Source organism: Pituophis catenifer, unplaced genomic scaffold, assembly GCF_029215685.1.
Source record: "Pituophis catenifer annectens isolate HBS135680 unplaced genomic scaffold, rPitCat1.0.hap2 SCAF_2, whole genome shotgun sequence".
NCBI lineage: Eukaryota > Metazoa > Chordata > Lepidosauria > Squamata > Colubridae > Pituophis > Pituophis catenifer.
Genome location: NW_027256882.1, coordinates 3748847 through 3858740, shown reverse-complemented (window position 1 = coordinate 3858740; position 109894 = coordinate 3748847). Strand labels below are relative to the sequence as shown.

Below are 109894 nucleotides of genomic sequence, written 5' to 3'. Positions count from 1 at the left end.
GCCTTGAAGAATTTAAGGCAAGGATATATTATTAGACCATAAATGAAAAGAGAGAAAGAAAAGGAAAAAGGAAAAGCAAACCAAGAAAAGGTGAAGGCTCCATTTCTATGAAAACATTCAACCAGATTTGGAGTCAACAATGACATACAGAGGTTAGCTACAGTGAGCAAAACAAAATCTAAAAGTATGGAAAAGTGGTCAAAAATCCATTTCAAAAAATGGAAGTAACGTCTGATTTTCCTTTCTGTATCTATTTCTTTTTTTCTCCAGTTTGACATAAAATATTTAATAAGGATATTTGAAAAAACAGCTTCAACCAACCAGCAGCTGAAATATGCCCCCCCCCCAAGGTCATCCATACACTTTAGTGGATTAATAAGTTTTAATGCAACAAAGAAAATTTTATGCATGTTTAGCAAGTACTTAATTTAGTTACTTAATTTTAGGTTATCTTAACGTTATGACACACCATAGAAAGAGAAGAAGATGGTGCTAATACTTGAAAAATATTTTTCCCTATGCATTTGTTTCATCTTACAAGATGTTCACCCTGAAGCTATTCACACACACTCTACATTGACATCTGTCATTATTCCATCACATCATAAGAGGTCTTTGACTGAAAAAGGTTTCCCGCTTCTGCATTCATCCTGGTTGACTCAGATCTTATGCAAGGCACGAGCACTGCCTAGTGAGTGGGTGGGGTTCTTCTGGGCGGGGGGGACCTCATGCTGGGACTTTCAAGGGAGTCTTGCAAAGGCCTCATCCAGTCTTTGGAATCCTAGCAAGGGGCGGGGGAAGGCCGTGGCCCCATGTTCCCCTGCCGTCCCTTTGCATCCATCTACGGGGGGTGGGGGAGGGTATGACAAGAGTTTCAGACCATCCATGTTGCTTCCCCCTCCCTAGAAGAAACACAGCATCATCCCCAGGAAGGAGGAGATGTGGGGGAGCACTCCATCTCCCCCCCTCCTCATTGCCAGAATGGGAGGAGAGGGAAGGCTTGGATTACAAAAGGCAAGCAGGACTCCTCTCTGCCCCCAAAATGCGGGGTGGGGGAAGCTGCACAGGTATTTCTGCTATTTATGGTGGGTCAGAAAACCTCGGCTGCCTCTTTGCCAGAAGGGCTCAAAAGGCAGAAGCTTTTGGGAGGGGTGGGCACGACAGTGACTCCATGTGATTGGGGGAGTGACACTCCCACTCCAGGTAGGATCCGAAGGGGGCAAAAAGAAGTCCATACTCTCCTCCGGGGCAGCCATGACCCCCCCCTTTGATCTGCCCCCAAGACAGACAGACCAGAGAAAACTGCAGAAAAAACAATGGCTACCAATCTGCCTTTCATTGAGGACCTGTATACTGCACGAGTCAAAAGAGGGTTATTTAGACCCCTCACATCCTGGACAAAAACTTCAACTCTTACCCTCAAAACGACGCTATAGAGCACTGCACACCAGAACAACTAGATACAAGGACATTTTTTTCTGAACGCCATCACTATGCTAAACAAATAATTCCCTCAACACGGTCAAACTAGTTTCAGTTTGTCAAACAATGTCTAAATCTGCATCACAATCTTCTCATCGTTCCTATCACCCATCTCCTCCCACTTATGACTGTATGACACCAACCTTGTTGCTGGTATCCTTACGATTTATATTGACTGTTTCCCTATGACTATCATTAACTGTTGTACCTTATGATTCTTGACGAATGTATCTTTTCTTTTATGTACACTGACAGCGTATGCACCAAGACAAATTCCTTGTGTGTCCAATCACACTTGGCCAATAAAGAATGCTATTCTATTGTAAAAAAAAAAAAAAGACTGAAGGGACCCCTCCCATTTTCTCTTCTCTCTCCTCAGGTGGTTGAAGACAAGGGAGATTCTGCCCACAAACCGATGACGCGGCAGAAGGGAGAATTCTCATTGGTCCTTCCATTTTTCTGGGCCACTCCCAATCCCAAAGTTCTAAGAAAACTTCTCCCCCGCAATCCAGACCCACCGTTTCCTCCCCAGGGGCTGGAAGCACCTGCGTCTTTCTCCCTCTCTGTTTCGGGGCGCTTGTGGGGCAGAAGCTTCCACGTGCTCTGCTGGGCTCCCCCTGATACTGCTGGCCAGGGGGCTGGTCCAGATCTCTGGAAGCGAAGGAGATCCCCAATAAGGAGCGAGTTTGGGGGGGGCAGGAGAGGGGCTGGGAAGGGGCGTCAGCTCTCCTTGGGGAAGTGGGGGGGTGGGAGATGGGGAGAGGTGGGGCAGGGAGGAAGGTTATTCAGCCGGTTCCATCAAGTCCCGAAAAAGTTTAGTTACTGGTTCTCCCGAACCGGTTCGAACTGGCTGAATCCCACCACTGCTCCTCCTCCTCTCTCATCATCCTGAGCCCCACTTGCAAAAAAGTCCTCCTTCAGGGGCGGGGTCTGCAAAGAAAGAAAAAAAAACACCAAAGGTACCCTAAGAAGTTTCAGGAAGAAACCGAGCATGCGCAGGAATCTCTGACCAGTTTGGTGTGTGGGGTTTCAAACGCTGGACCTTGGGGTCCCAAGGGGTGGGGTGATGATGTCACTGAAAAGTTGGCCTCTCTAGGACTTTGTCCCTCCCTCCCCTCTTGGGCTCTTTTGCTGCAACGTGCAGGAAAGCCTTGCAGGTAATGGGCGCTGCCTAGTGAGGGGGGGGCTCTTTCGTGGGGGGGGAGAAGCTATGTGCTGGGACTTGCAAGGGGGTCTTGCAAAGTCCTCATACAGTCTTTTGAATCCTAGCAAGGGGGGGGGAAGGTCCGACCCCAAGTGTCCCTTTACCTGCATGTAGGGGGGAAGGAGAAATAGAGTTTCAGATCGGCTGTGTTGCTACACCCCTCCCTGGAAGAAACCCAGCATCCCCAGGAAGGAGGAGGGGTTCTGGCCTGGACTGGCTGTGCATCTGTTTAAATATTTTTGGGGAGGGCTTATTTTCAGGGAAACGGTAGAGGGGGCCGTTTGCCAAGCTTCCATTTTGTTAGTACAGCTGGGATTTTACACTAGTTTCCACCAGTGGTGGGATTCAAATAATTTAACCCTCTGCCCTAATGACCAGATGGCTAGGTGTGGCTCGGTGGTCATGTGACAATGTGGGTGTGGCCAACTCAACGTCACTCACGTCGATGGGCATTTCACCGTAGCTGTTACAATGTAATAACGGTAAACCAGAGAGGCAGTTTCTATAAGCAGGGCAATAAAGATTAGGCTAGAAACAACACCAGAATGTTTCCTTCCTGCCTTCCTTACAGGATTAGCCTTGTAAAGTGGGAAAAAACAAAATAAGATTTCTTCCAACAACCGGTTCTCCAAACTGCTTAGAAAGTTAACAACCGGTTCTCCCGAAAAGGTGCGAACTGGCTGAATCCTACCACTGGTTTCCACCAGCAACATGAAATAGAGAAATTGAGGTTGATGTGATTGACATGAGCTTAGCCTTCTTCTCAAAACTATTGAGGTGTGATGCCTAAAGTATTTACACTGAAAGATTCTTACTACCGGTAGGAAATCAACTTCATTCTTGCCCAGTTTTGAATCTGGCAAAGAAAGAGCCCCCTTTTTCACTTTGAACTTTTGGGATAGGTCAACCAAGGCAAAGAACATAGACATTTTTCCTAGGCTCATCTGTTACTACTGAAACTTGCTTATCTTCCTTTCTCAGGGTCTTGTCACCATTGAAGACGTCACTGTGTATTTCTCCGAGGAGGAATCGTCTCAACTGGATCCGGATCAAAAAGCCCTTCATAAAGAAGTCATGCTGGAGAACTCCAGAAATGTGGCTTCTCTGGGTAAATTTCCCTGTTATTAGTTGAAACCCCAAGAAGAGGGATTCTTCCAGGTTTATGGAAATAACCAGTTCTTGTGAACGTATCTCCAATCAAACGAGTAGGTAGCGATGGCGGCGGGCAGTTCGGAGAACCGGTAGCAAAAATCCCTGCCCCTGCCCCCCATGCCCAGCTGAGCTGCGCGATCATCAGAGGCTTTTTTCTCTTTTAAATGACTCTGACCAGCCAAGCTCTGACGATCCCAGCTCTGACGATCTGCTAATTAGCTCTGCTAATCAGGCAACTCAGCTTGGATTGTCAAACCCATTTAAAAGAAAAAAAAGTTTTTTTCTCCCCCCCCCCCCCCCAAGCTTGCTTACTTTAGCTGATCGCAACGCAATCCACTGCATCAGCAATCTCCCTGCCTGCAATCAAGCTCATCGGTGAGCAGCTCTATCTGCAACTTTAAGACTTATGGACTTCAACTCCCAGCAAAGCTGGCTGAGGAATTCTGGGAGTTGAAGTCCATAAGTCTTAAAGTTGCCAAGGTTGGAGACCCCTGTTCTATTGGGTAAGTTTTTTTCCCCTTTGGGAGCTTTAAAAAAATAGTTAATTGGGGTTTTTTTTAGTTGTTCTTTTTTTAGACCTAGCCATTTAAAGTTTAGGAAGTTTTAAATTTAACTGCTTTTATATAAAAATAAAAATAAAATTGTCACATGTAAATGCCTTATTCTCTAATATGTAAATAGTATATGAACGGGATATCAGGGGTTAATTTATTCTTCACTCCTTAATGTATTCATATTTCACCACTCCCATACCTAGCTCCACCCATTGTATATATAAGGAGCTGCACACACTCTCTTCTTTGCTTCTATCTGTGAATATTCAGTGAATATAGAATGCCTTATGTAAATAAAAGAAAATATATTTGAACTCTTAACTCTTATATAATTTATTGAGTCTGACCTGAAAATATCGCAACAAGCTGGTAGCAGAGGATGGTTGAATTGACTCAATAAAAACTTAAATATGTCTAAGAGAGATAGGCCCAACACCAGGGCATACAGCAAAGAAATGGAAACGGATCAAGAAATAATAGATGAGTCCACAAATGCAATTTCGAGAGAATCTGAAGAATACACAACTGAAGACGAAGAAATAATAGATGAAGATGATGACCGAGAGGAAATTAAAATAGAAAACAACGAACTCAGGTCAGAAATATTAAAACTGTTAAAGAGCCAGAAAAATGATGAAAGTCTCATCGCGAACCTCCAAGACATGTTGAAAAACAACGGAGCAGCGAGAGAGAAGCACATCGCTACCGAAAAGTCAAAAGACTCAAAAATAGTAAGTGATACGACTACAGAAAAGAATGCTATAAAGAAGAAAAACGGTGATCCCGCGCAAAATTTTGAATGGCAGCCATCTTGGTTTCAACAGACCTCCAGAGTGAGCGAGGCAGAGCCAATCAGAAAACTTGATTCAAAACTTCTGGCGCGAAAGGCACTACTAGATAATGAAAACGAAAAAGAAAAATCAAACACCTCAGAAGAATCAGAATCAGAAAGTGAAGGTGATTCAACAGATAATCAAATAAAGTCAGCAATGAAGATGCTTTTTGCTGCATTTGGACCAAAACTAAAAATTACCAAAAAGTCAACCAGAAAACAAACGAGCAAGCCAACGCCTCAAAATCTACCTGCTCCCATCCTGACGACGAGAGCACCGACGCCTGAACCAAGAGAGCCCTGCAAATACCGTCCCACACCGCAGACCGATGCAAGCACCAACGCTCTCAAGAGAAGAAAAAGAACAACCGCCATCGTCAGAACCCCTAAGATCGAGCCGGAGACCGATTCATCTGAGGAGGAGCTGAACGAGCGAGCAGCAACGACGAGAACCTCTCACGACGACTCCAGGAACGAAATGAGCAACGTGCATGCGCGAGACTACGCAGACGGCCCGGGAAGACATGAGTTGCTGAAAGGACCCTGCAGACTCGTCGCGAGCATTCCCACGCCGTTCTGTAATTTCCACCATTTACAAGACCACGGACTACCTCCGGTTGTAAGCAATGGACCTAATAATGTCGGAAACTTGCCCAGTGACTTCCCAAAGCTGAGAATAGATGGCATTAATTTACAAGAATGGTATCAGCAGCTCCAGGTTGTCTTTATGAAAGAAAACTTACTGTTTTTCATCACTAATCCCCCCAAAAGACCTTGGACTTTAAAGTTAGACTGCTTACACCATAGAGCATTTTTCTTATTAATTTCTAGTGTATCTCCTGCCATGTATCACAGCATTAAGCAAAATCTGACTGTCTCAGAAATTATTCAATGCATGTTCAATTTGTTTCACAGTGATAGTGTAGCTACCACCACAAGAATGTCTAAAGATTTCTTTTCTTCTAGGATAAGACCGGGGGTTTCCATGGGTGAACATTTGATATCTTTGAACAAAATAAGAGCTGAGCTGCATTTGAGGGGAGAGGTGATTTCGGACCAAACAATGAAAAGTGTTATCATCAACTCACTTGACCCATCATGGGACAATTATATGTCACATTTAGACACAATCAATCTAGGATACTTATCCATAGAAAGTCTATCCAATAAGTTAATAGCTGAAGACAATTCAAGGAAGAGTCGCCCTAACAATCACATAGAACACAAACCATATAGAAAAGTAGCTTTCCAAGAAAGATATAATGAAACATTCAGATGCCACAATTGTGGATCCAGGGAACACAATAGAAGGGATTGTCCCAAAATTCCAAAAGAAAGACATAGGTCAGAACACAGAAACAAATACACCTATAGACAGTCTTCCATTGATAGACATAGATATAGAAGCCCACCAAATTACAAAGAGTATAGAGGGGGCAGAGATAATTCAAAGGACAGAAAATCTGGTTCACTAAATGGACTAAACAAGCAAGACAACACTAACATACAGCAAACTGAGGATAATAATTGGCTTATTGATTCTGGAGCAACCAATCATACCACTAATAATAAAAATATATTATCTTCATTTATAGAAGATAAATTTGTAATAAAGGTAGCTAACCAAGAAAAGGTCAAAGTATTAGGTAGAGGGAATGTAACCTTACCTGGTCTAGGAAAAATAGAGGGGGTATTATTGATACCTGAGATACCTCATAACATACTAAGTGCCATAAAACTAAGCAGAGATTCTGATATTAATATTGTGTTTTCAAAAGGAAAAGCAACTTTGGAGAAAAATAAAACAGATATAGGTACAGTGATGATTAAAGGAGGCCTACCTTATTTAATAATTAAGGAGAAATGGTTACACAACATTGATTCAAATATGGAAGATTGTATTGAACCAGATAATGGAAACATTAGCAACAGTGACAATGATGAATGTAAAATAGCTCATGATAACAAGGATGCACATAATGAGAAAAAACCAAAAATAGGTAAGCCAATTCATGATGAGTGTGCTCATGTCTTACATAGGAAGTTAGGACATGCCAGTTTTCCTGTAGTACAGAAAATGACTGAACACGCAGAAGGTGTTAAAATAAAAAATTGTGAAAACTATTTGGAATGCTCAGTATGTAAATCTACAAAACTAAAAACTAGTCCCAGGCCTAGAAAATCAACAAGGTCAACTAACAAAATTTTTGATTTAGTACACATGGACCTGGTTGGTCCACTAACTCCATCAATCATTTATAAAAAACGTTACTTCTTGACTATTGTGGATGACTATAGTCGCTATGGATTTGTTTACACATTAAAACACAAAGATGAAACCTTTCAGAAATTTAAAGAGTTTTACAAACGCGTAGAAACACAACACAATATCAAAATAAAACAAATAATGACAGATAGGGGATGTGAATTCATGTCTAAGGAATTCTCCCAATGGCTGAAGGACAAAGGAATGTTATATTACACATCTAGCCCATTTTCCGCGTTCCAGAACGGAATTGCAGAGAGGAAGAACTCAACATTACAAACCATGATTAGATGCACATTGGAAGATGCTGGCTTAAGCAAACAATTCTGGTCAGAAGCCCTACAATATTCCAATTACACACAAAATAGAACTTGGTCCAGCATTGTAAACAAGACACCATATGAAGTGATGTATAATAGGAAACCAAAATTAGCACACATGCACATATTTGGAGTCACCGCAGACGTACACATACCTAAACAATTAAGAAGAAAGGGAGAAAATGTGTCTAGAAGACTTAGATTTATGGGATATGAGACAGGTACAAAAGGATACAGATTCATTGATAATAATAACAAATTTATAGTTTCCAGAACAGCTGTGTTTCATGAACAGGCCAACTGGTCTAAAATACATCTTAATGAAATATTCCCAAGCAACAACACAGATACAAAATCCCAAGAGAAAAGAACTGTAGAAAAACAAAATGACAACAAACATAGAAACAAAACTAAAACATGGACAAACAGTCAACACAAAATAAAGACAGATACATTAACAAAAAAGGAAGCAAGATACTTGCATGACAATAATAGTAAACCTGAGAAAACAATTAGAAACACTAGAAACCAAATGCCAAACAAATACAAAGATTATATAATGCATATGGATGGAGAATCAACGACACCTAACACATATGAGGAAGTGTTAAAACTTCCTCCTAAAGAAAAAGAAAAGTGGGAATTAGCAATGGCAAAAGAGATGGAAAGTTTACAAGGATTAAATGTATTTACACCTGCAATTGCACCAAAGGACAAAACAATTATTGGCACTAGGTGGATATATAAAATTAAAAATTTAGAGGGAGGCAATACTCTATACAAGGCTAGATTAGTTGCACAAGGTTATGCACAGAAATATCCAGAGGACTATACTGACACATACTCCCCCACAGTAAGAACTGAAAGTGTCAAAACGGCTCTAGTTGTAGCATCAGCACTCAATCTCGATGTATTCCAGTATGACATACAGACTGCGTATTTACACGCAAAATTAGATAAGGAAATATATGTAAGAGCACCTCACAGTCAATACACAAACAAGAATGAGATTTGGTTATTAAACAAAAGTTTATATGGGTTAAAACAATCTGGTAAACAATGGTATGATTGTTTAGTGAAAGTACTTAAAACTATGAAATTCAATGCTACTACTGCTGATAATTGTTTCTTTGTTAAAAAGGGTAATGATTACATAGAATTTGTATTGATCTATGTGGACGACATTTTATATATAGGTAAACATAAAGAAAGAAGAGAAACATTTGTAACAAAGTTAAATGAACATTTCTCATTGAAATCTTTAGGCAAAGTAAATAAGTATCTTGGTGTTCAAATTAGTAAAACTAGAAGGGGATTCAAGCTTTCTCAGAAAGATAAGATCATAGAACTCTTGAACAAATGTAATCTAAGTGATGCAAAACCCTGTGACACTCCAATGCAAACTAATTTCCTAAGAAATGCTGATGAATCATCCCCTGAATTCAAAGATAACACGTTCTATAGATCTATCATAGGTTCACTTCTTTACATTTCTAATTGGACAAGACCTGATATCGCTTTACCCCTCAATTTATTGTCCAGACATGTCAGCAAACCAACAATGTATCATTGGGAAGCTGTTAAAAGAATATTAAGATATTTAAAAAATACTTTAGATTTTTGCTTAATGTTAGAACCTAATAATGTCAAGGAACCGAAACTCACATGTTATGCAGATGCAGATTGGGCTGGAGACACTTCATGCAGAAAAAGTACATCTGGTTACTTATTTCTCCTAAACGGTTGTCCAGTTTACTGGTACACTGGCAAACAAGATTTAGTGGCCACTTCAACGACAGAAGCGGAATATGTTTGTTTATCTAAAGCAGCAAATAACCTTGTATAGTTTAATGATCTAATTTCTGACGTTTGGAAAAAACCTGCCCTACCTTTTGTCATGCATGAAGACAATAAAGCAGCCATTGAAATATCTAGATCTGACGCCATTGGACAGAGATCTAGACATATAGACATAAAATTTAAACATGTGAGACAATTATCTCAAGATGGATTTATTAAAGCAGTGCATTGTGAGACATCAGAACAACTAGCTGACATATTGACAAAGCCTTTGCCATCTAAACAACATAAATACTTGACTTCCAAGTTATATGTATTATATTGTTCTGAATCTGAATGTAATAGATGTAGCATATCGAATCGGCATTTAGAGGGGGATTTGTCACATGTAAATGCCTTATTCTCTAATATGTAAATAGTATATGAACGGGATATCAGGGGTTAATTTATTCTTCACTTCTTAATGTATTCATATTTCACCACTCCCATACCTAGCTCCACCCATTGTATATATAAGGAGCTGCACACACTCTCTTCTTTGCTTCTATCTGTGAATATTCAGTGAATATAGAATGCCTTATGTAAATAAAAGAAAATATATTTGAACTCTTAACTCTTATATAATTTATTGAGTCTGATCCTGAAAATATCGCAACAAAAATAATATTTGTGCAGCTTTCTGAGATTTAGTGTGTTTCTGTAGTGTTTCACTCTAACTACACAAACACATAAAATCTCACAAAGCTGTATGTGGAATTTTGTGTGTGTAAAATGTGAAAGTTGGTTTTTTGGGCTTTTAGTGGCTTTTGAGGTTCCTGTTTGTTGCGGGGCCATTTTGAGTCTAGCACAGCTGCTTTTACATTGTGGGTGAGCCAGTTGTGTTGTGTTGTGTTTTGTAGGTTAAAAAACGGCAAAGAAGTGACATTGACTCGGCCACGCCCACCCAGTCACCTTACCACCAAGCCCCACCCACTAATTAAGCCACGCCCACAGATTTCACCCCTGGAATACAGGTAACTTACAACCACAATCGAGTCCAAACTAAAACATTGTTAAATTTTTTTTGCAGTTGCCCTTAACAGGATGAAAAGGCAACAGAATTTTCCAGTAAGAATCAGTAAGAAACCAAGATTGGAATCCGTTGTATCAGAAATGGCCTTGGATGATATAAAGCAGTCACAACCACAACAAGCACAACCACTCCAACCACTCCAATTTGGAGAAAACAGCCTGTCAGTTATTGAAATAAATAACGATACCTCCAAAATTGAAAACAGTCTTCCTGAATGCTGGACAATGCAACAATATAACAATTTCAAAGAAAAATATGACGGTTTGGAAATTTCTAACAAAAAGTTAGGTTGCAAGCATTGTGCAAAACATGACTTCCTAAAAATGAAAAATATTCATGTGTCAAAAGAATGGAAACATTTTCAGATTGAGGCAGCAGGGAGAAATAGAGAGGTAAAACAAGCTTCTCTAAGGAAAAAAATGAAAGAACATTTTTCATCAAAAGCTCATAATATTTGTAAAGAGAACATAAAACAAGGCGAGGAGGCTTCAACAGCAAAATATAAGATGAATGAGAAATATATACAAATTATTTGTAGAGTATTTAATAGTTTACAGCCTGGCACAAAGATGTAAACCATTTTCAGACACAGAAGATGAGATAGAAATGCCAATTAAAAATGGATTAGATATGGGAATAGGATTACATTCACGTAAAACCGCAGTGAAAATAGTTGATTTCATTGCAAGAGAAATTAAAAAACAATTATTTACTAAAATTATTGAAAATAATCTGAAAATATGTTTGATTATTGACGAAGCCTCAACAGTATCTTGCAAACCAGTTGTGATACTTTTCTTAAAAGTTGAGGATTCAGATACATCACCAACGATTTTCCTTGAGCTAATTGAATTGGAAAAACAAGATGCAGAGACAATATATTCTTCAGTCATGCGAAGTTTAAATAATGTTGGGCTTACTAAGAACTATCTAAAAAAAAATTTAATAGGATTTTGCTCCGATGGCGCCAGCGTTATGCTTGGGAGAAAATCTGGAGTGAGCACTAGGATAGCAAAAGAGTTTCCAAACATAGTAATCTGGCACTGTTTAAACCATCGCCTCCAACTTGTTTTAGATAATTTGATAAAGGAAATAAAGCAAGTAAATCATTTTAAAATATTTATTGATAAGATATATACTATTTTTCATCAATCCAATAAGAACCAAATTGAACTTACCAAAATATCCGAACAACTTGGAATTGAAATTATAGAAATTGGTAGTATTTTGGGACCACGATGGGCTGCCTGTAGTTTAAGGTCAACCCTAGCTGTGTGGCACGCTTATCCAGCGCTACATCACTGTTTTCATTCAAATGAAAAATACTTAGGTATGGCTGCCCATCTTGAAAATATCTATTTTATAACTGATTTGGCATTGATGATTGATATTCTAAATGAAATTTCTCTTCTTTCAAATGCACTGCAAGCAAAACATATAGACATAATAAAGGCTGAAGAACTTGCGATAAGATCTATTAAAGCATTTCAAATGCTTCAAAAGGAAAAGGGTCCATACGAAAAAAAAGTTGATGGATTAATTACTTCAGAAACCTTCAAAAATATAAAATTTGTAAAAAATCATCGATTTGTTGGGCTTCCTCGGGAAAGACTTTTAGAAAACATTGTAACGAATTTGAAGAAAAGGCTAATGGATTGTGAACATTTAAAAACAGATTGTAGCCAATTTCAAGACAGGAATAAATTACAGTTTCTCAAATTTTTGGAACCAGATTACTGGAATATTGAAGAAGTAGTAGTTCCATGGAAAGCAGGTGAAGAACAATTGCTCGTATTTAATGTTTTCAATTACCAAATTGATATTAATGATTATCGAGATTTTGTGGGAAATGTGTTTAAAAATTCCCAGAACTATGCAATTCCTAAAAGTGTTCAAAGAGCTAAAAATATTGTCAGAACAATTGCTGTAAGTTCAGCAGAAGCGGAAATGGGTTTTTCAAACATGAACACAATATGTTCAGAGAAGAGAAGTCACCTAAGTGTTTCTAATATATCAAATATAATGACTATTAGTCTAATCGGCCTACCGCTAAAGGAATGGGATCCTACTCCTACAGTGGAAAAATGGTTAAGGATAAATCACACAGCCGATGTTGGCGTTAGTGTTTTTGGACACCCAAAAGGCATTCGATAACTTGAACTGGAAATTTATGGTCAACCAAATTGACTTAATGGGATTTGGAACAAATTTTAGAAAAATGATTGAAAATATTTACCATAAACAGAGGGTGAGTATTTTAATAAACGGGGACAAGACGCGGATATTTTGGATACAAAAGGGAGTTAGACAGGGATGCCCCTTGTCCCCTCTACTTTTTATAATGGCGCTGGAAATTCTACTTAGAAAGATCAGAGATAACAAAGAAATTAAAGGACTGCAAATTAAGAAAGAAATATTCAAAACACAAGCCTTTGCAAGATGACGTGGCCTTAATAACAGAAGATCCCTTGAAATCTGGCCCCAAATTACTCCAGGAAGTACAACAGTATGGAGAAGTCGCCGGCTTTAAACTTAATAAAACAAAAACTAAAATTTTAGCAAGAAACATGACAGAGGCAAATAAGAAAGAGCTAGAAAATTCCTTAGATCTTCAGATAGTGAAGAAAATAAAGTACTTGGGAATATGGATCACCTCAAGATATTCCTCTTTAAAGGAGGATAACTACATCCCATTATTACAAAAAATAAAGCAGGATATAGACAGATGGAAGAAGTTAAAATTATCTTTTACAGGTAAGATCTCAGCAATTAAGATGAACATTCTCCCCAAAATTATATTTTTATTCCAAACTATACCAGTGAATCTCGATAAAAAATATTTCCTGAATCTGAAAAAGAAGGTGCGAGAATTTTTATGGGAAGGGAAGAAGGCGAGGATTGCATACAAGACACTGCAAGGGAAAAGAAACATGGGTGGCTTTGGATTACCTGATTGGGAAGTATATCAGAAAGTGGCTAAACTAGTATGGATCATAGAATGGGTTACATTACAAAACAAGAGAATCTTGACGTTAGAAGGCCACGATCTACAGGCAGGCTGGCATGCCTATTTATGGGATTTAAAGAACAAAAAAAAAATATATATTTCCATAAACACAAATTAAGGGAGACCCTTATTCAAACATGGGAAGAAATTAGGCAACGATTTTATGTGAAAGTGCCAAATTGGCTTTCAATCATGGAGGCCCTGACGGCCTCAAATAAAAGATACTTTGAAATTCGGCACGTATAAAGACATATTAGATGATAATGGTATCTTTAAATCACGGGAAACATTAAGAAATCAAGGCTTCAATTTAGACTGGTGGAGCTATCTACAGATAAGCTCAAGATATCAAAAAGATAGGGATCTTTTTGAGGCGAAGCACAACAATTTGGACAAAATTATGTTGGGGATTGAAAAGAAAATGCTAGCGAAATTTTACAACTTTCTACTAGGCGGGGACAGGGCAGAAGAAATAGCTAGAAATCAATTAAATATTTGGGAAAAAAACATTGGTTATAGGTTAAATTTCAATGACTGGGAGGAGGCCTGGAACAGAAACTATAATCTGACTAAATCAGCAACTTATAGGGAGAACCATTACAAAATTTTCCATAGATGGTATCTAGCGCCAGCTAGATTAGCAAAAATATTTCCCAGTGCTTCAGCAATATGTTGGAAGTGTGGAAAGGAGGTTGGCACCTTCTTTCATATGTGGTGGTCCTGCCCCGAGACAAAAAAGTTTTGGACAAAAATACGAAACTGGTTACGGGAAATAGTGGAAGAAGACATAGAACTTTCCCCTGAAATCTTATTAGGAATGATCGGAGATGGACTTTCTAAAGATAAGATACATCTTATAATACATGTCATAACAGCGGCCAGGTTAATCTTTGCAAAATACTGGAAGGACAAACAAACCCCTCCAGAGGTGATAATAAACAAAATCCTAGAATGCGCAGAAATGGCAAAATTAACAAGTGTTCTTAACGATGATGTGAATTCAAAATTCAAGGCAGTATGGGAAAGGTGGTACAAATGGTGGAATAATAGAACGAGATTGTAAGGATATGTCTATTTTCAATAATGGTAGATTCGAATGTAATCGATAGGTATATAATGTATATAACGTAAATATGTAATTACACGACACCTCAGATGTTAACAGAGATTTGATGTTTTCTTTTTAAAAAATTTTTTAAAAATCAATAAAGTATATTAAAAAAAAAATCACATGGCCGATGATGCTCAATTGAAAATGAAGAAAATTGCAAGTGACGCCAATCGAAAAGCAATATGGAAATATCTTATGTAACAGTTCTATTAGTTTTTATCAGGTATTATGTAATAGTTTTTCATTAATATTTAAAAACTCTTATAACAAAATCTAGTTTTCTGTACTTCTTTTATTGTTCTCATTTAAGTGTCAACCCTGAAGTGAACATAGCTGAGGTCATTTTAGAGGCTTTAGGGCTGACACACAACAGAAGGAGTGGGGAAATAGTTAGATGGAGTTTTGTAACTAAAATAAAGCTTTCCTGTGGAACCCAAGGAATGCGCACAGGTGGCTGGTCAGGAGGAAGAAAGTAACCAAGCAACCAGCCATCTCTAACACCATACCATACACACACACCCCAAAAAAGTGAGTGGAAATCTCTGTGTGTCTTATAGATCGAATATTGCAGCGGGGGTGAGGGGAACATTGAGCAGCTGATTGGCAGTTGGATCAGCCTCCCAGAATGCTGCCAATCAGCTGTTCTAGGTGCCAAATGTTGGCAGAGGTGATCGGCGGCAGTGAACGGGCAATGGCGAACGGATGGCAGTGATCCCTGCCAACTAGAACATCTGATCAGCTGTATTCTTGGAGCCCAATCCAACCGCCAATCAGCTGCTGGCGAGCTATATACTGGAGCTGCAATAATGTGCTGAAGCTGACCAGGCTGTTTGCTTCTTGGTGCAAGGACGCTAGCCAGATGAATACGGATGGATGCTGGGAGGAAGAGGCAGATTTTTTTTTCTTGTTTTCCATCTCTAAAACTAATGTGCGTCTTATACACCGGAGCATCTTATAGTCCGAAATATACTTTATCCCAAAGTCAGATGTACACTAAATGTAGACTGACTTTTAGCTACACATCTTCCTAGCAAACAGCAAATTTTGAAGCTCCAGGTAAAGAGGATTCATTTTAGGATGAGTAACCAGAGATTGCATGTTGGAGGTTCCTAAAGGAATGCTGGGAAACTGTATTTTAAAGAACATTTGAGGGAGGGGTTCAGAATAGCTCTTCTCTGCCTGAAGCTGTAGAAACCTGGCACCAAACAAAACACTGTTTGTGTAGCAACTGATCAACACTGACAGGGTAAGCCACTAGCAGTGATGGCTAACCTTTTTGCCATCGCGTGCCAGGAAAGGGAGTGGGTGGGGGAGGTTTGCGCGTGCATGTGCCCACACCCATAATTCCATGGGCCCCCCCTGCGCATGCAACCCCCCTTCCCCTCGCTCCTGGCACGCGATGGCCTGATAGGCCTGTTTTTTTTCTTACCTGGCTCCAGATCCTCTCTATGCATCTGCAGAGGGCAAAAACAGCCTTTCCCACTCCCTCGGAGGCCTGAAAGTGCCCATTTCCCAACTCTTGGTGGAACAGGAAGTGACGTTTTTTGCTGTCCCCAGCCTCCAGAACCTCTCTAGGAGTCTCTGGAGGCTGGGGACAGCAAAAAACGTCACTTCCTGTCCCACCAGGAGTTGGGAAATGGGCCTGTTTAGGCCTCCGGAGGGTCTCCGAGGAAGTGGGAAAGGCTGTTTTCGCCCTCCGCAGATGCATAGAGAGGATCTGGAGCCAGGTAAGAAAGAAAAACGGGCCTTCCCCACCCACCCCCAGGCCCTCCAGAGGTAGGAAACAGGCCGTTTCCCTACTTCTGGTGGGCCCAGAAGGCCCAAAAATCAGCTGGCCGGCGCGCGCATGCACCCCAGAGCTGAGCTGGCATGTCCACTGATATGGCAAGGCATGTCACAGGTTTGCCATCACGGCACTAGTATATGAAAATAAGAGCAAACTCGGACTTCCGCTTGGCTCCGCAAGGTTTGAAGACGCTCTTTTACGAGCGCCCGATCCCTGGTTCCGTAAAAGCCCCAGAACAGCCGAAAAACTGCTGTCTGGAGGCTTGGAACCCTCTCCCCGGGCAAAGGGGAGAGAGAAGAGTCAACAGGCGGAGGTAGAGCCCCCCAAGTGCGTTAGGAGAAATCTTGGGGCGCAAAGTGTGTGGGCTCCCTATTGAAGCCTGTCAAGCAACTCCGGATCAGAGACGACTCCGCTAAAGCGGAGCTAGAAGCTGCGACCAAAATCTGCTGAAAATCAATGGGGGGACTTTTAACATCTTTACTTTGATAGCAGACAGAGCAAATCAGGAGAAAACAAAAGGAAACTTGCAAGTAACACTTTAATTCCGTTTTAAAATGCAGAAAATGGCACCTGAAAGCGGGAGGAGGAATTTACCAGGGAAAGTGCTCGTTAAGGCTTGTTAACGTTTGCAACAGTGATACAGTTACTGGATTACACCCTAAGAGAAAGTTTTAAAGTGGAAGCGGCCAGGAAAAGAATTTGGTATTGAGGAAAAGAATTTGGTACTGACTTTAACTAAAATCTGGTTTTTATACTGTGTGGAAAAGAGTTGAATTGTTGTCCTGATAGCTGTATAAATACAAAGTGGCTGAAATATGGCTGACAACAGGGCTGGTGAATCAGCAAGTTCCCAAGCCGTGACTGTCCAGGCTTTTCAAGAACTTCTAGACTTTTTTACTTCAGCCCTGTTGGATACAATCGAAAGGGCTTTTTCAAAAAACAGTTCGGGAAAATATAAGCAGTTGTTAAAGGGACAGCAGGAAATTATTCAGAGGAATTTGTTTATGGAAGATCAGGAGATGGACAGGATTAAGAGACTGGCTGGTACAGTTGAAACAAAGGTTTTGGTGGACGTTTCCATTCAAATGACAGAAAAGCAACAAATAGTTTCTTTATTCCAAGCTGACTATCTTTATGGCAACAAATTTTGGCTATATGGACAAAGAAATGGATTGAATGATTATACAAGCAAGAAGAGACGAAATGGGGATTTCAAGTTAGAAAAAGCGATCTCAAGAAGAGAACAAGTATTTCAGAAACATCAACCTCAAATCACCATTTTAAAAGTTTCAAAAATAAAACTGGGGGGACTGCGCTTAAGACGTTCCTTTTCCATCAAGCTGGCCTGACCTAAATTTTTCCTCTTTTTAAATGGAATTTTAAATTTGGTTTTAATTTATTGGGGTTTTAAAATGGTTCAGCCAAATTTATTTAATTAGTTTTATCTCTATTTTAAATTTTGTATCTATATGTTTTATTTTACGGCTGTTCACCGCCCTGAGTCCTTCGGGAGTAGGGCAGTATACAAATTTAATAAAATGAAATGAAAATGAAATGAAATGTTGAAAGAATTTATAAAAAAAAAGGATTGGAAAAAATATAGAAAGAAGAGAAGAATAGAAGATTAAGAAAGATATCTTCCTGTGGATTTTGAAATTGGCATCGGGCAAATATGTGTTTTAATGGTATTAAGAGATTTTTAAAATGTTTAACATAAGGTTATATTATTTTACAAGATATATGAGATAAATTGTATAAGCTTTTAAGATGTCTAACCCTTTGAAGCGAAGAGGATTAATGTTAAATTCAGAATTTTATTGCAAAATGATAATTAGTTCTGGATAGTTAAGGGCTGCTCTCTAAAAAATTAGAGGTATTAAGATGGTTAATTGAAAAATTGAAAGACACCCTCCTGTAGATTCTGAAATTTATATTTGGTAAATAAGTGTTTTAAAGGTATTAAGAGATTTTTAAAATGCTTAATATAAGACTATATTATTTTTGTAAGACTGCTAAAGTATCGGATTATACATCAAGAAAAAGTTTTTTTTTTTATAAGTAGGAAGAATGAATTTAATTTAATTGGTTTTGAGAATTTATAAAAGGGAGGTTGATGAATTGGAGCAAAGGGAGTTAAAGAACATGTGGGAGCTTTGAACTTTATAATTTGTTAGTTTATTTTAGCATATGTTTGTTAGATGCTATACCCTGTTTTTGCTCTGGGAAGTCAGGGTGGGGGTGGGGAGGGTGGGATAAGGGATGGGGGGGAAAGTGGTGAATAGAGAAATGTTTTAGCAGAAGAAAGTATATTCTATGAGTAGAATACAGGAGTTGCTCAGACACTAAAGGAGGAAAATATTTCACAGCAAAGAAGTTAGAAAGGAGAGAGGAGGAGGGGGTAGGAAGGGGAGAGGAAGGGTGAGGAATGGAAGAAAGGAGAGGAGGAAGGGAAGGGAAGGGGACACGAGTAGGAGTGAAGACGAGAAGGGGGAAAAGAAGAGAGAAGTGGGGGAAAGGGAAAGGAAGTAGGATGAGGTGGGAGAAGAGGTAGGAGAAAGTAGGAGAGAAGAGGAGGGAGGGAAAGGAAAGAAAGGAGGAGAAGAGGGTTTGTTGTGGAATGAGGGAAGAAAGAGAAGAGCAACTCCGAATGTAATTAAAATGTCTTATTTTAATGCTTTCTTTAAGGGAAACATGTATATGTAGGATTTCTTATGTATAAGAAAATGTACAATTTATGTGGGGAAGGGGAAAGGGGGGGAGAAAATTGTTTGTATTTCTTATAAAACTTTTCAATAAAAAAAAAAGAAAAGAAAAGAAGAGCAATCTCCACTCCCTTCTAGTACTGATGATGTTACCTAGTTTGGTAATGAAACATCTGCAAAAAAACCATCAAGCTCAGAGAGCACCAAGGACCTCACAGTTCAACCCTGAGCTACAAATATTATCTTCTCTCGATAAACACTTTTTGGTTAGAGGGCTCCCAGTGGATTTCATTCTAAATGTTGGTATTGTTTCTGTAAATAAGGAATTTAGAATTACAATGGCTGAGTATTTGATCCTTCATACATCCAAAAATACAAAGCTAGGGGATAAACAAATAAAGAACATTTGAAATAAAAAATGCTCAGGAAAGAAAGAGTGAAAGTGAAAGAAAGATAGAGGAAAAGAAGGAAAACTGAAAAAGAATGAATTCCAACTTTCTTTGGTACAGATATAAGTAAAAATATATCAAACTCTTACTCTAAGATTAACATTTGTCTACATTATTTCCATAATCCCATAGCTAATCATCAAAGCCCAGATCAGTGGTTCCCAAACCTTTTCAGCCCACCGCCCCCTTGGTACTACAAACTCCTCCTCAGTGCCCCCCACCCAGAGGTGGGTTCTACTTACCTTTACTACCGGTTTGCAGCGGGGCCGCTCGTGCATGCACGCGCTCTTCTGCACATACGCAGAAGCGTTTGGGTGATGTTGGGGTCGGTGGGCGGGGCCTCATGACGGTTTTACGACCGGTTCTATAGAACCGGTGAGAACCGGGCCAACCCACCACTGCCCCCACCCCCACCCCCTATAAATAACATTGTTCGGAATAGCGGTTTGCACGACCCACTAAGGAAGATAGTAACAGTAAAATACATGGAATACAGCCATTTTTGGCCTCCTGAAGCCTTGTTCCTCGTGTCCCGTTTTTTAAAAAACGGGCCCGTTTTTTGCAAAAACAGGGTGCACAGAGCCTTTGGGAGACCTGCAGGCTGCTCCAATACAAATTATCCCTGTAACAAAAATAGCTAACACTATTAGTTAACACTAAAGAAATCCCCTGAATCAACCAGTATTCCAGGTGTGGTCTTATTAAGGCTTTATACAGCGGTACTAATACTTCATGTGATTTTGATTCTATGCCTCTGTTTATACAACCAAGGATTTTATTCGTTTTTGGCTGCTGCTGCACACAGGTGATTCGTGGTTAATTGATCATCCATTCCGACTCCAAGGACCCTTCACAGTTACTATTTTCCAGCCAGGTTTCAGGTAATCTGTTTTTCCTGCCCAGCTGTAAAAGCTTACTTTTCTCCACATTAAATTTCATTTTCTTGGATTCTACCTTGTCTCGTTTGGATCCGAAAGGCACAATATGCATACAGATCAAAATCTATAGAGACGTGGAGGACTTCCTGTGGCCCCACGAATGCCGATGGACGCTCCTTCGAGAGCTCCAGCCCCGTGATTCTGTTAGCCGCTAGAACAGCGAAAATCTGCTGTCTAGCGGCTTAAAACTCTCCCCCCAATCCCCGAGCAGGGGAAGAAGGGGGAGAGAAGAGCAGAAGGGTCTGGGTATAGCTCCCCTAGACCCCCAGGTTTTTCTTTTTAAGCCTGGGGTGTGCAGGGTGAGAGCTCCCTGTAAACTCTTCAGTGCTCCAGATCCGGGACGAGTCTGCTTTATGCAGACCAAGGCGTTCATGACCACACCAGCTATGCAATTTTAAGGATTACAAAAATTTTGATTATGGATGCTGGCAGAGCAAATTCAGAAGAATAAAAAAATGCAAGTATTTTGAAACTTTGTTTAAAAGGAAAAGAAATGGCGCCTGAGGGCATGGAGACGGGGGGGGGCTGGAAGATTACTGCTGGATGAGTCAGCAAACTCACAAGTTGTGACTGTTAAGGCCTTTCAAGAACTTTTAAACTCTTTTATTTCTGCTCTTTTGGAGTCAATTGATGGAATCTTTCGAAAGTGTGATTTGCAGCACAATAGGGATCTGCTGGTCGTGGGGGAGGCAGAGATTTTCCAGCCCTGTGTGACTTTGGAAGACAAAGAAGTCGTCAGTGTCTACTCGATGCTGCGCTAGAAACGAACGGAAAGAAAACGCCCCAGACAGCGGTTGGTTGCTTCAGCCATTTAATCCATTCGTGTAGTTCGGAGAACAACAAGTGACACATAATGCGTTTAAGCACAAAGTCGGCGTTAGAGGCAATTGCCTCCTCACGCCTTTTAAACACTCGCGCCAGCTGATACAACGCCCTTCCGGGTATAACGTTAATGGCGCATGCGCGCAACGTCTTCTCAGCAATCCAGCGTCCGGAAGGTACCTGGAAAAGGGTCCACCCTATGCCGGCCACTGCGTGACCGACCGCCTAGAAAGAAAACACCCCCACCACCGAGGTGCGTGTGAGCCACCAACCAACCCCCCCATCCACCCCCCACAGGTCCTTTAGTAACGGTGGATGTCAGGCAGGTTTCATGTGTGCCGCTGCGGATCACAGTGTCGAGGGATCTCGACAGTCAGGTCTAAGATGGAGGTTGATATAGGCGAAACAAAGGACTTGGAAGAGGTTTCTACACAAATAATTGAAAAGCAATGAGTAGACTCTTTATTGCAAACTGATAAATCCTATCGTGACAATTTTTGGTTCTACAGACAAAGGAATGGATTGATCGACTATACAAGCAAGAAGAGTCGATATGGGGGTTTCAAACTAGAGGAAATAATTCTAAGAAGGGAACGAGTTTTAAAGATACATCAACCTCAAATTAAAATTCAAAAACTCTCTAAAATAAAAACAGTGGGAAAGAAGAAGAACTGGAAAAAATATAGAAAGAAAGGAATGAAGAATGTTTTACTGATGTATTAAGATTTTAAAATGTTTGAACCTTGAGAATAAAAGCAGAAGGAAGAAAGGAAGAAGAGTAAAATGGTTAATAAAAATTTAATGGATAGTTTCCTGAAGGTTGTGTATTTATATTCTGAGAAACGAAGTAAGAATATTTTATTGATGTAGTAAGAGATTTTTAGAACGTTTAATATGAGATTTTAGTATTTTACATGTTGAAAAAGAATGGTGTTTGGTTTGAATGAAATTTATTAGTGTTTGTTAATGTTTCTAAAACTCTAAAAGTTATTGGATTACATGCCAAGAAAAAGGCTTTTATACTTAGGAAGAATTTAATTTAATTGATTTTCAGAATTTATAAAAGGAAGGTTGATGAATAATTTGTAAAAAGGGAGTTAAAGTGTGCGAGGGAGTTTTGAATCTTGCAGTAAGTTAGAATATTTTAGCATATGTTTGTTAAATGTTATACCCTGTTTTTGCTCTGGGGGGGTGGGGAGGAGGGGTTGAAGGTTGGGTTAGGATACAGATAAATGTATTAACAGATAAGTAAATGTGGGGGAAATGTTACATTAAATGAAATGAAAAGATGTACTTAGATGATATAATGAATGATTGATTATATATTGTATATTTGTTTGTTCATAAAATAAAAAACTTTTTTATTAAAAAAAAAAGTAAAATAAAAAAAAAATCTATAGAGATGTGGTGGATCAGTGGTTAGAATGCAGTACTATAGGCTAATTGCCCACAGCCAGAAGTTTGATTCTGACAGGGTCATGGTTGATTCAGCTTTCATCCTTCTGAGGTGGGTAAAATGAGGACCCAGATTGCTGGACACCATATGCTGACTTTGTAAACTGCTCAAAGAGGTAAAGCATTGTGGAGTGGTATATAAGTCTAAGTGGAATTACTATTGCTATTCAGTTTCCCCTGAGCGTGGATCCTTTTATGAGAAGTAAGACTATCTTTCTGAGCAAAGGCCTTTCCACATTCCATTCATTTATATGGCTTCTCCCTTGTGTGGATTGTCTTATGGCGAATAACGTGACCTCTTCGAGCAAAGGCCTTTCCACATTCCATGCATTTAAATGGTTTCTCCCCTGTGTGGATTGTCTTATGACGAATAAGATGACCTCTTCGAGCAAAGGCCTTTCCACATTCCATGCATTTAAATGGCATTTCCCCTCTGTGGATCATTTTGTGGAGAGTAAGTCCATTTCTATGAGTAAAGGTCTTTCCACATTCCATGCATTTAAATGGCTTCTCCCCTGTGTGCTGCGTTTCGTGTGCTCGTTGGACACTGCTCTGAGCAAAGGTTTTTCCACACTCCATGCATTTAAATGGCTTTTCCCCTGTGTGGATCGTCTTATGGCGAATAAGATTACCTCTTAGAGCAAAGGTTTTTCCGCACTCCATGCATTTAAATGGCTTTTCCCCTGTGTGGATAGTCTCATGGGAAACAAGATGACCTCTTCGAGCAAAGCTCTTTCCACATTCCATGCATTTATATGGTTTCTCCCCTGTGTGGAGCCTTTCGTGTGCTCTTAGGACAGAGCTCTGAGCAAAGGTCTTTCCACACTCCATGCATTTAAATGGCTTTTCCCCTGTGTGGATCCTCTTATGGGAAACTAGATTACCTCTTCGAGCAAAGCTCTTTCCACATTCCATGCATTTATATGGTTTCTCCCCTGTGTGGAGCCTTTCGTGTGCTCGTTGGACACTGCTCTGAGCAAAGGTTTTTCCGCACTCCATGCATTTAAATGGCTTTTCCCCTGTATGGATCCTCTTATGGGAAACAAGATGACCTCTTTGAGCAAAGGCCTTTCCACATTCCATGCATTTATATGGTTTCTCCCCTGTGTGGAGCCTTTCATGTACTCTTAAGGCAGAGCTCTCAGCAAAGGTCTTTCCACACTCCATGCATTTAAATGGCTTTTCCCCTGTGTGGATCATCATATGGTGAATAAGATGAACTCTTTGAGCAAAGGTCTTTCCACATTCCATGCATTTATATGGTTTCTCCCCTGTGTGGAGCCTTTCATGTACTCTTAAGGCAGAGCTCTCAGCAAAGGTCTTTCCACACTCCATGCATTTAAATGGCTTTTCCCCTGTGTGAATCCTCTTATGGGAAATTAGATGACATCTTCGAGCAAAGGTCTTTCCACACTCCATGCATTTAAATGGCTTTTCCCCTGTGTGGATCCTCCTATGGTGAATAAGATGAACTCTTCGAGCAAAGGTCTTTCCACATTCCATGCATTTATACGGCTTCTCCCCTGTGTGGAGCCTTTCGTGTACTCTTAGGACACTGCTCTGAGCAAAGGTCTTTCCACACTCCATGCATTTATACGGTTTCTCTCCTGAGTGGATCCTTTTATGGGAAATAAGATTATTACGTCTTCTGAACCTGTTACCAGACTCTCTGCATTTGTGTACCTTCTCCCTAGTGTGAATCGCTTCATGGGAAGTAAGTTGCCTGCTTGTTCTAAAACATGTTCCACATTCCAAACATTTGTAAGGCTTCTCTTTTGTATCAATCACTTTTTGAGATGTAAGGAATTTATTTCCAAGAGAAGGAATGAATGTCCCATTGTAACTTTGTCCGTTGTGTCTTCTTATAGCATCTTCTCCTTTGTTTTGGCTTATATAGTGTTCTTTTACTTGTAATTTAGCTTTGATTGGCTTCACACTTTCCCCAATATATTTTTTCCTTATTTTCTCCTGTTGGGCAAGAAAGTCTTGCATCGGAGCCTCGGTGGAAGATGAGCTTTCCTGATTCCAATCATTTGACTCTTTTCTCTCATGGGTTTCTAATTCCATTCGAATTCCAAACTTCTCCATTCCATCTTTAGCATTGATCACTTGGAACAGTTCACAGGAATCTTGATTCTCCTGACCATTATTACCTTCAAAGCAAAAGAGAAATGAAAATGATAACAGGGTTAGAGAAAAAGATCAAACCGTACAAAGTCAAGTGAATTTCCTTCTGAATTTTTCCAGAATTCCTTTCAGTTTTATGTTTGCATGCTTACAGTGGTATGATATAGACAGGATGATTTCTATATTCATGAGTCCTGAAAGCTTTGAAAATATCTAGAAAACATCTCTTTCTTTACAATTATCTATATATGTGCAAATCTCAATCAAAGTCTGTTTTGAGTCATGGAATAATCAGGGGAAACATCCAAGGAGGAATAAGGAGAAAATTTAAGATTTATTGAGGTGGGTTAATTTCAGCAGAGACCTGTGAGAACTGAAACAATTTTGAAAAACCTCCTTCTTTCCCGGTGTACCTTGGAGCAGCTAGTACACGGCGTCTGTCTGGCAGGCAGGACTCCCGCTCGGCCCGTTCCTTGATCCCAGCGATGAGACTTTGGAGGGAAGTCCCTTGATTGAAGCCTCCCATTGGCTTGTAAATGCTCTTCACGCTGAGAGTGGAAAGGTTGGGAGGCTTCAAGAATGGCTATTTTGCTGCCCCAAAGTGTCATCGGCTGGCAAGGGTTTTTTGGCTGGATCTGGTACAGGCTTTAGTTCGCAGAGAACAGAGGCCTAAACTACTTTAGTGCGAGATCACACAAGACGAGAAGTGCAAGATCTCACACTAATAATCTTGCGGGATCTCACACTGCAGTACTTTAGGCCTGTGTTCCCTACAAACTAAGGAGTGCACGAGATCCAGGGCAAAAGTCTTTGAAAACAAAGAGGCCTCCCCTTTGTTTCCAAAGCATTTTGCCCTGGATGTCGTGCAGGCCTTGGTGAGCAGGGAACAGAGGCCTAAAGTACTGTAGTGTGAGATCATGTGAGATCAGTGCTGCCAGATTTCCCACTGTTGATCTTGTGTATCTCTCACTACTTTAGGCCTCTTTTTTCTGCAAATGCACCCAAGCAGGCAAAGGAACTGATGGCTCGCTACATCCTCGTAACGTAAATCCCAGCAGGGTGGGGTGGGGGTACAGGTAGGATGATTGTTGTTGCAACGCCTCTGCTGTCATTCGTAAGTGTGAATGACGGCCCTGGTGTTGCAACATTTGTAATTTCAGGACTGTGGATGGATGATGGAGGAATGGAGGACAGGCAGCAACGGCTGTAAGGAGCTCTTCCAAAAGTAAATTAGGTTTTTCTTTTTAAACGTACATATAAGTATTTTTATATTTTTAATTCATTTTTAATCTATTTTATTCTATACCGGACTTTATAAAAGCACATATAGTGTGGCTACCATTTGTTTTAGATACATTTTAACAATACTACAAGCCAGGGCTCCTGCATTCCTGGCTTAGACTATTCCTGTGACTTCTCCTTGCAAGGCCTGAAATTCGGATTACCGGACTTGTTGACAAACCTCAGTGGAGGCCCCTAACCTTGGAGGGGATTTAGAGCTGTTTGTTTTTGGAACCTATCCAGGAAAAAAAAAACCCTTTATTTTCGAGACTGTTTTGGTTTGGCTGTAAGTTTGGTTGGCTTATGGTTATCTATTAATTTAAAGTAAAATTAATTTACTTCTGCTGTCAGACGGACCTCGACCTCCCTGTTCGGAAACTTTAGCTCCCTTTTATCTGATTGCAGCTTATCGTCATTATTTTTATCTACCATTTTTATTACTCTATTTATTTTATCATTTTTACTTACTCCCTGCTCCCTGCTCTGCTGGGAGGGTAGGATTCTTGCCTTACTTGTGAGGAGTTCAGTTATTATTTGCATCAGGGTTTGTTTGTTTCCTCTCGACTCCACTCCCTCCGGACTCGCCTCAGAAACTAGACTTTTTGTTATATTATACAGCTCCCCCTCTGTTGCGTTATTTAACATAATGAAGTCAAGGAAAAGAACCAGATCCCTTACTGACCTGGCTCCCCAACCTTCCCTGAAGCAATCCAAGATTGAGGACCTTGCTTTAACTCGACCTTGACCTCCCTGTTTGGAAACTCTAGCTCCCTTTTATCAGACTGCTGCTGGTCGTCGTGATCCTCTGTTGGCTGAGGGTGTCGTCCCCCCGAATTGAGAACAAAGGTTCTCCAAAAACTACGGTCCCCCCTCAACCTTCAAATGAGCCTACCCTTATTGAACTTTTGGCCCAGCAATGTTTCTTGGTTGCAGAAACAACAGCGAGCATACAGTCACAGCTTGATAAAATAATAAGTACTTTAGACTGCTTAGTTTCCTGAGTTACCGGTGGTTGCCCTGGACTGACTGCTCGGCAACCTGATGCAGTGACACAGCTCTCCCTGTCGGCCCCCAGCGAGAGTACTGGTTGGTGTGGCCCTGCCAGTGGGTCCAATTCCACGCCTCTGGACGTGGGCAGCCACTTGGTTTTACAGCCAAAACAGGTGGCCCTTAATATTAATCCCATTAATGGCAATTTGCCTCAATGGGATTCAATACAGCTGGCAAGGGGCCATATACTAGTTATTGTGGTTGACTGCTGATGATTTGAAGGAGGTTGAACTTTTACCCTCCTCTGTATATTGTACCAGAGTGTTTCTCAATTTTGACAACCCCAACACCCCTAAACTATTCTTCAGGAGAAGATCTCTGCTAAGAGCTTTCGGCATCTTACCAAGTAGAGTCTTCAAAGATATGTCGATTAAGCCACTTTTAAGAAATCGACAACCTGTGAGCATCAGGAGATTTATAGCCCCCAAAAAGACCCTTAGCAGCACATATTAATGTGCCAATTTTGAATGCCATTCCCGATACTAGTCCATCTACTAAATACTCATCCATTCCTGTAAGACCTCCTGATGGCATCCTCTCAGATGGTACCCTGGCTGTTCCTCCTACAGACGGTAAAACCAACCCCCCTCAGCGAGGTACATCTCATCAGGAAGTTTGCCATGATTTGATCAGCTGAGAAGAGATGGCTCCAAAGGAAGCGACACCAGCCCAGGGCTTCCAAGGCTCCTTAATGAAAAAGCCTCAGGCCAGTGCCTCTGGGATTCCATCCATCCATGAAATCGATTCATTTCTAGACAATCTCTGGAATCTAGAGGAGATACAGCTTTTCGACTCCTTTCGTGCGCTCCCACAATCAGAAAGGGCCCAAATTATAAAGCGTCTGACTGCAGTTAAATCCAAGCTTTGGAGTCTTTCACTACCTGATAAGGATCCCCTTGGACTTCAGGGAGTCCACACCGATTTACCAGAGGCAGTTCCCTCGGCCCTTTCTCCAGAATGTCCAATTCGTAAATTTGAAGATCCAGGGCTACTTCAAACCCCGTCTGCTGATGTCACTGAATGCCTGCCAGCTAAGCAACCAACTAATGTTACAAGCACAAACTGGACTGTGTTCAGAGCCCTACAGCCTCATGAACAAGGCTCGCCTCCCTCCCCCTCTTCCTTGCCTTTGTCTCCCAAGAGGGTGACACTCCCATCTGATAACGGGTGTATCTTTTTGGATCTGAAGGGCTCTCTGGAAAAAATTAATTATACAGAATGACTAGCAAACCTGGCATTCCCCCCATGCACACTTAAATGCTTCTCGTGGAACATAGCAGGTTGGGGGAGAAGGTGCGGCACCACAGAATTTATCAACTATATTCAGTCATTCAATGTGGTCCTGCTTCAGGAGACCTGGGCATGTGATAAGATATCCCTTACAGGATTTACAGCCATTTCTTTGGCTGCTACCAAACAATCTACGACGGGAAAACCTAAGGGTGGCTTAGCTTGCTTAGTCTCTACCTCTTTAAAAGTGGAGACAGTGGAGCTGCCCCCCTGTGGCTCCTTAGCCATCGCGCTCCTAATTAAGAGAGGTCGCAGCAAAATGTTAGTGTTCAACGTCTACCTTCCCCCGACGGTGAGGCAAGTCAACACTAAGGCTCAATGGGGCGAGCTGGAGAGTTATATTACCTGTATTGAAACCAAATTTCCAGCGCTGCACATCTTTATAGGGGGCGACTTTAATGCCCGATTGGGAGGCTAAGTTGCCCCATTGATTGAGGCACTCTACTCCCAAGAAATCTGCCAGGCCATAGGACACCAGATTTCAGCCAGGCATTCTAAGGATGAATTAACAAATTTTGCCGGCGTTCAGCTAGCCCTTTTAGCATCCCAACATAATAAGATAATCCTTAAAGGGAGTACCCCAGGCGATCTAGCAGGTGAATTTACTTTCAGTTCCTCACGGGGGTGTAGTGTTATCGATTTTGTGCTGGTTTCCCAGCTACTAAGACAGGCAGTCCATGTCTTTTTTGTGGAATGCCCCACTACCCCCTGGTTACAATTATTGGGCTCTTTTCAAATATACATCTGCCTAGGGGCCCCCAAATATTGGATCCCTACGTGGCCTCGTATGCAAGGAGGATCAAATGGTCTTCCAAGACTGAAAGGAAGTTCCACTCTCTTTTATCATCTCCGGAGTGTCTTAGCCTATACAACCAGGCCCTAACATGCAGTGACACAGAGGCAATCTCGTCTTTCGAATCACTAATTAATAGTGTCCAAAGGGAGCTAGGAGCTGACCATAGGCCAAGTGGCCCATATTATCCAAGAAGCAATCCCTGGTTTGATGAAGAATGTCTGCTGCTTAGGAACAAGATTAGTCAGGTTTACCTGCTTTATCGTAATCGAGGGGATAAACGCCTACCTGAGGACTATTATCGCCTGAAGCGGGAGTATAAAGGATTAATTGTTAAGAAAAAGAGGGCTAAAGAAAATGAGAAGTGAGATTTACTTCTCCTCTCCATCCAGCAGAAGGACACTCGACTATTTTGGCAAATTGTTGCCAGTTCGTTGCCTGGTCATCAAGAATTCCCCCTCTGTTGTATCTCTAACAGAGATTGGGAAAACCATTTTGGGTCAATCTTCCAGGCTTCAAAAGTCACGACTGGACTTGGACCACAACTGTCCCCTGCAATTCCGGATTGGCATCCCGTGACTCACGCTGAGATTAGTGAGTTTATCTCTGAACTCAAGTCAGGCAAAGCTTCTGGCCCTGATGCTATACCTCCTGATTTGCTAAAATCTAATCCCGAGTGGTGGATTCCTCTTTTAGCAACACTCTTCACCCATATTAATACCTCTGGCAGGATCCCTATCTCCTGGAGTCTAGCAATCATTGTTCCTGTTTTTAAACAAGGAAATAGGAACAACCCAGCCGATTATCGTCCTATAAGTCTGCTCTCCACCATTGGAAAATTGTATGCTAAATATTTCCAACGCAGACTCCTCACCTGGGTCGAGGAATCCAACATTATTGGTGTTGAACAGATTGGGTTCAAAGCGGGCTGTGCCACATTGGACCACTGCTTTGTCCTAGCGCACCTGGTTGATAAATACACCACCATACCAGGTGGTAAACTTTTTACTGCTTTTATTGATCTAAAGGCAGCCTTTGATTCAATCCCAAGGGAATTGTTGTGGTCAAAATTGCTGAAAAGTTCCATTGATAGACGTCTTCTGTTCTTAATTAGATCCCTACATAATCAGACTTTTAGTCAGGTCAGGTGCTGTTTGCAAGGAAAACTCTCAAATCCTATCCCGATAGCAGGGCTGCGTCCTGGCTCCTCTTCTGTTTAACTTATTCTTATCTGACTTGGCTTCTTACATTGGACATATTGAGTCCCACGCCCCAAAGTTGTCAACTACGAAGATCCCGCTTCTCCTTTATGCTGACGATGTGGTCCTCCTATCACTGTCAAGGCTTGGTCTGAAAAGGCTACTTTCTGCATTTGGGTCCTACTCCGCTGAGAACCACTTGTCCATTAATTATGATAAATCAAAAGTATTGGTGTTCTCTAGAGCCCGGAAGCTATACAACTGGGCTATTAAGGGTAATGCTGTTAAGCAGGTTCTCCATTTTAAGTATTTATGTATCCATTTTCAGAACACCGGTGCTTGGACTAGACATCGAACTCAGGTGCTGAATTCGGCCTCCTGTAGCCATCAGCAGATTCTAAGATTTTTCTATACCCAAGGAGGCCAGCATATTCCTTCTGCTCTGCGTATTTACAAAGCCAAAACCCTGGCCCAAACTCTTTACGGAATTCCTATATGGATACGGGGCTTCAAGGAGTGTATTGAAAGATCTCAGGCTGTTTTTTTTAGGAAACTTTTGGGCCTCCCTCCCTGTGTTGGCTTTGCTTCGATGTACCTGGAATTGGGCATTCGATCAGTCGAATGCATGGCATGGATTAACACCTTTAAATGGTGGTTTCGGGCACTCTTTTTGGCAGCCCCTGGTAGCTACCTCTCCCTGGTGTTAGCTGACTCCTATACTTCTCGATGGGAGAGGGAGCTGAAGAAGAAACTCCACCTGCTAGGTTTTTCGGGAGATGCCTTGGGAGACTATGGCCTTAAGGACGTCCAATGTAGGGTAGTCCAACAGCTTGTGGACATAGACTTGCAATATCTAAGAGCTAGCGCTAATAAAACCTGCTCCCCTCTGATCTTCAGCCAATTTAACAATTGTGGACTGAGGATGGCCTCATATTTTTACACTTTAACCATCCCTAAATATAAAAGAGTCTTCTCCCTTGCTCATTTCAACGTCTTGCCCTCAGCATTGCTGGACGGACAATTTAAGAGGCTCCCAATAAGTGAGCGGTTATGCCCCTGTGATAGAGCTGAGGTTGAAACTGTGGAGCATGTTCTTTTATACTTATATACTTATATATGTATAACGCAGGCAGGACTAAATTACTGTCTCTCTTAGAAACAGATCTCTCTGGATCCAATGCTAGTAATTTGACTTTATATTGTTTAGGGGATGGCTCCTCACACATTACTTTTCAGGTTTCTAACTTTTTTTAAGAGCTGTAACTATTAGAGGAGAATGCCGTAATTCCTCTCAGCCAAGGCTTCTGGTAGCCAACTGTTTATAATGTTACTTTCCCCACGCTCTTTTGCAATTATATTTGTATTTTGGTCTGTGACCGAAAAAAAAAGTTATTAAGTGGTATTGAAATTTCAGGACTGAGTCTTAAGTACTTGGGAGATGGCTAGGTCGTAACTTGAAACAGTCACTTACTGAACTGTCATAACTCGGGGATCACCTGTATCCGAGGATGCTGAGTCACACTGCATGAGGCCTTTGTTCTTGAATTGGATTGGGAGAATGCTCTTCCATGGCCTGAGCGTGAAACTTCTGTTTTCACACAATTTGGGGAGGTTTCAGAGGACAAATGACAACACATTCTTGTCACATGATCTCCAGAGGACACATAAAAGCACACCTCATTCTTTTTAGCCTCCACAGATAAGTTCAAATAGAAATGGAAAAATACAGATAAGGAATGCCCCAAAAGCATCTCAGCAAAGAGACACTGACTCTCTCCTTCCTTGGGGTACTAGAAGGCCAGATACTTTCCTTTTCCCTCCCGGGAGACAATATCTGATTAGTGATTTTTTAATAAAAAACTAACTATCATCTGTCTTCTTGATTTCTCTGATTTGGGACAAGAGAACTCTTACCCAGAGAGACCACGTTCCTATAGTTTTCAAGCATGACTTCCGAATGCAGCGCTTTTTGGTCAGGATCCAGCTGAGACCATTCCTCCTCAGAGAAATACACAGCCACCTCCTCGAAGGACACAAGACTCTCCTGAACACGGAAAAAAGAACAGAACAGGAGGATTTGCAAGATCTGTTCATCATCATCAATGATTTAAACACGGGGATAGAAGGGGAACTCATCAAATTTGCAGACAAGACCAAATTGGCAAGAATACCAACACTGCACAAGATAGGCTCGAGATATAGAAGGATTGACAGATTGGCACCTTCTAACCAAATGAACTTCAATGGTGAGAAATGTAATGTGCTACATTTAGGAAAGAAAAACCAAATGCACTGCCATAGAATAGGTGATGCCTGGTTCTACAGTAGAAAGTGCAACAGGGATCTTGGAGTCCTAGTGGACAATCGCTTAAACGTGAGCCAGCAGTGTGCTACACTTGCCAAAAAACACCCAATGGAATCATAGGCTCCATTAAGAGAGGGATAGAATCAAGATCACATGAAGTATTAGTGCCACTTTAGAATGCCTTGGTAAGGCCACACTTAGGAACTTTGCATCCAGTATTGGTTGCTATGATGTAAAAAAGATCTTGAGACTCTAGAAAGAGTGCAAGGAAGACCAACTGAGACGATGAGGGGACTGGAGGCTAAAGCATACGATGAACGGGTGCAGGAACTGGGCATGGCTAGTCTAGTGAAGAGAAGGACCAGGAGAGACATGATAGCAGTGTTCCAATATTTGAGGGGCTGCCACAGAGAGGACAGGGGTCAAGCTATTTTCCAAAGCACCTGAAGGCCAGTCAAGGAATAATGGATGTAAACTCAACAAGGAGAAATTCAACCTAGAAATAAGGAGACATTTTCTGACAGTGAATAGAACCAACCAACCAATGGAACAGAAGTTTCCTTCAGAAGTGGGAGCTTCATCACTGGGAGCTTTCAAGAAGCGACTAGACTGCCAACTATCAGAAATGGTGTTAGGGGGTTGGACTAGATGACCTACAAGGTCCCTTCCAACTCTGTTAATCTGTACGCTCCATCGCTTAGTACCGGGTTATATACAAGACCGCCTTCTCCCAGCAACAGCCTCCCACCGGCCAATACGCTCCTACAGAGAGGGGCTCCTCAGGGTGCCGTCGGCCAAACAATGCCGACTGGCGACACCCAGGGGGAGAGCCTTCTCTGTGGGGGCACCAGCCCTCTGGAATGAGCTGCCCCTAGAGGTTCGTCTCATCCCTGACCTGCATACCTTTTGCCGCGCCCTGAAGATCTTTTTGTTCCAACAAGCCGGGCTGGCCTAATACGAATTTTATAATGGGTGTATGTTTGTTTTAATCTGTGGGCCAAATTTTTATATATTCAATTTTAAATTTCATAAATTTATATGTGTTTTAATATGGCTGTACACCGCCCTGAGTCCTCCGGGAGAAGGGTGGTATAAAAATCTAATAAACATAAACACCTTAGGAGGTTGATAAATTACAAAAAGAAAGGTGGTCCAGCAGTTCCTGCCACTGTGATACGTTTATTCCTAATTCTTGAAGGACTTTAAAAGAAGTGCTTCTTGTAAAGGCAAAGTTGGAGGAGCACCTAGCAGAACAAGACAACCAGAGGAAGCTATGCTGGCTGACAGCAACTTCAACCTGCTATTCTGCTCTCCATGTTGCGGAAGGACACAAAAATAACCCAGTCCAAACAAGGGAATAGAAGGAGAGAGAACTCTGCACACCCACTTCACTTCCTGAAGGCGAGAATACAAATCTAATAATTTTTCCTTTTCTTACTTGATTTAGAGGTTCAGCCTCTGTTTGATCACCGTCATAGAAACCAGAAAATTTCATTCTTTGTTTCTCTGTAAGGAATAAATAATTTCAAAATAAATGATTAACAAAATATTTATTTTATTGATTTATTTTAGACAATTTATATGCCGCCTATTCGCACATAACGACTCAAAGCGGTTTACAAAATATGAAACCCATATTAAAATAAGAAAACTAATAAAAGGAGAATTATATAATACATTAAAATAATAAAATCACCCACATCCGGCGAAAGCACCTGAGAGTCGTTTAATGGGCCCCATCCTGTTCTGGGTTCCCCAGGCCCCCTGGCAGGACCAGGTCTTCAATGCCTTCTGGAAGAGTGCTACTATGGGGGGCCATTCTAATCTCTGGGGGGGGATGATTGTCCAGAGAGAGGGAGCCACCACAGAGAAGGCCCTTCTTCTGGGTCTCACCAGGTGTGTCTTCCTAGGGGATGGCACCCGCAACATTCCCTGCCTCCGCACTCTGCTGGGTCGGGCAGATGTAACCAGTAAGAGATGGTCCCTCAGATAACCTGGTCCCAAGCCATGAAGGGCTTTATAGGTGACAACCAGCACCTTGAATTGCACCAGGAAGGAAATTGGCAGCCAATGCAGCTCCTGCAGGAGAAATGATACTTGTGCACACTGGGGTCCACAGAAAACCATGCGGGCTGCTGCGTTTTGCACCAACTGGAGCTTCCACATGCTCTTCAAGGACAGCCCCATGTAGAGCGCGTTGCAATAGTCAAGACGGGAAGTGATTAGGGCATGAGTGACTGTAAGTAGGGATTGTCAGTCCAGAAAAGGGTGTTTCTGGCGCACAACCCGTAGTTGTGCAAAGGCCCTCCTGCACACGACCGCCACCTGCTCTTTGAGCAGGAGTTGTGAGTTCAGGAGAACCCACAGATTACACACAGGGTGTGTTTGGGGTAGTGTCACCTCATCCAAGACCAGAAGTGGAAATTCTCCCTTGGCCAACGAACCCCAAACCCAGAGCCACTCTGTCTTGCCAGGCTTTAGTTTCAACCCATTGCTCCCCATCCAGCTCCTAACAGCCTCCTGGCACCGTGATAGGGAGGATACGGTGTTAGGATATGGTTTGAGCCTAACTATGTTGTACAGGCAATATAAGTGTACTGTTACTTTATCTGTATATGTATTATGTGGCTTTAATGCTGAGTCATGCTGTAATCACATAATTACTGGTTGTAAGAATATTTAAGCAAGGTACTGCAACGTATTCAGTTGCTGCTATGATATGCTGTTGAGAGGTTGCTGCTATGATGCTGCTGTTGATGATAAGCTATCATTGAGAGGAGGTGCTATCTGTAATTATCATTGGATGGATCTGCAACCATCGTGGTTTGTGAACCAGAGTGAGTTTATTATTCTAACCAACTACTGTTTGTTGGGTAAGAAGATTCTTTAACTACTGGACTGATTTACTGGCAAAGACTTGGAATTTGTTTAAGGACTATGAGACTGTTTTTCTACTATAAAGTAAGCTTTTGATAAACCAGTTTGCTTATCTCTTATTCATTGCTCTCAGCAACGTTTCTCTGTGCAATCTACTCTGCTGGTTGGTAACACAACAACAATAACCTTAACACACGGCATCGCTTAACCCACCACGGGCTGAGTCATACAGCTGAGTATCATCATCATATTGGTGATATCTCAGTCCATGCTAGCAGATGATCTCACAAAGCAGTTTCATATAAATGTTACAGGAGCGGATAGTACCGAGCCCTGCGGAACCCCACAAAGCAGTAGCGGAGGGCTAGATCTCTCCCCTCCTATCAACATTGACTGAGAACGGCTGCAGAGGAAGGAAGTGAGGCAGGATAGAACACGGCCGCCCACTCCCATCCTGCGAAGCCGCCCCAGGAGAATACCATGGTCGATGGTATCGAAAGCCACTAAGAGGTCAAGTAGAGCAAGGATGGATGCGCCACTCACATCCCGCTCTCGCCAGATACCATACAAAAGCGTGACCAATGACGATTCTGTCCCAAATGCAGGCCTGAATCTTGACTGGCAGGGGTCCTACCTGTCAATGACTCCTTCAGCTTCAACCACAACAATACACGAGCACACAATAGTCACCAAGATACGCTCAAACAACCTCTGGAGCTGCTGCACAACCACCTTCTCAACCACCTTCCCCAAAAAGGGAAGACGAGTCAGGTTGGAAATTATTCAACAGGGTGGAATCCAGGGATGGCTTCTTAAGAAGAGGGTGGACCACAGACTCCTTCAAATGCTGGGGCACTGCCCCCAACTGTAGGGAAGCATTAATGATCGCCAGCGTCCAACCACCTGTCATCTCCGAAGAAGCTTTCCCAAGGCAGGCGGGGCATGGGTCTAAAACACAGGTGCTTGCACCCACCCATACTCCCTAGGATCCTGTCCACTTCCTCAGGAGCAACAGGGTCAAACTGTTCCCAGATATCAGAGCAAGAACCTGTCTCAGAGGCTTCCACCGGACTAGCAACCATGCCGGCATCCAACTGGGAACAAAGTCGAGCGATTTTGTTTTCCAGAAAAACCGCAAATACCTCAGCATGCCCCTTCAGGTGGACCTCAGTCTCCTCCTTCCCCAGGAGAAGGAGGCTCACCTGAAGAGGGTCGCTGGGCAATTATCTGTAGATGCAATTAGTGTGGAGAAGTATAAATAGGAGGTGGTATTGTATAGAAAAGAAGAGAGAGCGAAGGTAAGACAGAAGGGTAATCGGAGGATCTTCAGTTACCTCCTAATGTGTCCTGACTTTGATCCTTCCAAAGAATCCTCCTGAAAAATAGCTCCTGGGGAGGATTTGATGGGTTCTTCTTTCCCTCAGGATCTCTGATCTCCACAGTGCAGCACTTCCAATAGGAGGAAGGAAGAAAAAGAATTAATGTACATCATACGATGACATAAAGTGGATTCCTATATTCGGAACACAACCTCAAAGCCCCCAATATCCATCAATGTGGTTATGTGAGAAATGTGAGAAAATAATGGAACAATGTCTTACTGGAATAGGTGGGACATTGCTACATCCCCGGCGGCCGCCTGGGATAGTGCGGCCGCCGGGGCTTTAGACCTCGTCGTGCCTTTGTGGCCTCTGACCCGGCACCGAATTCGCCTAGCTCCTTGGTTTTCCGAGGAGCTGAGGGAGATGAAGCGCCAGAAAAGACGCCTGGAGAGTAGTTGGAGGACCAGCCGCTCCGAATCCGACCGAACACTGGTGAGGTCTCATATTAAGACCTACCTAGTGGCGATAAAAGCGGCGAAATCTAGCTATTTTGCCGCTCTTATCGCGTCATCAGATAATCGCCCAGCCGCCCTGTTTAGGGTGACCCGCTCCCTCCTCCATCTGGAAGCGCGGGATGATCCCTTGCAGGGTCGAGCTGAGGATTTTGTGCAGTATCTGTATGACAAGATCACTCAGATTCGGGAAGGCCTGGCCTCTGACTGGGTAAGTCCAGACGGGATGACTGAGGCAGGTCTTGAGAGTATTATCTGGGAGGAGTTTGATCCTGTGGCTCCTGAGGATGTGGACAGGATCCTGGGACGGCTGAACGCGACCACATGTTTATTGGACCCGTGTCCCTCCTGGTTGGTACTGGCTTCCCGGGAGGTTACACGAGGCTGGCTCCAGAGGATTGTTAAGGCTTCTCTGAGTGAGGGTGTCCTGCCGGCCGCTTTGAAAGAAGCAGTGGTGAGGCCCCTCCTCAAGAAGCCCTCTCTGGATCCGGCTGTTTTGGCTAACTATCGTCCAGTCTCCAACCTTCGCTTTGTTGCGAAGGTTGCTGAGAGTGTGGTGGCGCGACAACTTCCCCAGTACCTGGATGAAGCTGTCTATCTGGACCCGCTCCAGTCCAGCGTCCGGCCTGGGCACAGCACGGAAACGACATTGGTCGCGTTGGTGGATGATCTCTGGAGGGCTCGGGATAGGGGTTGTTCCTCTATCCTGGTCCTGTTAGATCTCTCAGCGGCTTTTGATACCATTGACCATGGTATCATGTTACACCGGTGGAAGGGGCTGGGAGTGGGGGACACTGTTCTGCGGTGGTTCTCCTCCTACCTCTCTGACCGGTCGCAATCTGTGTTGACAGGGGGGCAGCGGTCGACCCCGAGGCGCCTTCCTTGTGGGGTGCCACAAGGATCGGTCCTCTCGCCCCTTCTGTTCAACATTTATGCAAAGACAGTGGGTAGATCATCCGTGGCTTTGGGGTGGAGCTCCATCAGTACGCTGATGACACTCAGCTGTACATCTCCACCCCAGGCCACCCCAACGATGCCCTTGAAGTGATGTCCCAGTGCCTGGAGGCCATGCAGGCCTGGATGGGGAGAAACAGGCTCCGACTCAACCCTTCCAAGACCGAGTGGCTGTGGCTTCCGGCGTCCCGATATAGCCAGCTGCTGCCATCGCTGGCTATTGGGGGCAAATCACTGGCCCCCACGGAGAGGGCTCGCAACTTAGGCGTCCTCCTGGATGCACGGCTGTCTTTAGAAGAGCACATGACGGCCGTGGCCAGGGGGGCTTTTTATTTGGTTCGCCTGATACGCCAGTTGTGCCCCTTTCTGGATCGGGACTCCCTACGCACGGTCACTCAAGCACTCGTCACTTCCCGCCTGGACTACTGCAATGCTCTCTATATGGGGCTCCCCTTGGGGTGCACCCGGAGGATGCAGTTAGTCCAGAATGCGGCCGCGCGGGGGATTATGGGAGCGACGGGGTGCTCCCATATGACACCTCTTCTGCGCGAGCTGCACTGGCTTCCTGTGGTCTTCCGGGTGCGCTTCAAGGTGTTGGTGACCACCTTTAAAGCGCTCCATGGCTTAGGGCCGGGGTATCTGCGAGACCGCCTTCTGCCGCCAATAGTCTCCCACCGGCCGGTTCGCTCGCACAGAGAGGGCCTCCTCAGGGTGCCGTTAGCCAGACAGTGCCGGCTGGTGACCTCCAAGGGGAGAGCCTTCTCTGTGGCAGCACCTGGCCTCTGGAATGACCTGCCCCCTGAGATACGTACGATATCAGACCTCCGGACTGTTCGTTGGGCCCTGAAAACACACTTATTCCATCTAGCCGGGCTGGCTTGATCCCATCCTCTCAGTTTCAATTGATGCAGTTTTACTTGGGTTATTTTAAATTATTTGGGCCGAAATTATTTTTTTTAATTGTTTTTTAAATTGTTTTTAAATTTTATATGCTATGTTTTATTTTGGCTGTGCACTGCCCTGAATCCCGCAGGAGAAGGGCGGTATAAAAATAAAATAAATAGAATAAATAAAATAAATATTATGAATGTCAGAGAGGCTTGAGAAGGAGGAGTGAAGTATTCAAACAGATTCTCTATTCTCTATTGAACTCTTACCTGTAATTCGACTTGCTCCTTCTGCTCCTCCACCTGGCTCAGGAGGAAGCCTTCCACCAGAGCCACCGCCTGGGAGCTGGTCTCTGCTCCATATTCCCGCACCCAACTCTTCATCGCTGGGGGCAGAAGAGCCAGGAACTGTTCTAGAACTACCAGGTCCAGCATCTGGGCTTTGGTGTGCTTTTCTGGTCTCAGCCATCGCCTGCAAAAGCCATGGAGGCGGCTGCAAAGTCTTCGGGGACCCTCAGCCTCCCGGTATTGGATGGAGGTCCAGGGATGAACTTCTGAAGGGAGGAGAGTTTCCTCCTCCAGGATCTTCTGCCCAGTTCTGGTCCAGAGCTTCCCCCCCTTCCCAGGCTGAGCAGCTGAAGGGCCTTTTCGGCTTCCCTCCTTTCCAAAAGGTTGTGTCTCCATCCTTTCTCTGTCCTGCAGAGCAACTGCAAAGGGCTCCAAAGACTCTGGTGGGTCTCCAGATGCCTTTTCCTTCACAGGACCATTTCTGGTGCTCCACAACTGATCCCTGCAAGGGATTCTGATTTTTTTATTTTCCCAAATATTCTGCTCTTTTTTTTCCCCCAAGAGAAAAGTTTGTCTTGCAAAGACCACAAATGGCTTCCAGTTTCTGTATCTGAGATGGGAAGAAAAAAACAAATATTAAGAATTAGAAAGTGGAATTCAGCCACTGAGCGACCTTCCCCCAACCTCCCCGGAGCCCCAAGAGGCTCATCCCAGCGCAGGACTGAGGTGCCCCCGAGCAGGGCCGGGAAGGAGGCAGCTGGAGAGGCCGCCCCGCTTCTCTCCCCCTCCGGAGACAGGGAGCCTGGTGCGAATCCTGCCTCCTCCTCGCCCGGCTTCTCTCCCCTCCTGCTGGGCCTCCTCAAGGCCGACCCTCCCCTCCCCCCACTCGGCTCTTCCTCAGACAGGGGGCGGGAAGGATCCCCCTGCATGGAGAGGGCGGCTGGGGAGCATGGGACCCGGGGTGGAAGCTGGAGGAAGGCTGGGCGTGGGTCTCTCCCTCCTCCGCCTCCCTTTGCCCGGGAAGAGCCCCCAACTCACCCGGGGAACGTCTGGATCTCCCCCCGCCAGACTCTCCCGCAGCATCTCCGCCTTCTGTGGAGCCCCGGGGGTTAAGGAGAGCGAGTGTGGAGTCCTAGAGCGGCAAGCGTTTGTGATGTCATTTCCTTCCCACCCTCCTATGGAAAGGCAGCTGTGGCGTTCGCCCTCCACTGGACCAATGGGGAAGCGCATGACGCTACCTTCTTTTAGCAGAGGGCTCCCCCTGGTGGATTAGGGGCGAAGTGCCAGGATTGTAGAAAGGGCGGGAAAGAGGAGCGCGTCTGAGGGGAAGGGAGAGGGCAGGGATGATGGGCTTCGGAGTTGGAGGAAACGGCCCTCTCAATTTCTTTCTTCATCTTCCTCTTTCCTGTCCAGGAATCATCTGTGGAGATGAAGAAAAATCTCTCTGGAGGATTTGAACTCGCTTCTCTCAAGGACAGCCGCCCTGAAGGCTTCGCAGACATTGTGGGAGGCCTCAAAGGGGACTAAATCCTGTCACAAACAGCCGGGCAGTCAGAAGAGGAGGACCAGGAATCTCTCTTGGAAAGACAGCTGGTGTCTTGCGGTTGCTGGGAACTTAGGCCTGAAGGGGAGGCAGATGGGACACAGGCAGGAAGGCCACAATCAGGAAAATGATTTTAATTTATTTATTTTTTATTTCTCTAATTCAATACATGCAGCTGCCCTTCCCAAACTATTTGCTCAGCCTCTCAGCAAAGCGGGGAGGAGAAAGGGCAGGGACCCCTCTGGTCTCTTTTGATGAAAGAAAAGGAAGATCCTGAAAAAGGAATAGAAAACTAAACTATGAGGAGGAAAAACCATTTTTACATAAGGATTGAGTAGGGAATTCACCTCAAGAAATGTGACTAGGAAGGTTAAGACCTTTGGAGAATTTTTTTTTTATTTTTTTTTTATTTTAAAAGAAAAACAAAACGTAAAACCATCATTCCAAATAATTACAGTGAGTCGAACGGTAAATATTCTCTTGTGCATAAGTCCATTTCTAAAATACCAATTTATAACAGAAATTTTTCTTTTATAGAAAAAACAAAGCTTCAGATATTTTGTCTTTACATCAGCCCCCTATTTCATACTTCAATTCCATGATTTATTATCTATCCATTGATAAAACAAATCCCTTATCAAATAATATCGTTTATCTTCCTGTTTTCTAATTTCAAATGTCAATTTACTCATTTCAGCACATTGCATAATTTTCTTAATAACCTCATCAGTAGGTAATTTCTCTCTTAATTTTTAGCAAATACAATTCTAGTCGTTGTTAAAACATTCACAATTAAATATTGCAATTCTCTGCTGTATGTTTCTGGTAAAATCCCCAATAAAAAATCTGTTTAAAGTCAATATGTTTCTTTGTCATTTTTTCCAACCATGTGTGTATCTTAGTCCAATATCTTTTAGCTTCTACACATATCCACCACATATGGTAATATGATCCTGGAGTCTGATGACACTTCCAACATTTCTCCGATTTATTCTTGAACATTCTGGCTATCCTCGTCGGGTAGGTGTCGCCTGTAAAACATCTTATACAAATTCTCCTTATAAGCTGTAGACATTGTCATTTTATAATTCTGAGACCACAATTTTTGCCATTTCTCTAAATCAATACCATGACCAAAATTTCCCCCCATGCTATCATTGACTCTTTAACTTGTTCTTCTTCCAATTTTACCTCTAACAAGTATCCATATATTTTTTTAATCACATAGTCATCAGAACCCATTAAAATCTTATCTAAATTAGTCATAAACCTTCTTGTTTAAGATCTTCATATCTAGAACGTATTTGCAAGTAAGAAAACCAATCCATTTTGAAACCTTGTTTTTCTAATTCTTGCCTCGGTTTAAGTTCACCCTTTTCATCCATTAATTCACTATATCTAACAATTTCTTCCCTTCTGAATACTACTGAATATGAAAATGTTTCAATTGTAGATACCCGGACTGGAATTTTCAGATAATGTTGTTTTTTAATCTTCTCCCAATTCAATAACAGAGCCTCACGTATGTGCTGTCTTCTAAAATACCCATGTATTTTTGTTCCTTTATACCATAAAAAAGCATGCCACCCCATCAACAAATCATGCCCTTCTAGATTCACTAATCCAATATTTCTTCAAGTTATCCATTCTTTAATCGACATCAGGCTTGCTGCTTGATAATAAAGTTCCCAATTAGGTAAACCAAAGCCTCCCCGTATTCTAGCATCTTGTAACAACTTCAATTTTATCCTCGCCTCCTTTCCCTGCCAAATATATTTTAACACCATTTTATTCAAATCTTTGAAAAAATCGTTCCCCAATCTAACTGGAATTGTCTGGAACAGATATAAAATTCTAGGCAAAATATTCATCTTAATAGTTGATATCCTATCAATCAAGGAAAGCTGCAAATTTCCCCCTTTCGGCAAGTCTGTCGCCATATGTTGCTTAAGTTTATTATAGTTACTCCAAGCCCCTTGGAGAATTGAATGCAGGGATATATCATTGGACCATAAATGAAAAGAGAAAAAGAAAAACAAATGCAAAACAAGAAAAGTTGAAGACTCCATTGAGAATTTGATGCATCTTTAGCAAGTAATTACATGACTAGTTACTTATTTTTAAGTTACTTAATGTTACGACATACCATAAAAAAACAAAAATATGGCCCTAATGCTTGAAAAATACCTTTTGCTCACGCATATTTCAGCTTCTCTTCATTCTGGCCTCTTGCTTGAAAGGCACATTGTTCACCCTAAAGCTTTCCGCATGCAGTCATTATTCCATCACATACTTAGAGATTTTGACCTAAAAGGGTTCCTTGCTTCTGCATTCATCCTGGTTGACACAGTGATTAATTTGACACAGTGGATGGAAGTTGGATTGAGGGGTCCTTGGTGCCCTCTGAGGTTGGTTGGTGCACTGAGGATCTTCCCTCGTTTGGCTAATGAAAGGTCTGCAACAACACAATCAAGCTCAGAGACCACCAAGGACCCCTCATTTCAATCGAGAGTGAAACATTTTCTCCTTTGATGGCAGGCTGGATTATTTTTGGTCATCCCAGAGAACGTTCCCATTCGCATTTCTGTGTGTTTCATCAGGAAGGACTGAAGTAATTTTTTTAAGTAGTTCTTAATTTCACCTTATTTTGGTCCCCATTGATTTCCAAAGATCTTCCTTCTTGATTGATCCTTTGCAATGTTAGCACACCAGAGTGGTTTTCATTCTCATATCCTGGAGTATGCCTAATTTGGGAGGGAGGGAGGGAGGGAAGGAGGAGGTCAGAGCCATCATTTATTAAATTATTGTGTATCAGGGACTGCCTGGGTTGGCCAGCAGGCTGCCTACCTATGGGAACTTAATATGCGTCCACATATCCCTACCACTGCTTTCTCTTCCCTTCTTTTACACAATTCTGTGAAAGTAGTTGCCATGGCACTGAAACAATGATAACTGCAACATAAGTAAGCAGTGTGGCCAGGCAGCTGGGAAGGCAACCAAAATTCTGAGATGCATCACCAGATGTATCACCCTCAGCAAAAAGGAGCTCCTATCCCTCTACATAGGGCTTTACTGAGACTCCATTTGGAATACTGTCTCCAGTTCTGGAGACTTCACTTTAAAAAAGGTATTGATAAGATTTTCTGAGTCCAGAGATGGGCAACATGAGGGAAGGCAAGGAAAGATCACCACAAAATTAGTACAAAGAGCCTATGAGTTGCATTTTCTAATTCAGCATCACTATAACCCCCTTTTCCTTATGGTTTTCTTTCTCTGTTATTACTTGCATAAAGTGAAACGGTGGAAAGGCACGACTGTGATAATAGTAAGCAAAGGAAGAAAAGCTGAAACAATAGTAAGGGATTCAGGACTAATTGCATTTCTGCCTGCAACTCTGCTCTAGTGGATATACTCCCACCGACCAGTACGCTCTCATAGAGAGGGGCTCCTCCGGGTGCCGTCGGCCAAACAATGTCGACTGTCAGACCCTAGCGGGAGAGCCTTCTCTGTGGGGGCACCTACGATCTAGAACAAGCTCCCCCCAGAGATACGGAGGATCCCAGATATGCGCACCGTCCGTCGCGTGCTCAAGACTTTCTTATTTCAGCAAACCAGCCTGGCCTAAATCTTCTCCCCTTTTTAAATGTAAATTTTAATTTGTTTTTAAAATATTGGGTATTTTAAATTTGTGTCAGCCAAATTATTTAATTCATTTTATTCTATTTTAAATTTTTGTACTTATGTGTTTTAGTTTGTGGCTGTTCACCGCCCTGAGTCCTTCGGGAGAAGGGCGGTATAGAAATTTAATAAAATAAAATAAAATACTCATCAGAGGGAGTTACTTGAAATGTACCACTTAAATATTGGCATCCACACATCACTTTGAGGGCAAACGATGAGTATCTCCATTGATACTCATCTTTCTTTTAAAACCTCCTACTTAGCAAAAAAGCTAAGTAGCTTTTGGATGGATTGAGGATTCAAAATCAAAATCAGAATAGAGCTGGAAGGGAACTTGGAGCTCTTCTAGTCCAACCTCCCGCCCAAGCAGGAGACTCTACACCATTTCTGACAAATGGCAGTCCAATCCCTTCTTCAAAGGCACCAGCCATGAAGCACCCACAACTTCCGAAGGCAAGCTCTTCCATTGGTTGATTGTTCTGTCAGAAAGTTTCTCCTTATTTCTAGATAGAAATCTTCCGGCCTTTAATCATCTTAGCTGCTCTTCTTTGCTCTTTTTCCAAAGTTTCAACATCTTTTTTGTAATGTGATGACCCAAAGGGGACGTGGTATTCCGGGTGTGGTCTTACTAAGGCATTATGAAGTGGTAGTAATACCTCATGTGATTTTGATTCTATGCCTCTGTTTATAAAACCAAGGATTGTATTTGCTTTTTTTGGCTGCTGCCGCACAGAGGCGATTCATGCTTAATTGATCATCCATTCCGACTCCAAGGACCCTTCACAGTTACTATTATCCAGCCAGGTTTCAGGTAATCTGTTTTTCTTGCCCAAGTGTAAAAGCTTACTTTTCTCCACATTAAATTTAATTTTGTTGGATTCCACCTTGTCTCCGTTGGATCAGAAAGGCACAATATGCATAAATATCAAAATCTACAGAGACGTGGTGGATTAGTGGTTAGAATGCAGTACTATAGGCTAATTGCCCCCAGCCAGAAGTTTGACTCTGACAGGGTCATGGATGATTCAGCTTTCATCCTTCTGAGGTGGGTAAAATGAGGACCCAGATTGCTGGAGACCATATGCTGACTTTGTAAACTGCTCAAAGAGTGCTGTAAAGCATTGTGGAGTGGTATATAAGTCTAAGTAGAATTACTATTGCTATACAGTTTCTTCTGAGCGTGGATCCTTTTATGAGAATTAAGACTACCTTTCCGAGCAAAGCCCTCTCCACATTCCATGCATTTATACGGCTTCTCCCGTGTGTGGATCCTCTTATGGCGAATAAGACTACCTCTTTGAGCAAAGGCCTTTCCACACTCCAAGCATTTATACGGCTTCTCCCCTGTGTGGATCCTTTTGTGTATTCTTAGATAACTGCACTGAGCAAAACTCTTTCCACACTCCATGCATTTATACGGCTTCTCCCCTGTGTGGATCCTCTCATGGGAAATAAGATGAGCTCTTTCAGAAAACATATTTCCACATTCCATGCATTTATACAGCTTCTCCCCTGTGTGGATCCTCTTATGGCGAATAAGACTACCACTTTGAGCAAACATTTTTCCACACTCCAAGCATTTATACGGCTTCTCCCCTGTGTGGATCATTTTGTGGATAGTAAGTGCATTTCTATAAGCAAAGGTCTTTCCACATTCCATGCATTTATTCGGCTTCTCCCCTGTGTGGACCCTCTTATGGGAAATAAGATGACTTCTTTGAGCAAAAGTATTTCCACATTCCATGCATTTATAGGGCTTCTCCCCTGTGTGAATCCTCTCATGGAGAATAAGACTACCTCTTTGAGCAAAGATTTTTCCACACTCCAAGCATTTATACGGCTTCTCCCCTATGTGGATCCTCTTATGGCGAATAAGATTACCTCTTCTAGCAAAGATTTTTCCACACTCCATGCATTTATATGGCTTCTCCCCTGTGTGGATCATCTTATGGCGAATAAGACGACCGCTTTGAGAAAACATCTTTCCACATTCCATGCATTTATGTGGCTTCTCCCCTGTGTGGATCCTCTTATGGGAATTAAGACAACCTCTTCGAACAAACGTCTTTCCACATTCCATGCATTTATACGGCTTCTCCCCTGTGTGGATCCTTTTGTGTATTCTTAGGTAACTGCACTGAGCAAAAGTCTTTCCACACTCCATGCATTTATACGGCTTCTCCCCTGTGTGGATCCTCTTATGGGAAATAAGATTACCTCTTTGAGAAAACATCTTTCCACATTCCATGCATTTATACGGCTTCTCCCCTGTATGCATCCTCTTATGGCGAATAAGATGACCTCTTTCAGAAAACATCTTTCCACATTCGATGCATTTATTCAGCTTCTCCCCTGTGTGGATCCTCTTATGGCGAATAAGATTACTTCTTCCAGCAAAGATTTTTCCACACTCTGTGCATTTATATGGCTTCTCCCCTGTGTGGATCCTCTTATGGGAAATAAGATGACTTCTTTCACCAAACGTCTTTCCACACTCCATGCATTTATACGGCTTCTCCCCTGTGTGGATCCTCTTATGGCGAATAAGATTACCTCTTTCAGCAAAGATTTTTCCACACTCCATGCATTTATACGGCTTCTCCCCTGTGTGGATCATCTTATGGCGAATAAGACTACCTCTTTGAGAAAACATCTTTCCACATTCCATGCATTTATGTGGCTTCTCCCCTGTGTGCATCCTCTTATGGGAAATAAGATGACCTCTTTGACCAAACGTCTTTCCACACTCCATGCATTTATATGGCTTCTCCCCTGTGTGGATCCTCTTATGGGAAATAAGACTACTTCTTTGAGCAAAGGTTTTTTTGCACTCCATGCATTTAAATGGCTTTTTCACTGCCTGGATCCTTTTTGGGGAAATAAGATTACTACATCTTCTGAACCTTTTAGCAGACTCTCTGCATTTGTATACCTTCTCCCCAGTATGAATACCTTCATGGGAAGTAAGTTGCCTGCTTGTTCTAAAACATATTCCACCTTCCAAACATTTGTAAGGCTTCTCTTTTGTGTCTATCACTTTTTGAGATGTAAGTAACTTATTTCCAAGAGGAGGAATGAATGTCCCATTGTAACTTTGTTCATTGTGTCTTCTTATAGAATCTTCTCCTTTCTTTTGGCTTGAATAGTGTTCATTTACTTGTAATTTAGCTTTGATTGGCTTCACACTTTCCCCAATATATTTTTTCCTTATTTTCTCCTGTTGGGCAAGAAAGTCTTGCATCGCAGCATCGGTGGAAGATGAGCTTTCCTGATTCCAATCATTTGACTGGTTTCTATCATGGGTTTCTAGTTCCATTCGAATTCCAAACTTCTCCGTTCCATCTTTAGCATTGATTACTTGGAACAGTTCACAGAAATGTTGATTCTCCTGTCCATTATTACCTTCAAAGCAAGAGAGAAATGAAAATAATAACAAGGTTAGAGAAAAAGATCAAACCGTACAAAGTCAAGTGAATTTCCTTCTGAATTTTTCCAAAATTCCTTTATGTTTTATGTTTGCATGCTTACAGTGGTGTGATATAGACAGTATTTCTATATTCATGAGTCCTGAAAGCTTTGAAAATTTCTAGAAAACATCTCTGTCTTTACAATTATCTATATATGTGCAAATGTCAATCAAAGTCTGTTTTGAATCATGGAATAATCAGGGGAAACACCTAAGGAGGAATAAGGAGAAAACTTAAGATTTATTGGGCTGGGTTAATTTCAGCAGACACCTGTGAGAACTGAAACCATCTTGAAAAAAGCTCCTTCTTCCCCGGTGTACGTTGAAGCAGCTACTGCACGGCGTCTGTCTGGCAGGCAGGACTCCTGCTCGGCCCATTCCTTGGTCCCACTGATGAGACTTTGGAGTGAAGTCCCTTCCCTGAAGCCTCCCATTGGCTTGTAAACGCTCTTTGCACTGAGATTGGAAATGTTGGGAGGCTTCAAGAATGGCTATTTTGCTGCCCCCAAGGTCTCGTCAGCTTGCAAGGGCTTTTTGGCCAGATCTGGTACAGGCTTCCGATTGCAGAGAACAGAGGCCTAAACAACTTTAGTGCGAGATCACACAAGACGAGAAGTGCAAGATCTCACACTAATGATCTTGCGGGATCTCACACTGCAGTACTTTGGTCCTGTGTTCCCTATAAACTGAGGACTGCACGAGATCCAGGGCAAAAGTCTTTGAAAACAAAGAGGCCTCCCCTTTGTTTCCAAAGCATTTTGCCCTGGATCTCATGCAGGCCTTGGTGGGCAGAGAACAGAGGCCTAAAGTACTCTAGTGCGAGATTCTGTGAGATCAGTAGTGCCAGATTTCCCACTATTGATCTTGTGTATCTCTCAGTACTTTAGGCCTCTTTTTTCTGCAAATGCACCCAAGCAGGCAAAGGCGATGGCTCGCTACGGCCTCGTAACTTAAGTCTGAACAGGGTGGGGTAGAGGAGCAGGTAGGATGATTGTTCTTGCAACGCCTCTGCTGCCATTTGTAAGTGTGAATGACGGCTGTGGTGCTGTAACATTTGTTATTTTAGGACTGGAAGAGGGCTAGATCGTAACTTGGTATGGTTGCTTAGTGAACTGTCATAACTTGGAGATCACCTGTATCCTAGGATGCTCTGAGTCACATTTCATGAGGCCTTTGACCTTGAATTGGATTGGGAGAATGCTCTTCCATGGCCCGAGCATGAAAGTTCTGTTCCCACACAATTTGGGGAGGTTTCAGAGAACAAATGACAACACATTCTTGTCACATGATCTCCAGAGGGCACATAAAAGCACACCCCATTCGTCTTATCTTCCACAGATAAGTTCCAATAGAAATGGAAAAATACAGATAAGGAATGCCCCAAAAGCATCTCAGCAAAGAGACACTGACTCTTTCCTTCCTTGGGGTACGAGAAGGCCAGATACTTCTCTTTTCCCTCCCAGGAGACGATATCTGATTAGTGATTTTTTAATAAAAACTATCATCTGTCTTCTTGAAATCTCCGATTTGGGACAAGAAAACTCTTACCGAGAGAGACCACGTTCCTATAGTTTTCAAGCATGACTTCCGAATGCAGGGCTTTCTGGTCAGGATCCAGCTGAGACCATTCCTCCTCAGAGAAATACACAGACACCTCCTCGAAGGACACAAGACTCTCCTGAACACGGAGAAAAGAACAGAACAGGTGGATTCGCAAGATCTGTTCCTCATCATCAATGATTTAGACAAGGGGATAGAAGGGGAACTCATCAAATTTGCAGACAAGACCAAATTGGCAAGAATACCAACACTGCACAAGATAGGCTCGAGATATAGAAGGATTGACAGATTGGCACTTCTAACAAAATCAAATTCAATGGTGAGAAATGTAATGTGCTACATTTAGGAAAGGAAAACCAAATACACTGCCATAGGATAGGTGATGCCTGGCTCTACAGTAGTAAGTGGAACAGGGATCTTGGAATCCTAGTGGACAATCACTTAAACGTGAGCCAGCAGTGTGCTACAGTTGCCAAAAAACACCCAATGGAATCATAGGTTAGATTAAGAGAGGATAGAATCAAGATCACATGAAGTGTTAGTTCCACTTTAGCATGCCTTGGTAAAACCACATTTAGGAACTTTGCATCCAGTATTAGTTGCCATGATGTAACAAAGATCTTGTGACTCTAAAAAGAGTGCAAGGAAGACCAACTGAGACGATGAGGGGACTGGAGGCTAAAACATACGATGAACGGGTGCAGGAACTGGGCATGGCTAGTCTAGTGAAGAGAAGGACCAGGGGAGACAGGGTAGCAGTGCTCCAATATTTGAGGGGCAGAGAGGAGGGGGTCAAGTTATTTTCCAAAGCACCTGAAGGTCAGACAAGGAATAATGGATGGAAACCGAACAAGGAGAAATTCAACCTGAAAATAAGGAGACGTTTTCTTACAGTGAAAGCAATGAACCAATGGAACAGAACATTTATGGGAGCTTCATCACTGGGAGTTTTTAAAGAGACTCGACTGCCAAAATGTCAGAAATGGTGTAGTGAAGTTGGACTAGATGACCTACAAGGTCCCTCCCAACTCTGTTAATCTGTATCTTAGGAGGTCGATAAATTACAAAAAGAAAGGTGGTCTAGCAATTCCTGCCACCGTGATACGTTTATTCCTAATTCTTGAAGGACTTTAAAAGAAGTGCTTCTTGTAAAGGCAAATTTGGAGGAGCACCTAGTAGAACAAAACAACCAGAGGAAGCTATGCTGGCTGACAGCAACTTCAACCTGCTATTCTGCTCTCCATGTTGCGGAAGGACACAAAAATAACCCAGTCCAAACAAAGGGGGGGGATAGTAGGAGAGAGAACTCTGTACACCCACTTCACTTCCTGAAGGGAGAATACAGATCTCATAATTTTTCCCTTTCTTACTTGATTTAGAGGTTCAGCCTCTGTTTGATCGCTGTCATAAAAACCAGAAAATTTCATTCTTTGTTTCTCTGTAAGGAATAAATAATTTCAAAATAAATAATCAACAAAATATTTATTTTATTGATTTTTTTAGACAATTTATATGCCGCCTATTCGCACATGACGACTCAAGGCAGCTTACAAAATATTAAACCCATATTAAAATAATAAACTAATAAAAGGAAAATTATATAATACATTAAAATAATAAAATCACTCCCACCCCCGGCAAAAGCACCTCACAGGAGCCGTTTAATGGGCTCCATCCCGCTCTAGGTTTCCCAGGCCCCCTGGCAGAATCAGGCCTTCAGCGCCTTCTGGAAGTGCTACTGTGGGGGACCATTCTAATCTCTTCTTCTAATTCTCATCTCTAGGGGGATGATGTTCTAGAGCAGTGGTTTTCAACCTGTGGGTCGCGACCCCTGTGGGGGTCGAACGATCCTTTCACAGGGGTCGCCTAAGACCATCGAAAACATATATTTTCAATGGTTTTAGGAATAATTTTATGGTTGGGGGTTACCACAACATGAGGAACTATATTAAAGGGTCGCGGCATTAGGAAGGTTGAGAACTACTATTCTAGAAAGAGGGAGCTGCCACGGAGAAGGCTCTTCTTCTGGGTCTCACCAGGGGTGTCTTCCTAGGGGATGGCACCCGCAACATTCCCTGCCTCCGCACTCTGGTGGGTCAGGTAGATGTAACCAGTAAGAGATGGTCCCTTAGATAACCTGGTCCCAAGCCATGAAGGGCCTTAAAGGTGACAACCAGCACCTTGAATTGCACCGGGAAGGAAATTAGCAGCCAATGCAGTTCCTGCAGGAGAGGTGATACTTGTGCACACCAGAGTCCGCAGAAAACCATGCAGGCTGCTGCATTTCGCACCAACTGGAGCTTCCACATGCTCGTCAAGGACAGCCCCATGTAGAGCGTGTTGCAATAGTCAAGATGGGAAGTGATTAGGGCATGAGTGCCTATGAGTAGGGATTGTCGGTCCAGGAAGGGCTGTGTCTGGCTCACAACCCATAGTTGCGCAAAGACCCTCCTGCACACGACCGCCACCTGTTTTTTGAACAGTGGTTGTAAGTGCAGGAGAACCCATATATTAGTCAAAGGGTCTGTTTGGGGGAGTGCCATCCCATCCAAGACCAGAAGTGGCAATTCTCCCCTGGCAAACGAATCCTAAACCCAGAGCCACTCCGTCTTGCCAGGCTTTAGTTTCAACCCATTGCTCCCCATCCAGCCCCTAACAGCCTCCAGGCACTGCGACAGAGAGGACACGGCATTGCTTAACCCACCACGGGCCAAGACATACAGCTCAGTATCATCATCATATTCGTGATATCTCAGTCCATGCAAACAGATGATCTCACAAAGAGGTTTCATATAAATGTTGAACAGGAGCGGAGAATATCGAGCCCTGCGGAACCCCGCAAAGCAGTGGACGAGGGCTGGATCTCTCCCCTCCTATCAACACTGAGAGTGGCTGCAGAGGAATGAAGTGAGCCAGAATAGCACAAGGCCTCCCACTCCCATCCCCCGAAGCCGCCGCAGAAGAATACCATGGTCAATGGTATCAAAAGCCACTGAGAGGTCAAGTAGAGCAAGGGTGGATGCGTCACTCACATCACGCTCTTGCCAGAGATCATACAAAAGTGCGACCAATGACGATTCTGTCCCAAATCCAGGCCTTCAACAGGGTGGAATCCAGGGATGGCTTCCTAAGAAGAGGGTGGACCACAGCCTCCTTCAAGTGCTGGGGTACTGCCCCCTGCTATAGGGAAGCATTAATGACCGCCAGCATCCACCCACCTGTCATCTCCCGGGAAGCTTTCCCAAGCCAGGCGGGGCATGGGTCTAAAACACAGGTGCTTGCACCCATACTTCCTAGGATCCTGTCCACTTCCTCAGGAGCAACGGGGTCAAACCGTTCCCAGATAAGATAGCAAGAAGCTTCCTTAAGAGCTTCTAGCAGACCTGCGAACACGCTGGCATCCAACTGGTAACCAAGTCAAGCAATTTTGTTTTCCAGAAAAACCAAAAATACCTCAGCACGCCCCTTCAGGTGGACCTCACTCTCCTCCTTCCCCAAGAGGAGGAGGCTCACCTAAAGAGAGTCACTGGGCAACTATCTGTAGATGCAATTCGTGTGCAGAAGTATAAATAGGAGGAGGTATTGTACAGAAAAGAAGAGAGAGAGAAGGTAAGATTGATGGGAAATCGGAAGATCTTCAGTTACCTCGTGAGGTGTCCTGACTTTGATCCTTCCAAGGGATCCTCCTGAAAAATAGCTCCTGAGGGGGATTCGATGGGTTCTTCTTTCCCTCAGGACCTCTGATCTCCACAGTGCAGCACTTCCAATAGGAGGAAGGAAGGAAGAAGCAGAATTAATGGACATCGCACGACATAAAGTGGAATCCTAAAGTGGAATCCTAAAGTGGAATCCTAAAGTGGATTCGGAACGCCACCTCAAAGCCCCCAATGTCCATCCATGTGGTTGAGTGAGAAAACAATGGAACAATGTCTTACTAGAATAGGTGGGACATCGCCACATACTATGAATGTAACAGAAGTTTGGGAAGGAGGGGTGAAGTATTCAAACAGATTCTCTATTCTCTTTTGAACTCTTACCTGCTCTTTCTGCTCCTCCACCTGGCTCAGGAGGAAGCCTTCTGCCAGGGCCACCGCCTGGGAGCTGGTCTCTGCTCCACACTCCCGCAACCAGCCCTTCATCTCTGGGGGCAGAAGGAAGAGGAGCTGCTCCAGAACCACCAGATCCAGCATCTGGGCTTTGGTGTACTTTTCTGGTCTCAGCCATCGCCTACAAAAACCATGGAGTCGGCTGCAAAGTCCTTGGGGACCCTCAGCCTCCAAGTATTGGATGGAGGTCCAGGGCTGAACTTCTGAAGGGAGGAGGGTTTTCTCCTCCAGGATTTTCTGCCCGGTCCTTGTCCAGAGCTTCCCCCACTTCCCAGGCTGAGCAGCTGAAGGGCCTTTTCCGCTTCCCTCCTTTCCAAAAGGTTGTGTCTCCATCCTTTCTCTGTCCTGCAGAGCAACTGCAAATGGCTCCAAGGACTCTGATGGGTCTCCAGATGCCTTTTCCTTCACGGGACCATTTCTGGTGCTGCAGGACTGAGCCCTCCAAGGGATTCCGCTCTTTTTCTTCTTCCCCCAAGAGAAAAGTTTGCCTTGCAAAGACCACAAATGGCTTCCAGTTTCTGTATCTGAGATGGGAAGAAAAAACAAATATTAAGAATTAGAAAGTGGAATTCAGCCGCTGAGCGACCTTCCCCCAACCTCCCCGGAGCCCCAAGAGGCTCATCCCAGCGCAGGACTGAGGTGCCCCCGAGCAGGGCCGGGAAGGAGGCAGCTGGAGAGGCCGCCCCGCTTCTCTCCCCTCCGGAGACAGGGAGCCTGGTGCGAATCCTGCCTCCTCCTCGCCCGGCTTCTCTCCGCTCCTGCTGGGCCTCCGCAAGGCCGACCCTCCCCTCCCCCCACTCGGCTCTTCCTCAGACAGGGGGCGGGAAGGGAGCCCCTGTTCCCCCTGCATGGAGAGGGCGGCTGGGGAGCATGGGACCCGGGGTGGAAGCTGGAGGAAGGCTGGGCGCGGGTCTCTCCCTCCTCCGCCTCCCTTTGCCCGGGAAGAGCCCCCAACTCACCCGGGGAATGTCTGGATCTCCCCCCGCCAGACTCTCCCGCAGCCTCTCCGCCTCCTGTGGAGCCCCAGGGGTTAAGGAGAGCGAGTGCGGCATCCTAGAGCGGCAAGCATTTGTGATGTCCTTTCCTTCCCAGCCTCCTATGGAAAGGCAGCTGTGACGTTCGCCCTCCACTGGACCAATGGGGAAGCGCATGACGCTACCTTCTCTTAACAGAGGGTTCCCCCTGGTGGATTAGGGGCAAAGTGCCAGGATTGTAGAAAGGGCGGGAAAGAGGAGCGCGTCTGAGGGGAAGGGAGAGGGCAGGGATGATGGGCTTCGGAGTAGGAGGAAACGGCCCTCTCAATTTCTTTCTTCATCTTCCTCTTTTCTGTCCACGAATCATCTGTGGAGATGAAGAAAAATCTCTCTGGAGGATTTGAACTCGCTTCTCTCAAGGACAGCCGCCCTGAAGGCTTCGCAGACATTGTGGGAGGCCTCAAAGGGGACTAAATCCTGTCACAAACAGCCGGGCAGTCAGAAGAGGAGGACCAGGAGCCTCTGTGGGAAAGACAGCTTGTGTCTTGCGGTTGTTGGAAACTCCCGCCTGAAGGGGAGGCAGATGGGACACAGGCAGGAAGGCCACAATCAGGAAAATGATTTTATTTCTTTTTTATTTCTCTAATTCAATACATGCAGCTGCCCTTCCCAAACTATTCGCTCAGCCTCTCAGCAAAGCGGGGAGGAGAAAGGGCAGGGACCCCTCTGGTCACTTCTAATGAAAGAAAAGGAAGATCCTGAAAAAGGAATAGAAAGCTAAACTATGATGAGGAAAAACCATTTTTACATAAGGATTGAGTAGGGAATTCAACTCAAGAAATGTGAAGGTGAGGTAAATAGCAAATAAAGAATAATGTAGATAAAAGAAATAATGTGAATAAAATAGGAATCATACAAAGTCAGATACATGAACGCTGAGAGACCCTCTCTATTCACATTATTATAAGAGAGGAAAGTGCTTGTTGGAAATTACATTAACAAACAGTTAAACCCCTTTAAGTGGTAATATATCTTCTGAGACCTAGATGTCACAGAAAGGACTGCCATATGGAAAAACATCTGAGTGACCTCACTGTGAATGACACCAAGACCTATATGTTACAAAGAGTTACTTAATCCAATAAATTTACCCAAGGACAGTAGTAACTCTCCCATTAGCAACTCCGAGCACTTAAGAAAAGTTGTGCGGCTAAGATAATTTTGTAAACTAAGATTAATGCTTTAAGTAATTAGATGAACTTATTATCCAGTATATGTAACCATAGAAGGAAAATTGGATGTATGATCTCATGATTAACCATATATGGAAAATGTATGATCTCACTGAATCCTTTGTCTTAGAAATGTATAAAAACCATTGTATCAGAGTTCTTTCTTTGTTCAAAGCTTCAGGTACAAATCTGGCTCTGAACCTTGCGCAATAAAGCTGTCTCTGACTGACCTGGGAATGTTTTTTAGTCCTTCCATTCCACAACAGAGGGAAGCGACTTTAAATCCTCCAGAGAGATTTTTCTCCATCTCCACAGATGATTCCTGGACAGGAAAGAGGAAGATGAAGAAAGAAATTGAGAGGGCCGTTTCCTCCTACACCGAAGCCCATCATCCCTGCCCTCTCCCTTCACCTCAGACGCGCTCCTCTTTCCCGCCCTTTCTACAATCCTGGCTCTTTGCCCCTAATCCACCAGGGGGAGCCCTCTGCTAAAAGAAGGTAACGTCATCCGCTTCCCCATTGGTCCACTGGAGGGCGAACGTCAGAGCTGCCTTTCCATAGGAGGCTGGGAAGGAAATGACATTTCCATAGGAGGCGGAGGAGGGAGAGACCCATGCCCAGCCTTCCTCCAGCTTCCACCCCGGGTCCCATGCTCCCCAGCCGCCCTCTCCATGCAGGGGGAACCGGGGCTCCCTTCCCGCCCCCTGTCTGAGGAAGAGCCGAGTGGGGGGAGGGGAGGGTCGGCCTTGCGGAGGCCCAGCAGGAGAGGAGAGAAGCCGGGCGAGGAGGAGGCAGGATTCGCACCAGGCTCCCTGTCTCCGGAGGGGGAGAGAAGCGGGGCGGCCTCTCCAGCTCCCTCCTTCCCGGCCCTGCTCGGGGGACCTTGGTCCTGCGCTGGGATAAGCCTCTTGGGGCTCCGGGGAGGTTGGGGGAAGGTCGCTCAGTGGCTGAATTCCACTTTCTAATTCTTAATATTTGTTTTTCTTCCCATCTCAGATACAGAAACTGGAAGCCATTTGTGGTCTTTGCAAGGCAAACTTTCCTCTTGGGGGAAAAAAAAGAGCCGAATATTTGGGAAAATAAAAAAATCAGAATCCCTTGCAGGGATCAGTTGTGGAGCACCAGAAATGGTCCTGTGAAGGAAAAGGCATCTGGAGACCCACCAGAGTCCTTGGAGCCATTTGCAGTTGCTCTGCAGGACAGAGAAAGGATGGAGACACAACCTTTTGGAAAGGAGGGAAGCGGAAAAGGCCCTTCAGCTGCTCAGCCTGGGAAGGGGGGGAAGCTCTGGACAAGAACTGGGCAGAAGATCCTGGAGGAGGAAACTCTCCTCCATTCAGAAGTTCAGCTCTGGACCTCCATCCAATACTTGGAGGCTGAGTGTCCCCGAGGACTTTGCAGCCGACTCCATGGCTTTTGCAGGCGATGGCTGAGACCAGAAAAGCACACCAAAGCCCAGATGCTGGACCTGGTAGTTCTGGAGCAGTTCCTGGCTCTTCTGCCCCCAGAGATGGAGAGTTGGGTGCGGGAATATGGAGCAGAGACCAGCTCCCAGGCGGTGGCTCTGGTGGAAGGCTTCCTCCTGAGCCAGGTGGAGGAGCAGAAGGAGCAAGTCGAGTTGCAGGTAAGAGTTCAATAGAGAATAGAGAATCTATTTGAATACTTCACTCCTTCTCAAACCTCTCTGACATTCATAATATTTATTTATTTTATTTATTTTATTTATTTTATTTATTTTATTTATTTTATTTATTTTATTTATTTTATTTATTTTATTTATTTTATTTATTTTATTTATTTTATTTTTATACCGCCCTTCTCCTGCGGGACTCAGGGTGGTGCACAGCCAAAATAAAACATAGCATATAAAATTTTAAAACAATTTAAAAAACAATTAAATAATTTCGGCCCAAATAATTTAAAACAACCCAATTAAAACCGAATCAATTAAAACTGAGAGGATGGGATCAAGCCAGCCCGGCTAGATGAAATAAGTGTGTTTTCAGGGCCCGATGAAAAGTCCGGAGGTCTGATATCGTGCATATCTCAGGGGGCAGGTGCTGCCACAGAGAAGGCTCTCCCCCTGCGGGTCGCCAGCCGGCACTGTCTGGCCAACGGCACCCTGAGGAGGCCCTCTCTGTGTGAGCGAACCGGCCGGTGGGAGGCTATTGGCGGCAGAAGGCGGTCTCGCAGATACCCCGGCCCTAAGCCATGGAGCGCTTTAAAGGTGGTCACCAACACCTTGAAGTGCGCCCGGAAGACCACAGGAAGCCAGTGCAGCTCGCGCAGAAGAGGTGTCATATGGGAGCACCCCGTCGCTCCCATAATCCCCCGCGCGGCTGCATTCTGGACTAACTGCAGCCTCCGGGTGCACCCCAAGGGGAGCTCCATGTAGAGAGCATTGCAGTAGTCCAGGCGGGAAGTGACGAGTGCTTGAGTGACCGTGCGTAGGGAGTCCCGATCCAGAAAGGGGCGCAACTGGCGTATCAGGCGAACCTGATAAAAAGCCCCCCTGGCCACAGCCGTCATGTGCTCTTCTAAAGACAGCCGTGCATCCAGGAGGACGCCTAAGTTGCGAGCCCTCTCCGTGGGGGCCAGTGATTTGCCCCCAATAGCCAGCGATGGCAGCAGCTGGCTATATCGGGACACCGGAAGCCACAGCCACTCAGTCTTGGAAGGGTTGAGTCGGAGCCTGTTTCTCCCCATCCAGGCCCGCACGACCTCCAGGCACTGGGACATCACTTCAAGGGCATCGCTGGGGTGGCCTGGGGTGGAGATGTACAGCTGAGTGTCATCAGCGTACTGATGGAACTCCACCCCAAAGCCACGGATGATCTCACCCAGTGGCTTTACATAAATGTTGAACAGAAGGGGCGAGAGGACCGATCCTTGTGGCACCCCACAAGGAAGGCGCCTCGGGGTTGACCGCTGCCCCCCTGTCAACACAGATTGCGACCGGTCAGAGAGGTAGGAGGAGAACCACCGCAGAACGGTGCCCCCCACTCCCAGCCCCTTCAACCGGTGCAACATGATACCATGGTCGATGGTATCAAAAGCCGCTGAGAGATCTAACAGGACCAGGATAGAGGAACAACCCCTATCCCGAACCCTCCAGAGATCATCCACCAACGCGACCAATGTCGTTTCCGTGCTGTGCCCAGGCCGGAAGCCGGACTGGAGCGGGTCCAGATACACAGCTTCATCCAGGTACTGGGGAAGCTGTCGCGCCACCACACTCTCAACAACCTTTGCAACAAAGTGAAGGTTGGAGACTGGACGATAGTTAGCCAAAACAGCTGGATCCAGAGAGGGCTTCTTGAGGAGGGGCCTCACCACTGCTTCTTTCAAAGCGGCCGGCAGGACACCCTCACTCAGAGAAGCGTTAACAATCCTCTGGAGCCAGCCTCGTGTAACCTCCCGGGAAGCCAGTACCAACCAGGAGGGACACGGGTCCAATAAACATGTGGTCACGTTCAGCCGTCCCAGGATCCTGTCCATGTCCTCGGGAGCCACAGGATCAAACTCCTCCCAGATAATACTCTCAAGACCTGCCTCAGTCATCCCGTCCAGACTTACCCAGTCAGAGGCCAGGCCTTTCCGAATCTGAACGATCTTGTCATACAGATACTGCACAAAATCCTCAGTTCGACCCTGCAAGGGATCATCCCGCGCTTCCAGATGGAAGAGGGAGCGGGTCACCCTAAACAGGGCGACTGGGCGATTATCTGATGACGTGATAAGAGCGGCAAAATAGCTAGATTTCGCCGCTTTTATCGCCACTAGGTAGGTCTTAATATGAGACCTCACCAGTGTTCGGTCGGATTCGGAGCGGCTGGTCCTCCAACTACTCTCCAGGCGTCTTTTCTGGCGCTTCATCTACCTCAGCTCCTCGGAAAACCAAGGAGCTAGGCGAATTCGGTGCCGGGTCAGAGGCCGCAAAGGCACGACGAGGTCCAAAGCCCCGGCAGCCGCACTATCCCAGGCGGCTGCCGGGGATGTGGCAATGTCCCACCTATTCCAGTAAGACATTGTTCCATTATTTTCTCATATTTCTGACATAACCACATTGATGGATATTGGGGGCTTTGAGGTTGTGTTCCGAATATAGGAATTCACTTTACGTCGTCGTATGATGTACATTAATTCTGTTTCTTCCTTCCTCCTATTGGAAGTGCTGCACTGTGGAGATCAGAGATCCTGAGGGAAAGAAGAACCCATCAAATCCTCCCCAGGAGCTATTTTTCAGGAGGATTTTTTGGAAGGATCAAAGTAAGGACACCTTAGGAGGTAACTGAAGATCCTCCGATTACCCCTCTGTCTTACCTTCGCTCTCTCTTCTTTTCTATACAATACCTCCTTCTATTTATACTTCTCCACACTAATTGCATCTATAGATAATTGCCCAGCGACCTTCTTCAGGTGAGCCTCCTTCCCCTGGGGAAGGAGGAGATTGAGGTCCACCTGAAGGGGCATGCTGAGGTATTTGTGGTTTTTCTGGAAGACAAAATCGCTCGACTTTGTTCCCAGTTGGATGCCGGCGTGGTTGCTAGTCCAGTGGAAGCCTCTGAGACAGGTTCTTGCTCTGATATCTGGGAACAGTTTGACCCTGTTACTCCTGAGGAAGTGGACAGGATCCTAGGGAGTATGGGTGGGTGCAAGCACCTGTGTTTTAGACCCATGCCCCGCCTGCCTTAGGAAAGCTTCTTGGGAGATGACAGGTGGTTGGACGTTGGCGATCATTAATGCTTCCCTACAGGAGGGGGCAGTGCCCCAGCTTTTGAAGGAGTCTGTGGTCCACCCTCTTCTTAAGCCATCCCTGGATTCCACCCTGTTGAATAATTTCCAACCTGACTCCAGTCTTCCATTTTTGGGGAAGGTGGTTGAGAAAGTGGTTGTGCAGCAGCTCCAGAGATTGTTTGAGCGTAACTTGGTGACGTTTCGACAAGGTCCCACTCGTCATTTCAGGCTGGTGCACCAAAGCTTGCATATATGTGTGTGTGAATATATATAATTTCCAACCTGTCTCCAATATTCCCATTTTGGGGAGCTGGTGCACTTATGCACTTGCCTTAGAGGCCTCTTAGGAATGGGGTGAGGTCGACAGTAGACGGTCTAAGGTTAAAGTTTGGGGGTTAGGGAAAGAAACCACAGAGTCCGGTAGTGCATTCCAGGCATTAGTGGCTCTGTTACTGAAGTCATATTTTCTGCAATCAAGTTTAGCGCAGTTTACCATAACTTTGTATCTATTGTATGCTTGTGTATTGTTGTGGTAGAAGCTGAAGGAGTCATTGACAGGTAGGACCCCTGCCAGTCAAGATTCAGGCCTGGATTTGGGACAGAATCGTCATTGGTCCCACTTTTGTATGGTATCTGGCGAGAGCGGGATGTGAGTGGCGCATCCATCCTTGCTCTACTTGACCTCTCGGTGGCTTTCGATACCATCGACCATGGTATTCTCCTGGGGCGGCTTCGCAGGATGGGAGTGGGCGGCCCTGTGCTATCCTGCCTCACTTCCTTCCTCTGCAGCCGTTCTCAGTCAATGTTGATAGGAGGGGAGAGATCTAGCCCTCTGCTACTGCTTTGTGGGGTTCCGCAGGGCTCGGTACTATCCGCTCCTGTAACATTTATATGAAACTGCTTTGTGAGATCATCTGCTAGCATGGACTGAGATATCACCAATATGATGATGATACTCAGCTGTATGACTCAGCCCGTGGTGGGTTAAGCGATGCCATGTCCTCCCTATCACGGTGCCAGGAGGCTGTTAGGAGCTGGATGGGGAGCAATGGGTTGAAACTAAAGCCTTGCAAGACAAAGTGGCTCTGGGTTTGGGGTTCGTTGGCCAAGGGAGAATTTCCACTTCTGGTCTTGGATGAGGTGACACTACCCCAAACACACTCTGTGTGTAATCTGTGGGTTCTCCTGAACTCACAACTCCTGCTCAAAGAGCAGGTGGCAGTCGTGTGCAGGACGGCCTTTGCGCAACTATGGGTTGTGCGCCAGAAACAGCCCTTCCTGGACCGACAATCCCTACTCACAGTCACTCATGCCCTAATCACTTCCCGTCTTGACTATTGCAACGTGCTCTACATGGAGCTGTCCTTGAAGAGCATGTGGAAGCTCCAGTTGGTGTAAAACGCAGCAGCCCCCATGGTTTTCTGCGGACCCTGGTGTGCACAAGTATCACCTCTCCTGCAGGATCTGCATTGGCTGCCAATTTCCTTCCTGGTGCAATTCAAGGTGCTGGTTGTCACCTTTAAGGCCCTTCATGGCTTGGGACCAGGTTATCTGAGGGATCGTCTCTTACCGGTTACATCTGCCCTACCCACCAGAGTGCGGAGGCAGGGAATGTTGCGGGTGCCATCCCCTAGAAAGACACACCTGGTGGGACCCAGAAGAAGGGCCTTCTCCATGGCAGCTCCCTCTCTCTAGATTAGAACATCATCCCCCTAGAGATGAGAATTAGAAGAAGAGATTAGAATGGCCCCCCACAGTAGCACTTCCAGAAGGCGCTGAAGGCCTGGTTCTGCCAGGCAGCCTGGGAAACCCAGAGTGGGATGGAGCCCATTAAACAGCTCCTGTGAGGTGCTTTCGCTGGGGCAAGGGGTGTGGGTGATTTTATTATTTTAATGTATTATATAATTCTTCTTTTATTAGTTTTATTATTTTAATATTGGTTGATTATTCTTTTTTGCCGCTTTGAGTCACCACGTGCGAATAGCCGGCATATAAATTGTCTAAAATAAACCAATAAAATAAATATTTTGTTAATTATTTATTTTGAAATTATTTATTCCTTACAGAGAAACAAAGAATGAAATTTTCTGGTTTCTATGACGGTGATCAAACAGCGGTTGAACCTCTAAATCAAGTAAGAAAGGGAAAAATTATTAGACTTGTATTCTCCCTTCAGGAAGTGAAGTGGGTGTGCAGAGTTCTCTCTCCTTCTATTCCCCCCCTTGTTTGGACTGGGTTATTTTTGTGTCCTTCCACAACATGGAGAGCAGAATAGCAGGTTGAAGTTGCTGTCAGCCAGTATAGCTTCTTCTGGTCCTCTTGTTCTGCTAGATACTCCTCCAAATTTGCCTTTACAAGAAGCACTTCTTTTAAAGTCCTTGAAAAATAAATGTATCACAGTGGCAGGAATTGCTAGACCACCTTTCTTTTTGTAATTTATCAGTCTCCTAAGGTACAGATTAACAGAGTTGGAAGGCACCTTGTAGGTCATCTACTCCAACGTCACTACACCATTTCTGACAAGTGGCAGTCTAGTCTAGTTTCCAGGTTGAATTTCTCCTTGTTGAATTTCCATCCATTACTCTTTGTCTGGCCTTCAGGGGCTTTGGAAAACAGCTTGACCCCACCCCCTCTCTGTGGCAGCCCCTCAAATATTGGAACACTGCTATCTTGTCTCCCCAGTCCTTCTCTTCACTAGACTAACCATGCCCAGTTCCTCAAGATCTCAAGATCTTTTTTACATCATGGCAACCAATACTGGATGCAAAGTTCCTAAGTGTGGTCTTACCAAGGCATTCTAAAGTGGAACTAACACTTCATGTGATCTTGATTCTATCCCTCTCTTAATGCAACCTATGATTCTGTTGGGTGTTTTTTGGCAACTGTAGCACACTGCTGGCTCATGTTTAAACGATTGTCCACTAGGACTCCAAGATCCCTGTTCCACTTACTACTTTTGAGCCAGGCATCACCTATTCTATGGCAGTGCATTTGGTTTTTCTTTCCTAAATGTAGCACATTACATTTCTCACTATTGAAGTTCATTTTGTTAGAAGGTCCCAATCTGTCAATCCTTCTATATCTCGAGCCTATCTTGTGCAGTGTTGATATTCCTGTCAATTTTGTCTTGTCTGCAAATTTGATGAGTTCCAATTCTATCCCCTTGTCTAAATCATTGATGATGATGAACAGATCTTATGAATCCACCTGTTCTGTTCTTTTTCCCGTGTTCAGGAGAGTCTTGTGTCCTTCGAGGAGGTGTCTGTGTATTTCTCTGAGGAGGAATGGTCTCAGCTGGATTCTGACCAAAAAGCGCTGCATTCGGAAGTCATGCTTGAAAACTATAGGAACGTGGTCTCTCTCGGTAAGAGTTTTCTTCTCCCAAATCAGAGAGATCAAGAAGACAGATTATAGTTAGTTTTTATTAAAAAATCACTAATCAGATATCATCTCCTGGGAGGGAGAAGGAAAGTATCTGGCCTTCTTGTACCCAAAGGAAGGAAATAGTCAGTGTCTCTTTGCTGAGATGCTTTTTTTAAAAAAAATTTTTTTTGATTTATATGCCGCCCTTCTACGGAGACTCAGGATGGCTGACAATGCGTTAAGCAATAGCCTTCATACTTTTGTATATTTATAGAAAGTCAGCTTATTGCCCGCACAAACTGGGTCCTCATTTAACCTACCTTAGAAAGGATGGAATGCTGAGTCAACCTTGAGCCTGGTAAGATTCAAACCTGCAGTAATTGCAGGCAGCTGTGTTAATAACAGGGTGCTTTAAACCACTGTACTACCAAGGCTCTTTTGGGGCATTCCTTATCTGTATTTTTCCATTTCTATTTGAACTTATCTGTGGAGGCTGAGAAGAATGGGGTGTGCTTTTATGTGTCCCCTGGAGTTCATGTGAGAAGAATGTGTTGTCATTTGTTCTCTGAAACCTCCCCAAATTGTGTGGGAACAGAACTTTCATGCTCGGGCCATGGAAGAGCATTCTCCCAATCCAATTCAAGGTCAAAGGCCTCATGAAATGTGACTCAGAGCATCCTAGGATACAGGTGATCTCCAAGTTATGACAGTTCACTAAGCAACCATACCAAGTTACGATCTAGCCCTCTTCCAGTCCTAAAATAACAAATGTTACAGCACCACAGCCGTCATTCACACTTACAAATGGCAGCAGAGGCGTTGCAAGAACAATCATCCTACCTGCTCCTCTACCCCACCCTGTTCAGACTTAAGTTACGAGGCCGTAGCGAGCCATCGCCTTTGCCTGCTTGGGTGCATTTGCAGAAAAAAGAGGCCTAAAGTACTGAGAGATACACAAGATCAATAGTGGGAAATCTGGCACTACTGATCTCACAGAATCTCGCACTAGAGTACTTTAGGCCTCTGTTCTCTGCCCACCAAGGCCTGCATGAGATCCAGGGCAAAATGCTTTGGAAACAAAGGGGAGGCCTCTTTGTTTTCAAAGACTTTTGCCCTGGATCTTGTGCAGTCCTCAGTTTATAGGGAACACAGGACCAAAGTACTGCAGTGTGAGATCCCGCAAGATCATTAGTGTGAGATCTTGTCCTTCTCATCTTGTGTGTTCTCACACTAAAGTTGTTTAGGCGTCTGTTTTCTGCAATCGAAAGTCTGTACTAGATCTGGCCAAAAAACCCTTGCAAGCTGATGAGACTTTGGGGCAGCAAAATAGCCATTGTTGAAGCCTCCAAACCTTTCCAATCTCAGTGCAAAGAGCGTTTACAAGCCAATGGGAGGCTTCAGGAAAGGGACTTCGCTCCAAAGTCTCATCAGTGGGATCAAGGAACGGGCCGAGCGGGAGTCAGACAGATGCGGCGGAGTACCTGCTCCAAGGTACACCGGGAAAGAAGGAGTTTTTTTCAAAATAGTTTCAGTTCTCACAGGTCTCTGCTGGAATTAACCCAGCCCAATAAATCTTATGTTTTCTCCTTATTCCTCCTTGGGTGTTTCCCCTGATTATTCCATGATTCAAAATAGACTTTGATTGAGACTTGCACATATATAGATAATTGTAAAGAAAGAGATGTTTTGTAGATATTTTCAAAGCTTTCAGGACTCATGAACATAGAAATCCTGTCTATATCACACCACTGTAAGCATGTAAACATAAAACATAAAGGAATTTTGGAAACATTCAGAAGGAAATTCACTAGACTTTGTATGGTTTGATCTTTTTCTCTAACCTTGTTACCGTTTTCATTTCTCTTTTACTTTGAAGGTAATAATGGGCAGGAGAATCAAAATTCCTGTGAACTGTTCCAAGTGATCAATGCTAAAGATGGAACGGAGAAGTTTGGAATTCGAATGGAACCAGAAACCCATGATAGAAACCAGTCAAATGATTGGAATCAGGAAAGCTCATCTTCCACCGATGCTGCGATGCAAGACTTTCTTGCCCAACAGGAGAAAATCAGGAAAAAATATATTGGGGAAAGTGTGAAGCCAATCAAAGCTAAATTACAAGTAAAAGAACACTATTTAAGCCAAAACAAAGGAGAAGATGCTATAAGAAGACACAATGGACAAAGTTACAATGGGACATTGATTCCTTCTCTTGGAAATAAGTTACTTTCATCTCAAAAAGTGATAGACACAAAAGAGAAGCCTTACAAATGTTTGGAATGTGGAACATGTTTTGGAACAAGCAGGCAACTTACTTCCCATGAAGGGATTCACACTGGGGAGAAGGTATACACATGCAGAGAGTCTGGTAAAAGATTCAGAAGACGTAGTAATCTTATTTCCCCAAAAAGGATCCAGGCAGGGAAAAAGCCATTTAAATGCATGGAGTGCAAAAAAACCTTTGCTCGAAGAAGTAGTCTTATTTCCCATAAGAGGATCCACACAGGGGAGAAGCCATATAAATTCATGGAGTGTGGAAAGACCTTTGCTCAGAGCTGTGACCTAAGAGCACATGAAAGGTTCCACACAAGGGAGAAGCCATATAAATGCTTGGAGTGTGGAAAAATCTTTGCTCAAAGAGGTAGTCTTATTCGCCATAAGAGGATCCACACAGGAGAGAAGCCACATAAATGCATGGAATGTGGAAAGATGTTTTCTCAAAAAGGTAGTCTTATTCGCCATAAGATGATCCACACAGGGGAGAAGCCATATAAATGCATGGAGTGTGGAAAAATCTTTGCTGAAAGACGTAATCTTATTCACCATAAGAGAATCCACACAGGGGAGAAGCCGAATAAATGCATGGAATGTGGAAAGATGTTTTCTCAAAGAGGTAGTCTTATTCGCCATAAGATGATCCACACAGAGGAGAAGCCATATAAATGCTTGGAGTGTGGAAAGACGTTTGGTGAAAGAAGTCATCTTATTTCCCATAAGAGGATCCACACAGGGGAGAAGCCGTATAAATGCATGGAGTGTGGAAAGACTTTTGCTCAGTGCAGTTACCTAAGAATACACAAAAGGATCCACACAGGGGAGAAGCCATATAAATGCTTGGAGTGTGGAAAAATCTTTGCTGAAAGAGGTAATCTTATTCGCCATAAGAGGATCCACACAGGGGAGAAGCCGAATAAATGCATGGAGTGTGGAAAGACGTTTGGTGAAAGAAGTCATCTTATTTCCCATAAGAGGATCCACACAGGGGAGAAGCCGTATAAATGCATGGAGTGTGGAAAGACTTTTGCTCAGTGCAGTTACCTAAGAATACACAAACGGATCCACACAGGGGAGAAGCCGTATAAATGCATGGAATGTGGAAAGACATTTGGTCGAAGAGGTGGTCTTAATTCCCATAAGAGGATCCACACAGGGGAGAAGCTGAATAAATGCATGGAATGTGGAAAGACCTTTGCTTATAGAAATGCACTTACTATCCACAACATGATCCACACAGGGGAGAAGCCATATAAATGCATGGAGTGTGGAAAAATGTTTGCTCAAAGTGGTAGTCTTTTTCGCCATAAGAGGATCCACACAGGGGAGAAGCCCCATAAATGCATGGAATGTGGAGAGGGCTTTGCTCGGAAAGGTAGTCTTAATTCTCATAAAAGGATCCACGCTCAGAAGAAACTGTATAGCAATAGTAATTCCACTTAGACTTATATAGCACTCCACAATACTTTACAGCACTCTTTGAGCAGTTTACAAAGTCAGCATATGGTCTCCAGCAATCTGGGTTCTCATTTTACCCACCTCAGAAGGATGAAAGCTGAATCAACCATGACCCCCTCAGAATCAAACTTCTGGCTGTGGGCAATTAGCCTATAGTACTGCATTCTAACCACTGAGCCACCACGTCTCTATGATTTTGATCTGTATGCATATTGTGCCTTTCTGATCCAGAGGAGACAAGGTGGAATCCAACAAAATGAAATTTAATGTGAGGAAAGTAAGCTTTTACACCTGGGCAGGAAAAACAGATTACCTGAAACCTGGCTGGAAAATAGTAACTGTGAAGGGTCCTTGGAGTTGGAATGGATGATCAATTAAGCATGAATCACCTGTGTGCGGCAGCAGCCAATAAAAGCGAATACAATCCTTGGTTGTATAAACAGAGGCATAGAATCAAAATCACATGAAGTATTACTACCACTTCATAAAGCCTTAGTAAGACCACAACCGGAATACCGTGTCCCCTTTGGGTCATCACATTACAAAAAAGATGTTGAAACTTTGGAAAAAGAGCAAAGAAGAGCAGCTAAGCTGATTAAAGGCCGGAAGACTAAAAAAAGAACGGTATTGGAACTGGGGATGGGTAGTTAGTGAAGAGAAGGACCTGGGGAGACAGGATAGCAGTGTTACAACATTTGAGGGGCTGCCACAGAGAGGGTGGGGTCCAAGGCACCTGAAGGCCAGACAAGGAATAATGGATGGAAACTTATCAAGGAGCGATTCTACCCAGAAATAAGGAGAAATTTTCTGACAGAACAATCAACCAATGGAAGAGCTTGCCTTCGGAAGTTGTGGGCGCTTCATCGCTGGCGGCTTTGAAGAAGAGATTGGACTGTCATTTGTCAGAAATGGTGTAGGGTCTCCTGCTTGGGCGGGAGGTTGGACTAGGAGAGCTCCAAGTTCCCTTCCAGCTCTATTCTGATTTTGATTTTGAATCCTCAATCCATTCTGGTGCTTTTTTGCTAAGTAGGAGGTTTTAAAAGAAAGATGAGTATCAATGGAGATTAAGGTTATCGTTTGCCCTCAACGTGATGTGTGGATGCCAAAATTTAAATGGTACATTTCAAGTAACTCCCTCTGATGAGTATTGCCACTAGAACAGAGTTGCAGGCAGAAATGCAATTAGTCCTGAATCCCTTACTATTGTTTCAGCTTTCCTTCCTTTGCTTACTATTGTCTCAGTCTGCCTTTCCACCCTGCTTCACATTACGTAACACAAGTAACAACTGAGAAAGAAAACCATAAGGAAAAGGGGGTTATAGTTATGCTGAATTAGAAAATGCAATTCATAGGCTCTTTCTCCTTATTTTGTGGTAGGGTGGATTTGATTTAAATCAAACTGATTTAAATCAGAATTTAAATCACGTTTAAATCACTAGTCAGTAAGGCTTGATTTAAATCATAGTTTTCTACATAAAGACTAATTCTTGCTGGTATAACTTTAATATGCAAGTAGATGAAGATTTTTAGAATAACAACTTTTCATATTAGCTTTTTTATCCCCAGTTTAATAGGTTAATCATTCCTATTTGGACAACTTTTCTGTTGTACTTAGGAAGGAGAAAAAGAATCATTACCTTAATAATAACAATTTAAATAGATTTATTCAACTGAAACAATAACTTTACAGCATATGTTATTTGCTTAAACAAACATCCATGTTTGTTAACTAATTTGGCTGAACAAAATATATATATTTTAAGAAATTTAGACTGTCAGCCCAGCCTACACATGAAAAACTTAAATACTGTCCTATGTAGCTCACTCGTCATCTTCATCTTCTTTTTTGTTCATAATCTGGAAAAGAAAAACAAGCTTTCCTGCTTTATCAGGTCCCAAACGATTTCTCAATTTAGAATGAATGAGTCCAAAGGAAGAGAATATTCTTTCAACGCCTGCAGAAGAAGCTACTCCTGTTAAAAGTGAAATCATTACTTGAACAGTCTCTAAATCCAAGTGCTTAAGTGACTTCCACCAGTTCACTGGTGTGACTTTCTTTAAAATATCTTCAGCAAACATATATTTCTTGAATGGTTCCCCCTTAGCTTTGAAGTTTATTATAGTTGGCATTACAGATGGATGATTGCTGGATACCCATGTCATAGCTAACTCCTCTTCCTCAGCACTTAAGTTTTAACCCTGATACTGGATATTGTCAATATTTGCCAAAAAATGAGCTGGAGACAGTACTTGTCCCATTCGTTTTTTTAATGCTTGCAATTTAATTCTGTCCATGTGTAGTTTTGTTTTTAAGTGTTCACTCAGTTCCTTCCAAATTTCAACAGCATCAGCAATAAAACAGCTATTTTTCTGTATTTTGTTTAAAGCTTCAGAGATGGGTTTCAGGATGCTCAGCATATGTTCAACATTTCTCTTAAGCCCAATGTTGAGGATTTTGGCCATGACAGTGCCATCTATTTTATCTCGATTTTCTTCACAAACTGTCATCAGAATAGGCCAGTTCTTGATATACTGCTCAAAACAGTCCACCACAGAGTTCCATCTAACATCTTGTGGGAGCGTTAGCTTGGTTCCACCCATCCTTTTCAGAGCTGCTGCAGCAAAATGATTGTTACGGAAGTATTTAGCAATTTCAAGAACATTAGTCTTTATTTCTGGAACACTTAAGTCTTTGGCTAAGAGGTGCAGCAAATGAGCAGTGCAACCATATGTTATTAGCTTTGTATTCCCTTCCTGCTCTTCTAAATTTCTTCTCATCTTGGATACATTTGCAGCATTGTCTGTGACCAAACTGCGTACTAGACATTTGAATTTTTGTTCACATGTTATTATAGCTTTTACTGCCACTTCTTGTAAGTATTCTGCTGTGTGTGCATTTCCTGACATATCAATTGTTTGTGCAAGGAAGACTTTCCCTTCTTCTGTTGTTATACAAGCACATACAATAGGATGATTGTGGACATTACTCCACCCATCAATACTTAGGTTAACAATTCTACCCTCCAGAGCTGTTGCACATTGCTCCATTTCTCTGTCATACACTTTATCCAGCAGTTTCCCTGCAACATCTGCTCTGCTGGGTGGACTGTATCCTGGTCTCAGTGACTGAACCATATTAATGAAATTTGGGTTCTCAGTCAGACAGAAAGAAGAGTTCGTTGTATAAACAAACTGGGCAATTTTTTCATCAATTAACTCTTTTTCTAATCTAGTTTTTATCACAAACTTATCTATGGTGGTTCCAGGAGGGAAGGGTTTTTTCTTTCTTTTAGGTGATAGTGGTATGTGGCTGTGGGTGTCTGATGATGATGATGCTAATGAAGCGCTATCCTGGATGGATAACTCTGAAACTGTAGAACAGGAGGATGGTGATCTTGAAGGTGGATAGTTTCCAGAATCCATGAATTCCCCTAAACAAAAAAGTCAATGCTGTTATTTTATTGTTTATACAATTTCTGCATATTGTACACAGCACTGCCCCAAAAGGAATATTTGCTTTTCTTCATAACTGTACCAAATGACAGTAACATGCAGTAATAATAAGAGCAAATAATTTTGCTCAAACATGACAGTTCAAGGCAGTCTTTAGAAATATGATTCAATAAAAATGTTTACCAACCTGAAGATCCTGCCTGTTCAAATGTGTTTCTTTGGTCATCTTCATCACAGCACTTCTCATGATGTTGCCTCATTCAGGCCACCAGGCCATGCATTTCTTTGTTGCAGTGTTTGCATTGTGCACGCATGCCTGCCTTACCAATAGGTAAAGGAACTTCATTAAAATATTGCCAAACTGGGTCTCTTTTATGGCCTGCTGCCATTATAGGTTTTTTCCTCCAAGGAAAGAATGTGATAAACCTCAGGTCATACCCACAAAAAGATCCAAAGACTTGTCTGTCTGTGGCTGTGCAGTATTGTGCTCAGAAAGTTTCACTTTCATTTTGTACTGTTTGCCCCTTCCTCCTCACACTTAGTTTCACTTTCTTCTTGTGCAGATCTATTCCACTCCAAACAATCAGAAAAATATTGTTTCTATTCTATTCACTGAACTTCTTGAAACTTAGCACTGATTCTGTTTTCATAGGTTTGTAGAACAATAGGATTAAGGTCTTTTTCTCAACTCTGTTCATGTTATAATATTTTTGCTGTGAAGAAGAGGCATGTGATCTCTGCTGAGTCAAATTCAGAACTTTGAGAACTGCAAAAGTAAACCAAGCATCTGTGATAATATCTTGTAGGCAGAGAAACTGCCCAATAATCTTACAAAAACCTCTGGAAAAGCATGACATTGTGAACGGATTAATGGAATTTATTTACCAAAAAAATTAAACATATACAGCCTTATTCTACATAATTAAAAAACTAATCTTTATTTCATGATGGAATAAACTTTGGATGGTAATATATTTTCCTCAAAAACCATTTTATTTAAAAAAATCCGATTTAAATCAAAAAAATCCGATTTAAATAAAAAAAACTGATTTTTTTTTATTTTTTTTAAAAAATCATTGATTTTTATCCACCTTGTTTTGTTCTGATCTTTCCTTGCCTTCCCTCGTGTTGCCCATCTCTGGACTCACAGAATCTTATCAATACCTTTTTTAAAGTGAAGTCTCCAGAACTGGACACAGTATTCCAAATGGAGTCTCACTAAAGCCCTACGTAGAGGGATAGGAGCTCCTTTTTGCTGAGGGTGATACATCTGGTGATGCATCTCAGAATTTTGTTTGCCTTCCCAGCTGCCTGGCCACACTGCTTACTTATGTTGCAGTTATCCTTGTTTCAGTGCCATGGCAACTACTTTCACAGAGTTGTGTAAAAGAAGGGAAGAGAAAGCAGTGGTAGGGATATGTGGATGCGTATTAAGTTCCCATAGGTAGGCAGCCTGCTGGCCAACCCAGGCAGTCCCTGATTTACAATAATTCATTAAGTAACCGTTTGAAGTTCCAATGGCAATAAATGATGGCTCTGACCTCCTCCCTCCCTCCCAAATTAGGCCTACTCCAGGATATGAGAATGAAAACCACTCTGGTGTGCTAACATTGCAAAGGATCAATCAAGAAGGAAGATCTTTGGAAATCAATGGGGACCAAAATAAGATGAAATTAAGAACTACTTCAAAAAACTACTTCAGTCCTTCCTGATGAAAAACGCAGAAATGCGAATGGGAAGTTTCTCTGGGATGTCCAGATACCAAAAATAATCCAGCCTGCCAAGAAAGGAGAAAATGTGTAGCTCATGGTTGAAATGAGGGGTCCTTGGTGGTCTCTGAGCTTGATTGTGTTGTTGCAAACCTTTCATTAGCCAAACGAGGGAAGATCATCACTGCACCAACCAACCTCAGAGGGCACCGAGGACCCCTCAATCCAACCTCCATCCACTGTGTCAAATTAATCACTGTGTCAACCAGGATGAATGCAGAAGCAAGGAACCTTTTTCGGTCAAAACCTCTTAGGATGTGATGGAATAATGACAGATGTCAATGTAGACTGCATGCAGAAAGCTTTAGGGTGAACCATTTGCCTTTCAAGCAAGAGGCCAGAATGAAGAGAAGCTGAAACATGCGTGAGCAAAAGATATTTTTCAAGCATTAGGGCCATTTTTTTTTTATGGTATGTCGTAACATCTTGTTTTGCATTTGCTTTTCTTTTTCTTTTTCTCTTTTCATTTATGGTCTAATGATATATGCCTGCATTCAATTCTCCAAGGAGTAACTATAATAAACTTAAGCAACAGATGGGGACAGACCTGGCGAAAGGGGAAAATTTGCAGCTTTTTTTTATTATTATTTTTATTTATTTATTTTTAATTTGATTTATATGCCGCCCTTCTCCGGAGACTCAGGGCGGCTTACAATGCATTAAGCAACAGCCTTCATACTTTTGTATATTTTTATACAAAGTCAGCTTATTGCCCCCACATTGTCCTCGGAACAATGGAAGTCTGAGCCAATCTTCAGCGTGGTGGGATTTGAACTTGCAGTAATTGCAGGCAGCTGATGATAATAACGTTAACAACACTGCTTTAGTCTCCTGAGCCACAAGAGCATGTATTGAATTAAAGAAATAAAAAAGAAATAAATTAAAATCATTTCCCTGATTCTGGCTTTCCTGCCTGTGTCCCATCTGCCTCCTCTTCAGGCGGGAGTTCCCAACAACCGCAAGACACAAGCTGTCTTTCCCAGAGAGACTCCTGGTCCTCCTCTTCTGACCGCCCGGCTGTTTCTGACAGGATTTGGACCCTTTTAAGGCCTCCCACAATCTCTGCAGAGCCTTCAGGGCGGCTGTTCTTGAGGGAAGCGATTTTAAATCCTCCAGAGAGATTTTTCTCCAGCTCCACAGAGGGTTCCTGGACAGGAAGGAAAGGAAGATGGAGAAAGGAATTGACAGGGGCCTTTCTCCAATTCCCAAGCCCATCATCCCTGCCCTCTCCCTTCCCCTCACACGCGCTCCTCTTTCCCGCCCTTTCTACAATCCTGGCACTTCGCCCCTAATCCACCAGGTGGAGCCCTCTGCTAAGAGAAGGTAACGTCATGCCCTTCCCCATTGGTCCAGCGGAGGGCGAACGTCACAGCTGCCTTTCCATAGGAGGGTGGGAAGGAAATGACATCACAAATGCTTGCCGCTCTAGGACGCCGCACTCGCTCTCCTTAACCCCTGGGGCTGCACAGGAGGCGGAGAGGCTGCGGGAGAGTCTGGCGGGGGGAGATCCAGACGTTCCCCGGGTGAGTTGGGGGCTCTTCCCGAGCAAAGGGAGGCGGAGGAGGGAGAGACCCGCGCCCAGCCTTCCTCCGGCTTCCACCCCGGGTCCCATGCTCCCCAGCCACCCTCTCCATGCAGGGGGATCCTTCCCGCCCCCTGTCTGAGGAAGAGCCGAGTGGGGGGAGGGGAGGGTCGGCCTTGCGGAGGCCCAGCAGGAGGGGAGAGAAGCCGGGCGAGGAGGAGGCAGGATTCGCACCAGGCTCCCTGTCTCCGGAGGGGAGAGAAGCGGGGCGGCCTCTCCAGCTGCCTCCTTCCCGGCCCTGCTCGGGGGCACCTCAGTCCTGCGCTGGGATGAGCCTCTTGGGGCTCCGGGGAGGTTGGGGGAAGGTCGCTCAGTGGCTGAATTCCACTTTCTAATTCTTAATATTTATTTTTTCTTCCCATCTCAGATACAGAAACTGGAAGCCATTTGTGGTCTTTGCAAGGCAAACTTTCCTCTTGGGGGAAGAAGAAAAAGAGTGGAATCCCTTGCAGGGATTAGTCCTGCAGCCCCAGAAATGGTCCCGTGAAGGAAAAGGCATCTGGAGACCCACCAGAGTCCTTGGAGCCATTTGCAGTTGCTCTGCAGGACAGAGAAAGGATGGAGACACAACCTTTTGGAAAGGAGGGAAGCGGAAAAGGCCCTTCAGCTGCTCAGCCTGGGAAGGGTGGGAAGCTCTGGACAAGGACTGGGCAGAAGATCCTGGAGGAGGAAACTTTCCTCCCTTCAGAAGTTCATCCTTGGGCCTCCATCCAATACCGGGAGGCTGAGGGTCCCCGAGATCTTTGCAGCCGACTCCATGGCTTTTGCAGGCGATGGCTGAGACCAGAAAAGCACACCAAAGCCCAGATGCTGGACCTGGTGGTTCTGGAGCAGTTCCTGGCTCTTCTGCCCCCAGAGATGGAGAGCTGGGTGCAGGAGTGTGGAGCAGAGACCAGCTCCCAGGCGGTGGCCCTGGTGGAAGGCTTCCTCCTGAGCCAGGTGGAGGAACAGAAGGAGCAAGTCGAGTTGCAGGTAAGAGTTCAAAAGAGAATAGAGAATCTGTTTGAATACTTCACCCCTCCTTCCGAAACCTCTCTGACATTCATAATATGTGGCAATGTTCCACCTATTCTAGTAAGACATTGTCCCATTTTTTTCTCACATTTCTGACATAACCACATTGATGGATATTGGGGGTTTTGAGGTTGTGTTCCGAATATAGAAATCCATTTTACGTCGTGTGATGGACATTAATTCTGTTTCTTCCTTCCTCCTATTGGAAGTGCTGCACTGTGGAGATCAGAGATCCTGAGGGAAAGAAGAACCCATCAAATCCTCCCCAGGAGCTATTTTTCAGGAGGATTTTTTGGAAGGATCAAAGTCAGGACACCTTAGGAGGTAACTGAAGATCCTCCGATTACCCCTCTGTCTTACCTTCGCTGTCTCTTCTTTTCTATACAATACCTCCTCCTATTTATACTTCTCCACACTAATTGCATCTACAGATAATTGCCCAGCGACCCTCTTCAGGTGAGCCTCCTCCTCCTGGGGAAGGAGGAGATTGAGGTCCACCTGAAGGGGCATGCTGAGGTATTTGTGGTTTTTCTGGAAGACAAAATCACTCGACTTTGTTCCCAGTTGGATGCCGGCGTGGTTTCTGGTCCGGTGGAAGCCTCTGAGACAGGTTCTTGGTCTGATATCTGGGAACGGTTTGACCCTGTTGCTCCTGAGGAAGTGGACAGGATCCTAGAGCGTATAGGTGGGTGCAAGCACCTGTGTTTTAGACCCAGCCCTGCCTGGCTTGGGAAAGCTTCCCGGGAGGTGACAGGTGGGTGGACGCTGGCAGTCATTAATGCTTCCCTACAGGAGGGGGCAGTGCCCCAGCATTTGAAGGAGTCTGTCGTCCACTCTCTTCTTAAGAAGCCATCCCTGGATTCCACTCTGTTGAATAATTTCCAACTTGTCTCCAATCTTCCCTTTTTGGGGAAGGTGGGTGAGAAGGTGGTTATGCAGCAGTTCCAGAGGTTGTTTGAGCATATCTTGGTGACGTTTCGACGAGGTCCCACTCGTCATCTTCAGGCTGGTGCACCAAAACTTGCATGTATGTGTATATATATAATTTAAAACCTGTCTCCAATATTCCCTTTTTGGGGAGCTGGTGCGCTTATGCACTTGCCTTAGAGACCTCTTAGGAATGGGGTGAGGTCGACAGTAGATGGTCTAAGGTTAACATTTGGGGGTTAGGGAAAGAAACCACAGAGTCCGGTAGTGCATTTCAGGCATTAGTGACTCTGTTACTGAAGTCATATTTTCTGCAATCAAGTTTAGCACAGTTTACCATAACTTTGTATCTATTGTGTGCTCGTGTATTGTAGTGGTTGAAGCTGAAGGAGTCATTGTCAGGTAGGAACTCTGCCAGTCAAGATTCAGGCCTGGATTTGGGACAGAATCGTCATTGGCCACATTTTTGTATGATCTCTGGCGAGAGCGGGATGTGAGTGGCGCATCCATCCTTGCTCTACTTGACCTCTCGGTGGCTTTCGATACCATCGACCATGGTATTCTCCTGGGACGGCTTCGCAGGATGGGAGTGGGAGGCCTTGTGCTATCCTGCCTCACTTCCTTCCTCTGTAGCCGTTCTCAGTCAGTGTTGATAGGAGGGGATAGATCCAGCCCTCATGCACTGCTTTGCGGGGTTCTGCAGGGCTCGGTACTGTCTGCTCCTGTTCAACATTTATATGAAACCGTTTTGTGAGATCATCTGCTAGCATGGACTGAGATATCACCAATATGATGATGATACTGAGCTGTATGTCTTGGCCCGTGGTGGGTTAAGCAATGCCGTGTCCTCCCTATCGCAGTGCCTGGAGGCTGTTAGGAGCTGATGGGGAGCAATGGGTTGAAACTAAAGCCTGGCAAGATGGAGTGGCTCTGGGTTTGGGGTTCGTTGGCCAGGGGAGAATTACCACTTGGATGAGGTGACACTACCCCAAACACACCCTGTGCGTAATCTGTGGGTTCTCCTGGACTAACAACCCCTGCTCGAAAAGCAGGTGGCGGTTGTGTGGAGGACCTTTGCGCAACTATGGGTTGTACGCCAGAAACAGCCCTTCCTGAATCGACAACACTGATGCCCTAATCGCTTCCCGTCTTGACTATTGCAACACGCTCTATGTCACTGCGTTTTTGTATTTACCAGCAGAGCTCATTATTTCTGGACTGTCAGACTTTCCGTAGCTTGCCAATTTTGTTATCAGTAAGCTAACTACGTATATCCGCATTCCTTTCTTTCTACTTCACACTTTTCTTTGTGTTCTTGCCAAGGGAAGTCCGGCTGCAGATATGTAGTCGGTAGGAACTTTACCAAAATGTAACAATTTAATTATTTAGGTCAGTAAGATGTTTTATTTTCTTCTTTACAATCAATATGAGTTTAATTAGAAGATGTATTCCGGTTTTATTTTTCAAAAGTATACACAAGGAAAATGCCACAATCCAGGCAATTACCCAAGGAAGGTAACGGGGCTAATTGCCTCTGACACTCTACATAGGGCTGTCCTTGACGAGCATATGGAAGCTCCAGTTGGTGCAAAATGCAGCGGGCCGCATTGTTTTCTGCAGACCCTGGTATGCACAAGTGTCACCTCTCCTGCAGGAGCTGCATTGGCTGCCAATTTCCTTCCTGGTGCAATTCAAGGTGCTGGTTGTCACCTATAAAGCCCTCCATGGCTTGGGACCAGGTTATCTGAGGGACTGTCTCTTACTAGTTACATCTGACTGACCCACCAGAGTGCGGAGGCAGGGAATGTTGCAGGTGCCATCCCCTAAGAAGACACACCTGGTGAGACCCAGAAGAAGGGTTTTCTCCGAGGCTCCCTCTCTGGAACATCATCCCCCCCGAGATTAGAATGGCCCCTCACAGTAGCACTCTTCCAGAAGGCATTGAAGACCTGGTTCTGCCAGGGGACCTGGGAAACCCGGAGTGGGATGGAGCCCATTAAACGGCTCCTGTGAGGTGCTTTTGCCGGGGCAAGGGGTGGGGGTGATTTTATTATTTTAATGTATTATATAATTCTCCTTTTATTAGTTTTATTTTAATATGGGTTTAATATTTTGTAAGCCACCTTGAGTTGTCATGTGCGAATAGACAGCATATAAATTGTCTAAAAAAATAAATATTTTGTTAATTATTTATTTTGAAATTATTTATTCCTTACAGAGAAACAAAGAATGAAATTTTCTGGTTTTTATGACGGCGATCAAACAGAGGCTGAACTTCTAAATCAAGTAAGAAAAGGAAAAGTTATTAGACTTGTATTCTCGCCTTCAGGAAGTGAAGTGGGTGTACAGAGTTCTCTCTCCTCCTATTCCCCCACTTGTTTGCACTGGGTTATTTTTGTGTCCTTCCACAACATGGAGAGCACATTAGCAGGTTGAGGTTGCTGTCAGCCAGCATAGGTTCCTCTGGTTGTCTTGTTCTGCCAGGTGCTCCTCCAAATTTGCCTTTACAAGAAGCAGTTCTGGCCTCCCGGTCTGGAGCTGCGGCACCACAGTCGGGGAATTAGCGGGCTCTAATGAGCCCGTGGAAACCCCGACTGACAAACCGCTGTTTGACCGGTCTTCGGACCGACCCCCATCTTGTAGGGATGGGGGGTGAAGAGGAGCACCTCGGAGGGCCAAGAGGAACAGGCAAGTTCCTCGGAGGCCAGAGGGAATCCTCAAAGTCGGTGGCGGGGGTAGGCAGCCATGGCGGCTGCCACAAAGCTGCAGCAGACTGGGACACAAGATTGTGCAGGAGGAAGAAGAAAGAACGAGCGTTTCAAAGCTGGGTGAATGATACCAACCCAGGCAAATAAAGGGATTTCTTGGAATATTTTTTTAAAATAAGACCCCAACCTTAAACTACGGCTACAGATCCGTGGGGCTTGAAGACTTAAAAGAAAGGGGGAGAAAAAATGGAGACCCAAGACAAACTTTGCATTAATTAATTTGGCTTAGAAGAATTTGTTTCTAATAATTTGGAAAATTGGACTTTTTTTTCTGTTTTCTTTGGAGTGGATTGAAGAAATATTTTTTGGGGAATTTAAACCTGTGAAAGTTAACGAAGTTAATGAAGATTGACAGACAAATGGCTACAAAATTGCCATGAAGTCTGCGGTGACTAAGCAGGAAAGTGGATTGAAGAGATTTTACTTTCTGCTTAGAAAAGAAATATCCTAAATGGCTTTCTACCTTGGATTATTATGATTACTTTGGAATTAACATTAGACTAATGGATTTTGGAAATTTCTACCCTGTTCTGGGTGATTTTAAGAAGAAAGATCTTGGATCTTTTCTATAATGGAAACTTACAGACTTAGCAAAAAGAAGGTGTGGCGCACGAACAAAGACAGGAAGTGGAGACATCATGCTTGGAGCAGACATTTATAAGAGCATTAAAGTGATATATAGAATTTTTAATTTGAATAGATGAACTTTGAAGTGGAACATGTGGACAGACAGGAAAAAGAAGAAACAAAATAGATTTAAACTAAATGTAACTAAATTGTAATGTAATGCTTAAAAGCCTAAAGGAATAAAAGGTTTTTTTTTTCTTTTGGATTAAACAGGAAGGTTTTTGGAATAATAAAGAAAAAAAATAATAAATGGCAATTAAAATAGGGATTTATATACTAAGTGGTTAAAAATTACTATGAGAAGTGTACTCTAATGTGAGATAACTTTAAGAAAACTTATTATTTGTTGTAACATGTCTTAACTATATTCTGCAAACAAAGTTAGACTGTTGAATATGATTGATATTGACATATTACTGAGTGAAACTATGAAATACACAGATGATAGAGATAAATTGTGATCTAATTTAACAAATATGGGAAATGATGATTATTATGAAACATAATGAGAATTAATTTTGATGAATATGCTGAGACATAGAGATTAAATAGATAATTATGATGTAAGGGAAAACTAAAATAATGAGGTGAAGGATACTAATTAGATAAGAGTTAGAGACTCCGAGGAAGTAAGTGGGAAAATAATTAAAATGCTGGAAATCAGCCAAACAATGGCAGGAGAGTTGGAGGAGACTATGCTGGAAATCAGCCAAACAGAAAATGCTGGAAATCAGCCAATAAAATGCTGGAAATCAGCCAAGCAATAGGAGGAGAGTTGGAGAAAAATATGCTGGAAATCAGCCAAACAATGGAGGGAGTCTAGGAGAAGCTTATGCTAGAAACTAGTCAAATACAATATGCTGGAAATCAGCCAATAATGTTGGAAGATTGGGAGGAGATAATATTGGGAATAATCTCAAAAGAGTTGATAACTTGGAGAAGAATAAGCAATATGTTCTTGTGATAAAACTGTGTAATATGTGAGATATTAAATTGGAAAGTTCAAGATATTTTGATTTGATAAAAAGGGTGAAATAATTAAGATGTCGATAAAATTGTGTTTTATAAATTTTAATAAAATGGAGTTGTATTGAAATTGAAATTGATAATTTTGGTGATAAAATTGTAAGGTATATAATTAGAATAAGAGACTAGAATATTGTTAATAACTATTTGGATATTGATGAGATATAGATACAGAGATAATGAGCTAAAATTTAATTCGAAGTTAAAACTGTATTGATATATTAGATTTGTTTAGATGAAAGTGTTAGAATTCTATGTTTAAATTTGTTTTTTGTTTTTTTTCTCTGTTTTAAATTTTCAAAAGATGTAATGGAAAATTGGAATAGAGCATGTTAAAAGAATGTAAGCATGTTAACCATCTATGATCGGATTGAAACTGTTCTTGAAAGTTATATTTTATCTTTATGTTTGGGAAAAAATAAAAATTATTTACAAAAAAAAAAGAAGAAAAAAAAGAAGCAGTTCTTTTAAAGTCCTTGAAGAATAAATGTATCACAGTGGCAGGAACTGCTGCACCACCTTTCTTTTTGTAATTTATCAACCTCCTAAAATACAGATTAACAGAGTTGGAAGGGACTTTGTAGGTCATATAGTCCAACATCACTACACCATTTCTGACATTTTGGCAGTGTAGTCTCTTCTTGAAAACTCCCAGTGATGAAGCTCCCATGAAAGTTCTGTTCCATTGGTTCATTGCTTTCACTGTAAGAAAACGTCTCCTTATTTTCAGGTTGAATTTCTCCTTGTTCAGTTTCCATCCATTATTCCTTGTCTGGCCTTCAGGTGCTTTGAAAAATAGCTTGACCCCCTCCTCTCTGCCCCTCAAATTTTGGAGCACTGCTACCCTGTCTCCCCTGGTCCTTCTCTTCACTAGACTAGCCATGCCCAGTTCCTGCACCCGTTCATCGTATGTTTTAGCCTCCAGTCCCCTCATCGTCTCAGTTGGTCTTCCTTGCACTCTTTCTAGAGTCCCAAGATCTTTGTTACATCATGACAACTAATATTGGATGCAAAGTTCCTAAGTGTGGTTTTACCAAGGCATTCTAAAGTGGAACTAACACTTCATGTGATCTTGATTCTACCTCTTTCTTAATGTAACCTATGATTCTGTTGGGTGTTTTTTGGCAACTGTAGCACACTGCTGGCTCACGTTTAAGTGATTGTCCACTAGGACTCCAAGATCCCTGTTCCACTTACTACTGTAGAGCCAGGCATCACCTATTCTATGCCAGTGCATTTGGTTTTTCTTTCCTAAATGTAGCACATTACATTTCTCACCATTGAAGTTCATTTTGTTAGAAGTGCCAATCTGTCAATCCTTCTATATCTCGAGCCTATTTTGTGCAGTGTTGATATTCCTGCCAATTTGGTCTTGTCTGCAAATTTGATGAGTTCCCCTTCTATCAGCTTGTCTAAATCATTGATGATGATGAACAGATCTTTTCAAATCCTCCTGTTCTGTTCTTTTTTCCGTGTTCAGGAGAGTCTTGTGTCCTTCGAGGAGGTGGCTGTGTATTTCTCTGAGGAGGAATGGTCTCAGCTGGATCCAGACCAGAGAGCGCTGCATTTGGAAGTCATGCTTGAAAACTATAGGAACGTGGTCTCTCTCGGTAAGAGTTTTCTTCTCCCAAATCAGACAGTTCAAGAAGACAGATTATTGTTACTTTTTATTAAGAAATCACTAATCAGTTATCGTCTCCCGGGAGGGAGAAGGAAAGTATCTGGCTTTCTCGTACCCCAAGGAAGGAAAGAGTCAGTGTCTTTGCTGAGGTCCTTTTGGGGCATTCCTTATCTGTATTTTTCCATTTCTATTTGAACTTATCTATGGAGGCTGAGAAGAATGAGGTGTGCTTTTATGTGTCCTCGGGTGATCATGTGAGAAGAATGTGTTTGTCATTTGTTCTCTGAAACCTCCCCAAATCGTGTGAAAACAGAACGTTCACGCTCGGGCCATGGAAGAGCATTCTCCCAATCCAATTCAGGAACAAAGGCCTCATGAAATGTGACTCAGAGCATCCTAGGATACAGGTGATCTCCGAGTTACGACAGTTCACTAAGCAACCATACGAAGTTACGATCTAGCTCTCTCCTAGTCCTGAAATAACGAATGTTACAACACCACGGCCGTCATTCACACTTACAAATGGCAGCAGAGGCGTTGCAACAACAATCATCGTACCTGCACCCCCACCCCACTCTGCTCGGACTTATGTTATGAGGCCGTAGCGAGCCATCGGTTCCTTTGCCTGCTTGGGTGCATTTGCAGAAAAAAGAGCCCTAAAATAGTGAGAGATACACAAGCTCAATAGTGGGAAATCTGGCACTACTGATCTCACATGATCTCACACTAGATAACTTTAGGCTTCTGTTCTCTGCTCACCAAGGGCTGCACGAGATCCAGGGCAAAATGCTTTGGAAACAAGGAGGCCTCTTTGTTTTCAAAGACTTTTGCCCTGGATCTTGTGCAATCCTCAGTTTGTAGGGAACATAGGACTAAAGTACTGCAGCCTGAGATCCTGCAAGATCATTAGTGTGAGATCTTGCACTTCTCGTCTTGTGTGATCTCGCACTAAAGTAGTTTAGGCCTCTGTTCTCTGCAATCTGAAGCCTATACCAGATCCAGTCTCAGCGTGATTAGCGTTTACAAGCCAATGGGAGGCTTCAATCAAGGGACTTCGCTCCAAAGTCTCATCGTTGGGATCAAGGAACAGCCCGAGCGGGAGTCCTGGCTGCCAGACAGAGGCAGTGGAGTAGCTGCTCCAAGGTACACCGGGAAAGAAGGAGCTTTTTTGAAAATGGTTTCAGTTCGCACAGGTCTCTGCTGAAATTAACCCACCTCAATAAATCTTAAGTTTTCTCCTAATTCCTCCTTGGGTGTTTTCCCTGATTATTCTATGATTCAAAACAGACTTTGATTGAGATTTGCACATATATAGATAATTGTAAGGAAAGAGATGTTTTCTAGATATTTTCAAAGCTTTCAGGATTCATGAATATAGAAATCATCCTGTCTATATCACACCACTGTAAGCATGCAAACATAAAACATTTGGAAAAATTCAGAAGGAAATTCACTTAACTTTGTACGGTTCGATCTTTTTCTCTAACCTTGTTACCGTTTTCATTTCTCTTTTGCTTTGAAGGTAATAATGGTCAGGAGAATCAAAATTCCTGTGAACTGTTCCAAGTGATCAATGCTAAAGATGGAACGGAGAAGTTTGGAATTCGAATGGAACCAGAAACCCATGATAGAAACCAGTCAAATGATTGGAATCAGGAAAGCTCATCTTCCACCGATTGTCCGATGCAAGACTTTCTTGCCCAACAGGAGAAAATCAGGAAAAAATATATTGGGGAAAGTGTGAAGCCAATCAAAGCTAAATTACAAGTAAATGAACACTATTCAAGCCAAAAGAAAGGAGAAGATTCTATAAGAAGACACAATGAACAAAGTTACAATGGGACATTCATTCCTTCTCTTGGAAATAAGTTCCTTACATCTCAAAAAGTGATAGACACAAAAGAGAAGCCTTACAAATGTTTGGAATGTGGAACATGTTTCAGAACAAGCAGGCAACTTACTTCCCATGAAGGGATTCATACTGGGGAGAAGGTATACAAATGCAGAGAGTCTGGTAACAGGTTCAGAAGACATAGTAATCTTATATCCCCAAAAAGGATCCAGGCAGGGGAAAAGCCATTTAAATGCATGGAGTGCAAAAAAACCTTTGCTCGAAGAAGTAGTCTTATTTCCCATAAGAGGATCCACACAGGGGAGAAACCGCATAAATGCATGGAGTGTGGAAAAATCTATGCTCAAAAAAGTAGTCTTATTCGCCATAAGAGGATGCACACAGGGGAGAAGCCGTATAAATGCATGGAATGTGGAAAGATGTTTTCTGAAAGAGGTCATCTTATTTCCCATAAGAGGATGCACACAGGGGAGAAGCCTTATAAATGCTTGGAGTGTGGAAAAATCTTTGCTGAAAGAGGTCATCTTATTCGCCATAAGAGGATCCACACAGGGGAGAAGCCAAATAAATGCATGGAATGTGGAAAGATGTTTTCTCAAAGAGGTAGTCTTATTAGCCATAAGAGGATCCACACAGGGGAGAAGCCGTATAAATGCTTGGAGTGTGGAAAAATCTTTGCTCATAGAGGTAGTCTTATTCGCCATAAGAGGATCCACACAGGGGAGAAGCCGTATAAATGCATGGAATGTGGAAAGATGTTTTCTGAAAGAGGTCATCTTATTTGCCATGAGAGGATCCACACAGGAGAGAAGCCGTATAAATGCATGGAGTGTGGAAAGACTTTTGCTTGGTGCAGTTACCTAAGAATACACAAAATGATCCACACAGGGGAGAAGCCGTATAAATGCATGGAATGTGGAAAGACGTTTGTTCGAAGAGGTCATCTTGTTTCCCATAAGAGTATCCACACAGGGGAAAAGCCGTATAAATGCTTGGTGTGTGGAAAAATCTTTGCTCAAACAGGTAGTCTTATTCGCCATAAGAGGATCCACACACGGGAGAAGCCGTATAAATGCATGGAATGGTGAGAGGGCTTTGCTCAGAAAGGTCGTCTCAATTCTCATAAAAGGATCCACGCTCAGAAGAAACTGTATAGCAATAGTAATTCCACTTAGACTTATATACCATTCCACAATGCTTTACAGCACTCTTTGAGCAGTTTACAAAGTCAGCATATGGTCTCCAGCAATCTGGGTCCTCATTTTACCCACCTCAGAAGGATGAAAGCTGAGTCAACCATGACCCTGTCAGAATCAAACTTCTGGCTGTGGGCAATTAGCCTATAGTACTGCATTCTAACCACTGAGCCACCACGTCTCTATAGATTTTGATCTATATGCATATTGTGCCTTTCTGATCCAAAGGAGAAAAGGTACAATCCAACAAAATGAAATTTAATGTGGAGAAAAGTAAGCTTTTACACCTGGGCATGAAAAACAGATTACATGAAACCTGGCTCAAAAATAGTAACTGTGAAGGGTCCTTGGAGTCGGAATGGATGATCAATTAAGCATGAATCGCCTCTGTGCGACAGCAGCCAAAAAAAGCGAATACAATTCTTGGTTTTATAAACAGAGGCATAGAATCAAAATCACATGAAGTATTACTACCACTTCATAATGCCTTAGTAAGACCACACCCGGAATACCGCGTCCCCTTTGGGTCATCACATTACAAAAAAGATGTTTCAACTTTGGAAAAAGAGCAAAGAAGAGCAGCTAAGCTGATTAAAGGCCAGAAGACTAAAACAAGAACGGTATTGGAACTGGGGATGGATAGTTAGTGAAGAGAAGGACCTGGGGAGACAGGATAGCAGTGTTACAACGTTTGAGGGGCTGCCACAGAGAGGGTGGGGTCCAAGGCACCTGAAGGCCAGACAAGGAATAATGGATGGAAACTTATCAAGGAGCGATTCTACCCAGAAATAAGGAGAAATTTTCTGACAGAACAATCAACCAATGGAAGAGCTTGCCTTCGGAAGTTGTGGGCGCTTCATCGCTGGTGGCTTTGAAGAAGAGATTGGACTGCCATTTGTCAGAAATGGTGTAGGGTCTCCTGCTTGGGCGGGGGGTTGGACTAGAAGAGCTCCAAGTTCCCTTCCAGCTCTATTCTGATTTTGATTTTGAATCCTCAATCCATTCTGGTGCTTTTTTGCTAAGTAGGAGGTTTTAAAAGAAAGATGAGTATCAATGGAGATTAAGGTTATCGTTTGCCCTCAACGTGATGTGTGGATGCCAAAATTTAAATGGTACATTTCAAGTAACTCCCTCTGATGAGTATTGCCACTAAAGCAGAGTTGCAGGCAGAAATGCAATTAGTCCTGAATCCCTTACTATTGTTTTAGCTTTCCTTCCTTTGCTTACTATTGTCTCAGTCTGCCTTTCCACCCTGCTTCACATTACGTAACACAAGTAACAACTGAGAAAGAAAACCATAAGGAAAAGGGGGTTATAGTGATGCTGAATTAGAAAATGCAATTCATAGGCTCTTTCTCCTTATTTTGTGGTGATCTTTCCTTGCCTTTCCTCGTGTTGCCCATCTCTGGACTCACAATCTTATCAATAACTTTTTTAAAGTGAGGTCTCCAGAACTGGACACAGTATTCCAAATGGAGTCTCAGTAAAGCCCTATGTAGAGGGATAGGAGCTCCTTTTTGCTGATGGTGATACATCTGGTGATGCATCTCAGAATTTTGTTTGCCTTCCCAGCTGCCTGGCCACACTGCTTACTTATGTTGCAGTTATCCTTGTTTCAGTGCCATGGCAATTACTTTCACAGAGTTGTGGAAAAGAAGGGAAGAGAAAGCAGTGGTAGGGATATGTGGACGCATATTAAGTTCCCATAGGCAGGCAGCCTGCTGGCCAACCCAGGCAGTCCCTGATTTACAATAATTTATTAAGTAACCATTTGAAGTTCCAATGGCAATAAATGGCTCTGACCTCCTCCTTCCCTCCCTCCCTCCCTCCCTCCCTCCCAAATTAGGCCTACTCCAGGATATGAGAATGAAAACCACTCTGGTGTGCTAACATTGCAAAGGATCAATCAAGAAGGAAGATCTTTGGAAATCAATGGGGACCAAAATAAGATGAAATTAAGAACTACTTCAAAAAATTACTTCAGTCCTTCCTGATGAAACACGCAGAAATGTGAATGGGAACTTTCTCTGGGATGTCCAGATACCAAAAATAATCCAGCCTGCCAACAAAGGAGACAATGTGTAGCTCACGATTGAAATGAGGGGTCCTTGGTGGTCTCTGAGCTTAATTGTGTTGTTGCAGACCTTTCATTAGCCAAACGAGGGACGATCCTCAGTGCACCAACCAACCTCAGAGGGCACCAAGGACCCCTCAATCCAACCTCCATCCACTGTGTCAAATTAATCACTGTCTCAACCAGGATGAACGCAGAAGCAAGGAACCTTTTTCGGTCAAAATCTCTTAGGATGTGATGGAATAATGACAGATGTCAAGGTAGACTGCATGCAGAAAGCTTTAAGGTGAACAATTTGCCTTTCAAGCAAGAGGCCAGAATGAAAAGAAGCTGAAACATGCGTGAGCAAAAGATATTTTTCAAGCATTAGGGCCATTTTTTTTTTATGGTATGTCGTAACATTAAGTAACTTAAAAATAAGTAACTAGTCATGTAAATACTTGCTAAAGATACATAAAATTCTCAATGGAGCCATCAGCTTTTCTTGTTTTGCATTTGCTTTTCTTTTTCTCTTTTCATTTATGGTCTAATGATATATGCCTTTGGGTTTGGAGTAACTATAATAAACTTAAGCAACAGTTGGAGACAGACCTGGTGAAAGGGGAAAATTTGCAGATGATGATGATGGTGATGATGATTATATTATTATTATTTATTTTTAATTTGATTTATATACCACCCTTCTCCGGAGACTCAGGGCGGCTTACAATGCATTAAGCAATAGCCTTAATACTTTTGTATACTTTTATACAAAGCTTATTGCTCCCACAAACTGGGTCATTTTACCTACCTTAGAAAGGATGGAAGGCTGAGTCAACCTTGAGCCTGGTGGGATTTGAATTTGCAGTAATTGCAGGCAGCTGATGTTAATAAGTTAATAACACTGCTTTAGTCTGCTGAACCACCCAGCTCCTTGATTGATAGGATATCAACTATTAAGATGAATATTTTGCCTAGAATTTTATATCTGTTCCAGACAATTCCAATTAGATTGGGGAATGATTTTTTCAAAGATTTGAATAAAATGGTGTTAAAATATATTTAGCAGGAAAAGAAGGCGAGGATAAAATTAAAGTTGTTACAAGATTTTGCTCTCCATTGCAGACACCAGATTGGCCCCCTGCAAGATAATGAGAGAGAGAAAGTGGGGGAGAGTGTGGGAGAGAGAAACAGGAGAGAGTGAGTGGGGGAGAGAGAAAGAGAATGAGAGGGAAAGAGTGGGAGAGAGAAAGGGATTGAGTGGGAAAGTGGGGAGAGAGAAAGAATGAGGGGAGGAGAGAGGGGGAGAGAGAAAGAGGAGGGAGAGAAAGAGAATGAGAGTGGGGGGAGAGAGAGTAACAGGGAAAGAGAGAATGAGAGGGGGGGAGAGAAAGAGGGTGGGAGAGTGCCTGAAGGACCCTATCCCGTCACTGGGAGTCCAGGTGCTTCAGCAAGCGGCACACTGGATTCGTATTAGTGGTCCGCGAAATTTAAAATTATGAACTTGGTAGTCCCTGAGGTCCAAAAGGTTGGGGACCACTGCTTTGGAGAATTTAAGTAGCTTAACTCTGTTTGCTTGCCAATACCAGAATTACAGAGTTGGAAGGGACCTTTGGAGGTCTTCTAGTCCAGAGATCTCCAACCTTGGCAACTTTCTCTGCCTGGGCCTGATGCTTCCTGAGAGGCAGGGGGTCTCTCCGAATGGGACCCCCTCCCCAAAAGTCTGGCCCCAAAGCCCTAGCTCAGAGGTCTTCAAACTTGGCAGCTTTAAGACTTGTGGACTTCAACTCCCAGAATTCTCTAGCCAGCATAGCTGGCTGGGGAATTCTGGGAGTTGAAGTTGGCCAGGCTTAAAGTTGCCAAGGTTGGAGATCTCTGGACTAGAAGATAAATGGCATAAATGATGACCGGTCAAAAGTGCGAGGACCGGTCAGAAATCACTTTTTTCAGCCCTCTGGGTAGTCCCTATGTGCATGTGGACTACTCAGAGGGCTGAAAAAGTTATTTCTGACCGGTCCTCGCACTTTTGGCCAGTCCTTGAACTTACGACTGTCCCCACATTTTATGTTTTGCGCCCTATCTTGTCACCGTGGTGAAGAGAAGTAGTCGTGAAATGATTGACACGGTTGCTAAGAATGGGCATAAATGTGAGGATGGTCATAAGTGCGAGGACCGGTCAAAAGTGCGAGGATCAGTCAGAAATGACTTTTTTCAGCCCTGAGTAGTCCCAGCTAGCCACACCCACCCAGTCACATGACCAGCTAGCCACACCCACCCAGTCACATGACCAAGCCACACCCCAACTAAGCCACGCCCACAGAACTGGTTGTTAAAAAAATTGAATCCCACCACTGTATAAAAGATGTAAGTTTCTGTTATAAATTGGTATTTTAGAAATGGATTTATGCACAAGAGAATATTAACCGTTCGACTCACTGTCTGTAATTGTTTGGAATGATGGTTTTATGTTTTGTTTTTGTTTAAAATTAAAAAAAAATTCAAAAAAGGAGCCTTGGTAGTACAGTGGTTTAATGCACCCTGTTATTAACACAGCTGCCTGCAATTCCTGCAGGTTCGAATCTTACCAGGCTCAAGGTTGACTCAGCCTTCCATCCTTTCTAAGATAGGTTAAATGAGGACCCAGTTTCTGGGGGCAATAAGCTGACTTTGTATAAATATACAAAAGTATGAAGGCTATTGCTTAATGCATTGTAAGCCGCCCTGAGTCTCTGGAGAAGGGCGGTATATAAATTAAAAAAACAAAAAAAAAAAACACTAAATTCTCCAAGGGGCTTAAGCTTCCTAGTCAGATTTCTTGAGGTGAATTTCCTACTCAATCCCTATATAAAAATGGCTTTTCCACATCATAGTTTAGCTTTCTATTCCTTTTTCAGGATCTTCCTTTTCTTTCATCAGAAGAGACCGGAGGGGTCCCTGCCCTTTCTCCTCCCCCTTTTGCTGAGAGGCTGAGCGAATAGTTTGAGAAGGGCAGCTGCATGTATTGAATTACAGAAATAAAAAAAGAAATGAATTAAAATCATTTTCCTGATTGTGGCCTTCCTGCCTGTGTCCCATTTGCCACCTCTTCAGGCGGGAATTCCCAACAACCGCAAGACACAAGCTGTCTTTCCCACAAAAGCTCCTGGTCCTCCTCTTCTGACCGCCCACCTGTTTCTGACAGGATTTAGACCCTTTGGAGGCCTCCCACAATCTCTGCGGAGCCTTCAGGGCGGCTGTTCTTGAGGGAAGCGAGTTCAAATCTTCCAGAGAGATTTTTCTCCATCTCCACAGACGATTCCTGGAGAGGAAGATGGAGAAAGAAATTGACAGGGGCCTTTCTCCTACTCCCAAGCCCATCATCCATGCCCTCTCCCTTCCCCTCACACGCGCTCCTCTTTCCCGCCCTTTCTACAATCCTGGCACTTTGCCCCTAACCCACCAGGGGGAGCCCTCTGTTAAGAGAAGGTACCGTCATGCGCTTCCCCATTGGTCCAGCGGAGGGCGAACGTCACAGCTGCCTTTCCATAGGAGGGTGGGAAGGAAATGACATCACAAATGCTTGCCGCTCTAGGACGCCGCACTCGCTCTCCTTAACCCCTGGGGCTGCACAGGAGGCGGAGAGGCTGCGGGAGAGTCTGGCGGGGGGAGATCCAGACGTTTCCCGGGTGAGTTGGGGGCTCTTCCCGAGCAAAGGGAGGCGGACCCACGCTCAGCCTTCCTCCGGCTTCCACCCCGGGTCCCATGCTCCCCAGCCACCCTCTCCATGCAGGGGGAACCGGGGCTCCCTTCCCGCCCCCTGTCTGAGGAAGAGCCGAGTGGGGGGAGGGGAGGGTCGGCCTTGCGGAGGCCCAGCAGGAGAGGAGAGAAGCCGGGCGAGGAGGAGGCAGGATTCGCACCAGGCTCCCTGTCTCCGGAGGGGAGAGAAGCGGGGCGGCCTCTCCAGCTGCCTCCTTCCCGGCCCTGCTCGGGGGCACCTCAGTCCTGCGCTGGGATGAGCCTCTTGGGGCTCCGGGGAGGTTGGGGGAAGGTCGCTCAGCGGCTGAATTCCACTTTCTAATTCTTAATATTTGTTTTTTCTTCCCATCTCAGATACAGAAACTGGAAGCCATTTGTGGTCTTTGCAAGCCAAACTTTTCTCTTGGGGAAAAAAAAAAAAGAGCAGAATAACTTGCAGGGATCAGTCCTGCAGCCCCAGAAATGGTCCCGTGAAGGAAAAGGCATCTGGAGACCCACCAGAGTCCTTGGAGCCATTTGCAGTTGCTCTGCAGGAGAGAGAAAGGATGGAGACACAACCTTTTGCAAAGGAGGGAGCCGGAAAAGGCCCTTCAGCTGCTCAGCCTGGGAAGGGGGGGAAGCTCTGGACAAGGACTGGGCAGAAGATCCTGGAGGAGGAAACCATCCTCCCTTCAGAAGTTCATCCCTGGACCTCCATCCAATACCGGGAGGCTGAGGGTCCCCGAGGACTTTGCAGCCGTCTTCATGGCTTTTGCAGGCGATGGCTGAGACCAGAAAAGCACACCAAAGCCCAGATCCTGGATCTGGTGGTTCTGGAACAGTTCCTGGCTCTTCTGCCCCCAGAGATGAAGGGCTGGTTGCGGGAGTGTGGAGCAGAGACCAGCTGCCAGGCGGTGGCCCTGGTGGAAGGCCTCCTCCTGAGCCAGGCGGAGGAGCAGAAGGAGCAGGTAAGAGTTCAAAAGAGAATAGAGAATCTGTTTGAATACTTCACCCCTCCTTCCCAAACCTCCCTGACAGGGATAATATGTGGCAATGTCCCACCTATTCTAGTAAGACATTATTCCATTTTTTTCTCACATTTCTGACATAACCACATTGATGGATATTGGGGGCTTTGAGGTTGTGTTCCGAATATAGAAATCCACTTTACGTCGTGTGATGTACATTAAATCTGTTCCTTCCTTCCTTCCTCCTACTGGAAGTGCTGCACTTTGGAAATCAGAGATCCTGAGGGAAAGAACCACCCATCAAATCCTCCCCAGGAGCTATTTTTCAGGAGGATTCTTAGGGAGGATCAAAGTCAGGACACCTTAGGAGGTAAGTGAAGATCCTCCGATTACCCATCTGTCTTACCTTCGCTCTCTCTTCTTTTCTATACAATACCTCCTTCTATTTATACTTCTCCACAATAATTACATCTACAGATAATTGCCCAGCGACCCTCTTCAGGTGAGCCTCCTCCTCCTGGGGAAGGAGGAGACTGAGGTCCACCTGAAGGGGCATGCTGAGGTATTTGTGGTTTTTCTGGAAGACAAAATCGCTCGACTTTGTTCCCAGTTGGATGCCAGCATGGTTGCTGGTCCGGTGGAAGCCTCTGAGACAGGTTCTTGCTCTGATATCTGGGAACGGTTTGACCCTGTTGCTCCTGAGGAAGTGGACAGGATCCTAGGGAGTATGGGTGGGTGCAAGCACCTGTGTTTAAACCCATGCCCCTCCTGGCTTGGGAAAGCTTCCTGGGAGATGACAGGTGGGTGGACGCTGGCGGTCATTAATGCTTCCCTACAGGAGGGGGCAGTGCCCCAGCATTTGAAGGAGTCTGTGATCCACCCTCTTCTTAAGAAGCCATCCCTGGATTCCATCCTGTTGAATAATTTTCAACCTGACTCCAGTCTTCCCTTTTTGGGGAAGGTGGTTGTGCAGCAGCTCCATAGGTTGTTTGAGCATATCTTGGTGACGTTTCGACGAGGTCCCACTCGTCATCTTCAGGCTGGTGCACCAAAACTTACATATATGCATGTGTGTGTGTGTGTGTGTGTGTGTGTGTGTGTGTGTGTATGTATATATATAATTTCCAACTTGTCTCCAATATTCCCTTTTTGGGGAGCTGGTGCGCTTATGCACTTGCCTTAGAGACCTCTTAGGAATGGGGTGAGGTTGACAGTAGAAGGTCTAAGGTTAAAGTTTGGGGGTTAGGGAAAGAAACCACAGAGTCCGGTAGTGCATTCCAGGCATTAGTGGCTCTGTTATTGAAGTCATATTTTCTGCAATCAAGTTTAGCGCAGTTTACCATAACTTTGTACCTATTGTGTGCTCGTGTATTGTAGTAGTTGAAGCTGAAGGACTCATTGACAGGTGGGACCCCTGCCAGTCAAGATTCAGGCCTGGATTTGGGACAGAATCGTCATTGGTCGCGCTTTTGTATGATATCTGGCGAGAGCGGGATGTGAGTGGCGCATCCATCCTTGCTCTACTTGACCTCTCAGTGGCTTTCGATACCATCGACCATGGTATTCTCCTGGGGCGGCTTCGCAGGATGGGAGTGGGCGGCCCTGTGCTATCCTACCTCACTTCCTTCCTCTGCAGCCGTTCTCAGTCAACGTTGATGGAAGAGATCCAGCCCTCCGCCACTGCTTTGCCGGATTCCGCAGGGCTCGGTACTATCCACTCCTGTAACATTTATATAAAACAGTTTTGTGAGATCATCTGCTAGCATGGACTGAGATATCACCGATATGATGATGATACTCTGCTGTATGACTCAGCCCGTGGTGGGTTAAGCGATGCCGTGTCCTCCCTATCACGGTGCCAGGAGGCTGTTAGGAGCTGGATGGGGAGCAATGGGTTGAAACTAAAGCCTGGCAAGACAAAGTGGCTCTGGATTTGGGGTTCGTTGGCCAAGGGAGAATTTCCACTTCTGGTCTTAGATGGGATGGCACTACCCCAAACAGACCCTGTGCGTAATCTGTGGGTTCTCCTGAATTCACAACTCCTACTCAAAGAGCAGGTGGCGGGCGTGTGCACGAGGGCCTTTGCAAAACTACGGGTTGTGCGCCAGAAACACCCTTTCCTGGACTGACAATCCCTACTTACAGTCACTCATGCCTTAATCACTTCCGGTCTTGACTACTGCAACACGCTCTGCATGGGGCTGTCCTTGAAGAGCATGTGGAAGCTCCAGTTGGTGCGAAATGCAGCGGCCCGCATGGTTTTCTGCGGACCCCGGTCTGCACAAGTATCACCTTTCCTGCAGGAACTGCATTGGCTGCCAATTTCCTTCCCGGTGCAATTCAAGGTGCTGGTTGTCACCTATAAAGCCCTCCATGGGTTGGGACCAGGTTATCTGAGGGACCGTCTCTTACCAGTTACATCTGCCCTACCCACCAGAGTGCGGAGGCAGGGAATGTTGCGGGTGCCATCTCCTAGGAAGGCACACCTGGTGAGACCCAGAAGAAGAGTTTTCTCCGTAGCGGCTCCCTCTCTCTAGATTAGAACATCATCCCCCCAGAGATTAGAATGGCCCCCCACAGTAGCACTCTTCCAGAAGGCGCTGAAGGCCTGGTACTGCCAGGGGGCCTGGAAAACCCAGAGCGGGATGGAGCCCATTAAACAGCTCCTGTGAGGTGCTTTCGCTGGGGCAAGAGGTATGGGTGATTTTATTATTTTAATGTATTATATAATTCTTTTATTAGTTTTATTATTTTAATATGGGTTTATTATTATTTTTTGGCCGCTTTGAGTCGCCACGAGTGAATAGGCGGCATATAAATTGTCTAAAATAAACTAATAAAATAAATATTTTGTTAATTATTTATTTTGAAATTATTTATTCCTTACAGAGAAACAAAGAATGAAATTTTCTGGTTTCTATGACGGTGATCAAACAGAGGCTGAACCTCTAAATCAAGTAAGAAGAGGAAAAAATATTAGATCTGTATTCTCGCCTTAAGGAAGTGAAGTGGGTGTACAAAGTTCTCTCTCCTTCTATTCTCCCCCTTGTTTGGACTGGGTTATTTTTGTGTCCTTCCACAACATGGAGAGCACAATAGCAGGTTGAGGTTGCTGTCAGCCAGCATAGCTTCCTCTGGTCATCTTGTTCTGCTAGGTGCTCCTCCAAATTTGCCTTTATAAGAAGCAGTTGTTTTAAAGTCCTTGAAGAATTAGGAATAAACGTATCACAGTGGCAGGAACTGCTGGACCACTTTTCTTTTTGTAATTTATCAACCTCCTAAGGTACAGATTAACAGAGTTGGGAGGGACTTTGTAGGTCATCTACTCCAACCTCACTACACCATTTCTGACAAGTGGCAGTCTAGTCTAGTTTCCAGGTTGAATTTCTCCTTGTTGAATTTCCATCCATTACTCTTTGGCCTTCAGGGACTTTGGAAAACAGCTTGAACCACCCCCCCCTGTGGCAGCCCCTCAAATGTTGGCACAGTGCTATCTTGTCTCCCCTGGTCCTTCTCTTCACTAGACTAACCACATCCAGTTCCTGCACCCGTTCATCGTATGTTTTAGCCTCCAGTCCCCTCATCATCTCATTTGCTCTTCCTTGCACTCTTTCTAGAGTCTCAAGATCTTTTTTACATCATGGCAACCAATACCGGATGCAAAGTTCCTAAGTGTGGTCTTACCAAGGCATTCTAAAGTGGAACTAACACTTCATGTAATCTTGATTCTATCCCTCTCTTAATGCAGTCTGTGATTCTGTTGGATGTTTTTGGGCAACTGTAGCACACTGCTGGCTCACGTTTAAGTGATTGTCCACTAGGACTCCAAGTTCCCTGTTCCACTTACTACTGTAGAGCCAGGCATCACCTATCCTATGGCAGTGCATTTGGTTTTTCTTTCCTAAATGTAGCACATTACATTTCTCACCATTGAGGTTCATTTGGTTAGAAGGTGCCAATCTGTCAATCCCTCTATATCTCGAGCCTATTTTGTGCAGTGTTGGTATTCCTGCCAATTTGATATTTTCTGCAAATTTGATAAGTTCCCCTTCTATCCCCTTGTCTAAATCATTGATGATGATGAACAGATCTTGCGAATCCTCCTTTTCTGTTCTTTTTTCTGTGTTCAGGAGAGTCTTGTGTCCTTCGAGGAGGTGGCTGTGTATTTCTCTGAGGAGGAATGGTCTCAGCTGGATCCTGACCAGAGAGCGCTGCATTCGGAAGTCATGCTTGAAAACCATAGGAACGTGGTCTTTCTCGGTAAGAGTTTTCTTCTCCCAAATCAGAGAGTTCAAGAAGACAGATGATACATAGTTTTTTATTTATAAAATCACTAATCAGATATCGTCTCCCGGGAGGGAGAAGGGAGGGATCTGGTCTTCTCGAACCCCAAGGAAGGAAAGAGTCAGTGTCTCTTTGCTGAGATGCTTTTGGGGCATTCCTTATCTGTATTTTTCCATTTCTATTTGAACTTATCTGTGGAGGCTGAGAAGAATGGGGTGTGCTTTTATGTGCCCTCTGGAGATCATGTGACAAGAATGTGTTTGTCATTTGTTCTCTGAAACCTCCCCAAATTGTGTGAAAACAGAACGTTCACACTCGGGCCATGGAAGAGCATTCTCCTAATCCAATTCAAGAACAAAGGACTCATGAAATGTGACTCAGAGCATCCTAGGATACAGGTGATCCCTGAGTTACGACAGTTCACTAAGCGACTGTTTCAAGTTACGACCTAGCCCTCCCCCAAGTACTTAAGTCTCAGACCTGAAATTACAAATGTTACAGCACCATGGCTGTCATTCACACTTACAAATGACAGCAGAGGCGTTGCAACAACAATCATCCTACCTGTACCCACACCACACCCTGCTCGGACTTACGTTCCGAGGATGTAGCGAGACGTCGGTTCCTTTGCCTGCTTGGGTGCATTTGCAGAAAAAAGAGGCCTAAAGTAGTGAGATATACACAAGATCAATAGTGGGAAATCTGGCACTACTGATCTCACAGAATCTCACACTAGAGTAGTTTAGGCCTCTGTTCTCTGCTCACCAAGGGCTGCACGAGATCCAGGGCAAAATGCTTTGGAAACAAAGGGGAGGCCTCGTTGTTTTCAAAGACTTTTGCCCTGGATCTCGTGCACTCCTCAGTTTATAGGGAACACAGGATCAAAGTACTGCAGTGTGAGATCCCGCAAGATCATTAGTGTGAGATCTTGTCCTTCTCGTCTTGTGTGATCTCGCACTGAAGTTGTTTAGGCCTCTGTTCTCTGCAATCGGAAGCCTGTACCAGATCCGGCCAAAAAGCCCTTAGAAGCTGATGAGACTTTGAGGCAGCAAAATAGCCATTCTTGAAGCCTCCCAACCTTTCCAATCTCAGTGCAAAGAGCATTTACAAGCCAATGGGAGGCTTCAGGGAAGGGACTTCGCTCCAAAGTCTCATCATTGGGATCAAGGAACGGGCCGAGCGGGAGTCCTGCCTGCCAGACAGACGCCGTGCAGTAGCTGCTCCAAGGTACACCAGGGAAGAAGGAGCTTTTTTCAAAATGGTTTCAGTTCTCACAAGTGTCTGCTGAAATTAACCCAACCCCATAAATCTTAAGTTTTCTCCTTATTCCTCCTTGGGTGTTTCCCCTGATTATTCTATGACTCAAAACAGACTTTGATTAAGATTTGCACATATATAGATAATTGTAAAGAAAGAGATGTTTTCTAGATATTTTCAAAGCTTTCAGGACTCATGAATATAGAAATACTGTCTATATCACACTACTGTAAGCATGCAAACATAAAACATAAAGGAATTTTGGAAAAATTCAGAAGGAAATCATTTTCATTTCTCTTTTGCTTTGAAGGTAATAATGGGCAGGAGAATCAAGATTCCTGTGAACTGTTCCAAGTGATCAATGCTAAAGATGGAACGGAGAAGTTTGGAATTCGAATAGAACCAGAAACCCATGATAGAAACCAGTCAAATGATTGGAATAAGGAAAGCTCATCTTCCACCGATGCTCCGATGCAAGACTTTCTTGCCCAACAGGAGAAAATAAGGAAAAAATATATTGGGGAAAGTGTGAAGCCAATCAAAGCTAAATTACAAGTAAAAGAACACTATTTAAGCCAAAACAAAGCAGAAAATGCTTTAAGGAGACACAACAGACAACGTTACAATGGGACATTCATGCCTTCTCTTGGAAATAAGTTCCTAACATCTCAAAAAGTGATAGACACAAAAGAGAAGCCTTACAAATGTTTGGAATGTGGAACATGTTTTGGAACAAGCAGGCAACTTACTTCCCATGAAGGGATTCACACTGGGGAGAAGGTATACAAATGCAGAGAGTCTGGTAACAGGTTCAGAAGACGTAGTAATCTTATATCCCCAAAAAGGATCCAGGCAGGGGAAAAGCCATTTAAATGCATGGAGTGCAAAAAAACCTTTGCTCGAAGAAGTAATCTTATTTCCCATAAGAGGATCCACACAGGGGAGAAGCCGTATAAATGCATGGAGTGTGGAAAGACGTTTGGTCAAAAAGGTCATCTTATTTCCCATAAGAGGATGCATACAGGGGAGAAGCCATATAAATGCATGGAATGTGGAAAAACCTTTGCTGAAAGGGGTACTCTTATTCGCCATACGAGGATCCACACAAGGGAGAAGCCATATAAATGCATGGAGTGTGGAAAGGCCTTTGCTCGAAGAGCTCATCTTATTTGCCATGAGAGGATCCATACAGGGGAGAAGCCGTATAAATGCATGGAGTGTGGAAAGGCCTTTGCTCGAAGAGCTCATCTTATTTGCCATGAGAGGATCCACACAGGGGAGAAGCCGTATAAATGCATGGAGTGTGGAAAGACTTTTGCTCAGTGCACTTACCTAGGAATACACAAAAGGATCCACACAGGGGAGAAGCCGTATAAATGCATGGAATGTGGAAAGACGTTTGTTGGAAGAGGTTGTCTTATTTCCCATAAGAGGATCCACACAGGGGAGAAGCCGTATAAATGCTTGGAGTGTGGAAAAATCTTTGCTCAGAGAGGTAATCTTTTTCTCCATAAGAAGATCCACACAGGGAAGAAGCCGAATAAATGCATGGAATGTGGAAAGATGTTTTCTCAAAGTGGTCATCTTATTTGCCATAAGAGAATCCACACAGGGGAGAAGCCGTATAAATGCTTGGAGTGTGGAAAAATCTTTGCTCAAAGAGGTAATCTTATTCTCCATAAGAAGATCCACACAGGGGAGAAGCCGAATAAATGCATGGAATGTGGAAAGATGTTTTCTCAAAGAGGTCATCTTATTAGCCATAAGAGGATCCACACAGGGGAGAAGCCGTATAAATGCATGGAATGTGGAAAGGGCTTTGCTCAGAAAGGTAGTCTTAATTCTCATAAAAGGATCCACGCTCAGAAGAAACTGTATAGCAATAGTAATTCCACTTAGATTTATATACCAGTCCACAATGCTTTACAGCACTCTTTGAGCGGTTTACAAAGTCAGCATATGGTCTCCAGCAATCTCGGTCCTCATTTTACCCACTTCAGAAGGATGAAAGTTGAATCAACCATGACCCTGTCAGAGTCAAACTTCTGGCTGTGGGCAGTTAGCCTATAGTACTGCATTCTAACCACTGAGCCACCACGTCTCTATAGATTTTGATCTGTATGCATATTGTGCCTTTCTGATCCAAAGGAGACAAGGTGGAATCCAACAAAATGAAATTTAATGTGAGGAAAGTAAGCTTTTACACCTGGGCAGGAAAAACAGATTACCTGAAACCTGGCTGGAAAATAGTAACTGTGAAGGGTCCTTGGAGTCGGAATGGATGATCAATTAAGCATGAATCACCTGTGTGCGGCAGCAGCCAAAAAAAGCGAACACAATCCTTGGTTGTATAAACAGAGGCATAGAATCAAAATCACATGAAGTATTATTACCACTCTATAAAGCCTTAGTAAGACCACACCCGGAATACCGCATCCCCTTTGGGTCATCAAATTACAAAAAAGATGTTGAAACTTTGGAAAAAGAGCAAAGGAGCAGCTAAGCTGATTAAAGGCCGGAAGACTAAAACAAGAACGGTTATAGGAACTGGGCATGGCTAGTCTAGTGAAGAGAAGGACCTGGGGAGACAGGATAGCAGTGTTCCAATGTTTGAGGGGCTGCCACAAAGAGGATGTGGTCAAGGAATAATGGATGGAAACTTATCAAGGAGCGATTCTACCGAGAAATAAGGAGAAATTTTCTGACAGAACAATCAACCAATGGAAGAGCTTGCCTTCAGAAGCTGAGGGCGCTTCGTCGCTAGTAGGTTTGAAGAAGAGATTGGACTGCCATTTGTCAGAGCCCCCTGCTTGGGTGGGGGGTTGGACTAGAAGAGCCCCAAGTTCCCTTCCAGCTCTCCTGATTTTGATTTTGAATCCTCAATCCATCCTGGTGCTTTTTTGCTAAGTAGGAGGTTTTAAAAGAAAGATGAATATCAATGGAGATTAAGGTTATCGTTTGCCTTCAAAGTGATGTGTGGATGCCAATATTTAAGTGGTACATTTCAAGTAACTCGCTCTGATGAGTATTGCCACTAGAGCAGAGTTGCAGGCAGAAATGCAATTAGTCCTGAATCCCTTACTATTGTTTCAGCTTTTCTTCCTTTGCTTACTATTGTCAATCTGCCTTTCCACCCTGCTTCACATTATGTAACACAAGTAACAACTGAGAAAGAAAACCATAAGGAAAAGGGGTTATAGTGATGCTGAATTAGAAAATGCAACTCATAGGCTCTTTCTCCATATTTTGTGGTGATCTTTCCTTGCCTTCCCTCGTGTTGCCCATCTCTGGATTCATACAATCTTATCAATACCTTTTATAAAGTGAAGTCTCCAGAACTGGACACAGTATTCCAAATGGAGTCTCACTAAAGCCCTATGTAGAGGGATAGGAGCTCCTTTTTGCTGAGGGTGATACATCTGGTGATGCATCTCAGAATTTTGTCTGCCTTCCCAGCTGCCTGGCCACACTGCTTACTTATGTTGCAGTTATCCTTGTTTCAGTGCCATGGCAACTACTTTCACAGAGTTTGTAAAAGAAGGGAAGAGAAAGCAGTGGTAGGGATATATGGATGCATATTAAGGTCCCATAGGTAGGCAGCCTGCTGGCCAACCCAGGCAGTCCCTGATTTACAATAATTTATTAAGTAACCATTTGAAGTTCCAATGGCAATAAATGATGGCTCTGACCTCCTCCCTCCCTCCTAAATTAGACATACTCCAGGATATGAGAATGAAAACCACTCTGGTGTGCTAACATTGCAAAGGATCAATCAAGAAGGAAGATCTTTGGAAAGCAACGAGGTCCAAAATATCATGAAAATAAGAACTACAAAAAATTACTTCAGTCCTTCCTGATGAAACACACAGAAATGTGAATGGGAACTTTCTCTGGGATGTCCAGATACCAAAAATAATCCAGCCTGCCATCAAAGGAGAAAATGTTTCACTCTCGGTTGAAATGAGGGGTCCTTGGTGGTCTCTGAGCTTGATTGTGTTGTTGTAGACCTTTCATTAGTCAAACGAGGGAAGATCCTCAGTGCACCAACCAACCTCAGAGGGCACCAAGGACCCCTCAATCCAACTAGTGTCCACTGTGTCAAATTAATCACTGTGTCAACCAGGATGAATGTAGAAGCAAGGAACCTTTTTCGGTCAAAACCTCTTAGGATGTGATGGAATAATGACAGATGTCAAGGTAGACTGCATGCAGAAAGCTTTAGGGTGAACAATTTACCTTTCTAGCAAGAGGCCAGAATGAAGAGAAGCTGAAACATGCGTGAGCAAAAGATACTTTTCAAGCATTAGGGCCATATTTTTGTTTTTTTATGGTATGTCGTAACATTACGTAACTTAGAATTAAGTAACTGTAGTCATGTAAATACTTGCTAAAGATACATAAAATTCTCAATGGAGCCATCAGCTTTTCTTGTTTTGCATTTGCTTTTCTTTTTCTCTTTTCATTTATGGTCTAATGATATATGCCTGCATTCAATTCTCCAAGGAGTAACTATAATAAACTTAAGCAACAGATGGGGACAGACCTGGCGAAAGGGGAAAATTTGCAGCTTTTTTTAATTATTATTTTTATTTATTTATTTTTAATTTCATTTATATACCGCCCTTCCCCGGAGACTCAGGGCGGCTTACAATGCATTAAGCAATAGCCTTCAAAGTTTTGTATATTTTTATACAAAGTCAGCTTTGTATAAAAGCTTTGTATAGGTGTATATACCACCTTTGTATAGGTAGGGAGTCCTGCCCCACCTCCCACCTGTGCGGCGTCAGCCTACCCTAGCCCAGGGCTGGCTAATTGTGGCTCTTTTACAACCTGTGGACTTCAACTCCCGCCTAGCCCATTCTGGGGAATTGTGGAGAATTCTGGGAGTTGAAGTCCACAAGTCTTTTTTTTTTTTTTTAATTGGAAAAGTTTTACAATTACATTTTCTCCCCATCCCCCCCCGTAACCCTCCCGAACCCCCCCTAACCCACCCCTCCCCCCCCCGGACTTCCACAGAATATAATCCAAATCAAAATCCCCTTTTTATAAAACTTGAACCCCTCCATCCCCAATATATTTTTCATCTTCACAAAATTCAAATATTTCTATCTTTATATAACACTTTCAGTTAAAAGCTATCTGATACTTCCTAGTTTGATATTTGTTCTGCCGATAATCTATCCACTTTTTCCACTCCCATTCATAAGTCTCTTGTGAGTGATCTTTTAATCTTCGCTTTTGAAATCTTCGCCATCTCTGCAAAACTGGCCATCTTCAAAGTCCATTCCTCGATAGTGGGCACAGCTTCATTTTTCCAATATTGACCTATCAGTAATCTCGCTGCTGTTATCATATACAATATCAACTTTGTTTCACCCAGTGTAAAACCCTTAACTATACCCAATAAAAACAATTGTGGAGAAAACTGAATTTTTTTCTTCAAAACATTCTGCATAACCCACCAAATTTTTATCCAAAAAGCCTTCACTTTCTTACAAGTCCACCAAATATGATAATATGTAGCATCTAAGCAGTCACATCTCCAACACTTTGGTTGAACATTAGGGTACATGCACGACAATTTCTTAGGATCTAAATGCCATCTATAAAACATTTTGTAAAAATTTTCCCTCAAATTCTGCGACTGTGTGAATTTAACCTTCTGAACCCAAATTTTTTCCCATGTTTCCAACATCACTGGTTCTGCAAAATTTTGTGCCCACTTAATCATGCAATCTTTAACCAGTTCAGTTTCTGAATCCCTTTCTAACAAAACATTATATAACCTTTTAATATGCATTGGACCTTTCTCTTTTATATGTCTAACCAATTCCTCCTCATGCATCATTATACCAGTTTTTTGGTCCTCTTTCCACCTCAGTTGAAGTTGATTATATTGTAACCAAGTTAGATTAATCCCTTCATCCAACAGTGTCTCTAATGTCTTCAGTTGCCATCTGCCCGCATCTGTAAAAAGAACTTCTTTATATAACCCCCCCCCGAGTGACATTATATTTGTATTCCACATAATATGACCAAGATCCAGCCATAGCGGTATTTTGTAATCCCATTTGAATCGGTGCTTCTTCCAAACTCTCATCAAGGAGTCTCTAAGTATATGGCTTTTAAATACTTTATCCACTTTGTTTTCATAGAATAAGTAAGCATGCCAACCAAATTCAAGATCAAAGCTTTCTATATTCAATATTCCAGTCTTTTTCCTTCCAAACCAATCACTCGCTTGAGTCAAGGCTGCTGCTTCATAATATAATTGTAGGTTTGGAAGTTTGAGACCTCCCCTTTCTGGAACATCTTGCATAATTTTCAATTTCACTCTCGGTTTTTTCTCGTTCCAGACAAACTTATTCAATCCACTTTGCCATTCTTTCAATTGTTTATCACTTTTAAGCACCGGAATCATTTGAAACAAAAAAAGAAATCTTGGCAAAATGTTCATCTTAACTGCTGCTATTCTTCCAAGTAAAGACAGCTGCAGTTTTTTCCAAGTCTCTATATCTTTCTGTACATCATGCCACAACACCTCATAATTATTTTGAAACAATTTCATATTTGATTCTGCAACCTGAACTCCTAGATATTTAACCTTTGGTACAATCTCAAAACCTGCCCTCCTTTCAAGTTCGTATTTTCGATCTTGTGTCATATTTTTAACTATCATCTTAGTTTTTTTCTGGTTCAGTCTAAATCCTGATACTGTACCATAATCTTTTATAATGTCTTTCATCTGGATTATTGTTTCCATCGGCTGTGTTAGGGTAACAACCAGATCATCTGCAAATGCCCTTATTCTGTAGTCCTCTTGCCTTATCACTATACCTTTCAAGGTACTCGAGTCCCGTATTGTATTCAACAAGACCTCTAGTATTAAAATAAATAACAATGGGGATAACGGACAACCTTGTCTTGTTCCTTTCTCAATATTAAAATCTGTTGTCAAATTTCCATTAATAATAATCTGTGCCTTTTGTTCTTGATAAATTGCTGAAACCACCTGTATAAATTGATCCCCAAAGTCCATCTTTTTTAAAGTCTTTAATAGAAAATTCCAATCCACTCTATCAAAGGCCTTCTCCGCATCCAAGAAAACCAGCACTGCAGGGATCTGTTTGTTCTTCTCAAGATATTCCAATAAATCTATAACTTGCCTTACATTGTCCTTCATATATCTGCCTTCTATAAATCCCGCTTGATCATCATGAATCACCTCTTGGATAACTGGCATCAACCTGTTGGCTAATACTTTTGCATATATTTTATAGTCATTATTCAGAAGAGATATTGGTCTAAAATTCTCAGTTTTTTTAGGACCTGATTGCTCTTTTGGTATCAAGGAAATGTAAGCTGTTTTCCATGATGGGGGTATTTTACCCCCTTGTTGTATGTTACAAAATAAATCTCTAAGATGTTCAACCATTTCTGCTTGCAAAGTTTTGTAATACACCACAGTTAAACCATCCGTTCCAGGAGCTTTAGCTGTTTTCAGTTGTTTAATTGCTACAATAATCTCCTCAGCTGTTATAGGATAATTCATTCTCTCCTTTTGTCCATTAAGTCCATTCTGCATATCATCTTTAGCATATTAGTTAGTGTAATAATCTACAAAGACTTCTTTAATTAATTTTTGTTGAAAGATTTCCTTCCCTCCAATATCGATACTATCAATAGTCCGTATACTCTTCTTCTTCCTTAGTGTATAAGCCAACCATCTGCCCGGTTTGTTAGCATTACAAAATGTATTATGCTTCGCATATTGTAAATTTGTTGCAGTTTGTTCCGCCATAAGCATTTGAAATTGATCTTTCAGAAGTTTTATAGCACCACGTATTCTTTCATCTGTTGGATTTTTAATAAGTAGCTGTTCTTTGTTCTTTATTTCTCCTTCCATTTCAGATCTTTTCTTTTGTCGATTCAGTTTGTGTTTAGAGTTCATATGAATGAGTACCTCTCTCATATACGCTTTACTTGCATCCCACACAATTTCAATAGGGGTACCCTTATTCAAATTCATTTCAAAAAATTCTTTCATCTGCTTTTTAAGTTCTGTTATATTTTTTTCGTATCTAAACAAATTTTCATTTAATCTCCATGATCTTCTCTCAATCTTTCCCATCTCAATTTCTATCCATACTGGGCTGTGGTCGGTTAGAATTCTTGGAAAAATCTTTGTTCTTTTTGTCTTTACAAGTAAATCATCTGATAATAAAATAAAGTCAATCCTAGAAAAAGATCTATGTCTGTCTGAAAAAAAAGTAAAGTCCAATTCTTTTGGATTATGTATTCTCCAAATGTCTTTTAATTCTAAATCTTCTTTCATGTCAAAAAAAGTCTGTGGTAGTCTAATCCTTGACTTCACCAAACTCTTTTTATCTATTTTAGAGTCAATTACTCCATTCCAATCTCCCATGATTAAAATAGATCTATAGTCCCATTGCAATATTTTGGTATGCAAAGTTTTGTAAAAATGATCCTGTTGTTGATTAGGAGCATAAATTCCAATCACTAGAATTTGGCCACTTACTGTGTTCAGTTCAATTGCTATGAACCTGCCACCTTCATCTACTTCTATAATTTTAGCTGACAGTCTTTTATTTATATAAATAACCAGACCATTCTTTTTTTCCAAATTTGAGGCTATAAAGTGTGTTCCTAGTTTTGAATTTATCAAGTATTTTTGATCTTGTGTTCTGACATGAGTTTCATGTAGGCAAATTATATCATTATTAAATTGTCTCAAATATGTGAATAATTTCTTCCTTTTCTGTGGTAAATTTAGTCCATTCACATTCCAAGATAGAAACTTAATCGTCATGTAGACTTTTTTGAAGCAACGAGCAGAATTGCCGAATATCTTCCGAAGTCTTTGACTTTGCTCCCCCCATGGCTTCACATTCTTGTGTAGTACTCTTAACTCCCTTCTTATATTGTTGTGCCTTAGATCTTTCCTGTTGTTGCTTTTCTTTAAGTTGCTTAGAAATTGCTCGAGTTACGCGCTGGTCTTTAGCTTCAGCCATCCGGACTAGGTCCAAAGCCACATCTCTTGTAGTCAGAATCGGAGAGGGCTCTAACAGGGGCTCCTCCAGAAAACCTCCTGTAGCACCCTGCATTTCCGCTGCCTCTGGTTCCACCTGCTTAAGCTGCTCTTCCATCTCTTGCTAAAGTTGCTTCTCCTTGTCACTCTCCTTTATCTCCAACACAGTGGATGTACGTGGGGATGGTGAGCGCTCTTTAAGAACAGTAGAATAGAATTGTTCTGCCTTCTCAACAGTGTTTAATCGATATCTTTCTCCATTGTACCTCAAAATTATGCCAGTTGGGGCATCCCACCGAAATGGAATTTGTTGTTTTTTTAATTCACTAAAAATCCAAAATCTTTTCTATCTTTTAACATCTTGGGTGGTAGTTCTTTATAGACTCCAATCTGAGCTCCCTCCACTTGCACAGCAGAGAGAAAAGACTTTTGCAGAATATCATTTCTCATTCTTCTATCTGTGAAATATATCACCACATCTCTAGGCAGTTGTCTTTGTCTGGCCACCCACGAATTCACTCTGTAAATTTTGTCTATTTTGTAAAAAATCTCTTCAGGGTTAATTTTTAACAGCACAGCCAGAGCATCAGCACAAATCTGTCTCAAATCTTGTCTATCATTCTCTTTAATACCTCTAAGCCTTATGGCGAATTCCATGGACCTGAACTGTATCATTGTAATTTCGTTTTCAACTCTCTGCATTTTATTATCAGCATCAGAAATTTTGTAATCAGTATCCTTCATTTTAACATTCATTTCTGATTTAAATTCTTCCAGCTTGGAATCCGTTCTGATAATTGCTTCTGACAGACCAGACACCACAGTCATTAATTTATTAGTCACCTTGTCATATTTCTCTTGAACCACCTTTTTAATTTCATTAATCTCCTGCTTAATTTCCTGTTGTAACTTTTGAAATTTATCATCCAGAGCCTGAGTAATAAAGTCTTTTAAACTTTCAAAATCAAAATCTTTTTTCTGGCTCTGCTGGCTGGGAGGCTGCTGCTGCTCAGGTTTACGTGTGGGGGATCCCCCCCCCCTGCTGCCTTTCCTTCCTGTTTAGGCTTGGAAGCCATTCTGCCACGTAGGCTAGCTTTTCTGAAAAAGGAGATCCTTTTTCCTTTTCCACCACCACAAAGTCCTCTAAAAAAATCCCCCAGGTTTAAACAAATTGGGGATAAGATTTAAATTGAAGCAAGCTCAGACTTATTTTAAAAGAATTTTTCCTCTTTTCTTTTTCCTCTTTGTTACAGACAGCGCAACTTTGTAGCTAGTTGAAATAACTTTAGAAATCCACTCTCACTTTCAGCTTGTTAACGCTGAAGCCAGGTGCCATTTTCCAAGCCGCTTTCACTCACTCACGCTTGTGCTTTGAATCACAAAATCACAGAAATAATAATACTTGCTGTTTCGAGGTTTGGAGGTTCAAGTTGTTATCTCCCACTAGTTATTGGAGTTAATTTTGTTTAGCTTGAAAGGTTGCTGCAGCCGACTTGCTCTGCGCTGGGCAGAGTCGTCCCACGCCGTCCAGAGTCTCAGCGAGTTGAAAGGGAGCCGCGCCTGTTTCCTCCCCAGTAATGACTTTCTGGGGGCTCACAGGGGCTCAACCTGCTCCTCGCCCACTCTCTTCCTCAAATCCTTCAGAATTGGGAATTTTCAAGCCGCTTTTTGAATCGAAGCGGCTCTATAGGCAGCGGGGCTGGCGGTCCAAAAACGGGACCGTCTATCGTCGGCGGCAAGCAAACCAGAAGTCCGAAGTCCACAAGTCTTAAAGCTGCCAAAGTGGGAGACATCTGCTGTTACATTGTAGAATCCTTTCAAGCATGAAGATGGCCAAGTATCCTCCTTGAGAGACAACACTTGAACATCAGGAGGGCTGTTAGAGGGCAGGGCTACATTTGAAAATTTTTGCATTTTTGCAGGTGGTGCAATACGATCTGGTGTCTGCAATGGACAGCAAAATCCGGCTTCTTCTCTCCACTGTAAGTGCGGCATTAGGATTCCACCTTTGTATATTTGCGGCACAAGGCAGGCCTCATCTCCTGCCGCTTGGGACTCGGAGCGGTAAACAGTGTTTGGTTCGGGGAGCAGCCAGATTTTGCTCTTCATTGCTCTCTCGGCCCCCTGTAAGCTCTCGTCTCTCGAGGAGCACTTTCTGAAGTGGTGCGGGAAACTTTGGTTGGGCTTCTCGAGGGATGAGAACTTGCAGGGGGCCAAGAGAGCAATGGAGAGCAAAATCCGGATGCTCCCCGAACCAGACGCTGTTTACTGCTCCGAGTCGGCAGGAAACGAGGGCTGCCTTGCACCGCAAATATACCAAGGCGGAATCCTGATGCTGCACTTACAGCAGAGAGAAGAAGCTGGATTTTGGTCTCCATTGCAGACACCAGATCGGCCCCCTGCAAGAGAATGAGAGAAAGTGGGGGAGAGAGAAAGAGAATGAGGGAAAGAGTGGGAGAGAGAGAAAGGGAGAAAGAGAATGAGAGGGAAAGAAAGAAAGAGAG

General features: G+C 43.4%; 3 protein-coding genes and 1 pseudogene across 3 annotated transcripts; 2 read left to right on the top strand and 2 right to left on the bottom strand.

Annotated features, from left to right (window-relative positions):
- Positions 1-22322: 22322 nt before the first annotated feature.
- Positions 22323-54567, bottom strand: LOC139311658 (zinc finger protein 721-like; annotated as a pseudogene).
- Positions 31679-40889, bottom strand: LOC139313420 (zinc finger protein 75D-like). Its single transcript, XM_070939034.1, has 6 exons — positions 40876-40889; positions 39820-40447; positions 37209-37323; positions 34436-34503; positions 32607-32736; positions 31679-31701 (listed from the first exon to the last, which is right to left on the bottom strand). Exons 2-6 carry the CDS (start codon positions 40231-40233, stop codon positions 31679-31681), a joined length of 750 nt encoding a protein of 249 aa, XP_070795135.1. The 5' UTR covers positions 40234-40447; positions 40876-40889.
- Positions 54568-57381: 2814 nt separating the features above from the next.
- On the top strand, positions 57382-71907 carry LOC139311672 (zinc finger protein 665-like). Its single transcript, XM_070936148.1, has 5 exons — positions 57382-58022; positions 60571-60685; positions 63202-63269; positions 64370-64499; positions 66375-71907. The coding sequence occupies exons 1-5, from the start codon at positions 57609-57611 to the stop codon at positions 68213-68215; spliced, it is 2568 nt and encodes an 855-aa protein (XP_070792249.1). The 5' UTR covers positions 57382-57608; the 3' UTR covers positions 68216-71907.
- A 3591-nt stretch (positions 71908-75498) lies between these two features.
- Positions 75499-100319, top strand: LOC139311612 (zinc finger protein 585A-like). The gene is made up of 7 exons (XM_070936081.1): positions 75499-76006; positions 76258-76372; positions 79194-79261; positions 82877-83006; positions 84540-85009; positions 85094-85864; positions 99206-100319. The coding sequence occupies exons 1-7, from the start codon at positions 75593-75595 to the stop codon at positions 100238-100240; spliced, it is 3003 nt and encodes a 1000-aa protein (XP_070792182.1). The 5' UTR covers positions 75499-75592; the 3' UTR covers positions 100241-100319.
- Positions 100320-109894: the final 9575 nt, after the last annotated feature.

Bases quoted from the DNA above. Each gene is read 5' to 3' on its own strand.
- LOC139313420 (XM_070939034.1), bottom strand. From the start codon at position 40,233: ATGGAGACACAACCTTTTGGAAAGGAGGGAAGCCGAAAAGGCCCTTCA. The intron at 32,737-34,435 runs GTAAGAAAAGGA...TTCCGTGTTCAG, and splicing joins AGGCTGAACCTCTAAATCAA to GAGAGTCTTGTGTCCTTCGA. The intron at 31,702-32,606 runs GTAAGAGTTCTC...TTGTCCGTCCAG, and splicing joins TAGGAACGTGGTCTCTCTGG to CAATGCTGAGGGCAAGACGT.
- LOC139311672 (XM_070936148.1), top strand. From the start codon at position 57,609: ATGGAGACACAACCTTTTGGAAAGGAGGGAAGCGGAAAAGGCCCTTCA. The intron at 63,270-64,369 runs GTAAGAAAGGGA...TCCCGTGTTCAG, and splicing joins CGGTTGAACCTCTAAATCAA to GAGAGTCTTGTGTCCTTCGA. The intron at 64,500-66,374 runs GTAAGAGTTTTC...TTTACTTTGAAG, and splicing joins TAGGAACGTGGTCTCTCTCG to GTAATAATGGGCAGGAGAAT.
- LOC139311612 (XM_070936081.1), top strand. From the start codon at position 75,593: ATGGAGACACAACCTTTTGGAAAGGAGGGAAGCGGAAAAGGCCCTTCA. The intron at 76,373-79,193 runs GTAACTGAAGAT...TATTCCTTACAG, and splicing joins AAGTCAGGACACCTTAGGAG to AGAAACAAAGAATGAAATTT. The intron at 85,865-99,205 runs GTGTGTGGAAAA...GCAGGGGAAAAG, and splicing joins AAAAGCCGTATAAATGCTTG to CCATTTAAATGCATGGAGTG.